General features: G+C 40.7%; 5 protein-coding genes across 6 annotated transcripts; 4 read left to right on the forward strand and 1 right to left on the reverse strand.

The window, feature by feature from the left end:
- Nucleotides 1-2191: 2191 nt before the first annotated feature.
- On the forward strand, nt 2192-4493 carry LOC133128518 (regulator of G-protein signaling 13-like). The gene is made up of 5 exons (XM_061242112.1): nt 2192-2364; nt 2540-2599; nt 2704-2765; nt 2944-3110; nt 3310-4493. The coding sequence occupies exons 1-5, from the start codon at nt 2282-2284 to the stop codon at nt 3499-3501; spliced, it is 564 nt and encodes a 187-aa protein (XP_061098096.1). The 5' UTR covers nt 2192-2281; the 3' UTR covers nt 3502-4493.
- Nucleotides 4494-16338: 11845 nt separating this feature from the next.
- Nucleotides 16339-19454, forward strand: LOC133128696 (regulator of G-protein signaling 2-like). Its single transcript, XM_061242413.1, has 5 exons — nt 16339-16474; nt 16598-16684; nt 16805-16866; nt 17219-17385; nt 18288-19454. Exons 1-5 carry the CDS (start codon nt 16413-16415, stop codon nt 18468-18470), a joined length of 561 nt encoding a protein of 186 aa, XP_061098397.1. The 5' UTR covers nt 16339-16412; the 3' UTR covers nt 18471-19454.
- An 11862-nt stretch (nt 19455-31316) lies between these two features.
- On the forward strand, nt 31317-42483 carry ro60 (Ro60, Y RNA binding protein). Of its 2 annotated transcripts, none has more exons than XM_061242506.1 (9): nt 31317-31485; nt 32571-33180; nt 33945-34165; nt 34255-34401; nt 34831-34968; nt 36802-36918; nt 37321-37437; nt 37711-37857; nt 38687-42483. In XM_061242506.1, the coding sequence occupies exons 2-9, from the start codon at nt 32589-32591 to the stop codon at nt 38837-38839; spliced, it is 1632 nt and encodes a 543-aa protein (XP_061098490.1). In that variant the 5' UTR covers nt 31317-31485; nt 32571-32588; the 3' UTR covers nt 38840-42483. The 2 variants fall into 2 exon arrangements, with proteins under 2 accessions (XP_061098490.1, XP_061098491.1); XM_061242507.1 differs by lacking the exon at nt 31317-31485 and adding an exon at nt 32015-32142.
- Nucleotides 42484-46072: 3589 nt separating this feature from the next.
- On the forward strand, nt 46073-116914 carry cdc73 (cell division cycle 73, Paf1/RNA polymerase II complex component, homolog (S. cerevisiae)). The gene is made up of 17 exons (XM_061243473.1): nt 46073-46380; nt 47220-47325; nt 47594-47663; nt 47824-47886; nt 48852-48904; nt 51497-51585; nt 56850-57063; nt 62337-62435; nt 63464-63542; nt 68817-68881; nt 91553-91610; nt 94422-94457; nt 95556-95643; nt 110714-110875; nt 112378-112478; nt 112971-113112; nt 115223-116914. Exons 1-17 carry the CDS (start codon nt 46250-46252, stop codon nt 115257-115259), a joined length of 1593 nt encoding a protein of 530 aa, XP_061099457.1. The 5' UTR covers nt 46073-46249; the 3' UTR covers nt 115260-116914.
- LOC133129158 (beta-1,3-galactosyltransferase 2-like) lies at nt 77934-83146 on the reverse strand. Its single transcript, XM_061243036.1, has 2 exons — nt 83010-83146; nt 77934-79726 (listed from the first exon to the last, which is right to left on the reverse strand). The coding sequence occupies exon 2, from the start codon at nt 79502-79504 to the stop codon at nt 78236-78238; it is 1269 nt and encodes a 422-aa protein (XP_061099020.1). The 5' UTR covers nt 79505-79726; nt 83010-83146; the 3' UTR covers nt 77934-78235.
- Nucleotides 116915-144179: the final 27265 nt, after the last annotated feature.

The following is a 144179-nucleotide window of genomic DNA, read 5'->3' on the forward strand; positions in this document are numbered from 1 at the left end:
TCAACATAATAAGAGGGTTAATACTGTCTTATATCTCACTCTGTCTCTTGCTCTCTTCATCTATAAATTACTGTGAGGTAAAGACAAGAGTATTCTTCCAATTCAGAAAGAAGGATGTGAAACGGAAAACAGTTGTGCAAGGAGCAGATGAGAAAGACAACAGTGCACAGTAATTCAGACTCAGAGCACGCTTCTCTACACCGTTTTTTGATCTTTTACAAATCCTTGGAACCCACATAGCAAAGGTCTTAGAGTTAAATCTGCTTTGATAGTTATACAACAAAAGATCAACTGAACACAAAACTTTGAAATATTGTATCCATGTTTATTTGACATTTTATATAGTTCTATTGTGATTATTTTATTATTTCACACTTTTTACTGCAGCTTTGCCAGTTCAAAAACATGTGGTGTGATGGCGTCATATTCAAAATGGACAATGATGAGATATAGACCTGAAACCTGGGGCCATGCCAGCCTCCGCACCATATTAATAAAGGAACAAAATTGAACACAATTATTGCTGGGCCACAATCAGCATACGGAATTAAAGCTCTAACACTTTTCTGTCCAATTGCCATATGTGAAAATACATTTTCTAAAGGCATGTTTATCAAAAGTACAGTGGCCCATGAAGTGTCACAATGCTTGCCAACTTAGGATGCTCTATTCTGCATGTTGTGAAGTAGGAAAGTTTTCTCTGGGCTTCAAAGTTAAATGATTCATATCGGGGTACTGGTTGTAGTCTCTTTTTTGAGAGAGAACAAAAGTTTTCTTTCTTTTTTGTTGATATTTCTGACTGTACAGCATGCAAATGAGGCCACTCAAAACCCCAACCAACTCCCAAAGACATGCAAATAATAAAAAGCTAATTAAAAGTAAAAACATTCACGAAGATACATGCTGAGAATGTCATAGTTATTCTACAGTTATTCTACTCAACTTCATCAGGCGTTCTTACCCATCCACCCACCAACCCACCCACCCCGAAAATGTGTTTCCAGTCTGGACAGACACAAAGGCGGATCAGACAGACAGACAGCAAACCAGACATACCACGACAGTGACAGACAAAAATAGAAGTACTGTACAGACAATTCCATATACGAACAGAGAAATGACAGTTTCATCACTGTAAACTATGTAATTGGATTACAGAATAACAGTCGATCAGTATGCTCGAGAAAAAGCTGTGTTTTAAGTGGGAAGCCTTCCCTATTTTACAACCTCCAGAGTCATGAAAAGGCTTCATGACAGTTACTGTGGTTGACTAAACTTCCTGAGATGGTGATCTCAGTTCTTCCCCTCAGCCACAGCTGCCACCGCCCGCTGGCACAGAAAGGAGAGTGAGGGCAGCCAGTGGGGTGGACCCAGAAACTGGAAAGAGAGTGGGGTGTGTGTGGCTGTCTGAGTGTGCGAGTGACTGTGTACGTGCGTGGGGGGGTGTTGGTCTTTCCATATATTGTTAAACTAAGTTTTGAACCTCCTTTAATGTATGGTCAGACTGCAAGTGTTATTTTGGGACAGCCTTATGTAGGATCGACAGACAGACAGACAGACAGACCTAATGAAAGCACACCTGTGATTTACAGACTCGTTGTTGGAAACCGCCTTCTATACCGTTAATAGTGGGTAACACCTTATCATAAGATACAGCTGCTTATTAAAGGCCCTCAAACGAGATAATAATACATGATCTCAAAACTTTCTAAATTTTTCTTCGATAAGTATGGGAAAGACAATTTTTTTTACAAACAAAGACAGAAACGGGAGTCAACTTTCTTGTATAAAATAATCTTTCCATTATTGTTCAGGCTGCCAGATGAGGAACATAAAAAATGAAACATGAAAAAGAAATACAGCATCAGAAAGTGGCCATTTTGAACAAAGTGTAGTTGTCCTGCCACAGGAAAGCAGTGACAGTAAAGGCCAGCATTTGCTTATCTCTTGTTTGATATCCTGGCCTGCGTACATTTGCGTCTGCTTACCCTAATCATAAAATGAACCCCCATTGAGGGGTGGAACAGGTTTTTGAGTGTCTACGCTGCTAGCGTTGTTTCATTACACACAACATGATGATGAGCTGTCGTCATTGCGCGGGCAAAAAAAAAAAAGAAGCTTCCTCTTTCTCTGTGGTTTTGCTGAGTGCGTGAGCGTGTGATGTTGCAGGCAGGCTATGGCAGTTTAAAAGGTGTGAGCGAAGCCCAGAGACAGACACACGCTCATTAGCAAGTCACATGAATGGAATATATGGACTAATACAGCAGTGCCTCTCCTTAATATGCCCAGCTTAATCGCCGCACCACTGACAGAGTCTCAGGAACTCAACATGGAGAGAGAGGATAAGAAAAGAAGCAGGAGTCTGTAAGTTTATATAACTGTATCTACATTTTTAAAAAAACCTTGTATGTCCAATTTTAGGAACTACAACTACAGTATGACATGGTTTATACTGATTTTTAAAGATTTACATTTTTGTATTTATTAACCTCCTAAACGGGAATTTCAAAGCTTATTAATTTCATATTTGTGCCCACAGAGGAAAAGACTTCATGTGTCGTATGCAGTGCATGTTTTTGCACACATCAAGCATTGATAGGTAAGTGTCATACAGTTTCATGAGATCCTAGAATTCTACACAATTGCAGTATTATTTTCCCTGAATGTCTTTAACTAAAGGATGAATCATTTTATTTACAACAGACTCACTGCAGAGGAAATGTTGCTGTGGTCTCAATCACTGGAGAAACTCCTTCAGTCCAAATGTAAGACTTTTCTTCATAATATACCTGCTTCAACTCTTGATTGTGTGCTTGCATGAAATCTATTATTAAGGTAACATTATTAAGGTAACATTGGTGTAATGTTCTGGCTGTGCATTCTCAAAGTCGTCCCTTCAGGCACAAAATAGCATAGTGATTATTGTCTTTTTTATCTCTTCAGATGGCATGGCTACATTTCACACCTTTCTGAAGACAGAATACAGTGATGAGAACATTGAATTCTGGCTGAGATGTGAGGATTACAAGAAAATCCGATCATCATACAGGATGAACTCCAAGGCAAAGAAGATATATGAACAGTACATTCAGTCCAAGGCACCGAGAGAGGTATTTTTGCGCATATACTGTATAACTTTTGCTACTAAATTCCAGTTACAAATTCAAGCAAGTACTGCTGCTTTAGAAATGTTTGAAACTTAAAATTTTGTATTTCAAAAAAGTTCTCAAACTTTAGGGCATAGTGTGGTCCACATTGTTAATGCAGCATTAGTTCAAAATTAACTTTAATTAACTTTGTCTTTTCCAGATTAACATTGACCACCACACAAGGGAGATGATCAAAATGAACGTAACGGCACCCACCATCTTCTGCTTCGATGAGGCCCAGAAGATTGTATACAAACTGATGGAGCGGGATTCATACCCCAGGTTCCTCAGGTCTGACATGTACAGGAATATTTTAGACTCAACTGCAGCAGACTGCAACCCAAGGGGCTGACAAGGAAGCACTCCCCAAACACCGTTCGCTGAAAGAGCTTTGCTCCTGACCCCGCACCTCATGGATTGCAAGGCACGCTAAACAAATGTATATTTTATTTAAGTCTGTGGAATGCAATCCAAAGGAGATGCGGAGGAGGAGAGTTTTTCCATGGGACCAGACAGTTATGTGAAAAATCTTGGATAAAGGCTTTGGATCTTCCTTGGTATGAAGGTAGAAGTACTTAAACAGCTGCCAGATGGGCCAAACAGACAAGCAATCCAAACTACTTTCCTGACTGTGGAAATTAATTACACTGCTATGGACAGTGAAAGACACTGGTTGGCAGCCATTTTGCTTACCACCCATAGTTCCAGTCAATTGGACCGAGGGTCTTGAGTGAACGCACACAAAGAACTGAGCTGGATGACCTGTGGGACTATGAGCTTCCAGGGTAGCTGTATACCCATTGCTTAGAGGCCAGCTGGGTTTTTGGGTCTTCTGCCTGAATAAGCTTTTGCTGTTGACAGCTGATGTTTGCGCGGCTACATTGATGGCATCTACATGAGTTGAGAGTTAAGAGAACAGGGGATCAATTGCATGGTGTCAGAACAAATATAATCTGTCAGGAAGAGATTGAGTTTGCATGTACTTGTTTGCCAAACAAAATGTCCTATCAAATGCACTGCAAAAACCTGCTGTCTTAACTTTAGTGATTTAGTCATGTATAAAGACTTAAAATCGTATATTTTTCTCTCAAGTAGAAAATATTAATGTGTTTTGAGTCACTGTTTGCTTGACATTTGAAGTTTTCTAAACCCATTGGAAGTCTTGAAACTCATTGGCCATATTTTTGCATTATTTCGCAAAAAATACTAGACTGCAGAGCATGCGTAGACGCTAAAAATGCAGAAAAATCTTTTTCATAATAATGCATTAATTGATACTGTAAATTTTTAAATGTCTTTATAAATGTGATGCTGTAATAAAAATAAATTAATTTATTTTCAATATTCTAAGACTGCTTGATTATTTCACAAATATATAATGCGGTACTCACTGACACATGTACCCCATTATCTCTCTTTCTTACTCCTTCTCCCACATATCAACATGATCTCACACCGATTTTTCATGCCCTGAAAATCGATTCACAAAAACCAGGGGTGCACAACTCCGGTCCTGCAGGGCCGGTCTGTGTGCGGGTATTCGTTCCAGCCAGTTATCTCAGTTTTCTGACAGCTCTATACCCATAAACTACACTGGTACATTCCTGTAACTGAATCTTTAGGATGCATGTGCAGTCTGTGGCTGTGGCTGGTGCTTTTACAAATGTCAGATCAAGATATGATTGAGCTAGTTAAGAATTTAGGAACAGAGGTTGGCACAACATCCTGAAATGGATTGGACCCTTGTTGTGCAACTCTGATGTATACTGAATCCTGGATAAGTTCCACCCCACAATGCCATTCTACAATTGCAAGGATAAATGTAATAGATATAAAATATGAACAGATATGCAAATTGTAGTAACAGAGGTTAGGGTTACGATATAACATTAACAATATAAATTGAGCATAGAAACACAAAAACATTTTGTACGCACATGTTGGAGTGTCTCAGTTTTGGTTGTGGAATTAGAACGTACTGTTAACTTCAGCCGCAAATAAACACTGTGAAATGTTTGCTTAAATACAGATCCTATAATCAAATTTGCCAATATAGCCAAAAGTATTATTATAAAACCTGGTTTTGGACCATTTGCCTTATCAATGCAATTGTATTTCATGACCCTTGCTACTTCTGTTTGCACAATAGCTAGCAGATCATGCAGTTGCTTAGCAGCAGCCCATATGATATTTTTGTGAACAAAGGCGACACTTCACACAGACTAGCTAGAATGTGATGCCATTTTTTGTGAACAATGTTTCAAGATAACTGGTATTTCAATGCATCTGATTTTTCAAATGATGCTGAGGGTTACACATTTCAACTTGAATATAAGGATGAGGAGTTCATTGAGAGGACAAGGGCAGAAAGTAATGGAGCACAACTCGCTGATGCTATATCAGCTGAGAGTGACATGAGGTGAAAGGTCAATTAAAACTTGGTAAATGCAAGCCCTTAAATAATAAACCTGATAATACTTCTTTTTTTTTTTTGCCTTTATTGGCAGATAAACGCATGACAAATGTTTATTGAAATTTGATTTATTCATAGTGATTTTACTAAATAGCTGTCAGGTGGTGATTGTCAGCCCATTCAAGGAAAACACATGTATCGCAATGATTGGGACTTTTTAAAACAATTACTGGTATATCCAGCCAAACACTTTCCCAGGGTCTGATCTGTTCACACATCCTATGTGCTGACTATTATGATTTCACCTAATCTCAAGAGGAAGAGAGAAAGTCCCATTTCAGTACACTGTGCATATATTAAAAGCAGGCTCATATTTTTCAGATGAATTGAGTACACCTGCGTTTTTGCATCACACAAGGAAAAACATACATAATGGAAACCAGCTTGAGAGAATAATCATTGCAGGTACAAAATAGAAATCACGCAGGAATATTTAAAAGCTATGGCTTTTGATGTAACAAGAACAGGCTAATACCAGTGTGACCAGTTTTCATTTTTTTTGTTGGTCGAACGTCACATTGAGGCTCATGTCCTTGTGACTGAACCAGTGAAACTATAGTGTGGTGATCAAAGATCAAGTTTCAGTCAGCACTTCCCTTTCTGCATCCGGACCAACGTTCACTGCTAGATTCAAATCAGCCAACTGTGTCACATGACCACAAAAACAGAGGACTACATTGAGATCAATCTCACCAAGATAACAGGATGTACTGTATAACAGTTAAGTTACAAGAAATGTATCATTTATTATATTATACCTGTATTGCAAGAAATTGCCTATGTAAAAATGTACCGTGTGAGAACATACAGCGACTTAAGAAAGTTTTCAGACCCCTGTACACTTTAATGTGTTGTAGATTCATCATGACAAAGTGAAAACATGTTTTTAGACATTATTTATTAATTAAATATGTATTCAGACCCTTTACTGTGACACTCCAAATTATAGTCAGGTGCTTCCTCTTTCCTTTAGTTATCCTTGAGATTTGTCTAGAACTTGATTGGAGTCCACCTGTGGCAAACTGAATTGATTGCACATGGCTTAGAAACGCACACACCTGTGTAGTATATACAGTGGTGTGAAAAAGTGTTTGCCCCCTTCCTGATTTCTTATTTTCTTGCATGTTTGTCACACTTAAATGTTTCAGATCATCAAACAAATTTAAATATTAGTCAAAGACAACACAAGTAAACACAAAATGCAGTTTTTAAATGAAGGTTTTTATTATTAAGGGAGAAAAAAAATCTACATGGCCCTGTGTGAAAAAGTGATTGCCCCCCCTGTTAAAGTTCCATCAATTTCTCTAGCCACACCCAGGCCTGATTACTGCCACACCTGTTCTCAATCAAGAAATCACTTAAATAGGACCTGCCTGACAAAGTGAAGTAGACCAAATGATCCTCAAAAGCTAGACATCATGCCGAGATCTAAAGAAATTCAGGAACAAATGAGAAAGAAAGTAATTGAGATCTATCAGTCTGGAAAAGGTTATAAAGCCATTTCTAAAGCTTTGGGACTCCAGCGAACCACAGTGACAGCCATTATCCACAAATGGCGAAAACATGGAACCTTCCCAGGAGTGGCCGGACGACCAAAATTACCCCAAGAGCGCAGGGACGACTCATCCAAGAGGTCACAAAAGACCCCACAACAACATCCAAAGAACTGCAGGCCTCACTTGCCTCAGTTAAGGTCAGTGTTCATGACTCCACCATAAGAAAGAGACTGGGCAAAAATGGCCTGCATGGCAGAGTTCCAAGACGAAAACCACTGCTGAGCAAAATGAACATTAAGGCTTGTCTCAATTTTGCTAGAAAACATCTTGATGATCCCCAAGACTTTTGGGAAAATACTCTGTGGTCTGACGAGACAAAAGTTGAACTTTTTGGAAGGTGTGTGTCCCATTACATCTGGCGTAAAAGTAACACCGCATTTCAGAAAAAGAACATCATACCAACAGTAAAATATGGTGGTGGTAGTGTGGTGGTCTGGGGCTGTTTTGCTGCTTCAGGACCTGGAAGACTTGCTGTGATAAATGGAACCGTGAATTCTGCTGTCTACCAAAAAATCCTGAAGGAGAATGTCCATCTGTTCGTGACCTCAAGCTGAAACGAACTTGGGTTCTGCAGCAGGACAATGATCCAAAACACACCAGCAAGTTCACCTCTGAATGGCTGAAGAAAAACAAAATGAAGACTTTGGTGTGGCCTAGTCAAAGTCCTGACCTGAATCCTATTGAGATGCTGTGGCATGACCTTAAAAAGGCAGTTCATGTTCGAAAACCCTCAAATGTGGCTGAATTACAACAATTCTGCAAAGATGAGTGGGCCAAAATTCCTCCACAGCGCTGTAAGAGACTCATTGCAAGTTATCGCAAACGCTTGATTGCAGTTGTTGCTGCTAAGGGTGGCCCAACCAGTTATTAGGTTTAGGGGGCAATCACTTTTTCACACAGGGCCATGTAGATTTTTTTTCTCCCTTAATAATAAAAACCTTCATTTAAAAACTGCATTTTGTGTTTACTTGTGTTGTCTTTGACTAATATTAAAATTTGTTTGATCTGAAACATTTAAGTGTGAAAACATGCAAAAAAATAAGAAATCAGGAAGGGGGCAAACACTTTTTCACACCACTGTACATTCCCACAACTCTCACTGCATGTCAGGACAAAAACAAGCCTTGAAGTCTAAAGAACTCTCTGTAGAGATAAAATTGTGGTGAGGCATAGATCAGGGCAAGGGTATGAAACCATTTCTAATGCTTTGAGCATTCCCAGGATCACAGTGGCCTCAATAATTGTGAATATTTGGAACTACCACGCCAAAATGAGTAACCGGGCCAGAAGGGCTTTTGTCAGGGAGGTGAACAAGAACCCAACAGTCACTCTCTCTCTACAGACATGGGAAAATCTGCTGGAAGGATGACCATCTCAGCAGCACTCCATCAATCAAGCCTTTATGGTATTTAAAGACTCGGAGAACAAGACAAAAAAGATTATTTTAAACCCCAAGCACTACTGCTCATGACCTGGCTAACACCATCCCTATGGTGATGCATGGTGGCGGCAGCATCAAGGATCTGAATACTTGAAATGAGAGATTTTAGTTTTAGATTTTTTTATAAATTTACCAAAATGACTAAAAAACATGTTTTCACTTTGTCATTATGCGTTATTGAGTGTAGATCCGCGGCAAAAATAGCTATTTAATCTATTTAAAATGAAATCTATAACACAATATGTGTGCAAAGAGTGAAGGGGTCCGAATACTTTCTGAAGCCACTGTACGTAACATTTTATCTGTCTGGAATCTGAGAAGCATAGGGTTAATTTATGGTCCCTCTGTGTAATGTAACTTACTGTAGCGATGACCTAATTAGAAAGATTCTTAGAGACTATCATTATTATCATGTTTGACTGAGATTGAGCATTGTGGGAATGGGTCATTTCCGGCAAATAGTCTGTTGTGTTTAGATCAGTAGGTGACCTAAATTCAGACTCCAGGTAACGTGGCATTAACGTCATCGATCTGGTCCCTGGTCTCCAGTTCCTCGCGGTCTCCAGTTCTAATTACCACCATAAGCCATTTGGAGTTCATGGAAACCCCTAACAGTCCAGATTCCAGCGGGATTTCTCAAGGGATAGAACTCAAGAGGAAGGCTAATTTGAAAACCTACACTGATTAATTAAATCATTCCTTGGCAGGATGGAAAATTGATAACTCTATTTACTTCTCTGCTTAATCCACACAACTTTTCTGCAGTATAAATCAGACAGTATCATTCAACTGAATGTTTTATTTAAAAATTGTTCTCTCACGCCTTGATTAAAGTAGGAGGAACCAGCTTTTCATAAACAGGATTATAATGCTCTTATTTATAATTTAATACATCATATCTATACTATGATAGGTAAGCAAATATTATTGGTAAGCCGTTTTTTGTTCTGCTGTAAACAAACCAGCAGCAGGAGAAGCCTAGTATTGTAGCAGACCGAGAATATGTTGAGAAAGTAGGAAAATACTGACTCTCTATCAAGTATCTATTCACTTCAAGTTCTGTGGAGAGAAGTGGCATTCTACTGTCAGGGCAAGTTTCTTGAGACTTGATCTAGAACCCAATGAAGACTGTGCCGTCTTTAAACATTTGCAGTCTTGAAACATTTTATTCACCCTTTAGTTTTGCTCTGTACTATGAATAATATTGGATGTGTTCATATTTTCTTTTGATGTTTGATCTGCCATTTACTGTTACTGTAAATATTATGCTGCTGTTACTATGCTGATACATGAACCTCTTGAAATTATATTTGTGTCACCAAAACAAGCATTTTCTCCAAAAGTCTGACTTTCCCTTTACAGCAAACTTTTATGAGGAGATTTCTGTTGCCAATACGGTAAGTGTAGAGCCGTGCACCAAAAATGAACTCCAGAAATGAGTGGTTTTTCATTGAAATGGCTTATTAATGGTAAATGTGGGGTTTTTCTTTTTTACCAAGAGCTGAGATATGTTGTCCTGTTGAATATGACTGGGGGATTTCCTGTATGAAGCTCAGCTAAGAAACAGGAAGTTTCAGTTTCACATAAAGCTAACATTTATGTGAAACAAACAAAAAAAAGCTGCCAAAACAAACCTTGCAGTACATTACACATCAGAACCTTATCCACCAGAATCACAGTCATGATATGATTAAAGGTTTGTGCTTGAGTTAGCATTTTGGCCAGTAGAGATAATACTAACAGAGATAATACATTATTAGAACTGCTGTAATAAATGTTCTGATGCAATGCTCTCTTTCTTCTTAATGATGTTCCAAACTGTTTTTATTTTTTTGTAAGCCTTTTGTGTCTCTGTTTTTATTTATGTATTATTATTTCTCAGCCTCCTAATGGAATCCTTGACTTTTATTGGCACAACTCTGGTCCTCAAGATGACATATGAGAATAAAGATACTGAAATATGTCTTATACCTGCACAAAGTGATACATTTGACTGATCAGAAACATCCATCCATCCATTATCTTAACCCGCTTATCCTGAACAGGGTCGCAGGGGGGCTGGAGTCTATCCCAGCATGCATTGGGCGAAAGGCAGGAATACACCCTGGACAGGTCGCCAGCCCATCGCAGGGCACACACACCATTCACACCATTCACTCATACACTCATACCCACGGGCAATTTAGACTCTCCAATCAGCCTAACCTGCATGTCTTTCGACTGTGGGAGGAAACCGGAGTACCTGGAGGAAACCCACGCGAACACGGGGAGAACATGCAAACTCCACACAGAGAGGCCCCGGCCGACGGGGATTCGAACCCAGGACCTCCTTGCTGTGAGGCGGCAGTGCTACCCACTGCACCATCTGTGCCACCCTGATCAGAAACAGCTGAGAATAAAACTGTCCAATTATTTTGGTCCCCTGAAATGGGGGACGCTTTAGAAAAATGGATGTAATTCCTACACAGATTACACAATATGGATGTAAATACCCTCCAATTAAAGGTGACAGCACTTTAACCCCTCATATTGTTTCATTTCTAATCCAATGTGCTGGAGTGCAGAGCCAAAACTGTGTCACTGTCCAAATATTTATGGACCATGCTGTGTTCATTCTATTATGTTATATACATTATTTCAGAGCTTCAAGTTAGCACACTACCACATGGAAACCAGTGGATTTGTTCTGACATATGCATGGATAGGCCTAGAAGCCAGTTTCACTCTTGAGATCATTTGTCATGTTTGTTTGTAGAATTTAGAATCTCATTTAACAATATTTTTGGCAAAGTTTTAAGAACTTTCTTCTGATGCACACACACACACACACACACACACAGACACTTGAGACATCACAATAAAGCGTCAGAGGAAGTTCTCCAAATTCATCAAGACAGCAGTCTGCTGTGCATCCTGTACAGTGTGTCACAATATCCGCCCACACAAAGACTCAGCCGAACCTGTCCAAAAATGTGGAAAACTTCTCTGGAACTATTGAAACTGGATTGAGCTAATAGGCCTTGCACACACTTTCTGATGCATCAAATCTGTTTACATTTAGGGATTCACAGGGGAAGACTTCACTCACTTTTAATTCTGAGATTTGCAGTAGGTTACCTCAGCCTATCAGGCCTTGCACTGATAGACCAGGGGCCAGCCTCAAAAATAATGGTGTATACCCAGCTAACACTAATTGGATTCAATAGGGTACCATTGGCTACCAAATTGGGAAAAAAAGGGAAAATAAAATGATATATATAAAATAAAATAAAAATAATCACAAAGTATTACTACTTGGTTGAACCAAAAGCCTGCATCCACACCAGCACCAGCATCTGGGTAAGATTGAGGACCCCTGCCTTAGAAGGTGACAGTAGATAGGCAGTGCAGGACTGTGGTGGTCGTGGTGGTCCATAAGTGAGGGAGCAACATAGAGAATAGGTACAGAGTGCCCACAGGGACATGAGATATTGCAGGAAACTAGTGGCCGCTAAATACAGGTATATTGGACATCAATCCATGAAATCTGAGTTTCATATATATTCATTGTTATGCTTTTTTAAAATAATTTTGCACAGACAATCTCTGTGAAGTTATTTGCATACATGTGCTGATTTTCATGATCACAAAGCTTTCGTAGTAAAGACAGGGAAGCTCACCTTAACCACCACCATTTTCTGCACCCGTGTGGGTGATGCACTGCTGTCACTGCATCACAACTTTGACCACACATCCTCTCAGGTTGGATGTATTTCAGAACCACTGTCTCAATTAGCTATTCTAACTGTGAGACACCAAGGATGTGACCCACAGATGCAACTTGTTCTGACTTTATCATTGCTGTGTCAAAGGTACAGCTAACGGCTTTCATGGTCTAAGCAGATCCATCTAGGTAATAAGCAGATTCTGTTCTCCTGCCTTAATGGCTACATACAACTAAATATTTGTCCATGTGTACATTACCTTAGACAAGATTCAGAAGAAAATAATTCCTTACTTCAAAATGGGAAAATGGTACCATACTTTAAAAACAAAAATAATATTTTAATAATATTTCATGACTGCACCCTGAATTTGAATCTAAGGCCTAGACCACATTAATCTCCCTGAGGCCTATGGACAATACAGAGTCTGTGCTTAATCAGCGGGTGGAAACTTATGATAAAAATATACATCTTTACATGTGCCTTGCACACATGCAAATTTCGGCCACAATGCAGAGCGCCTCGATTTTGAATATAGGCTATTTACCGCACGTAATATTCAAAGTTCAGGCAGTTCTGCATGCGAAGGAATGGAAAAAAGGTACACATTTGCATAAATTAATTTATTCGGATGAGGAATCGCATGCTCCTAAGCTTTTGGGATGTTTAGGTCTTTCCCTCAGACAAGGTACTGTATCATGTCAATGTATGGTAGGTAAAAAGGCTTACAGTAACTCTGTAAGGCATCTACACAACCACACCCAAAGTTATTAGTACAGTTCACAAGTTCAAAATGCATTTCAGCTGTGAAACATGATGTTTTTTGCCATCAGCTTGGGAACTTTTTTTAAGAAGGGCTACACCAAGTTTCTGCTGCATTAGCATATATTTCAGGCTGTGCATTATCTTAGTTGTCTGAGCACAATTATTATTATTTTTTACTCAAAAACTCTTGATGTCAAGCTATATCCCAATGTACAAATAAATTAAAAGGCTGGTTTTGCTCACTCCTGTTCTGGAAGTTGAGCAAGCGCTGACTCAGTAACATTAATTGGAAACTTGCCTGTCATTTTACAGGTCATTAATTTTGCTTTGTCACACAATGGTGCAGAACCAATAATGACTAAAAAAATAAACCATTATTCCCCAAATGTGATCAGTTGAACGACCAGAATTCATTTCATGAAAGTAACATGGCTTTTTGGCTCCTTTCAAAGAAATAGCAGGTCTAGTGTCATTTTAGTCATCAATTAATTCTAGTATTGCACACCTGAGCAGCTACCATGGTTGTTGTGAAATTGTTTTAAATTATGTCAGGTTTCAGATCATCTTAAAATAAATCAATGTTTAGTGGTAATTAGTGATCAAATTTTTGAATGGGACATGTATTAAGTTTCATTTGCATAAAAATGTCATTTTGCTGCTGAAATGTATGCATACAACTCACAGCCACCCCCTGGGGATGCTATGTGAATCATTTGTAATTTTGTTTTAGTACTAACTGGTAAAATCATTGCAAACCTTTTGTAGATTCCCCATAAGTGTGATATTGGGTTGTGAAAAATAGGCCCATACAAGCAGATGAAATATCTGAGTTTACAATATGTTCATCGTAATTGTGTTTTCAGAATAAATTCAGCAATTTTGCAGTTGGAAATTTCTTTGGATCCAGATAAACTGCAGCACATCTTTTAGTCACATAAAATGGAAATTATCATTGGTGAGACCTGCACAAATAACACCAATTTCGCAAAGGAAAAACATTGAACGTTATGAATTGTATTGCACAGAACAACTGCTTTCATTCATTCCACCCAATAGCATTTTTCATGTGTGCATACTGCTTGTGGTGAGACCGTGTTTACCTAACCCTCATTTCTAGGTTTTTGCTGATTGTAATACGTGAACACCTTTCAATGCTCTTCTTTTGCAGTGAGGCTGACAAATGACATGGGGCACATGCATTATATAATGCACGGTTGACTCTTGTGTTCAGAATGGTTCAGAAAATATGTCTTTATGTTACTCATAAAGAACCAAAACAATGTATACCATTCCAATATATTTTTTACATTTTGATCTGGTACGGAACATGATAACATAATTTGAACTCAGTAATGACAATACGTAACATCAGCAATGATAGTAGTTTGATAAGATTGATCAGTATTTTCATTAGTATTTCAAATTGCAATCCAAGTTACTTGCATGTCTTTGTAAGCTAAAGACAAGGCCACATGTCTAAGCCAACTTGGACGTCTGCCAGCATTGAGAATATAATGACATGTATCACTTCATTTCCTTATAGCCTCAGGCCTCACTGGAGACATGCTTACATAGGTGTGTGCCTACATTCCTGTAAGCCAGAACTATTGCTTTATATTTAATCTTATCGGTATGCTGTTATAAATAGCAGCCGTGACGTTAAGTTTGTTTAGGGCTGAAATGTTCAAGAGCTATGAATGGAATCAAAGACGAAAGTTAATTGACCTACTTTTTTTGCATAATGTTGACGTTTAAAACATGAAAAGAACAAATTCAGTTCTGGGGTAGATAAGTAATTAAATGAGTACTTCATTATTGCTTTCAAATCAATTTTTTTTTCCTGGAAAAAATTGAATGTGTCAAAATTATTGGCATCTACATCATTGAAATTTACAACGATAACAATACTTAGGGCCCTATTTTCTGTTTACTAAGGGCCTGGCGTGTTGCAAGCTGGCGTGCCAACAATTTAGTATATTCCAGACAATCCAGATGCCTCTGCTAATTTTGGGACTCGCTGCCCACTGAAGTGGGTGGAGGGCCGCTGCTCTGGGTGTGTCAGTCAAGAGCGAGCAGCTCCTTACCATTTTGGTGTAGCTTATTGCAATTTTCTGGTCAGACAGGTCTGTGTTTCACCCGCTGGCTAAACCCGGGTCTAAGGTGCAAGTCGCAGCACAGTCTATGGCATATTGCCTGTTTTCCGTTCTGGTTCCTCAGTGGTGCAATGACTTGCCTACCACTGTCAGGACAGCAGAATCCCTATTTCAAACTGTACCTTAGTCCTACCTCCTGATCCCTTCCCCCCCCCCCCCCCCCCCGCCCCCCTTTCCGATATCCCTATCCCTCTTGTCTAACCCCCCCCCCCCCCCCAAATTTTTTTTAAAATAATAACAATAATTAAAATATTGAATTGCACTTATGATGACTGTATGTTTAGAACAGCACTTCATGTGTATTTTCCTAGTTATGGATGTATTGCTTTAACTTGTGGAAGAACCTATGCACTTGTAAGTCGCTTTGGATTAAAAGCATCTGCTAAATGACTAAAATGTAAATGTAAATGTAAAATTGCATGGATCACTGCTCTCAACCAGCGGAAGACCGAAGGATACATTTGTGTTCAATGGTTATAGTTCCAACCGTCTAACCTCTCTGAAAACAACGTCTCTCGTTTTTACTATTTCAAATACATGTGATACCTTAAATAAGACAGCTTCGGAGTTGCTGTAAGGTGTATTTCTTCACTTTGAAGGAGGTAGGCTACTGACTCCTATAGGCTTCAAGTATTTATGCTAAGCTAACATGTTATGCTAACATGGAAATGCAGCCATAAGCCTCAAAGAATTTACTTTGAAAAACACCTTTCCTCCCTGAATATATGAGCAATTTGCTGGGGCTGGATGACAAGTGCTGACGCACAGAAGAGGGCCACGGAAATGCTGTCATAGCAAATAGCAATAGCGGGTCAGGCAACACAAGCAATCGCATCTATTTTTAGCTGCTTGTGCTTTGTCTCTCCTCTCATCTGGGACTATTGAGCAATACCTGCTCATACCTCACCTTGCCTCAGATGTTTCTCCACGCCTTGTCACGTCATACCCAGGGTACAGAAATGCCACCCTTCCCTCTATGTAATCAAATGCCGCCAACCAATCGGATCAAGGATCAGGTTGAGACGCTGCAGGTCGGCTCCTCCCCAGACCTTGTCTTGAACAAAAAGAGCACAGTTTATCCTGGGCCAGAGTCAAGTGTGACTTGGAACAAGCGCTGGCAACACATTTGCATGGAGCTTTTGCATTCAATCGCCAATGAAAATCAACAAAAATGGACATAGCATGTGTAAATTGCGAGGACACATCTACGCTTCACGAGAAAAAGAGGATCAAGTAAGTCTGTGATGTTAATATTGGTGGTGTATTGGGCCCCAAGTTGTTACAGTGCATGTATTTACTGGCCGTAAAAATAAGAATCTCTGCATGTACTAACCAGTGGCCATCTTGCACATCCAGACATAAAACCTGGAGGGCCACATTACGGTACCTTTTGAAAAGATCCTCCTTGACACAGGAATCGGCCTCAAAGAGAAGATTTTGCAGGTACACATTTTTCGTGAGGTCTTTCAGAAACTTGTTAATCTCCATGAGCCAGGCTCGTTTCTGCTTACTTACTCTCATAGTAGCTGTGTGCTTCAGTATGTATTTTCTCTTTCTCGGTAGGTTGACTCTTGAAGAACTAAAGCAATGGGAGCTCTCTCTTGAAAGACTGCTGTCCAACCCCTGTAAGTATGGGTTAGTTCTATTTTCAAGGCATTTGCATTTAATTAATCTCCCATGTTTAAAATGAGGCCTCTTTTATAAGATTAAGGCACTGGGCCTTGTAACTCAACAGATGCAGATCCAAACTCTAACAGTTGTGCCATTGTGCCATTGTGATGGATAATTCCACTGAATTGTAACAGTATAAAATATACATTGTAAAATACGAACAACTGTGACAACTGTAATGATGGATTGTATGTAATATGCTCTGTAATTAGCTTCAGTAAGGCTGCCTACGATGCAAATAAACGCGAAATAATAATAATTCCAGACTGTGTCATATATTTTGTTGTCCATTTGTGTTATATGTAGATGGGAAGGCAGCATTCAAAGTCTTCCTGAAGTCAGAGTTCAGTGAGGAGAATATGGAGTTTTGGCTGGCCTGTGAGGAGTTCAGAAAAATCCGATCTTCGGCAAAGCTCACTTCCACAGCCAACAGGATTTATGAGGAGTTCATCAAGAGCGAGTCCCCCAAGGAGGTAAGATTACATTTGAGAAGAACTTTAAATTGTTGCCATCTGAATTATTGGGCTATCGGTGATGAAAATGAGAAAGCTGCAATATAAAAAAAAGTCACAGTAACTTCCCTGGTTTAATAAAGGTTAAATAAAAAATAAAAATCAATAATAAAAGAAATACTGCAATTCTTTTGAAATGAAACTTTTTTTCAATACAATCATTAAATCGGAAGCAACAGGGAGTCATCTAGGATTTAGTCAACCTTTTTTTCTTATCTTTGGCCCAGAGATAATTGTGTTTTCTTCTTCACAAACACTAGTTTGGCAATTTTAGCAATCACCAAAATGAACGTTCAATGAACTCAACATTGATCTGTGGGTCATGGGAGTGGGGGTGAGGGGTTAAAGGTGAGGGTGGAAACAACAACTCCAAACTACCAATCAAGGTTCAGGACACATTTTAACTGATACAAGGCGAAAGATGTTCCAAACTGGTTATTGTCAATTCAGTTGCAAATGTGAAACACAATACTCCTCTAGGTTGTGTGCTAGGTATATCAGGTAGTGGGATGAGGTGGTATAAACGTTTGGCCGTATTTCTATAATAATGCAGAATTGTCCCATGTTGTGGAGAATAGATACTTGAGCAAGCATCTAAATGATGTTGTGAAAAGTAATGTCACCTCACAGTTTAACTGGCAGGGAATATAAGTATTTTGCTCAGTGAACTCATTGCACTCCTTGTTTTGACATCATTATGGAGAGAGTCATGCTTCAAAACCATTGGCAGAACTATTCTTCAATTCAATAGGACAAAAGAAAGAGTACATATTGATATTGCATGATACATGTTATGTGCTGCATTTGCAGCAGAGGACACATTTCCTAATTCCATTTTTTTCTCCGTGCTTATAATGCTACAGATCAACCTGGACTGCCACACGAAAGACTGTATTGCACAGAATCTCAAACAGCCAACTCACTCCTGCTTTGCTGGAGCGCAAACAAAGATATACAGCCTTATGGAGAACTGTTCCTACCCTCGATTCTTTCAATCACAGCTCTACAAGGACTTCTGCGAACTGGCAGCCGGAAAAGAGACATGACCGAAGGCTTGAATCTGCTTTTGGAAGATCATCGGAAAAGCTTCCGCATTTTATTTCACCCACGCTCTGAAACTGAATACGCTGGACCAGAATAATTTCACTCATAATAGTTGCCCAAGTGTTCTTGTGTGTATGAAAAATATAATTTCAGTATGCAGAATGTGTTACAGGTGTACTTTTGTACTTAACTCCATCTACGGTGTTGAGAAATCTAAGTTCCAAATTAGTGTTGTGTTCCTATTTATAAGATAATAAAACTGCAATAAAAACAGGAGCAGCATTGGCTCAGGAGGTAAGAGCAGTCATCTGGCAGTAGGAGGGTTGTAGGTTCCACCCTGGGTGTGTCGAAGCGTCCCTGAGCAAGACACCTAACCCCCAAATGCTTCTGATGAGCTGGTTGGTGCCTTGCATGGCAGCCAATCACCGTTGGGTTGGTGTGTGCGTGAATGGGTGAATGAGAAGCATCAATTGTACAGTGCTATATGAATGCCAAACATTTGACAATGTGCAATTTATTTTAATCGTGGTAAATTACACTATTTGTATATTAATTTACATATACTTTAATTCCATTAATTGTTGGCGTACTGTACTTTAGCATCCTTTTTGAAAGTATACTTTAAATACGTTTTTATTTGAATGTATTTAAAGTAGACTTTCAAAAAAGGCTACCAAAGTACAGTTACAATTGATGAAATTAAAGTATACTTTCAGTAGTATACTACTATATTAGCTCTTTGTATCCATCCCTGGAAAGTGTACAATGATTACTTTTCTAACACTGATTCAAGCTAAAGGCTATCCGCTGTAGAGCCCTGTTGCCATATCTAATTATATTGTTCTTTTTGTGTCAATAATTGTATTGTTATTTTGTCTGTAATAATCAAGTGTAGTTTAATATATTAATTTTTTAAGTTCATGTATATATGTATGTGTATATATTTTATGTTTTTTAAGTTTTTACATAAAAGGTTTTAGAAAATACCTTATGTTTTTATACACTTCAAACTGTGTACTGTACTACACCAAAAATATCCTCAACTCCTACCTAAACAGTGTTCTCAACATGCTAAATACAGTCTCAATACATTTTAAGGACATGTAAAATCAAATATGAAAATAGGTTAATCGTACAATATGCAGACACTTGGCTTTCAGTATACTTAATATGTTATATGTTTCTATTGCATTAAAGATTGCATTTCACGATTATTTTTAATGTATCATAATAATCACCAAAGAAATATAGCCAACTTAAATGTTGATATAAATCACAACATGCCACACATAATATACAAGAATGTAGTATCACTCCATCCACTCCTTATCACTCCACGTCACCCTCCTGCTTACTTCCCTCCACTGGCTGCCTGTCATGGCTCGCATCAAATTCAAAACATTGGTGCTAGCCTTCCAAGCAGTTAAAGGGTCTTCCTCAGCTTATCTACAAAAAATCATCAGACCCTACACCCCTGCCAGACCTCTTCGTTCAGCCTCCACAGGCCGCTTGGCACCTCCCCCTCTCCGAACCTCCACCTCACGCTCACGACTACTGTCTGTTCTGGCTCCACGGTGGTGGAACAAACTCCCCGTTGAGGTCAGAACTGTAGAATCTCTCCCCACCTTCAAGGGCAAGCTGAAGACACACCTCTTCAAGCAGCACCTCTCCCCATCCCTCCCTACCTCCCTGTGAACCTTAATTGTTGTCTCTGTGACTTGCTTTGTGTATCGGTATTTTTAGTTGGCTAGGTAAGCAGTGTTTGGATAATTAACTTTGGTCACTTTGGTCACTCTGTTTGTTTGTTTCTTTGTTCAAAAAAATAAAAAAAATAATAATAATAATTGGCCCTCGTCCTTATCTTTGTTGTACAGGTAGCAGTTGAAATTGTACTTCCCTCTAGGGTCTTTCAGTGAACTTATCCCTGGTTATGGGTATGCACTTTGTTGTACGTTGCTCTGGATAAGAGCGTCTGCCAAATGCCAATAATGTAATGTAATGTAGTAGTGTTCAGCCTCGGGCCATTAACCACCCTGTAACATAACATAACATAACATAACATAACATAACATAACATAACATAACATAACATAAAGGCGAGAACAGGCCATTCAGCCCAGCAATGCTCGCCTTTTCCAACCCCTAATTGTACCTACTGCTTAAATTGCCTAAAAGCTAAATAAAATCTAAGACCATATCAAGCCTGGTCTTGAAAACCCCCAGTGTTTCTTCCTCCACTACATGCACTGGCAAGCTATTCCTATGACCACTCGCTGTGTGAAAAAATGCGTCATACATTCTTGTATATGCACAGACAAGGAGTGGTTTATATGTCATACCATGGCTATGGCTAAAATAAAATAAAACTAAATAAAATTAAAAAATGATGGCTGTCAACCAATCAGAATTGAGTACTTATCCAAACCATGGCATAATTGCGCACTCCAGTTTGAATGGATAGACTACAGGTTATGCAGATAGGATGGCCCACACATGAACTTATTTTGTTACGGCATAGCCTCCAAACATGTATTGTTGTTTATTAGTCTCTTTGATATTGATCGCTGGCTGTCTTTAGCACTAGTGCAACTGGGCTCCTTATTTCATCTAGGCAACAAGATTACACCTTCAACCCATAATTACAGATAACATTTTTGTATTTTCCTGAGATTCAAACAGGTATGATTATCACACAGAAAAGTAACAGCCCTACTGGGAACCCTGCATAACAGACTGAAGCTAGAACCAAACCCACAACGTTTGAATTAAACCACCAGGGTAGACCAGTGACTTATGATTTTATTTGTGCTTCTTGAGAAAGGTGTATTGAAGGATGATTGGTATTTTCCCTAACACAACTTTTTCACTGATGAGATCATGTTAGGTTGCAGCAAAAGGACTGGCAAAGGTTGCAGGGTCAGTTGTCCACTTGGGCAGTGCAATGATATCTAGTACAATATACATAACCTGAATTATCTCGGTATTGTCTCAGTTGTGTGAATAGAAGAATATGAAAATGTAAGCTATTTTGTAAGGTATCAGTAGTATGCTGACCGTAGGAATTTCCTGCTTTTTTTTCCCGAAAAGTGGCAAAAGAAAGAATTCAAAGGGCATGTGTTTAGTTACAGATGGGTTTGTACAAGCTTTTCACAATGAGAGAGAAATATACTTTTACAGATTTACAAAACGGTCAAACATTGATAGATTACAATCCTAACTCCATTTCACCTTCGTACAGGTGTGCCCAAACTCGTTTGCAGAACAATTGCTTGTAATTACTTTCTCTGTGGCTAATTATCCCAAAATGTGCATTTGTTATTTTGCATACAGTAGATACTGAGACAATTGGTATTTGCGCAGTTATAGAATGAATGCAAATATTCCAACAATAAATGGACATTCTTGCTTTATCCTTTTAAGATTGCGAATGTAAAACTAACACCGTGCATTGCACTATTAGGCACTCTATTCATTGCTGTTGTTGCTGGTATGAGATAAATCTCCTCTTAGTTGCAACTTAGTTGCAAAATTATTATTTTTTCACCACTGATTAAATGTAGGTATATAATGAGAAACTAAAACTGAAATTATTAAAACACCTCCTCTAATAACTATCAATTCAGTTTAGTACTTCCATTGACTCTATTAGAAAGTTAATCTTTTAAATATACACCATTACACTGGAGCTACAGTATAGCAAAACTACAACAAACCTTTGATGACTAAAAGACAGTTTTTTCCATTGAAAGGTAATTTACAAGGTTTGAATTCCTTAGTACTTACCAATTTATTTAGTCGTGGTACTTCTGCAATTATGTGCTATTCTTATCACATATTTGTCTCGTCCTATAGTACCTAGGGGACTGTAGGAAGGAAGTGTAACAGTACAAGATTTCAATCTGTTTTTGTCTTTACTATTGCCTTCAAGGGCCAACATGACCCAATGCACTTGAATGTTCTTGATGCAAAAGATATGATGACTAGGCATTTCAAATAGACAATGCATTTCAAATAGGCACATGCTGCTGCCTCACATTACATTGCATTAAATCATGTTCGCGTATGCGAAACCATGTGAAGGGATGACAGACTCAAAAAAATTGAATGAAAATGTAAAAGAGGCACGGTAAAAGTACAGGCACTTGTGGGAAGCCCATGAGCGTGAGATTGGTTTTGATATGCAGCTTTGAATTTGGGATAAGTTAATCTATGAAGGGTTCCCATATTCAAAGGTTTGTAAAAAAACCACGTTGATTAGTATGTTTTACTAAATTACACACAGAGAAAACTAGATTTAAAAATATATATTTATTTTTGTGATTATGGCACCTTTGACTGAACAGTCCATAAGTATTTAGACAGTGGTGCGATTTCTGTTCTTTAGTTTTATAATTATTATTATTATTATTATTATTATTATTATTATTATTATTATTCCTATATCTAAGCAGGTGGTCTCATTGAGATCAAGATCTCTCTTTAAAAAGAGACCTGTTACAACAAAAACAGAAAAAATCAGCAGACAAAGATATAGTATCTCAAATACACATTACCCATAACGTCAAACACAGACGGAAAAAGTCAAATAAAACATGTGCAAGCATGACTCTGGCCCTTATGTTGACCAAAGCCAATCACTGACTCCAAAGGCAATCAAATGCCTAGAATCAAGACTTTCTTATACCTGCACTAAGGAAGCAATTGAATACACCTGACTAATCAGAAACAGCTGAGAAGCCTTTTTGGTCCCCTAAAATGGGGGACTATGTATTGCATTAGAAGGGATGGAATTCCTACACAGATCACCTTTCTATGTCTTTAATTTAGTAAAACATACACTCTTAGCACTTTATTAGGAACCTGTGTACACCAACTTATTCATGCGATTACCTAATCAGCCAATCATGTGGGAGCAGTACAATGCATAAAATCATGCAGATACGGGTCAAGAGCTTCAGTTAATGTTCACATCAACAACAGAATGAGGAAGAAATGTGACCTCAGTGATTTCGACCGTGGCATGATTGTTGGTGCCAGACGGGCTGGTTTCAGTATTTTGGTAACTGCTCATCTCCTGGGATTTTCATGCACAACAGTCTCTAGAGTTTACAAAAAAACATCCAGTGAGCAGCAGTTCTGTGGGCGGAAACGCGTTGTTCATGAGGCAGGTCAGAGGAGACTGGCCAAACTTGTCGAAGCTGACAGGAAGGTGACAGTAACGCAAATAACCATGCATACAACAGTGGTATGCAGAAGAGTGTCACTGAACACAGAAAGGGCCAAACCTCTTAAGTGGATAGGCTACAGCAACAGAAGACTCAATAAGTCTAAAAAATATGTATGTATGTATGAATCAACATATTACAAACCGTTTGCATATGGGGTTCCTTTAACAAATTTTACACTTCAAATAACCACCTATTTCTTGAATAAAATAAATACACCTATTTATTGAATTCGTAGATCAGTGTTGGACAGATATTGACCCCTTAATGCTTAAAGATTCAGTGAACTACTGATCCAGAAGGGGATTGGTTTTGACAACCACCTTTTGATATTCACAGCAGGTCAAAGTTGGTCGAGTGAATAATAAAAAATATCAAAAAATAGCTGTGTTAGCAGCCACGCCTAAACATGGAAGCAGTCCAATGCATATGTCCATGTATTCTGTTGCTTTGAAATGAAAGATTAATTCCAGCCTGTTATCTTCCACTCTTGTCTAGTCAATTATCTAAGATCATTTTGTATTGTTATATTGTATTTCATAGAATAAAGCTATACAATGTTCATATTCCATGAGGTGGCATTCATCCAATGGAGCTCAGACATTGTATTCTAAACTCTAATGTCATCTCAACTGTCACTCTACACCATTCTGTGGTTTCCGTCAGATGAGAAAGTGAAAATAATTGAACCATGGTGTGCATTACAAAATTTTCCCCTCAACAATGTGGGTACCTGCATTGAGGTTGACAGGCTGTGGAGAATATTTTAGACAAGTTGAAGCTCATCCCTTAGCTGCAATGACACAGCAAGGGCACATAACAAATATCTATTTGACTATGAGATCATCTGGTCCTTATTCAGCAAGAGCACCTCCACCTTTGCTAACTGTCACGTGGATAGTTTATCCCTCTTATGCAATTGGAAGATCATTCAGAGTAACTATTATTCTATAATTAGGGCAACTTGTAGAGCCTCTCTGAGTTTGACAGACATATATTTGTCATTCTTGATAACATGACTGGTATGGTGCAAAACTCTTTTCCACTCTCTTTTCCAAGTTTTTGTTTATTTGTTTATTTACTTGCTGCTATGCATTGAGTTGCTACCACGTGATTGGATGATTAGATATTTGCTCTAACAAGCTGGTGTATATTCATAGGAGACTTTTCTTTCCATTAAATTAGCATTTCTCATTGCCCAAAGAAGGTTCATTAAGCACCCCTCGCTGAAGGTCACATAGTGTTGTTATGTTGGTTTTTCAATCAGTATTCTCAGTAGTTTATGGTCTGTTCTAATTAAGGGAATGCATGCAGTACATGGAATCTAGATCCTAAAGACTAATTACCTTGCAGGAAAAAAAAAACGCCATGCACAAAAAGAGTGCATCCCTGGGAAAGAGGCAAGTCAGTACATCCAGAGTACACATTGACTGTGGCCAGAAACCCCATAAGGTGAAAATCTGACCCCCTGCAACCACATAAGGTGAAAAACTGACCCTCTCAAAACCTATGGAGAAGCAGAAGGCAGCATTGTGTTTTGGAGGAGGGTGCATTCTTGTCTGTGGCATATGCAGCAACACATACATAGGCCTACACAATTGAGCATTCCAACCAGGAAGAAGAAGCTAAATATAAAAATCCTTTGAATTTAGGTATTACCCATTCAAATTGTATCAATTGAACAAATGTACTATTTAAATAGAATTTGAGTGTTATGGCTTCTCTTGTCTAAGGATTGCGCTATTGCCTAAAAACTCTATTGTTTAAACAGATCTCTGTCAAAATGTACAAATCTCTACACTGTATCTGTCAAAATGGAGTTGAGCATAGCAAGTAAAACAAAAAAAGAAAAAAAAATTTTAAAGTAAGGATTAGTAATAGCACTCTCCTGCGTCAGCTACCATTCTGGTAACATTTTCCGATGGGGAAAAATCTGTAGGAAAGAATGTAAACAATGCCTCCTCACCTGTGAGCTCACATATATTTCCTTGTAGTCATCACACTTGGTTGGCATTCAGATTAGATTAAATCATATCATCCTCCTTGAAACTTGGAATAATTTCAGATTGGGCTCAGTGAAAGACCTATTTCTGTTTGTCCTGAACATTTACTTTTATTTGTAAATCACCTTTAGCTAAAATCACCTGTAAGTTAATTCAGCCAACAAGACAATTGACCATTGTCAGCACTGTGAAGATTTTCAGAGTGGATACATGAGAACATCCCCAAATTAGTTATTCATCAAACTGCATTTCTTCGCCACATTACAGATGAGATGACACTTAGTTACACACCTTAGCATTGCATTTTGACGCTGCCACACCCAACTCTCCTGGGTGTGTAGAATTGCTAGCATGTTAATATTTTGGCCACGAAATATGTAGATTGGGGTGTACACATTCAAGGTAATTTCAGAAGAGACAGTTCTTTATTAATGTTCAAGCATAGGGCTATGCTTCCGTAATTAATGCTTGTGAAAGACAAAGAGTTCCCTGTATGCGTAGGCATATTGTACATTAATATTCAAATTAAACATATAATACAGGCATTGTGTAAAATCTTGGAGTATGAATATACAGAGATGATTATTGTGAAGGCCTTGTTCTCTTTCAAAGTTTTTGGGCCTTTTGTTGTCAAACCCATGTTTTTGAAAAGTCATCGACTATGCAAAGGAAACACTTCCTTTTGAGAAATTACCGCCTGGAGCAGAGTCACACCAGGTGCAGTGACAGCAAAACACAGACGTGCAAGCCAGCACCGCACAGCCATTAAAAACCACAGATATCAGCTACTCATCCTGAATCATGTTTAAGAAGTGCGCTGGTAGCTAAAAGGTTTGTCGACAAAGAACAGCCATCCCCTGCAGATTATCATCACTGCATCAGTTTCACGTGTGGCTACTTTGCTTATTCGTGTGTCCTGCGTCATCACCCTGTTAGATCACTGATTACATACAGAATTGTGCGAGCATGCATGCGTGTGTATGCTTCTCTGGTTTCTGACTGTACTGCAACCACCGGACATTTGTGCATCCCCTTTGGCTGTTTTCTGTATCATCAGTGCCCTCCAGTGCTACTTTATTGACCTTTTATGTCAAATTATTGGGCATATTAAGCCTGTCAGTTTGGCGTAGGTCAAAGATGATTCAAACGGTCTCTCAGTGTCACAGGAGGAGTGCATATGCTTCAGCTGTAGTGGTCCTTACATTGACTGCATATGCCACCTGACGATGACTTTATGACATTCAGCCAATGAAAAAGTATTAAAACCCTGTGCATTATTGTGACAATACAGTTCCCCCCCCCCCCCCCCCCATACAAGAGGAAGAATCTGTTCTAGCAGTCCTGGTCACTATTACCAAGCTTTTCTTATTCAATAGATCTATTGTTTGGCATGGCACGTGTAGGTCCCACAGAGTACGCAAACTCCAAATTCCAGCCTTTTCCATTAGTTACATGATTTTAAAAATCCAAAAAAATTATTCACAGTTTAATGGAAAACTAATGAATTCTCATCAGTAAACCATGTAAGAGGTGAAAAACTTGATTACACTAAATATTAATTTAATTGATATTGAGCTAAAGATAATGTTTAGGGAGAAAAAAATATTCTTAAACTACTTTCAGATGGTGAAACATGCACTGGGTCAATTTGACCCGGGAACATTATTGCTGTTCCTTAAAGTTGAACATAACAGGAGGGTTAGCTTACAATTCTAATCTAAATGCTTTTTTAAACTGATTTTATAATTTGTGGAAAAACATTGACATTCAAAACAATATGTGGTAAGTGCTTTATTTGGCAAGCAACATGACCTGATAGAGACAGATGGTTGCTGTGCCATGTAGGCTGCTGTCAAATCCTATACTTCAGTGTATTATATTCCCGTAGCCCTTGTGCTTACATGATAGAAATATAGGCTTTTCTTTAAAGCAACTTCAAATCTCCATGTGTGAGGTGGTTTTAAACACAATACAATATATGATTTAAAACTATCTTATTTCTCTCTTAGAAAGTGCAAGAAAGCAAAAGAAAAATGCCAACCAAAGTCTAAATGTAGATTAACCCAATTCTTATTACTTTATTGATCAAGACTGCCTTCTAGTGGTGAAATGGTTTAAAGCACAAATTTTATTCATTGTTTTCAATGATTTTTTCCACAGTTTTCATTCTTCTTCATATTTGTATTGCATCAGGCCACAGTTGTAAAAAAAATAGCATGAATCTCTGTTGTAAAGACTTTGATTTACTGATCTAATTAATGTATTCAAAATTGTTGTTTAAATATCAGACAAGCCTGTTAAGATTGTGGAGATAACCTGAATGGTTTCTCCTCCAAAAATGTACATTTTATATTTAAGGTACATTATTTGCAAGTCAGATATTATAAACCAATCCTCTAAGAAAACTGGGAGCAGACCACTTTTGCAACACATGCTTATTTGAGTTACTGTCACCTTCCTGTCAGCTTGAACCAGTCTGGCCATTCTTCTCTGAGCTCTCTCATTAAGAAGGCCTTCACACCCACAGAACTGCTGCTCACTGAATGTTTTTGTTTCTTTTATTCACACCATTCTCTGTAAACTCTGCATGTTGTGTGTGGAAATCCCAGGGGATCAGCAGTTTCTGAAATACTCAAACCACCCATTATTATTATTATTATTGTTGTTATTATTATTATTATTGGCATTTGGCAGATGCTCTTATCCAGAGCGACGTACAGTTGATTAGACTAAGCAGGAGACAATCCTCCCCTGGAGCAATGCAGGGTTAAGGGCCTTGCTCAAGGGCTCGAAGGCTGTGTGGATCTTATTGTGGCTATACCGGGATTAGAACCACCGACTTTGTGTGTCCCAGTCATTTACCTTAACCACAACGCTACAGGCTGCCCCGACCCATTCCATTCCCAGCATGATCTCGCACCAAATTTCATGCCCTGGAAATCGGTTCACATATTCAGAATCCTGGATAAGCCCCACCCCACGATGACATACAATTCCAAGGAGAAACATAATAGATATAAAATATGAACAGATATATTAAATATATAATAGATGTATTTACACACAATCCGTGGGTAAACAGCAAAAATTATGTAGCAACAAAAGTTGGGGTTACGATTAATGACATTAACAATACCAATTGAGACACAATTGATGGGCACACGTGTCGGAGTGCCGTGGATTCGGTTGGGAAATTAGAACTTACTGTTAACTTAAACTAGGGGCGGATGTTCAGATTTCAGAACACAGAGGCCGATTTCAGTGGTCAGAACATTCGGTCACCTGTATTCGATTTAGTTTGAGACCAGGCTCTCTATTCCATGGTCAAAGTCACTTCATCATAATTCCTCCCCATTCTGATGTTTGCTATGAACAACAGCTGAACCTCTTGACCATTCTGTTATGCACTGAGTTGCTGCAACATTATTGGTAGCAAATTGGCAGCAACTAATTAACAAGTTGATATACAGGTCAACATAATAAAGTGGTTACTGTTATAATTCCTGCTTTTGCAATCTGGATATGAATACGTATTGACACAATAAATATTCTGAATGTAACATTTTGCAAAGAATAAACCATGATAAAAATAACCATGATCCCATTGTCAGGAATAGTGAGAATGAAAATAAAATTTTGCCTGGATCAATGAAACTGTTAAAGACATTTGGGCCAAATTTGTGTGTGTGTGTTTGTGAGTGTGTGTGTGTGTGTGTGTGTGTGTGTGTGTGTGTGTGTGTGTGTGTGTGTGTGTACGTGCATGTGTGCATGCTTTTTTATATAAGAGGAAACAAAGAAAATAGGGAACCTCACAAAACAAAAGTTATTTTGAAAGATTATAAGATTATATGCCTGCTTAGTTTAAACTTCATATTTTAGAATCTATAGCATTCTAAAAAGAAAAATATATTCTTCTTGGAAACATCCACACAATAGTTAAATCATTTGTTGTGGATTGTGTCATTGATTTCTGGTTATCATCCAAAATTCCTAATTTTTGAATAAATGGAAACAAACTATAATCACTGGTGAGAGTTCTGATGCAAGCATTATTTGTGGAGGTGAATTATCACATTCATATACTCTTACATATGTTAGTATAACCCATCACATATTTCATAACTCACACATTCTCTCATGAACTCTCAATTCTAACCCTAATTTTATCCTTCTCCAGTGGCTTGCACATAACCTCAATGTGGCTCATTCAAACTCCTTCAGTTTCAGCTGTCATCTGGCTGCAGGGCTCAATTTCACAGTGATATAAATCATCTAGCTTCATGTAGTACATTGATTTCAGAAGTTTAGGCTGCACATGATATTGGACCTAAAATTGGGCCCAACACCAATACCTCTGGGGCAATTGATGTGGAAATTAGCTGAGTAAATGCTGATACACCCACCAATTGAATTACCGAAATAAACTTATATTTATTTACGTAATTACGTAATATAGCCTGAGCAATCCCTTTCACAACTATTTGTGAAAAAATCTGTATCACCATTTATGGATTACAGAATATTTTTCCAGTTTCTCCCACACTGACTTGAGTGAAGATGCATAACCTAAGACAAGTCATTGATTTCATTAATCATGTCAGTGAAACATGACATGTGTGTTATTGGTTGTGCACATACAGAAAACTTCACAGTCCAAGAGTAAGTATATAGTCAGACATAAGTGCTTACCTCCCAGAGGTTGTTATCCATAAATATTGTGACCAGAGAGCTCCTGCCCAACAGTGATATATTTCCCACAGCTACATGCTGGAGCTAACAGCTGATGCTGGGCATCTTCCACACTGCTGATACATGTTCTGTACATGTCTATATGATTTTTTAATAAATCATGCACAAAGCAGCGATCTGGCAGTTTGTTTCCTTAATAAATGATTTGGCCTGAATCATCTGTTTGAGATCTTGCCATGGGTTCAGGTTCTATGTAATTAATGTTTGGACATTCTAGCTAGACTTTCCTTAATATAATTTTTTTTATTTTCAATGTAAAATTAGTCATGTCATTTAGGAATTTATATATGCACTTTCTGTAATTGTATTTCTTAATGTAATTAAAATAAAAATGTTCTGCCTGGATGAAATTCTATGGTCTAATGATGCTGGTTTACTGTACAGATAGTGTGTTTTCCCCTCATATTCCCAGCCTTAACACCAACTGTGCCCTCCTTGTCCTGTGTGCCAGAAACTAGGCAACAGATGTTTTAATCAATTTCACCACCTGGTTTGCAAACAAATATAGGTGCGGGAAGGTGTTTTGACTAGGGGGTGCTGCTAACATAAATTTAAAATTATGGTGGCACTATTATTTTTTTACCAGTTGCTTTATTTGTTTCTCAAATTCTTTTGCAGGGTGGAGCTTGAGACTGGGATTCTCTCCATTAGAACTCAAGCACATAAACATATGAAATCGCAGTGGTGGAGACAAATATCACTATCGGAACACATGCTTTCTTATTGTTAGACACACACAATAAGTGTACTGGGCAGTTGCCTGTACGATAACAAGAGCTCTTCGTCCGACGATGTTCTGTCTTTCAGACCACAGGAATGTGTCATAAATGGTAGGCTACTCAAACATCATGCATTCTGAGAACAACAGCTGCACTATCCACTCCCAGCAACCACTGCGGCTGCTTGTTGTCACGGTTTAGTCCATTCCGCGGAGGCCCCTATGTTTGGAAAATTGCTAGCTAAATATATAGCTAGCTAGCAATAGCTATATTGTTCTTGGAGGAAAACGAGTTAATAACGAATTCCGTTGCGAGTTGGAGGTAAGATGCTGTTTTAAGTGAGGAAAAGTAGCGTTATATTCTGTCGCCATCGCCGGTTATATTATGATACGAGATGTTCTGCCAACATAATCATCAATAGCTGAGCTTTAATCAGTGCCTTGGTTGCTCACTGGGTCAGCATAATCAGTGTAATCTCCAGTTAGCATCACAGCTAGCTATTTATCTAAGGTCTCTGTGACCCTATACTGAAAATAGTGTCCGTTCACTTGCAAGCAATCACGAAAGGCGGATGCTTAGTGGTGTCGTTTCCAAAGCATCCCTTGGTCTTATCATCATTGGATGTGCATGGCCAGTTAGCAACCAAATTAGCTGTAACTTAAATTTCTCTTTCAAAATAGCTAACTGCCGGTCGTTAGCACTGGCAGCTGCATATCCACATTGTCGCTCTCTGCAGCCAATACAATTGTCATGTTTCAAATGAACCGCGGGAATTTATTTGCTAGATTAGATAACTATCTCGATATGATGCTTGGCATTGTCAGAAACGATTAATTACACCTGCTAACTAGATGGCCAGTTGCCATAACTTTACTGGGACACGCAAGCTTACTTGCAATTTGCTAACATATGTCAGCACCTACAGTAACCACCGAATCTGATGTGTCTAGTTAGTAGCCATCATAACGACCTAATCTGGTGAGTTTTCAAGTTTAGATTTACAGTGCTCTTAGCTAACAGATTGCTCTTTGCATTGAAGTCACCAGACGGATGAAAACTTTCTTGGACGGGTTGGACTAGGGTGTCTCTCCAGACACCAAGGAGGGCTATGTTCTCACGCTCTGTTATGGCGAAGCAGGCACACAGTATGAGGGATGAGGGATGTGATACTAATACTGACGTTCAATCATATAATTTTGTTGCTAAATAATTATATTTTTGTATTCACCCATTTTATGTAATGGAATATCCAGTCAGTATCAAATGAATGTAATTATATGACTATTTAGTTTACATATGGAATAGAATGTATTAGGGTACGCAATTATCTGAGGTTGATTTCATTGATTTATGAATGCTTTTCATAATATGAAGTGTTTTGTTTTTTTATGTGCTCCCCCCATTAGAAAAATAAACTCTCAGAAATGGAGACTGCAGGATGCACAGAGACACAGGCGCAATTGTTCAATGCTGAACAACAGGCACAAAATCCTGCAGGTGGATACAGCTGGGAAGTAACTGACATGACCCGACTGCGTCGTTTTCTGTGCTTCGGATCGGAAGCAGGTACATACAGTATAAAGGAGCACCGGCTTGGCATGGAGAATGCAACAGTGCTGATACGACTAATAGAAGAGGGCAGAGGCTGTGAAGTGGTTCAAGAAATAAAGAAATTCAGCCTTGACTGCCCAGCATCGAAGACAAACCCTGCTCTCTTTGCCCTTGCGGTCTGTTCTCAGCACTGTGATGTTAAAACCAAGCAGGCTGCCTTCAAGGCCTTGAAAGACATCTGCCGCCTTCCAACGCACCTGTTCACCTTCGTCCAGTTCAAGAAAGACCTGAAGGAAGGCATGAAATGTGGCATATGGGGGCGAGCATTGCGAAAAGCGGTTGCGGACTGGTATAACGAGAAAGACGCAATGAGTTTGGCGCTGGCTGTTACCAAGTATAAGCAAAGGACGGGCTGGTCGCACCAGGACCTGCTGAGGCTGTCTCACATGAAGCCTGCAAATGAAGGTAAAATTAAGCTTTGTTTTTTATTATTTTTTTATTTTATTTTATTAATGATGAATAAGATGTGATGCATTTCAATGGTCAGTTTTCATTACTCCTGCTAAAGGGATGTGTGTTCATTATTTGCATCCACAAAGGTCTGTGGGCAAGTAGAATCCAGTTTATTAAAATAGGCTTTGCTTTGGATATTGATGCCCAGGAAGGAATAAGCAGGTCCAGCAAATTCCATTAAACTACTTTCTGTTTTCAAACAAATCATTGAACTCATTACTGTCGGTATCAAGCTTATTTGTTTGTTCATTTGTTTATTTGCAATTATTTGTTCCTTGCCCAATGTAGTGTCTCAAATGTTTATTTAGTGTTCTCTCACGTCTGATAGTATACAGCCATAGTCTTGGAATATTTTCATAATTGTGGATGCTTTGCAGGAACATTATCGTCATAATAGCATCATTATTCAGCAGATTCCGCTTTTTTTCCCTAATTTTCTAGAAACCTAAGCAGAGTTCTTTACAGTGGGGTGCAAACATTTGGGAACCCCTGGTTTAAATGTCTGTTACTGTATGTGAAAGCAAGCCTGAGCTCTAAATGGTATAGAGTTAAACATGCTAAATTTAAAACAAGATTGATTTTTCTTTTATTTTTTTACTCTTTATAAATTATAAAGTGCCCACATTTTTGCAGACTACTGTAAGCATAAACAAACATTAAGCATGAATAAATATGGCCAGGTTTCCTTTTAACTAACCGATGGCTTTGTTTTCCAGCTATTGCAGTGATCAGTAAGTATGTAACAAAAGGGTGGAAGGAGGTTCAGAAGTCCTATGGCGATAAGGAGAATGTGGAGGAAACCACCAACGTTCTCCAGTACTTGGAGGCAGTGGAGAAAGCAAAACACTCTGAGGATGAGTTGGAAATTATCCACCTTATAGAGGAGCACAGGCTGGAGAGAGAACAGTTGCTGACCAACCACCTGAAGTCCAAAGAGGTTGGCAGTATAATGAAATGTACTATAATGAAAGGAGATGCAGTTATCCAGTCATGCAGATGTAGTTAGTTCTTGTTATGTTTCATTAGGTTTGGAAGGCTTTGCTGAAAGAGATGCCTGTGGCTGAAGTGCTACGGAACTTGGGTAAAATGACTGGTGACAAGGTCCTCGAACCTGGAAGTTCGGACATTGCTGCTCTTTGCGAGAGGCTGCAGAATGACTCCATGCTGAAGAAGGTATGGTATTTGTCCACTGACGGTAGTCGTTGATTTGTTGTGTGCTGATACAGAGATTTTCAGTGCTGGTCGTGTTTTCATGCTGAGACGGATACTACCATTGCAGATTGTTTGTCTTCATGTTTCTAAAGTTCCCTTAATAGCTAAATGTTCTTCACTGCAACACGGTCACATATGTGTGAATGTTGTTGAGATATTGTTAGATATCATATCAATGATTATATAATATCATAAAACAACTTGGCCTCAAATTATATTTTTAGCATCCTAGTTTTGTTTACCATTTTCATTCATTGCTCCATAGTATGTCAAATACAAAGTGTGTGCCTTAGAATATCAAATTATAAGTTATGCAAACAAGATATAGCATAAATTTCAAATGCCGGTAATGTGAAATGTAACTGATTGTTTTGTCTTTCACAACTCCAGGCTAAAATTCACCCCTTCCACATCCTGGTGGCTTCACAAGCCTACAAGAAAGGTCATGGGAATAGAGGAAAATTAAAGTGGGAACCAGACGAAGGCATTATCCAAGCTCTGGACAAAGCCTTTTACAAATGTTTTCTTGTGAGTATCACCCCCTGGCCTAACTGGTCTGTTTGCTGTTGTACTAATAATGGAAACTTTCATGTGCCGATAACATTTGTGTTTCTCAGTCTCCTGAAACTGGATACCAACATTGATGCAAATGGGGTCAATAATAAAAAATCAAAAAATGGCAGTAAATCAAGATGGCAGACATGGGTAGTCCCAATGGCAAAGGTAGTGTCTGGATCTCATCGCTGCAAAGGACGCTCTACTGAGCATGCGCAACATTGGCGCTCTGTGATTGGTTATGTGTGAATCATGAACAATGAGACTCTTCAAAGTGCTACACGCTGGAAACCCGGTGAATCATTTGAAGTAAGGGAGCTCATGATTTTATCAACAGCATTTGCAAAAAAACAAAATTTTGTGTAAAAGTTTAAAAGGAGTCTGCTTCCTAAGCTGTGTAGCTAGGCTAAGTTACCTCTCCCTCTGGGATTCTGAATGAGTTTGTGGCCATATCTACCTGGCTACATGTGAGCTAGCTGCAATATGTTTGCATACCTAGTTACTGTTGTGGGCCAGTAAGTTCTGTGTTTCATCTGTGCTAGTTCTGTTTTTCTACGCAATTGATAAATAAATGGGACTTTTGTGAATATTGGTAAATCTTACATAAGAGTTATATAAACACGGTAACTAATCATAGCATATGTTTATGTATTGTAGAGATTGATGGGGACAGAAATAACCATCTAACCCAGAGGGTGCTGACAGCTGAAAAATAATAATTATTAATTTATTATATTAAAAGTATTAAATGTCTGCTATAGATTCATTTATCTGTTGTTCACTTACTGTAATGCATTCATAATGTTACTAGAAATGCAATACAATTTAAGTGCAAAAGGATATAAATGAATATTTGCCATGGGTCGTAGCTTGCCATTGCAGGGAAGTTTTGCAAGGTTATCAAGTCTATTAATTCACTACACTATTTGTCCAATCTTCCCCTTCCTGTAATATTTTTCAAAATAAAGCCTATTATGAAACACACAGAATGAGTATTTCAGTGCATTTGCCATTCCGTGTGCTTTCACAGTTTATTCATAATAGTTGCTCAGGTGTACCCAAAAGCAGCAATGTGAAATGTCAGTGAAGCTAACATTAGAAAGCATTTTAGCTTTTTCCCGTCCATCTGTAAACTAGATGGACCAGCCATACTTGCATACATATGATGACACAATGAAGCAGGCTGGAGGCTGGCAGTGGTGGAAGGATGGAGGCTGGCAGTTGGTCATGGACCAAAATGTAAATGGTTGCATCATAGCACCACCATCTGGCCATGTGTGATACCTTTCCGGAGTAGTGGGGGCCATAGCAGCCCACCTGCCAAATATGGTTATTCTAGGACAGTGGTTCTCAAACCTCTCCTCGTGTACTCCCAGCTGGATCCAGGCGATCGATGTGTCCCACCACAAGCACACCTCATACAAGTAATTGAGCCCTTCATTAGTTGTAACAGTTTTGCTTTAGGCGGAAGACATCAAATGCCTGGATCCGGTTTGAGAGCCACTACTTTAGGAATGTTTTATGATTGACAGTTATTTTTATAGAAAAAAAAAAAAAAAAAAAAAAAATTTCCACTGAAAACATTAGCTTGGAATCCTAATTAGACTGGGCCTGGAGACATCACCTAAGAACTTAGTGCAAGGCAACCTGCTAATTAACAAGTCCTGTGAAAATTACTTCTCCTTGCCAGGATTTTGTGTATACATTTTGCCAGGCTTAAAGACGGCTCTTGTATCTACACAGCATCTCATTTAACACTGTTGAATGTTTGCCAACATTTGATATCAAACCCCCTTTTAACCTCAGAATGTTGAAGCCACCGGGAAGCGGTTTGTAGTGGGCGTGGATGTCAGCGCACCGATGAATGCTACAGGACTGGGGAGTCCCGTCGATGCGGTCACCACAGCTGCAGCTATGAGCATGGTAGGCCAAAATGTGTCCGTGACAGAAATGTGTCCGTTTTCAAGGCCAAGTTCCCTCAAATTACTTTTGCCACATGAATTATGGATAATCACCAGCAAGCCGAATCAGAGATTATTCCCCCAAAATATAAAAATAACGAAGTGACTTCTCAAGGAGCCTACGGCAGTCAGTGGCAGCTGCAGAGATGAAAATTGACAGACTTCGACTGATTATTGGTCTTAACCTGTTTTCAATCAAATAAAGTATGTATTACATCACATAATACTTAATGCCATCAGATATAGCCAGTTCTCTTAGGTTTTCAAAACATTTCCAGTCTGTGTAAATAAGAAGGAGATTGAGCGTGATTTGCTCTGCCAGGGCAATGTGCATCTAATTTGCATTTTAAATCATTTGTTGAAGGTTGTTGTACGGACAGAGGTGGATTCCCAGATCCTTGTCTTTTCTGAAGGAGCTGTCTCTCCCTGTCCAGTCACTGCCCACATGTCTCTCACAGAAGTAACAGAGGAATTGGTCAAGGTGAGAGTGTACATCGAAAGAATTTCAAATTTTATTTAGATTTGTTTGTTTTAAATACAGTCAAAGGGCAGATTACTGTAAGTTGTGGACAAATAGTGTGCTGGTCTTTCACTCTGCTTTCACAAATCCAATAATGAGCACTGACTTACGATTGGGCATCATCCCAAATTGGTGGGGGAAAAGCTGGGATAATAGTTTTCTTGATAAAATGGTTGGGTATTGAGGGTTTGGTACTGAAAGGCCTCTTAGCAGTTTGTGTTTATCTCTTCTCAGATTCCCAGTCTTAGCACAGACTGTGCCCTTCCAGTCCTGTGGGCAACAGAAACGGGGAAGGCAGCAGACGTGTTTATCATTCTCACCAACAACGACACCTGGTTCGGGAAGATCCACCCAGTAGAGGCCTTGCAGATGCACAGACAAGTGCGTAGTGGGGATATATATATATATATATATATATAATATTATTATTATTATTATTTTTTTAATAGTCGTTTCTAATGTTTCGGCTCTGAGTGTTTTTCAGGGAACCCAAAACCTGATCAAAAGCTTCTTCTTTTTTTCTTTTAGCTGTTTAATTTAATTACTCACTACTTTAGATGAATGTAGAATTTGATTGCACTTGTAGTTTTATAATTCTATTCTGCATTTATAGATTTGAATCTGTGTTCATATACACTCAGTGAGCACTTTATTAGGTATTTATTAGACTTCTGCTGCTGTAGCCTATCCACTTAGAGGTTTGATGTGTTGTGTGTTCAGAGATGCTCTTCTGCATACCACTGTTGTAATGTGTGGTTATTTGAGTCACTGTCACCTTCCTCTCAGCTTTGACCAGTCTGGCCCTTCTCCTCTGACCTCTCTCATGAACAACTCATTCCCGCAGAAATGCTGCTCACTGGATGTTTTCGCACCATTCTCTGTGTGTGAAAATCCCAGGAGATCAACAGTTTCTGAGATACTCACCCTGGCACCAACAATAATTTCACAATGTAATTTAGATCACATTTCTTCCCCATTCTGACATTTGGTCTGAAAAACAGCTGAACCTCTTGACCACGTCTGCATGCTTTTATGCATTTAGTTGCTGCCACATGATTGGCTGATTCCATATTTGCATTACATTAGGTCTACCTAATGTAGTGATCACTGAGTGTATTTCGGCGATCAAGAACATATAATTTTTTCAGGAACAATAAATGAAAGTCAATTAAATTATTTTTTAATGTCATTTATTTACTTTTATTTGCAGAAACTGGGAGTGTTCTCAAAGTTGATAGTGTGCGGGCTCACTTCGAACAGCCTCGGGGTTGCTGACCCAGATGACCGAGGCATGCTGGAGGTGTGTGGTTTTGACTCTGGAGCTTTGGAAGTCCTTAACAACTTTGTTCTGGATCTCATTTGAGAAAAATTAAAGGAGTTTGAAAATAACGTTTCAAAAGTAAAAAAACAGACATGCCATTGGATCTGTATGGCGGCTGAATTTTGTAAAGGACGGTGCCCAGAAAAGCAAACGACAACAAAAACACTGTAAACTGTAACACTAAACAAAACAAGAAATTGCAAAGTGGACCATCTGTCAAGGACTTACTTCAGTCACTGAAGAAGGAGAAACACTTTTGTTTTCAATGCTTTTTAAAGGTCCAGCAGGCTGGATATATCTGTATTTAAGTGTAAGAAGTTCATGTAATGAAATGTGAGTGTGGGGGTCGGTTGGGGTCAGCATTAAATTACATCAAAATGTAATTTTTCCATTGCGGCCAAATGGTTTTTCTTTCCGAATGTTGATTCAATGGCAAAGGAGTGAGGTCTGGTTTTGTTGTCTCAAGCAGTCAGTAGCCTAGTGGTGGGGCTGGGACTGGGAAGGTTGGTGGTTCAAGCCCCGGTGTAGCCAAAATTAACATCCGCACGACTGTTGGAACCCTTCAGCAAGGCCCATAATGCTCCAGGTGGGATTGTGTCCCCTACTTAGTCTAATCAACTGTAAGTTACTTCGGATAAAAGCACCAGCAAAATAACAGTAATGTAATAAGCAATTATTTTAGCTAAAATGTTGCGTTCTGCTAAAGATTAACACTTTATCGATGAAGGTTTGTGTGCCGAAATCCTTATGCCATAAGCAAAACAATTCTGTAGTTTTTTTTATATATATATGGTGCAATCCATAAGTATTTGGACAGTGACACAGTTTTTTGTTATTTTTTGCTCTGTTTCCAGCACATCGCATATGAAATTAAACCATTCTTTCATTTCCGTATTTACATCCATATTGGATCATCCGTATGAGAATTACAGGCCTTTTTTTTTTCTTTTTCTCTTCACATAGTCCCCTCCGTTTTAGAGGAGCAAAGGTAATTAGTAAAATGAACATCGGACAGAACGTTCGTCATGTTCAGTACGTGACTGCGCTTGATAACTGGCTTAAGTTCGGGACCCATAGACACACAGATTCTTTCCTGGTGGCTGGCAAGGCCGTCTTTGAGGGGGATTTTTGCTTTCTGCAAGTGAAAAGCATGTTCATTTGGATTCAGGATTGGCTCAATTTATGTATAATTCGTTATATCCAGCCTTGGTCACATTTGTAACATCACTATGCATCCATTTTTTCACACCCAATGTTTTTGGTTATGTCTCTAATCGATTTTCAGCCTCATATTGGCCTGCTTGACTGGCATCGACAGTGGTCCTCATGTTGACACAATGGCGACATACTCCAAATGCAAATTCTACACCTAGAATCAACTCTAGACATGTTGTTGGTTTTTTGTTTGTCCAAGAAACAGTTGTGCAGACTATATTGTCTAATATGCTGACTTAATTTCAGATTGTTAATTTAACCAATTACTTTTCCTAAAATTTGGGGGCTATGTAGAAGGGCAGTAATTCTTAACCTGTTCACCCGATATGGATGTAAATGCCCTCATACCCTTGGATGTTGTACTCATGGTTTCATTTCAAGTCCAATGTGCTACAAAACAGAGCTAAAACTCCAGCAAATGATGATGTTGATGTCTATATAGGAATTAAGAGATCACTATAGACTGGTGTTTTGTGTTGCTCTTTATTGAAACTTTCATTCTACTTGGTCATACCCTTAGGTCAGACCAATTGAGAGGGGTACTTATTTTAGGGCCTAGATGAGAGCACATATTACTCATATTAACATTACTATTATTGCTTAATAGGTCAGGTGATTATGGTTTTTGTTTTTTATTCCATTTTATCAGAAATCATTTTACACCAGTAGCAGTAGAACAGTAGCAACACATTTGGAAGATAAAGTCCTTTTGCTATTACCGTATTCTGTGTTCTATGTTCTGTTTATGCCCATCCATTTATGCTGAACAGTGTAATGTTTGCTATGCATTACCAATAGTGTTTTCTATCACTGTATTGTGCGTCTAATGTTCCAGTCCAGCTCTTTAATTGTCTGGTCAAATTAAGGCTGCTAGGAAGTGTGGAACATACTGTATTAAATTTAAGACAGTAAAAACACTTAAAAGGACATTTAAGAATGTTAGTTATGCAAAGATTAATTTAAACTAATGCACCAGTAGTATTTCACTACTTTTTAGATGTAACGGATACAACTGAATGTACCTTTGTAAAGTTTCTGTATCACTTTAGAACTGTATTTTAAATTGAAATGCTTTATACTTATACATATGGATAAATAAACAAGACAAATAGTAATACTTTACGCTGAGGGGTCAATTCAGTCATTGGACGATAGCTGAAGTTCATTCAATGACTTCAGACTAGTAACTCAATGTAACATTACCTCTTTTGTCAAAACCAACCAAATCTTTGTTAACTGTTCCTACTTGATTAAACTGACCCCTAAGAAGAAAATACTAATTGTCTGACCATTTAACTGTGATTTACGGATCCCATCTAATCTGTTGTCAATTTATGATTTTTTGTTTTATTTTGCAGTTGTTCCTAACAAGCATGCAGTACAGGGTCTTTCATTTCACAGATGGTCCAGCTCTCCAGTGACCTTGTAGTCATGCCTTTTTCATAGGCCATTAGACCATTAGAAAAAATGAACTGAAGTTGATGGACAAGTAACTTTCTCAATCTGAGGCATTGGTATTTCAAATTTGTTTGCATAGTGGGTAGTATCCTGTAGAAAAGAATGCATGTTGTGAACCTGATATGAAAAAAAGGGTTACTTTATTATGTATGTTTCTAAAACATTATGTAGATCTATACTCTTTATGTCTGTGCTGTAACAGTTTAGCAGTCAGTGTAGGCAGAATACCATTGCTAATTCAAATCAGCCTCAGAAACGTATCTGGACACTTGCACCGAGTAGATGTACATTAAAAAGCATTTAATTTTATCTGACACAATGTGACATTTTTTCAAATTCAAGTTGAACCAATCTAAAAATATTGAAAAACTGAATTGAATGTGTGAAGGTTTTCCTGACTATAGAACCTCTGTTTTAGGAAAGCAGTACTACCTCCTACTCAATCCTGTTCTCAGCCTTAAGCTTCCTTACTTCATTGGTCTCATTTGATCTTCCTAATATATAACAAACTTGCAAGCTTTCTAGTTTAGCTAGCTAGCTAGCTCGTGAATGTTCACCAGGCAAATTGTCTTTTTTTCAGGTTTCTTACCTCCATAGTGCCATATTGGTGATTGTGTTGGGATTACAGTAATTGTGAAATATTTGTCCCAACACTTTTGAAATAGCAGTTTTGTGTGTGACTTGTTCTGTACTGCAAAGTTGCTGTGTGCATGATGATATAATGGTCGCTATTGCTTCTGCTTTTTTTTTTCTTTTTTTTTTACACATTCATATTCCCATATTTCTTCCTGATACCATTTCTTGTCATAGCTTGATATAACATGGGGCTAATTAATTTCTCTGAGGGATGAGTTATAATAGGTAGCTAGCTACCCCTTTGATTGTTCAGTTTTGCTTGACTACCATGTAGCTATCATTTTTAAAGTAATAGGCTAAGTCCTTTGTCTTATTTATGTTCTAAAACCTGAGTAAAGTGTAAAAAAGTACACATCATTAAAGGCTTTCCTGTGCAAGACATTGTGATTCAGAGACCAAACCAAAATACAAGATGTTATTTCCTGTCTAAATTGTTATGGATTCATCATGTAGCTTGCTAGCTATATCTTTTTTAAACTACAGTATGTGCTGAAACAGTTCATTATGTTGACACTAGTAAAAACAAAGGAGTTTTATTCCTTGGAAATTATGTCCCAAAACTAATAAATCTGGAATCGATTTGTAAATCGGTGTACTGTTTTGCTAACATCTGCTAATGTTCACCCTCCATCCATTTACTAACTAAATGACAGCAGGAATTAAAACGCATACATTAACACAGAAAAAACAAAGGCCCGCTAAGGCATAAAAATGGGAGACTGGCCTCAGCAGAGCTCAAAACAACATGAATTAACACTGAATAAGCAACCAATGCGCTCGACAGCCATATTTATTGAAGCCTACTAATAAAATGTGTTTTGTGTAAACTTGTGTAAACTTTTGTGTAAACATTTTATTAGCACACCCGCAAACAGGAAACTAGTCCAAAAGATAAAAGAGCTTGCCCATGAAGGTGGTTTTGTCCATCATTGATGGTAAGAAGTTATGTATTAAAGAAAAATGGCCTTTTGTTTCCTCTGGTTATGGGAATATGTTCCTCTGTCACGGCAATGAAAACCTTAACTTGTTCTGGCACCGTAGTTGGGAAATTGCCTGCTTTTTTTAATCACATTAGATTTCCTCCTGAATGTGTGAAACCTGTGGTAAAGCCAGAAGTGACTTTTGAGCGCTTTACATAAACTATATAATAACAGCTAATTAATTGGAAGAGGGCAGATAAATAAATCATACCGAACATGTTTTTGAATGGTATTCTACTTTTTATTTATAATTATCTTGTATTAAAATGACTACTCAGGAAAAAGCCTTCATTAAACAAGTCCTATGCACTGGGACCATAAGCAAATGAAAAACCGAAAACCCTTAGCTGCAGACTGACCCATGCTAACCCATGTCCACCATTGAAAAGACCTACAATGGCCACATGAGAATCGGAACTGGACCTCGGAGCAATGGAAAAAGGTTGTCTCGTCCGATGAGTCCCGTTTTCTTGTCATCTGGGCGGCTGGGTACATGCTTACTGTTTATCTTGGGAAGAGATGGCTGGTTGCAGGATGCACTGTGGGAAGAAGACAAGGAGGAAATGTTATGCTCTGGGCAATGTTCTGTTCGGAAACCCTGGGTCCGGGCATTCACGTGGACACGTTTGACACGTGCCACCTACCTCATCATGCAGACCAGGTATACCCTGATGGCAGTGGCCTCTTTCAGCAAGATAATGGCCCTGCTGCACTGCACACATTGTTTGGGGATGGGTTTGAGGAACATGACAAAGAGTTCTGGGGCCTCATTTATAAAACTGCGGAGGATCCACGTCCAAAGGTTGCGTACGCATGAAACCCAGGACGTGCGTACGCACAAAAATATTCTGATTTATAAAACAGTGCACACGCACGTCCCATGCCAGTTTTCCTTTATAAATCACAATCAACTCTAAATGTGGTTCACCTTTGCCAGCTTCATGTCCCACCCACAGTTGCCTATAAATAGGCAGTGAAACACCCCTAATGAATATGCATTTCACGAAGACGACAATGGCAAACACTGAAAAGAAGGCCAAGAAAAGGGATTTCAGCCATTTGATTGCCTCTGAAAAGCTACAGGTGTGGGAATTACCCTGATTGATTGTAAATTACGAACAGTTCTGCACAACGGATGTGATAATAATAATAATAATAATAATAATTATACACGTTATTTGTCTAGCACCATTGAAAACACAGTTACAAAATTAAGAGATAAAACGAACAAAAATCCATAACAATAAACACATTATAAAACATAATATATGAATATGATAACAATATATGAAACTATGCACTCGTATCTGCCCGACTGACGCATTGTAAACGGCATCAGTGCAGCGTAATTTGTCGGACTGTTCATCATATTATTTATGAGAATACATTTAATAACATGAAGTATTGTTTAACAATTCGTCTACATATTTGAGGGATTATTTTACAACAACATCTCCGTTTATATTTATCATCCTAAATCATACAGCTGTTTGTTTATTCGTTGTAAGAGAGGCTTTTATCCGTTTTTGCAAATTAACTCTTCATATATGATACGTGAGAGGTAATATTTCGATTTATTTTACACAGTGGTATCAATTTCACACCTTTTCTCGCGTTTCATCCATTGCCATCGGAGTCGCAGTTTCTCATTTCTCCAGTTAATGTGCGTACGCATGGGTCAGAGTTTCCTGGAGGACCGCACATTTTCCCCTCAAGTTCGTTTTTCATGAATGCCAAAGTTTGCTTAGAAAGTGGCGTACGCATTCTTTTGTGCATACGCAACGTTTATAAATGAGGCCCCTGGCCTCCAAATTACCCAGATCGAGCATCTGTGGGATGTGCTGGAACAACAAGTCCGATCCAGTGCAGCTCCACCTCGCAACTTACAGGACTTGAAGGATATGCTGCCAACGTATTGGTGCCAGATACCACAGGGCAACTTCAGAGGTGTTGTAGAGTCCATGCCTTGGCGGGTCAGACCTGTCTCGGCGGCATGTGGAGGACCAACACCATATTAGGCAGGTGGTCATAATGTTTTAGCTCATCGATGTATTAAATGTATTACATTTTTAATTCAATGTAAAGTGCCACATTGCTTCAAAACATTTACCCATCCAACAGTAATAGCTTGACCTGGTCAAACCATGTTGAGTATGGAGCTGGTCTAACTGGTCAACCAGCTGCCAGCCGTTTCAAAACTTGAGCTGTTTTTTTCCGGCAGGGTAGGCTAATGCCGTTAGCTATTGTTAGCCTCGGGCTTCTTGGCACGTAAATAAAATCCCGTTTTCTGTGCGGTGACACTCAGTAGCTTTCTATCATTTAGAAAATAGCTATGCTTTTAATATATGACTACATTTCCTGCTCATGTAAAGTTTTGTAGCCGACTACTTTGTTAATTTCCTGATATGGGAACTTTCTGGTGAGCCTGGAAAGATTGTTACGATTTCGTGGGCGTGGGACTGGTTTTATGCAGACCATAGGCAAATCCTTTAGCTCAATTTCTCGGCCTCGGTTACAAATGTTTGAACTTCGTTTAGAATAAATCATGATTTCTGTTAGTCAGTTTCAAATACTACAGTATCCATGAGCCTCGGCGCCTGTGTTACCTCTACAAAATGGCGGACCTACAGAAAACTGAGCTGCTCTTCGGGACTTGTAGTTTATGTATCTTCTAAAATTGTTACGTACACAGTCTTGTCCTATTCCAATACACGGATTCTTTTCCAACGAGGTGATGATTTAACGGGTGGTTCATGCCCATCCAAGGTTGGGAAGTGCCCGCATTGCGCTTCAAGTTACACTGTCAAGGTAAAAAGCGAATGGAGTTTTTGCTTCCGGAAACAAATCCCCTCAAAATAATAACTCCGCCCACATTTCCACTATTTTTTAATGGGATCCCAAACATTCAGTTCGATGTATGCCTGCGAGACTATTCCAATTCCATCATATAATTCAACTGGACACATGCAAATATTGAGTACATTTTATCATGCCTATGTTATATATAAGTGTGTATAAAGTATATGAATAACTGATACAATCATTTGGAAAGTTTGAAGCGCACGGTTAATGGTGTCATTTTTGATCCGGCGCATTGCTTGACCACTCTCAATTGAAGAGTACTTGGGGGCCTAGCAATTTCACTCTGCGAAGACTATTGAAGATGGCGGACGTGTTAAGTGTTCTTCGTCAATACAACATCCAGAAAAAAGAAATCGTCGCCAAGGGTGATGAAGTTATCTTCGGAGAGTTTTCCTGGCCTAAAAATGTCAAAACCAACTATGTCATTTGGGGGTATGCGAACGCCGTTTTTCCAGCTGCCTACATACTAGCGAGTACACATTGCAACCCGAAAAAAACTTTTCCTATCTCCAAGCATGTCCGATGTTGCAAGCGAGCTAGCTAGCTAAGTAGCTCCAACTAGTTATATGCTTGGTTGTTAGCTAGCTAGCTTGCTTAATTATTAGCTAGTCGGAGCATTACAAGGGGTATTCGTTTAGCTAGTGCATGGCTAAACTTAATTTTCGGATCTCAACCTCGTGTTCAGTAATGATCAGGAGCTGGTCATCTTATGTTTACTAGCTAGTGTCTAGCTAGCTTGCTCGGGAGATTTAGCGCTCACCCTTTCCCTCGCCTGTCACATTTGACAGCACAACAGCACAACCCACATTATCTAGCGATTTTGAAAGCTGTCATGACGGTTGCCAACTTGACTGTAGTTGGGAGCAATAACTTACCGTGGTTGTCATTGGCAGCGTAGTCGTAATGTTAGGTCGCTACCTGACTTTGAAGATTAGTTGCTAGCAAGAGCTGTTTTGGCTCGGTAGCTTGGTCAAATAGTAAACCAGGCGCTAAATTGTTAACTTAATTGCATTGGGATCATCCTGCTTGTGAAAGGCCTGAGATTGCTGCCTTGTGTTAGATTATTTATCCTACCAACAATTACTTTTCTGAATATTGTAAGATTTGGAACCAAAATAAAAGCAAAGCGTTAAGCAATCGATATGGTGCGTTTAGATATATAGCCTATAGTGGGATCGCATTATAGACGTGAAACAACGCAACGCGCATGTTATTGCTATTTGCTTGTCAACTTTTTCAAGACTGATGCATGTCGATTATTTATATTATAGAACTGGCAAGGAGGGCCAACCCAAGGAGTACTACACACTGGACTCCATACTCTTCCTCCTCAACAACGTGCATCTTCCTCACCCGTCCTATGTGCGAAGGGCAGCAGTAAGTGGAACGCCTTTAAAGCTGTGACCCACCTTTTATTTACCACAGTTTAAAAAAAAAAAAAAAAGAAAGAAAAGATTTTGTGATCTTGAATGTGTCAACATTTTGTTTAACCAGTTGATTAGTTGTAATATCTTGTAGTCAGTCAGCAGTTGTTCAGTTATCGAGAGAGAGTGAAGTCGGTGTGTAATTATGAATTACACACTGCTCTATTGACCCCGAATGCATTACCCTTGTACAATGGTGAACTGTGTTTCTGTACCATTAGACAGAAAACATTCCGGTAGTCAGAAGACCTGATCGAAAGGATTTACTCTCTCATCTCAATGGAGAAAGTTGTAAGTATCAACAAAGCTTTTCATTTTTCATTATGAAGCTGTACTTTTAATAATTGACACACCCCTGTGAATGTGTGTGGGGACATATTTAAAAAAAAAAAAAAAATGTTCCCGGAGGAATTACTTTGTTAATTTATCCTTTTTTCCCCCCACACTACAGCAACTTCAGCTAGTATCGACAGAAGCGCTCCTATAGAAATTGGATTGCAAAGGCCAACACAAGGTATGTGGTCAGGACAAATTAGTTGTCTATTGGTTTATTTCTTTATTTATTTTTCAATAAAGCAGTTTTATACTGTAACCGTTGTTTGTCTTTAAGTACTTGGAGATCCCGGGTGGACATATTTTGCCATTTCACCAGGTTTGGATATGCTTGGCAAAAAATAACCTTTATGAACATGAATGGTGCCACAACTAAGGAATAGAGTGTCACTATGCTAAATGTTTTGTATGCTGTCAAATCTGATACATTTCTGTTTTGAGGCATTGCTTTGCTCACTGTGGTCTTAAGGAGGAAAATAGGTATTCTGGCACCACTCTATAGACTTTTGTTGATTGGTCTCTGTTTATAGTCTCTCTTAAATGGCCTGCACCTTAAATTGGCAACACACCTGGATTTATTCCCATCGCTTTGAGTGCAAGAAGTATTTCATATCATAATGGCAAATTACAGGAATTTGTGTTTGATATATTCACCCTTTTCCTTCTGTAGGTTAGATAGGCCCTTAAAAACAAATGGATGTAATGAAGCAAAGGCCTATTATAGAAAACCATGGCCATTAAAATGTAATAAAAGGTTGAGTTTTTACGGAAGAAGACTTTGGGATTGGAGATTAAATCCGGGACGGAATAACACAAATTATACTGTTATCAGGAAATTTAACATTTAACCTTTTGAGAGTTTATCGTTACTAACCTCACTAATTTAATCTTCCTTGATCATGCCCCTGTGCCATATTGAAATTAAATGCATGCATTTTACAATCAATATTAATACTTGCTGGTCTACTTCCTTCTTATGCTTCCATGCACTGTACAAATAGGTTTATTGCATTTCTGGGCTTTGTCCAAATTGCTTGGGGCTGCTTAGTTATGGCAATATCAAAATTTCAAGCATTAGAGAATAGTACAGGCTTGAATGTTTGCCAGCTTCATTGGAATTGATCCGGGTGTCTCTTTTGGTTTCAGTTAAAAGGGCAGCAGATGAAGTCTCTTCAGAAGCAAAAAAGCCAAGAGTGGAGGTATGGAAAGATCTAGATGGGTGACAGTCAGCTAAGATGTAATAAAGTATCAAAAAGATATATATATAACTACAAACATCAAACCAGTGTTGCATTGAAGTTTACCTAAATGACTACAATAATCGATAATAAAAAAGAGTTACATGGTCTCCATTAAAAAAAACTTTCAAGCCGGATTTCATCCCTTATGCATGTGGTAATCCGTCCAATCCAAATGTGCGAATGACGGAGTCGGTCAGATCGGAATCGAAAACTAAACAGAGCTTGCTCTCTAGCTGTAGTATCAGTGTTTATTCACTTTCTTTTAACTTAACTATCTATGTAGTCTCATAGCATTCCGATATATTTTAAGCCACTTAAAAAAAGTTTTATACTTACACGTTATATATTGTGCATGGTATTTTGTTTGACACTAATAAACCGGTCGATCGACCATTACGGCCTTCTTCAACAAAAAACGATGGCGTAGTAGGCGCTCGGGGCTGAAAATAATTTCCAGGAAGAATGCCAGGAAGGATGATCCTCTGTTGGTGGAGATCCTCGGGTAAATTGTGCACGTTGAATTTGTGACGTACTGGGAAGGGATATTTTTTCAGTCTGCTGTATTGTCAATAATAATGATCATTTTGGTTCAAATTGGTGAAATTTGTGCATGAAACATATTTCTTGCTAGGTTCACGCCTTCGTTATCAGATTCTGATTTTCGGGTTGAAAACTGCAGTCATGTGGACGAACATATTAACGTATACAAGGGCTATTTTCAATATAATTTCTTATTTATTTAGAGGAGGCTCATGGTTGGTACCCCAGCATGCGACTTCCACGATTTTAAATTCCAGAACCACACGAAAATCGAAAGGTTATTTTTATTGCATAAAATCGCCTTTCAATCATTTCAACATGCCACCATCAGTTCATGGATTTCTTTAAAAAATACATACCGTAAATCCTCAAATTGTGTCCGGGGTCTTTTATTTACTTAGGCTGCACAAAGCACAGGCCTTTATTTGGGGCAGGCTTGTATTTGAGGCAGGCCTTTATTTCTTATTAGGCTTCTGGTGTAGAATTTTATTCTTAGAAATAAAGTAAAAGGCTACACTTAAAGTGGGCCAACACTGTTCAACACTTCCTGTAACCGTTCAGAAATCAATTAGTGTAGGCTAATCAGGAAACACCGTTTGGTATGTCATAGTGTCAGTCTTAACAGACTTAGTTTATTGCAGATGTTCTCAAACACAATAAATCACATGCAAGCCCAGAATCCATAAAATAACAACTTGCCAGACACGCCTTCATGAACAATAAAAAATTAGCGTAGATAACAGCAAGTTAAGGATCTTTTTTTCCTAAAGTGCGTTTTATTGTGAGACATGCGTTTCGTTTGGAGCAGCATACCGGTAGGCTATCAAAAATGTTTTGCTTTGGTTTGGGATTTAATTTACTTTTGGACTGTTTGATTCTATTGCTAAATATTGGGTCTGATGGGCACTGAAATCTGGGGGGTATTTGATGGTTCACTGTTAAGTTTTATGTAGTTGTCGGGATTTCCACACGTCTGTTTATTGCAAGCCAAGGCAGCCGCTTTCATTCATTCATTGAACGTGCGCTGTGCTGTAAATACATGGAAACCTTATTGCGTAGCCAAGTAGCCTAAATTGAGTTAATTTTAAATTTTGCCTGATTTACGTTTTATTAAATTCGTAGGCTGGAATGCCTCGCGGCAACAATTATGTTTAAATGTATACTGCTTCACCCTTTGGCAAGCTACTTAGAAGGCGGTGGCAAGCGACTGGTAGCTTGAGAGCTGTGTTGGAGACCCATTGGCAACAGTATTAAACCAACCAACAATATCAAATATTAAGAAGAGCTCTTTTATTTAATTGAGTTAAATCGAAACAATGTCTTCTAGTGCTCATGGACTGATAGCCCTACTGGTAGGCAATATTACCCCGGCTTGTATTTGGGGGCCGGCCTTTATTTGTCCGAATCGGCCACGCCCCCGGCTATTATCCGAGGCCCGGCTTCAAATAGAATCCCGGACAAAATATGAGGATATACTGTATTAAAAGGGCCAATTTCTACTGCCCTATGAATCTTACACTTCAGCTGATCTGTCACCCAGATCTCATTTTGCCCTTTCGTCTTGTCCATGTGTGATTACCCGGTTTTGTTAGTACTGGTATATTGATTGGATGGCTTACAGAAACACATTGATGTGTTCATAAACCTGCTTGTACGGAAACAAAATCTTGGTTAATACCATGCATGTGTGTACAGTAGAAGCCTCATAGTTATAAAGCCTGCAATATTATGCTTTTCAAGCCCTGTTCCCTGGGGCTTTGGCTGCATGGGAATGGGTGAAAAATACAGCGGCTTTCAACCGTTGGGTTTAACAGTTCTCTCACACACATACACACAGGCTATAAAACAGGGAAAACATCCCAACACAGTTCAACAGTCCTCAAAGTAAAACTCTTAGCTGCACTGCAGACAGCGGTCCCGCTCACGACTTTGAAAAATGGCCCCGGTGTCACACATTCAGCCAGCATGTCACTGCTACACTGAACGGATGAGCGGCGTTGTTTTCTACAGGATGAAGAACGAGTGCGTTTGGACAAGGAGCGTCTGGCTGCTCGCCTGGAGGGACACAAGGAAGGCATCGTGCAGACGGACCAGATCAGGTCAGAGTCCTCGCTTCTCACACAAGCAGAGCTCTTCCATAGCTCAGCACTCCACGAATGCGGTTTACCTCCATTCCTGGTGGACTGGCATTGGTGATTGTAGTGACTGCTGATTAATGCAGAATATTACCTATAGTCAGTAAATTTAATACTGACAAAATCAAATGTCATTTTCCACAATATGGGACCTTTAACATTAGGAAGGCCAAAATGTTTAGGCATATTCGTACCCGTTAAAATTCTAATTAATTTCCCCTTTTGTGATACCGGATACCGGACTAAAAAACAAACATTGTAAAAAATAAATAAATGAAATTACAAATGTAACCAATGTCATCAAACCATCTGTGCGTGGCTGTGCCCGTGGGTAGTGGATTGTTCAGACTTGGCTCCATGAAGTCCATCAGAACTATTAGAAAAAGGCTTTTTGATCACAATGTGTGATGACTCCATCAGAATTATTAGACAAAGTCCCTTGATGACAATGTGTAAGACTTAGCTGTACTCAATAACCTGGTAATTACAGAATAATTGTGAGCAATAAAATGTGCAATTTGCACTGATTTTATCATTAGAAGACATTGTATTCCTGGCGGTGTCCTCTATAAAGTTCATTTTTCCAATACCCACTGCAATTCAGGCAAACCTTGCTTAGTAAATTGGATACTCCAGTGCGCTTTCAGGAGCCTGTATGGAGCTAGATTAGGGTCAAAGGGTTTGTAACTTCAATCACAGGAAAAGTTGGAATTGAGCATGCCCTGTAAAGAAAAAGTTTAAAAAAGAAATATACATGAAATCAAGAACATTGTATGAAAATTAGTGCAATTAGAACATAATTTTTAGGAAAAATATATTTACTTTGGAATTTCGTTCGTCTAATATATATATATTTTTTAAGCTTTGAATTTTCTCCTTTAGTTTTTTTTTTTCCAGTTTATGCAGTGCTCAGTTGCTCTCAAGTTCCCCCTAGGCTATAACAGAAGAAGCTCTGGCTTTTTTCTATGAAATTAATGGGTATACAGTTTACATAACTTTCAACCCAGTTACACCAATAATATAATAAGAATCATAGTGTGATTGTACTCGCTACAATTCAATAACAAATTTATACTTTAAATTTATGGGGAAGCGTCTGTGAACTGCCATCTTCAGGTCCCTTCACAGATGGTTTAAGTTTGGGCTTTGGCTGTGTCAAAGACTTGTCTCGAAGCCACTCCAGTGTTGTCTTGGCTGTGTGCTTTGGGTCATTGCTGTGCTGAAAGGTGAACTCTCACCCCAGTCTGAGGTCACCTGTACTCTGGAACAGGTTTTCATCAAAGATATTAATTTGGCAGCATTCTTCCTCTCCTCAATTCTGACCAGTCTCCATGTCCCTGCCATTGAGAAACACCCCTATAGCATGATGCATGATGCTGCCACCACCATGCTTCACTGCAGGGATGCTATTAGCCAGGTGATGAGCAGTGCCTGGTGTTCGCCAGACATAGGGCTTGGAGTTATGCCCAAAGAGTTACTTTTTTTGTCTCGGACCAGAGAATCCTTTAGAGTCCTTTAAATGCCATTTGGCAAACTCCAAACTCAAGAATCACTCTGCCTTAAAGGCCTTATTAATGGAGTGCTGCTGGATGGTCGTCCTTCCGGCAGGTTCTCCCGTCTCTGCTGAGGACTTATGAAGCTCTGTTAGAGTGACTCTCTGGTTCCAAACATCACGATTATTGAAGCGGCTGTGCTCCTAGGAACATTCAAAGCTTTAGAAATGATTTTATACTCTTGCCCTGATTCATGCCACACCACAATTTTTTTAGCCAATTTTATCCACTTAAAATTAAATCTACAACAAAGTGCAAAAAGTATACTTTGTCTGAATACTTTCTGAAGCCACTATGTAAGACAGCTTTCAGTATCTAGTCTTGATTCTAGGATTTTGATTCCCTTGTATTTGTCAACATGTGCTAAAAAATTCAAGGAAGCCATTATGAGACTGATAAATAAGAAAAAAACAAGCAATTATCTTACTGAAACAAAGTGTTTGGAACATCATTAAGAAGATGCATGTGCATGTTTGGGGTCATAGCCTTGCTGTGGGATGAAGCATCATCCAATGAGTTTAGAGGTACAGTGAGCACCAGTGAATTGGACAGTGACACATTTTTTGTTATTTTGGTTCTCTACTCTAGCACTTTGAATTTGAAAGAACATTTTAGAACATTTTGTACATCATATTCATTTGTGTCGTTAGTGAATGCAGAAGAGAGCTGTTGATGTCTCGTCTTGATTCTAGACTCTGTAATTTCCTTTGGAGATTGTTGTTGGGGTGTGACAACATGAGGAAGACAGTAGTGTTGATGCAAATTAAGCTGGCCATCATAAGGCTCAGAAATGAAAATCAATCAATCAGGAACATTGAACCGTGGGCATGCCCACGCCGAGAGTTTGGTTCATTATTAACAACTGGTGAACTCAATTATGTCAAAAGACCCGGTAGCCCGAGGAAAACCTCTGTAGTGGATGACCGGTGAATACTCTGTGTGGTGAAGAAAACTCCCTGACTACAGCCCAGCAGATCAAAAACACTCTCCTAGAGGCAGGTGTAGTTGTGTCACAGAAAGGCGAGATTACAGTTTGCTAAAATGCACCTAAAGGAGCCCCAAGAGTCTTGTAGACAGATGAGACCAAGATTAACATGGAGTGATGGAAAGAGGAAAGTGTGGAGGAAAAAGAGGAACTGCCCATGAAACATGGTGGAGGGGGTATTGTGACTTGGGCCTTTGTGGCTGCCAGTGGAACAGGCTCACTTGTCTTCATCAGTGATGTGACTGCAGACAGAAGTAGAACAGCCAAAAAGTGAAAAATCCTTGACTGTCCGAGTCAATCACCGGATCAGAATCCAATTCAACATGAATTTTACATGCTGAAGAGGAGACTGAAGGCAAAAGTCCCCAAAAGAAGCAAGGACTGAAGATGGCTGCAGTACAGGCCTGGCAGAGCATCACCAGGGAAGATACGCAGTGGCTGGTGATGTCTAGAATTCAAACAGTCATTGCATGCAAAGGATATGCAATCATATAAAAAATGATTACTTTATTGTACATTATATTAAACTGTCCAATATATTTTTATGCCCAAAAATGGGGTTGATTATGTACAAAAAAAACAATATTTTCTAAATGGTTAATCTGGCAGTGCATGACGCTGACGGTCTGCCCTTCAACTTCCTTGCATCCTTTCAAACTCAAAGTGCTAGAGTACAGAACCAAAATGGCAAAGAAATGTGTCACTGTCCAATGATTTATGGTGCTCACTGTATTTGATTGAACTTCAGCAGGCAAGATGCTTGTGTACACTTTAGAATTAATTCTGCTGCTGCTATCCGCTGTTGCATTATCAATGAAGGTGGGCCAGCACCTGCGGTAAACAATGTTTCATGGATGAGGGGTGTGCTTTGGTTCTTGGGCAGTTTCTTTTAGCCTCCACACTGCTCTTGCCATCACTCTGATACAAGTCAGTCTTGGTCTTATCCGTCCATAAGACCTTGTTCCAGCTGTTTTTTTGCAGCTAACTTTTGCAGTGTTTTGCATCTTGCCGTCAAACATTTGTTTGCAACTGACAAGAATGGAAATCTTTGTCTCTATTGTTGCTCTTTGTTTCTCCCAGCTTTTAGAGACATTGTAATAAGGCATATGCCTATACAAGTAACATTGTGGACTGTGTTAAGGTTGAGTTATCATTCAACAATTTTTCAAAATCACCAATGGCACTAAAAACAGAAGAAATTGTGGAAATGACAAAACATGGTAAAAGTTGCAAAACTGCCAAAAGAAATAGCAAAAATGACGCAATCTGTCACTTCCGTGACAAACATTCAATTATGACACGTGCCTCTGGAAACTGAAACTTTTACCTTATCAAGCGGACATGATTGCAAAACTTACTAATCTAAATAAAGAATCAACAATTTAATTTTGATTTGATATAAAATGTGGATATTTATACAAATTCAAAGATACAAATTCCTGAGCTTGACTTCCCATGGAAAGTTTCTGGAAATGTATGCCATATTTTGAGGTCCTTGGCAACCTTATCTCCACGTATTTCTATGAAATGCAATGGGGAGAAAATGGTTTGAACCTGGTTGTTCAAAGTGATTTTTTTTATTTTTTAAATTGCTCATGGGATTTAAAAATAGAAGAAATACTGAAGAAATTGCTGAAGAAATACCCTGAGATTAGAGCTGACTGACAGCGGATTTCACATCACGCTTTTAAGCTTTCGTGAGATATTCCTCTTCACTAAACGGCCATGGACTGTCACATATCACTAATTTCATTGTCATAAGAGACTTGTTATCAAAAGCGTAAATGTGTCTCTTCTATACTGGAATATTCATTGTCAGCTAGGTGTATGTATGGGACTTGCCGTTCAGTCATCTTTTTCTGAAACAGATGGCGGTTACAAATTTTGTGGCAGGTGGTTTGACCACCCCCCCACCCCCTTAGTCGCTGCCGTTTGTCTATATCAAATCAAAACAGTATTAGTTTAAATACTCCACGAGTATTCAATAATTCAATGCCAAATGGAAATGAATAGCTAGCTGGTCTGTCTGGTCTGCGCAAAAATAAATGGACTTCTCACCAAGAGAAGTTCTGTTAATTCTTTGAATGTCGCATGAATTTGGAAGGAATAAGTATTTTTGTGGTCTGTTGTATAATTGGAATAGGCCTCAAAATCTAATTTCCACTCTACGCTTAAAGCCTGATGACGAGAAAGGGTAACATTTGAATTGCAAATGCAGTTTCTCAATCTTCAGGAATAGTCGGAGGTGATTATAAATATGCTGATTTTTCCTTTTTTCTTTTCTTTTATATTTTTGCTGCAATGGCTCCTGTCATTATGAATTATAAATTAATAATTTCATATTGTCATTGTTTTGTCCTGGGCTTCATTATGTTTCCAGAACTTTACTGTGGTCACCGTCTTTGACTGGAATGTTTTAGCAGCACTGCTGTAACTGGACAGATCATTTGTGCTCACCTATATATTAAATGCATTCATTCTCATGTTTGACCACCGGATGTCACTGTTTCTCTTTTATTTCCCTCCCCAAACTGCACTTTGTAAATAGAATTCAATGAAACAATGAAACAAATTAAATGAAACAAAGGGTATTTTATGTGATTTTTTTTCACTGATGAATAAACTTTCCACCAAAAAATGCATCGAGATTTGGATTTTGCAACTAAGTTGACCTCTTTTCTCAAATCCAGGTCTTTGTCCGAAGCCATGTCTGTGGAGAAAATTGCCGCCATCAAAGCCAAAATCATGGCCAAGAAACGGTCGACGATCAAAACGGACCTGGATGATGACATAACCCTGAAGCAGAGGAGCTTCGTGGATGCTGAAGTGGACGTGACCAGGGACATTGTCAGTCGAGAGCGCGTGTGGAGGACGAGGACCACTATTCTGCAGAGCAGTGGAAAGGTGGGCAGAGCCACAGGCAGTTACCGTGAAGAAAGAGCCACTGTTATACTAGAACCAGGCTGTCAATGCTGCAATGCTGTAGCTGGTTTGCGCCAAACTAACAGATTTATTACTTAAGCCTGGCCCACATGAGTGATGTCACAGCGCTTATACCCATGTCATTCTAATGGACCAGGAGAAAGCTCACAGGTCTGTCTGATGGCCCAATATCAGGCTTACAAGTGTGATGCCAAAAGTTCTTTCTCATGAGCTGTGTTCCATTATGCATACTTGAGTTCTGTGTACCGTACTTTCAACCTTGGTACATACTGGAGCTGATTAGTAAGATTAGTAAGATTAGATTAGTAAGATTCATTTTTTAATAATTATAGCTAGCATCAGCTAAAGAATTGTTACAAACAATAAGGTGCTTCCATAACCATTTCTTGCTTGTGGTTACAATTAGGTTTAGTGCAATGATCTCCGGGAACGGAGAGCACATACAAGTGTGCATCGATGCATACTTGAAATTCTGGCTCCTTCAGATATTGAAGTATACATCTGTATTGTTATCACTGTACGGTAAATTTAGTATTATTAGCCATCACAGCCTACAGTTGGGAAAATACCCCAGGATTATGCCCGCTCAGGACTGTAACAAGCAAAGCCTTCGCGTTTGTTTACAGTGTAACATTACTATAACTCATTGAATGTTATGGTAGATAAGGACATATGGTGATTTTTGTCTGTTATCGTAAACATAAAGGCTGGCCATTATTGTTCTGCACATTTGTATTTCTGCTGAGATTTTGCAATGCTCAGATGGATAGGGGGAAGGGAAGGTGGGGGGGGGGGGGGGTAGTTGTAATTGCTATTGATCAAACCTCCCCCAGGCTTGATTTGTAAGTGTTGCAATTCTGCTAAGTGGACAGTGTTGTAGGAGTGCATAATCAGTCATTATTAGCCCCGGCGTAGATAAATGAATACTAAAATCCATAGGTCTGACCAGGCAGCGCTGCCATCCAGCCAGCCCGTTGCATCTTTCAGGTTATTACTTTTTTCTCCCCTCCATTTTAAGTCGGGAGCTGCGCCGGAAGGTTCCGGGTAGCGTTTACTCGGACGCGGCTGCCCACTTCGCCAGACTGGCCAGACAGGTCTCTGCAGGAGCATCTGTTCGGAATCGCGTTGGCGGCTTTAAACGCGGGAAGTCAACAAGCCGTCTGGTTGTCACGCCCCATGTCAGCTTTTTGGAAAGGAGACTCTTCCTGCAATAAAGAGAGAAAAGGGGAAAAAAAAAAAAATGGGTCACAGTTTACAATAAAGGGATATGAATTGGCATTAACTTATTTGTTAGCCTAGTTGTTGCTAACATTGTAGTTGTTGACATTAACGCCACATGGCTTTGACTGCTTTACACCCTGCGTGCCTCACTTTAGGACTGGCGACTACGTGGGTTGGTCAGAGAGACATATCTTTTGCTGTTAAGTGTTGGCGTGAGTCCACTCGCCGCGTTGTTGAGAATACCTAACGTAACGTACCCTCTGCGACCCCGCAGAAATGAAACCCACCCCTCCAGCGTAAGGGCAAACCCTCGGTCAGCTGGCTAATGACAACATGCACTTGTTTTTTGGAGAGTGTAGCGCATCTCTCTATTACCCTACCACAGGTGTGTTCGCTGGAAGTAATTTCCTATTTCTTCCCGCACCAGCAGATTGCGAAATGCGGGGTTAATCGAACAGAAAGGAGGTATTAAAGGCGGCTTTTCGCCACGGACTGCTTCTGTCAGGATTTTGACACCTCTCTACACTCGTGTGTGGCAGCTTCCCGTGTGGCATGGTAAAGCTATTCACACTGCAAAAAACGAAAAAAAGTCCTATTATAAGACTGAAGCCGTTAAAAATGGTTAAAGACCGTGAGTGGGCCAGGCCTAAAGACCATTAAGATGGTCGCTTTTTGCATCTCCCCTGGTATTCACACCATCTTACCGTCTCACCCCTCAGTCTGCATGGACAATGGAATCCATGAGATCCGGATACAGCCGGAGCGTAACGTTAAAGTCTGCTAGCAACTCCCGGGACAGCGCTCCTATTAGCATGCATGCCAGTCTAATTAAACAGTTCACTATTGACATTAATTGTACTGTACAGTGTGTGTTTGGCAGTTAAAAAAAAAAAATGTTTTGCTTGCGTGCTAGATGACGTCAATTTACATTTGGAGTTTTCACAGGAAGCGTATTCTCATTATGTGGCACCTGCATGTCTAAACCACTGGGGAACCCCTTTTGAGGAACTGTGGAGACACCAATGTGAGAATGCTATTTCCACCCCCATACGACTTCAGCAATTCGGCTTTAAAGCGACCACAGTGATAAAAATGTTTGGCTGTATTTGCTCACCGCTGGGTCTGCCCCTTTAAGGTTTCCCGGCAACACGGCCTGGATTAAAGGCCTCATTATTGTTCTTTTACAACCGGGGCGTGAAACTCATATTCCAGGAGGGCCAGTGTATGATGGCTTCAGCGCCAACCTCCAGTCCTAATTACTTAATTAACTGAAACGTTTGCTTGCCTCTTTTGCATATTTCACAGCAGTGCACTTTGGGAGGTGCGGTTGCACGCGGCTAATTAACCGACCGGACCATTTAAACTGTGGGGAAATGGTCGGGAGAAAATCCGTCCAAAATGCATTCGACCCTCCTGGAATTGTGCTCGACACCCCATGCTAATAAGTGGAACAGATGTTGAAGATTAGGTTCAGTCAATGGGTTCATGGTTTCATGGGATTTGTTCCAAGATTAATAGTCAGATATATGTACGTGCGCACACACACACACACACACACACCCCGATATGAATAAACCGCGTTTTGTTGATTTTATTTGTTACCTCCAGACCCTGGCACTCAGCATAAATATTACATTCGACCATATTCTTTACCACAAGTACGAGCGAAATAGCCTTTCCCTTGGAGAAAGCTGTACCGAGATCATCTGTACGGGAAACCTGCAGGACCAGCGCCGTTGGAGAGCTGGGAACAGTATCAACATGGCCTCAAACGATACAGGAAACTTTCCCGGTGTCGGCGTGCCCTCCCAAACGCTTACAGGTTAAAAACCTCTCCCTTCCCTGTCAGAACCGATCGGCCGCGCACCTCCGACGACCCGCTTTCTGTCTGAGGCCCGCTCTCCAGCCAGGCGCTAGGCCACGATGACGAGGCACTTCTGCTCGTCCTGCCTTCTCCAAAGCAGAGATGCTTGGCAGGGCACAGATATTTTTAAAGAAACGTATCCAGAGAGGAAATGAGTATCTTTTTCTTTCTTTTCTTTTTTTTTTCAGAGCAACCCTCGCTCTTTCCGTACCGCGATCCCATCTCTCTATCTCTTAACAATGTTACGGATCATTTTCTCTAGCTCTCTGCTTTCCACATGTCTGAATAAAGTGGGAAAAAAAATATCAGGAACGCAGACGGTCTGCTTTCCATTAAAAACAAGGAAATGTAATTAAATCGATACGATATCTGACCTGTGAATCCTCAGCCGCCGTCTCCAGTCAGGAGTTATAGTTGTTGTTTTCCTCTGCCTTTCAAATTTTTTGCCTGGTAACACCTTACATGTTACATGAATGGCCATTAAATAATGTATTTGCTAACTGACTAACAACTGAGAAGTCACTCGTTACATCTTTGCTTATGTATTTGTGCATCATTAATTCATGTTTACATGTACAGTAGTTAACTATATTAACTAATGGAAAGTTAATTTCATGCTTAATATATGTATACATTAATTAATGTTAATTGCATTAGTTTATGCCAATTCCCTTCCCATCTTGACTAATTGCATGCAAATATGATTGTGGTTAGATCATTAAAGCAGTGTTTTCATTTTTAGATTTATTTATATGAAAAAGCTATGTCTGTCAGTGTTGGGCAGCACAGTGTTTGTTTTTTCTCATTCTGTGCAAAAACCTGTTTGTTCCTGCAGGGGGCAGAGTTGCTCTAAGCAAATGTCTGAACCATGTGACTTTGCCTGCTTTTATTAAATCCTTTTATGTTTGTGTTATTCTCCAGAGTATGAATGAGCTTTTCTGAGAGGGAATATTCTCAGAAAGTGGCAGTAAATGTATTTTTTGCAAATTGAATTATTTTTAAAACCTCTTGGTATATTAGGACCGAAGCTATGGAGGGTTGTGATGGTCATAAACATGCGCATGCACATGCACTAATATAGTTATACCAAACCGAATATTCTGCATTTGTGCCAACACAGCGGACCACACCAAGCAGTGTTGAATATCCTATATACACATAAATATGGCATGTTTTTGTTCAGGAGACACAAAAATAAATTAACCATAGAACAGTAAAAATTACTCGTAGAACAACACTTTACTCTGCTGCCATCTTTACGGAGTGGATTTAAACAACTTTTTATAACATGGAATTAAAATTGTTATTTGGAACTTCAGTGTTACAACGTCAACTAGTCTCCCTCTCCGTTTCTGATCTGCAGGGATCACGCCCAAGCATCGAAAGAAACTAATGTTTTGCTCATGAGCAGGAAGTAGACCAGTTCTTGTGCAAAAAGGTGCCAATCCTCAATACTTATGCCTTGTACTTTCTCAGATACAGATACCACACCCAAGCAGCGGAAGACCTGCATTTTGGTTGTGCAAAGGCAGTGGTCCAGTTCTTGTGCAGACCATCGTTAATAACTGCGATATCGACACAATGTACTTTTCAACAAATAATGTCATATTCATGTTGCAGTACGGCAAATGGAAATGCATTTGGTTTAATTTATTCCAGTTTCACAATTTGTGAATCTTGGTGAAGTCCTCTTTGAATTTATTGAGAGAATCACTTCAAAAAATATTAACACCGTTTCTTAGAGGCCATGTCTTCCTCTGCTTCGTACTTAATTGTGATCAAAGTCGTTTGTCTTCACTGAGCTCTCCTTCTTTCTCTCTGTCTCTCCCTCCATCTCTTTCTCTCTCTTTCTCAGCGGTGAAACCAAAATGGAGCGGTGTATTTATTACCAGGCGACAGCTGGGTTAATTATAATAAATAATGTCAGCGTTTCTTTGCAATGCGGGTGACTTGATTATCAGCACAGAACCGCTGCTCTTGGAAGTGTTGTTGGTGGGGGAGCGAGGGGGAGAGGGGTGGAGAGGGGGCCGGGGAGTAGGGGGGGCGGGGGCCGCGTGCAGGCCTAGTTGTAACTCCATTTCCCCCCCCCCCTTCCCTCAGGGCACTGAGGATCAAATATGAATTCATTAATCATTCTCTGTTATTGCAGAACTTCTCCAAGAACATCTTTGCCATTCTGCAGTCGGTGAAGGCGAGGGAGGAGGGACGAGCCCCCGAACAAAGGCCGACGCAGAACGCCACCCAGGTGGTGAGTACAACATGTCCCCCGTGCTCGTCAGGCAGGTTTTATTTTCAATTACTTAAAATATATATATATATTTTTTTTTTTCATAAAACTGTATTGAAAGCCTTTTTTCTCTAGTGTGACGCAATTGAATTAAATCGAGGTTTGTATTCCTCAGTACTTGGTCTTGTTATCGTACATGTCTAATTTTAGCTTGTAATGGGGTGTGGAGGTGTGGAGGGTGTGATTAGTTTGTACTTTTGAAAAGCCGGAACCGCTACCATCTCTGCTGAGCTTTTTTCTGTCCTATGCTGTCAAGAGTAGGCAGTGTAGCCTTCCGATGCTGTCGTCTGTTTAAATTAAAATAGCGTGAAATAGTATTCAATTAAATGTATTTGTATGGCACTTGTTGCGACACAAATTTTCACAAAGCAGCTTTGCATAGATCCCGGGCCTGAGACCCCCCTCGGAGCGAGCCTAAGGCGACAGTGGCAGTGAAAAACTCCCTGACTAACAGGAGGAAACTGTGAGCAGAACCGGGCTCTGAGGGGGAAGCCCCTCTGCCTCTGGCTGCGACTGGGCTGGCTGAGTTAAACAAGAGAGCGAATACAGTAATATACTGTATAATGAGCACTATAAATAATAATTACACCTTCATGAGAATTATGCCAAAAACTTCTGAGGACGTGTTTCTGTACAGATCTGGCATTTGAGGCATGCTTTTTGCTGGAGCAGGTCACATATTAAGGCATGAATTCAACCGAGAAACCCAGCACTCTCTCCCCCCTTTATAAAGTGTTTGTGAGTGCAGAAATTGGCAAAATAAACCCATTAGACTGGGTTTCTGAACTACTTAGAAAACCTGTTTGGGAAAACTACATCCTTGCATTTATACGTCAGGCAAAGTTTTCGGGGAAAAAAAGGAAATCAAACGATGAACCGTTTCGCATTCACTAATGATGTAATTTTGTTACCGTTGACCGTATGGCTCGTTTTTTTGTTGATTACAGAATGGTATTAATTGCGAGTACATTCTCCCTGCTTCTCCCCAGGACCCGTCCGTAAGAAACAAACAGCCCGTGCCCGCCGCGTACAACAGATACGATCAGGAGAGGTTCAAAGGGAAAGAGGGTGAGTACAGTGTGTGTTTGTCTAGCTGTGGCCCACCCACTCCCATGCCTCCCCCTGTCCTCCCCTAAGCAACCACACGTTAAAACCATTTGATTCAGAAATACATCTTCCGGATTGTTACACGTATAGATTTTAAATGAGGAGAATAACATTGTACGGTGAATAAAATGAAGGCCCTTCCACCCTCCCCTGTATAATAAAAGCAAGGGACATCATGTGACAGTGGTATCGTATCTTATCTTAAACTTGTTGGTAAACAACATCCTCCATGTGGGATCTTGTCTCGTATTCCGTGGAAGTTTTATTTAATTCAGCCCTTATCTTTCAGGTATTATTATCTATAGTATTATAATATTATTTTTATATCCTGTCCTGCTTTATTAATTTGCTGATCTCAGGATGGCATGTATCCTGTCATACAGGGTCATACCTGTCATACGATTATCCATCCATCCATCCATCCATCCATTATCTGAACCCGCTTATCCTGATCAGGGTCGCAGGGGGGCTGGAGCCTATCCCAGCATACATTGGGGGAAAGGCAGGAATACACCCTGGACAGGTCGCCAGTCTATCTCAGGGCACACACACCATTCACTCACACACTCATACCTACGGGCAATTTAGACTCTCCAATCAGCCTAACGTGCATGTCTTTGGACTGTGGGAGGAAACCGGAGTACCCGGAGGAAACCCACGCAGACACGGGGAGAACATGCAAACTCCGCACAGAGAGGCCCCAGCCGACGGGGATTCGAACCCAGGACCTCCTTGCTGTGAGGCAGCAGTGCTACCCACTGCACCATCCGTGCCGCCCATACGATTATTATTATCTTAATTTAATTGCAGTTGCAATAAGTTAAGATGGCAACTGATTCTCTCTTTGTATGTTTTCTGGCTTTCTCTCGCTCAACTTTTAGGATTCTGTTGCCACAACCTCATCAAACCGAAATTAATCATTATTAGGGCAAAGTAAATATTTATTGGGTTACGAAGAAATCGGACTGGAAGACAAAATTCAACATGAGGGCAGCTTGACCAAAAAGAACATTGTAGCGCTCAACCCTTTCAAGCCCTTACAAAAGTCACACGAGAAAGGGACGTGGTTTGTTCATAGCATAAAGCAGACATATGGCAGATTCTTGTAATTTCTCAGATTGTTGCTGAAGAAACACAAAAGGTTTTCTAAGTTGAGTTGTTTATCAGCATTACTACGTATACCTATGCAGCTTGCTACTTAAAAACAGTTTGAAAACTGCAGCACAGGATTTGGAAAGCTTACTTGAAAGATTTATTATATAGACACCGTTGTAGTTCTAAACAGCAGAGTTATGGTTGAAGTGAATATTGGAGCTTGTGATGGAAAATTGTGGGAGGACGAGCCTGCTTACAAGAGTCCAAGGCTAGACCCTGGGCAAAGGAAATACTGTTGATGACAGCCAGAACGTCACAACATTGTTCAAGAAGGCCAGAACATCATAACATTGGTCGACCAGCGGCCACAACATCAGCACTTATTGTTTGTATAGAACCATTGATCTTGTGATGACCTGAGGTAATTATTATACTATTTTCCATAGTTGTAAATGTCATCGATTAAGCAGCAAATTGACATTTTCATCTTGAGTCATGAAGGAAGTTAATACTATGATACCCTCCCTACCTCCCTGTAAACCTTAATTGTTCTCTTCCTGTGCCATTTACTTGTATCAGCATGTTTAGTTTGACTAGGTAAGCAGTGTTTGGCTAGGTAAGTGGTTTGTTCTTACATTTGCGTGTTGCGGTATTACACCCTGTTGATCAAATAGGCCCTTTGTTGCACAGGTAGCATTTGAAATTGTACTTCCCTCTAGGGTCTTTCAGCGCACTTATCCCTGGTTATGGGTTTGCACTTTGTTGTACGTCGCTCTGGATAAGACCATCTGCCTAATGCCTTTAATGTAATGTAACGATACTATGGTCCATGGTTGAACAACTGTGGTATTTTTGCAACTTGGGTGTAACATCCGGCTTGTGGTGAAGCATGAATAAATAGGCTACCCGAAGGTACTGAGGTTAGAATTACACTTCTGTTTTTCACTTAAAGTGAGCACCGTCCTGTGGACACATTCATATGAAACACACAGCGGATTGCTTCTCCACAGCTGCGTATGGAAAAAGGGAGCGGCAACTGAGAACACAAAAGCTCTTTAGGATTTTTTACCCCTCTCCCGAGGTCAAGATGGCCGCCGCTTTCTTTAATAGAGTGTACTTTCTCAAGTCGTACACACATTCCGAGAAGTGCAGCCATCGTGACCGGGAGAGCTTATTATTCTGTGAAGTCAAATGTGGTTATATATCTCACAGATGCGAGTACGGTCCTGTCTGGCACCCGGAATAAATTAGTTCCTGGGCTGTGAGCAGGCAAAATGTCCTGATCGGCAATAAAAGGGACAAGTTTCTGAAGTCTCCTCCTTGTCATCGGGATTTTTTTCTCTCACTGCATATTTTTGTCCTTTTTTGGGGGGGGAGGGGGGAATTTGAAATTTAGAGACAACCTAGTTCAGCTGTGAGTCATTTCCAAAAATTTGTGGAGCACTAAAATTTATGGAACACATTGGGAGGCATTTTTGTCCATGATTCCATGCAGAACTTTTCAAGATCATTGATATCCTTAGGACAGTTCAGACCACAGGTTTTTGATGGGATTTAAGTCTGGAGACTGAGATGGCCATTGCAGAAAATTGATTATGTTTTTACTTGTGGCTATTGGGGCGACATGGCTCAGGCAGTAAGAGCAGTTGTCTGGCAGTCGGAGGGTTGCCGGTTCGATCCCCCGCCTGGGCTGTGTCAAAGTGTCCCTGAGCAAGACACCTAACCCCTAAATGCTCCTGACGAGCTGGTCGGCGCCTTGCATGGCAGCCAATCGCCGTCGGTGTGTGAGTGTGTGTATGAATGGGTGAAAGAGAGGCATCAATTGTACAGCGCTTTGGATAAAGGCGCTATATAAATGCCAACCATTTACCATTTACTTAATGTGTGGATTTTAATGTATGTCTGGTTAATCCAGTCTCTGCTTAATCCAGATTTTCTGCCAAAGTTTTCTGGCAGAAAGGCATTTGGCAAACACCAGATTCTTGGTTTTGTTTATTGTGCTCAGTAAGGGGTATCACTGTGCCACCCTTTGAAAGAGTTTGTTGGTGAGGTGGTATGCCATTTTATGGATCTTACTGAGTTACGACCCCCTGATGCAACCAATCTCTGCATTGCTTAAACTGTGATTCTTTAGTTCTTTATGGGCCTCCCTTATGTATGGCATCCCCCATCTTCATGTATTGAAATGAAAGTATATATTTTGCTAAGAATTGAACGTACATTTAGATTATCATACGTGTTATTTTTTTATAATACCTATAATACATATAATACATTTATAATACATATATTTTTTTCCTTATGTTTATTAAGGGTGCCATTAATTCTTGAGCCCACCGTACAGTACAGTGTACAGTTTCATTCATAATGTTTGGAACAAAGACACATTCTTGATTTGAAATTCACTAGATTCTCAGCTTTTATTAGGTTATAAGGGTATTTTTATACATTAGCTTCACCTTCACTAACATAGCCCCTCATGTTTGGGACAAATGGCTTCATGTGTTACTGATTAGTCAGGTGTTTGGTTGCTTCCTTAGGTGTATTCCTCGTATTGATTCTATGTATGCGCTAGGTTGCCTTTACAGTCTGTTATTGGTGTTTGTGAACATGAGGACCAGAGTTTTGCCAGTGAAAGTATGAAAGTCAAGGAAACCATTATGAGGCTGAAAAATAAGATAATTTCTGAGATTGAGATGCATTTACTTCCTGTACTACATTTTGAATAAGAAAAACATGAAACGTATGACTGTTTAATCACACACATTGACGTATAAAGAGAAGTTAAACGTGTAGGAAATAGAACCATTATTAGTGACAAAACATGCGCATGACAGGTATAACCATAGTGCTTGAAATGAAATTCCAATGCTGGGTGAATTATATAAACTTTTACTCCGAAAATTAATGATGTCGTCATAATGTCTTTTAACATTTAAAATGAGGGGACAGGAGCCAAGTAACGATGGCGTTGTATCCAAATTTGCAAGTTCCTCGTTATCCAAGAGAGGAGTAAGTGTGTCCTGCATGAATAATGGAAAGGCACACTCATTCCCTCTCTGGAACATAACCACGTGGAAGACGGTGAGGGGACCGGTACATGATATACCATCTTCCTCCAATGATTAATTTTTCTCGACACAGAGATGACAGCTAACTAAAACCAGGCGGATAGCCCATTTATGCTAGTTGCATTTAAAATGTATACGTAGGGGGGGAGGGTGTTCACTGAATCTAATGTTGGTGTGGCTATTTCTAGTCAGGTTTCAGAAGTGTCCTCTCCCATTTTGTTTCTCGTTTCCTGTGGTTTTCAAATGAATGTTTTGAATGTCTGAGTTCAGTTCCGTTCGATTCCTTCACAGGATTATAACACTGATATGTGTTTTTGCAGTTATATACATAATAGCATGTAACTGTAGCTTAATTAAATCTAATAATTTGCTTGTGGATACATTGTCTATGCCCTTCTGTTCTATGCATTCTGTGCAAGTTTTAAATTAATATTTGCTTTCAACTGCTCAATTTTTGTTAGCCTTCACTTATCAATCAGTTACGTTGTGGCATAGCGTGATGTATTTTATGACTTCCCAACTGCAAAAAACTAATCAAAATGACCAAAAACTAACTTTGGGCCTTCTGTAGGTATTTTGATAGCATGTAGTTCAATCGCTGTCTGTACAATTGGATCCTGGTGTTAAATTGATTGACTAAATTGCAGCTCCACTCTTAATATTTTCTGTAGGCTTCACTACACGTGTACACACACACACGCATCGCACACTCGCGGATGCCCAAGGTTTTTTATGGAGCAGCCGCTCAGAAGTGTCTTGGAGCCCTAAATTTCTGAAATTACTTTTTTGGCATCAAAGTCAAGAAGACTTCACATTAAATTCCGTTGAACTGGGCATAGCCTTAGCCATCGATTTGATGATTGGCAGTGAATAACTGCTATTCAACATTGGCTAATCGCAAGTAGTATGAAATCTAGCTCTTAGCTGTAACTCTTCTAGATGGGTAATGATGCAGCCCAGATGGAAATTGATAGATGATAATCCCCTAACAAGTAACTTGCATGATATTTTGATAGTGATGTGATGTTGGAAATAGTTAAAGTGATACACGTTGTCTTGCTTTCAACAGAAACCGAAGGTTTCAAAATCGACACCATGGGGACTTACCACGGCATGACCCTGAAGTCTGTGACGGTAAGCCTGAAACCTTTCTGTGGACAAGCATCCATTTTCCTCACTGTTCAGAATGGAATTGACCATTGGCGAAATTGTGTGTGGGCTTGCGTGTGAACTTATCTTGGCTATGGCACAAGGCCTGTACAAACATTTTGTCATAATGGAGATTTAAGTGGTGGCTGTGTGATGTGATTCACGTGCATACATAGCGGATTTTTGTAAAAAGAAATTGTATGAAATCCTTTTCCTGTGATCTGCTGTGGTAAATTGTGTCGACTGAAAGACATTTTTTGTGCCTTTCGGTTTTCAAGGAATGTCTGTCGAGTGCTCCGTTTCCAAGATAAACTTTTCGCTTTGAAATTCCCTGCGCGTTTCTAATGTCTGGCTTCTTGGTTCTGGTAGGAAAAAGGTCAGCTCTTATGGGCCAGTAAGCTTAAATTAAAAACGCGCTGATCTAAGCAGTCACTTGATTCCTGTTGAGAGTGGCATCAGGTAAGAGTGTTCTGTTCCAGTTCCAAATCCTTGCTTTTTATTTATTTTGTGACACCTAAGCAGAGATTGCGCCATTTCGGTTTCTCCCCCGTTTTATTTTCCGTCTTTAGAAGACTGGGCTTGTTGTCTTGGAATGGATTGGTAATGTATTGCCTTTTGTCTTTATGCGGGTAGCTTTCAGTTTGATTTATGTAGCCATACACAGTGCAGTGAGGAAATATACTCATGATTTTCGTGAAAGTCTGATCTTTTTTTGCGTATCGGTACTTTGTCATGCCGCGTTCCTATAGACATTGGAGTTGTATTTTGGTGGTTGCACTTAATTTAACCCTTTATGATGGCGAGAGAGAGACCAGAGGTTTGCAGCTCCTGTGATGACTGTTGACTAGAAATTAATTCCTGAATTATAAAATTTTTGCCATCAGCATTACATTACATTACATTACATTATTGGCATTTGGCAGACTCTCTTATCCAGAGCGACGTACAGTTGATTAGACTAAGCAGGAGACAGTGCAGGGTTAAGGGCCTGCATGGATCTTATTGTGGCTACACCGGGATTAGAACCACCGACCTTGTGTGTCCCAGTCATTTGCCGTAACCACTACGCTACAGGCCGCCCTGCATGTAACCTTTGAATTAGTTTGGGGTGGGAAAAAATAGCTGCAAATACTTGTGGAGGAACCTATGCACTTTTAAGTGGCCGTCTGCCAAATGACTGAAATGTAAAAAATGTAGATGTAAAAATACCTTAATTGGTGACGTGCTTCTTCTTTCTTTTACTAATGTTGTAATTGTGGCTTAATTTTCTGACATCGGCCACAGATGTTTGCACGGTGGATTGAAATGCGTGTACATTGGTTTTGCTGTGACCGTTCTTCTCTTCCACCTTACTGTAAACCGCTGTTTCCCCATTGTTGTTGGGAGCAACCCCCCTGCATCCTTGAACTGCACATAATGCAGGGGAAATGAGCACGGGGGGTGGAGTGGCAGAGGTTGTGATTGATAAGCGAAAATAAACGCCCGGCGTCTGATTGATAACTGCGTACGGTGATGGTGTTCATTGACCTCCCGCTGGCCCCTAGTCCATTTTCCTGCCCCCCCCCCCCACCACCCCCCTCTTCACCGCCCAACACTTGTGTCGCTGGCGTGATTAATTACCCTCCACGGCTTTTGCGGTTCTCATAAGGAAGGCCTCCGCTCCATTAATCACTCCGGCAGACAGCGGAGCATTCATCCCGGTTCATAACCACCTCCAGTCTGCCAGACAGCCCGGGCCCTGGCCAGATCTTCCGCACATAATCTGGCCCATCGGCCCCGCCCGCTTACCGCATCCCCCCCAGCCCCCGCCCCGTGCTTCCGCCAACTGGCAGGACAGACGGCCGCGGCCCGGCCCGGCACTCCAGATGTTGCGTTTCCTCGTCCGCGCACCTCGTAAACGGCGCGTTCTAAACACCCTGTCCGACCCCGGCCTTCTCCCTGGGAGAATTCAGATTAGGAGCGAGAGCCAACTGGACCCGACGTCCCCCCGGCTGCCGGTTCCCCCGCCGACGGCGAAGCCGCGCCAAACGAGCGCGCCGCGGAAGAAGGGACAGGAGCCACTCAGGCTATTTCTGTCCTTTTATTCTTTCTGGGTTTTTTTTGAGAAATGAGCAACGGGGGAGAGAAATGTGCAGCCGCTTCTCAGAGCCGCTATGTCTGAGGAAGCTGGAGAGGATTTGTTTTAATCTTGTTGCCTGTTAAGTGGCACATTTATGACCTTCCGGTTTAAGATTTTTCTGTCATCGCGTGGCGATGACACCGCCTGTAGGAAACAGCCGGGGTCGGAAGGGTAATGTAAAACCATAATTGGTGCGGGCGCGACGTGGGCAGCGTCCGCCAGGGCTCGGGAATATCTTGCTCGTAGCCGGATTTAGCCGACTTCGCCGCAAGTCTGACAGTTTTATTTGCTTATTCCGTCACCCGTTGAAGGGGAAAAGAGAAAGAAAAAGGAGGAAAAACAGCGGCTTGTCTTATTTAGGCCTCCGTTTCACTTATCTAGATTTTCACGATTCATCTTTTAATTGATGTGGGTTGCGGTGAACGCTGCCAGACCACAACATCAGTCGCACCAGTTAGGCTGAGACTGGGGGGAGAGCCACATCTGGAAAACAGAAGATAAACTTGATGTACATCTAGAACCAATAATTCTATTCACGTTGATTTCCACACATTTTGTTTTTGTCTGAAATTCTGTAAAGCTGGGGAGTTGCAAAAAATTCCAAAATCAGAATGTTTTACTGGCTGTTTTCTTTTATTCAAATTGAACATCACAGTCAAATGGAGACCCTGATAAAGCAGTTGCCTCTGGTGACATTTGGTATATACAGTTTGATGTAGAACAACGCCATTTTCCTGATGAATGCAGTAAGCTGGTTTCATCATGGGTCACTAGATTTAATGTCCTCTTTGGAGGTAGTTATTAAAATTATTTTCATCTGTTCACTGTTTTTTTTTTTTTTACATGTAGGCCTAAATTGGAGAACGTTCCATTTCTATTCTCAAATTTTTCTCCAAAGCATACCGTGTTGTGGAGCCGGAACAGTATGAAGTTGACGCGTGTAATCTCCGCAGCCTGTAGTAGTTCTCATGTGAAATCACCTCCCTACCCCTTCCTCCAAATGAAACGAGCCACGTCTCGCTGAATGCTCATGTGGAGAACCGCTGCCTTCCCCGGCACGCCGATTCCGTCTGCGTTTTATTAATGCTCTCTTTCTCTCAGCGTTAGCAGCTAGGGGAACAAAGTGCATGTCCTCACTTCTCAATATACCTCTTATTCATCTGCTTTCTTTTTTTTCCTTTTCCCTTTTTTCCCCTCTCCCTGAGGGAGGATGGCTTGGATTGTGCGGATGGACTGGTTCCGCCGCGTGACGGAGAGGGGACAGAGAGGATTTGTCGGCTTTTATTCGGGACCTTAATAACACTAATGTTTCCCCTGCTGTATTTTTAACCGGCGTCGCTGACAGTATTTCTGCTGGGAATCAGTCACACATCAGTAATGTTGCCTCGGCATAAAGAAATTGCATATTGTGTGTGCGCTCCCCCCCCCCCCTTCCCCTTTGGGATTTCTAGAAAAGACTTTGCTTCCTGTTTAGTTTTGGTGGTATTGAGTGGGAATTGAGCTAAGAATGGGAGCGAATACTGAATGGGGAAATAGGAAAACGTATCATTCACTGTCGCGGGAATTCGCTTTTCAATACACGAGGCTCTGGAATAATAGAACCTGCCTATTTTCCTTCAGTCAAATCAAAGTGTATGTGGCTTTGAAAGGCTGTGGATTTGACTTATTGATGTGTTTTTGAACACAGAACTGTTGTTCAGGTTCATACCTAAGATTGTTTACATATTGTAAAAGGGTCCATCTTGTGGTTCAGCTGAAAGAGTGAAGGTTTGATGTAGACTGAATATCAGGTCCTCTTGATATTTCTTGGATGGTCAGCATTAGTGTTGGTGGTATCTAGATTTTCACAGCATTATTGTGACATGCAGTCACGTTAAGGCTTGCCAGTTTAATAGCGCCATTGAAAAATGTTGCCGCATTAACTTTTGTATTTGCTTACACTTCATAAACTGCATTTACGTAGCTTATTGTAAACCACGGAGCTGCAGTGGGTTTTAGACAAAAGGTGACCATTTATAGGCTTGTTTATTTCTGCACAAAGATTTTATGGTGACTCATCGGTAACGGGTGCTCCGAATCGTTTTCCACGGAAATATTTAGCCTTTTCTTGTCTCTCGGTGTCTGGCACAGGTTTCACCCCTTTGGCCACTACATGTGTCATTGCCAGGTATAGTCTATACTTTAACTACAGGTTTATTTATATATTTTTTGTGGGTGCCTTCCATTTTCCAAATTCTATGCATATAGCAAATTGGCTATAGCAAATTGTGTCCATATTGCATGCTGGATAGGCTATATTAAAGTCGCTAGCTAGCTCATTATATCAGAATGTATGCATATAGCCTTTTAACTATATGAACTTTCCAGAAAGAAATTACTTGCAATATTCGATGGCTTGATGGGCAGAAATAAATTATTTTTTTCATCACCGTTTCCATGGAAACTCGCACTATCCCAACAAACAAAAGGGGTGTGCCAGTAGCCCTGTGAAACCATTGTGAATGGTCAAATAAACTGCATGGATTTGTGTCATTTTTGAATTGCTGAATATTAATAGTAATTTGATCCAACAACATTCCTTGCTCTGTGTTGATCATAATGTCATGTTGAGTCGGTGCTTTGCTAAGAGATGCTGTTTGCCAGAATGCTTCTTAATACACGCTCTATGAAACAGGTGCACTAACTGATTGAATGAATCTGAAATAAAACCGGAGGCATTGTTACACGCCAAGTTTTATGACATTACCAGATATCGGCCCAAACCTAGGCAACAAATTAGTTTTCTCATTAGTTAAATAAAATGAATGTCAAATTTAATCCCCAAGTAGACGTTGGCTCTTGGTTGGATTATAATGCTCTTGGGCCTGGAATCGGTCTGTGGATTCGCTCGGTCTGTGTGCGTGTGCATGTGCACGTTCGCGCGAATGAGTGATGTTCCTGCTGAAAAGCATTTCCAAGCTTGTTTGTCTGTGCTTTTATTGCGTTAACCGGCCTCTCACCTCTTTTATTAAATCTGGGGAGGTTTCGGCCCCGGCCCAGCCTTAAGAGTGCATGCACAGAGTGCTGGCTTGAAATCCCTGCGCTGGAAGCAAGCCACTTAAAGAACAGCTGGGATCAGGCTAGTGGCAACGGGTTGCCAACCCAACCCCCTGTTCACCGTGATCTATCCTCACATTACCTTAAATGAACTGTGCTCACCATCCATCACGGGGGGGGGGGGGAGCATTTTTTTCCTCAAACTATAAAGCGAATTGGGAAATATAAGTCATTCCCTCAGGACCTTACCGCTTTGGCCAGAAATGACGTCTGGAAAAGGTCAGGGCATTTGTCCCCGTCACCACCGGCCGTCACCGTCTCAGTCGCTGGCGAGGCGCGGGGTCGAAGTCGTCGTCCGAACCCCCCCCCCCCACTTCATCACCACCGAAGTTTCAATCAGTCACCGGGTTTTCCTTTTAGCCGGTTTAGCGCTGGCCTGTTAGCCTCCGCCGATCAGTCAAGAGCCTCACGTTCATTCATTCATCAACCCCCCCCCCCTCCACCACCCCGCCAAGTCCTTCTATGTCCAGCGTTATTAGAACCGCCGGTCCGCTCAAATCAATATTTAAAACGTAAATGGCTGTCCTTGCTCGACTCTGATGTGGATGCTGAAATTATAGACGCCTTTTCCTTTTCTTTTATTATTATTTAGGGAGTTCTTTTGTTTTGGTTTTTTGCTTTATTTGTTCAGCGCTGTGCTTCTCGGAGGAGCGTTTTTGTTTTCTCGAGCCCTGAGGGAGAGTATCGTCTTGTTCCTGTAGTCTTTCCAGCTTAATTAAAATTGGTGTTCTGCTCCCCTTTCTGCTCCAGAGACACTGCATAAAATCAATAACTGAAGTGTGAAAAACTGTCGTCATGCAATTCCGAACAGGATGCTGAGATGAAAGATTTTTTTTTTTTTTTGTCGCTCAGTGTAGTGGCTTTGTAGCAGAAAGGAGTCTGATTGATTTTTTTTTTTTTTTTTTCTTTTTTTTATTTATCCCCCCCCTTCTTCCCAGGCCCTGTGGCCCTCTGGGATGGAAGCATCTCTTTATTTTATGTTATTTTTTTCCACCTTCTTCTTTGGCTAACTGACATTAGCCCCCTTTACATGGAGTCTTTTATTCCATGTTTAATCGGATTAACAGGCCGAACGGAATAAAAATGCCTTGTGTAACCACTCAATAGGAACAAATTATCCTATTCCGATTTAAATTTGGTTATTTGGTTTTAAAGGGGTAGTCTAAACCTTCTGACAATCCGTTTAACAGAAGGATCTATGCCATGTAAACACTTAAACCGACTACTTCCTTTGGATGAAATGCGTAGGGTAAGTGACGAAATCTTTTCACCCAGCCGGGGAAATCATCAGATGCCTCTGGGAGACTTGCTTTTTTCCTTTTGCGAACAACATTAAAACAACAAAAAAATTGTGAAACGCTTCGATGGTCGAAAGGCTCGAAATAATTTTTCAAACATGAATGAAATGAACGAAAACGGAATCTACAGAAATATCAACCAAATAAAAAACTATGGAAAAGTTTAAAGACCGCTAAAGGGCGAGAAGCCAAAATTAAAAAAGTGGTTCCGAACCAGCCGTTGAAAAATTTTACGAACTTACGGATGACCTTCAAAGCGGTAAAGCAGCTCTTGCGCTCGCCTTCTCTCGTTTAGTTGCAAATAATTATATTCACCTGGCTCTGCTGCCTGAACAGCAGAAATGCAAATATTGTACTTAATACACAACATAATTGGAGAAGTGCGAGAAATGTGTATTGTGTAGCTGTGCAAGATCATTCTGCGCATGTCAAAATGTTCTATTCTGATGAAATGATTGACATGTAAACGCTGACCTTAATCAGATAAAATGTATTCTGCTTGAATGGTAAATGGTTCATTTGCAACGTTCAATAGGATGAAAATTATTCGGAATGAAGAAATATTCTGAAATTTGAAATATTCTGCATGTAAATGTGACTACTGTCCGTTTTCAGAGAAACAGTCAGTTCTTGCTTTTTGGAGATGATATATTATATACATTTATCAGATGTGTTTAAGTGGTCAAGTGTGGACTATGGGCAATTTGTTTTAAAATAGGTCTTTTTTTTTTTTTCTTCTTCCAGTACTTAGGTCGAATTTGCAAAGGAAGTAGACAAAAAGCCTGGCATCTCATATGTGGTTAATCATCCTGACAGAAATTGCATCAGAATGGTTGCTGTCTTATTTGGTATTGGGGCCCATTCCTCAATGACCGTATTTTGATGTTTATCCGTGATGGGGGACACTTACTGTACCTGTCTCCTAAATGTTGACCTACCTTCCAATCACTTGTCAGGTCATTCATAAGTTGGCATGCCTTCTATAACCATAATTGGCAGAGGCACTTGTTTTGGCTGTCGCCTAAACTACACTTCTAGAATTAGCCTGTCCTGTTAATGCAACACTATATCACTTTGCTCATCAGCATTTTTTCTTGACCAGATGACTTAATGTTTGTCACATAATCTGCCACTGTACAATCATTGACATGACGTGTGATGGAGTGATTACATTACATTACATGGTGGTGACTCTTGCTTGGGCAGGCTTCAGATCTTCCAAAAAATGAAGTGTAAAGTATATTAACACATGCTGGTCAAGCCCTTCTTCCTGCCCGCTGTATAATCCTGTAACCTGAAACAACACGGTTTTCTGAAGGTGTAGGTGTTGCATAGATCATCTAATGCAGGACTTCCCAAACTCAGTAAAATTGCTCTCAAACTGAGACTTGGCAAATGAGTATGAGATGGTTTGAGGCCCATTGCAAATTGCTAATGAACTGCATGCTGTGTCCTTATCTAGCTATATCTAAACAGATCTTGGCCTTGGAATGTTTTCACTGTGAAGGAAGCCATTTAATATGTTGGAAGGTCGGTGTATTCTGTTGCAAGTCCAATGACAATGACTCATGGAAATGGAATGCGGTCAACAGCCCCAGTGTTTTTGGTGGAGAACAGTTCAGTTCACCAGTGTTTGACACTGACTGCAATGTCTATTCACATTTACTGTGTGAGATGATGCTGACATAACACAGTCCCCATATCCTTGAAATTAGCTCTGTTACAGCAAATGCTTACTATCCCGCATCTTTGTTGACCAGCAAGAACATTGGGCTTCAAACAGTTGGACATATTGGAATGACTGAAAAAGTTTGAATTGCAACAGAGAGAAATGTAATGGAAACCAAATTTTTTTCCCTGCACGTACAGCTAAAATGGTCGTCTTTATAGGTAGCAAGTAATCTTTATGGTTGGCATGCTGCTAAAGGGAATGTTTTAAGTGTGTGTGTGTGTATTCTGTTCATTCTTTTTCTTTCATTCTTTTACTAATAATATTCAATAAATTATACAGATATGTATGCTGATGTTAACAAACTCAAGCTTTTTCATATTCTATTACTGTATGCTTTGCTGGTTGTGCTGTAGCTTTTCATTGCACAATTTCCTTCCCCTGCCTTTTGAATCCCACCAGAAAACACAGAACCATTGCTGGTTTTGCAACTTTAAAAAAAAAAAAAAATTTTTTAAAACACCACCCTTGATGTTGATTGTAGATTGCATGACCGTGGGCCTGAGGTACTGTTCAATCAATCTCAGACTTTCACAGGATGATGAACTGGCTGCAGTGGTGAAGCCCACATTCTCCTTACAAATCAATCGGTCTCTAGCGAAGGAAACCATTTCTCAGAAATCAATATTGTGTGGATTATTATTGTTTTTCCAAGATGTCCCTTGGTTCTTTTGATTGCGCTTTTGATGGTGTTTAGAAGTGGCTTCACCTTATTGCTTTTACCAGCTTTAGATATTGGATCCACAATTCAAATGGCACAGTTCATTACTCGGGATTTCAAAATGAGTCGATGTCTTTGTTTCTGAAACTTTAATTGGCACCTCAATCGGCATATTTATTTATTTTCTTTTTTTTGTTTCGTTTTTTTGTGCATGCTCAGTATTGCACATTAACATTTTTTTTAATTTAACCATGTTTTCCCCTTAGTAAATACCATCCCAACATTTGTTACAGGTCTACAATACAATACATCTCTCTTAAACTGAAAAAATAATTTCAATTGACTGCATCAGATCAAAGCCAATGTACCAGTCGTCCCATTTTTTTTGCTGTTCACTGTGACACGCACGGCCATTTTGTGCAGCGAATCCAGTTAATCACTGGTGCCTCCCCCAGTGCAGCTTCCTCTGGCGGTACCTCCCTGCCTTCTCTTTGGCAGCCTTGTTGCAGGCGTTGTGCTTGTTGCTTTGCAAGTGGTTCCAGTACTTGACGAGCTCGTTGGGCTGGAACTGGTGGGAGGTGATGAGTTGGCTGTACTTGCAGCTGGAGTAGGACACCCGCCAGTGGTTGAAGATGAACTCGTTGGGCGGGGGCACCGGGTCGATGCGCAGCTTGGCCAAGCAGATCCCCACGTACACGTCCTCCAGGTGAAGGCGGCGGATCCCCAGGGACACCCCGTAGATCTTCTCGGCCAGGTCGGCCGAGAAAACGTAGCCCGTCCCCGAGCAGAAGACGGGGTACCTCTCGCTGGGGTAGAGCTCCGGGGACATGTACCACTTGCTGTCCTTGTTCCGGTTCGGGGCGTAGCCCCTCATCAGGTAGCCGGTGAAGAAGTTGTGCCTGGGCGGGATCCCCGGCTTCAGCAGCTTTTGGACCAAGTACTCCGTGTTGACGAACATGTCGCTGTCGGTCTTCATGACGTAGGCGGCCTGCGGGCAGTGCGTGGCCACCCAGTTCATCCCCATGAGCGTCTTAATGGTCAGGTTGTAGTAAGTGTCCATGTACTCCTGCTGGACGATGTCACGGTGCCGCCGGCTCTCCTCCTCGATGGAGCGCTGCAGACGCACGTCGCCGGGCCTCCCCAGACCCAGCAGGAAAATGCGGACCAGGCCCAGGGCGGGGATCAGGCTGTGGTTCCCCCAAGTCTGCCGGATGGCCTTTCGAGCCTCCGCTTGCCCGGGCTCGGCCGCGATCAGCAGCACCAGGAAGGGCTTGGCATCCCGGCACACGTCCGGTTGGTTGATGATGTAGCGGTAAGGCCGGGCAAGCGGCTGCCCTACCGCCCCTTTCTCCCGGTACAAGCTGCTGTTGGCGCTCAGGGAGTTCTCCAGTCCCGTCACCTCTTGCACCTCCGCCTGGTTGGAGCTCAGGTTAGCCCCCGGCTTCGGGGGCACCGGCAGGGCCTCTCTCCACGGACTTCTCGGCGAGCTCTGGTTGGTCTCGCCCCTTGGGGAACGGAAGCCCCTCACGGTGTATGCCACGGGGTTGTCCCTCCTGCCGGGCAGCCAGTCCTGGCGGCTGACGAAGAGGAAGACCCCGGCGAGAGAGACCAGGGAGAAGATGCCCAGGGCGTGTGTGCGGAAGAGCGACCGCTTGACGCTCCAGGGCGTCTTGAAGGGGCAACAGTGCCGCCGCCTCCACTGCATGTTGCTGGGCAGCGCGCTGGTCACATCCAATCAAATCAGACATGTACGGTTAGCAGCCAGACCCTTATCGGAGTTGGCAGCTCGACGCGTTTGGGGCCCGCAGTGGAGCTACCGGGGGGATGACACATTTTCCACAAGAGCCACTTGGAACGACTTCTCAGGGTTTTGTGCTTTGGCGTAATGGGAAAAGAGGTCGATTCTTCAGGCTTCCGTCTTTGCCATCTAGAGAAGAGGGGGAAAAAAAGGTCAACAGCAGAAGGAAAACAATGAAGGCATTCTCAGTCTGTAGATGAGGAGCTGTGTGGTAATGTGGACATGATTTCCCAGTCCTGCTTGTGCCTCTGGGTTGTTGTTTCGAATTCTTGGTTTATACGTTTATTCAATTACAGTTTCTTCGATCACAATATTAATGCAGCCTTAAATTTTTTTGAAACTAAGCTCCTGCATGACAGTGGATCAATGTTTAGGATACACAAACCATCTCCGGCTGATCCGACTTGAGCCTTTAGTTAATATCTTGAGTTGAGTAAGGCGTGAGAGCCTCACTCTTGGCAGAAGGAATCCCCCCTCCCCCTCCCCCAGGCTTGGACAATTTGTTGGTCACACAATATGGCATTCTACTGTAGCCTCAGTCTGCCTCTTTCACAGCTGCCCATTGCACTCCCACATCAAGGGAGAAAACGCCATCGCAACATAACGGCCTGAATCCACTGAGCGCTAGAGCAGAAACCCGGGCCAGTGCTAGTGACAGCAGCCGTCAGTCACCGCTCACCTTCAACCTCGCTTCAGCGTGCGCCGAGGGCCGTGGGAGAGAGGCAGACTACCCACAGTGCATTTCTCTTCATAACGCTGCTCTCACTAGGATATTGTTATACCGTACGGGTTAGTGTGTGCTACTTTATCTTTTTTGTACTAGTTTTCGTAAGTGTTACATGCCCATTTGTTGGCTTGCTTCCCCCACCTCCCCACACCGGCACACGGTCTGGTTTTCGCTCTGAGCTGGAGCAAAAGCGTTGTCCGTTCTCATTCTGAGATCTGGCTTCTTGGGGGATGTGACTGTTAGTCACGGCTGCATTACGCCAGGCTAACCTTTTCAGTGGTGCGTGTTTGCACTACCATGGCAAGCCCCGGAGAGGAAAGGTAGGCACTTCTTCCGCGGCAGTGGCAGATCTGTGCCAGCTTGATGTATGAGCGGTTGTTTTCCCCCCCGCGCACCCCCCTTCCCGTCCCCCGAGTAAATGTCCCCTAATAAAGATGTCTTGTTCTTAGTCATATTTACATTGTATATTTAAACATATTCCTCTCCTGTTTTGTATTCCGTTGTCGTCGCGGATGTCATACAGATTTCTGTATGTAGTAAAGCTGGCGGAACAATATACAGACATTTTTCTGCAGCATAAGCTAAACAAAGAGCTTTCTGCAAAACAGTGCCTCAAGGCACGTAACGTCATTCACAGTTGGCACTGTGGAGGGGAGGTATTCGCAAGCTGCTATAATGTCAGACATGTTCTGTGGTTAGTAGCATGTAGCGTGTGTGGTCTCTTGCAGATGCGCTGTTTCTTTTTGCTTGTTGATTGGATGTGGGCAGAGGCTAAGGCCGGGCAGATGCGTTAATAATCTGCCAGTGGGTTTAAGCCGGTCAGCGCGGTTTAATCCATTGGTTTCAATCTGAATTGTCATCAGTCCAATTGTGTCTATACGTGATATGCCACACCGGGAGGAAATGCCTTCCCCCATCGGTTATAAATCAGGGGAACAGCTCTTTGGCTCTCCTCCGAAAGGTCATTTGTGACAGGCACCCGGTCAATGGGAGGTGCATACGCGCTCATTTGTCAATCGAGTGAGACCCCTTGATGTCTGCAAACAAACGAGAGAATATTAACAGACAGCATGAAGTGCAGGATAAATATTAGTGCTGGATAAATATTTGGAAGGCAACTGTTTTCATTAGCTGTATCAAGGTGTGTAAGCCTTTGGAATACTCAAATAGAATGTGTCATTCATGCAGTTGAAATCTGTCAAAAAGCGGGCTGACGCATCGATTCTCGAATTGCAGTCAGCTGAAAGAGTAGGCTCCGATATCATTTGTAATGATGTAAATGACGAAATGTAATTAACGTGCTCCTCCTGATAAGGCTTACGTGTGGAATAATTTTGTGTTCGCCAGCCCCTTGGACCGGTGTTCCTGAGTTAGTGCTTTTGGCATTGTCAAAGGCTTTCTGAAATCCAATAGGTATTATATGACTGTAACCGCTGAGTCAGGCATCTTTGCAGCCATTAGAGTCCTGGTCTGACCACTCCTAAAGCCCTAGTGTTGATGGTGCCCTGTCACCGTTTGTATAACTTTGCATTTATATCACCCCCTCTCGTAGTGGCTTCCCTCGCAGGCTGACTGTATTGACAGTCCGTCTGCTGCATGCTAATTATTCTCCAGCACAACCATGGGTCGCCTGTCAGGAACAAATTTATTTCTTACTACTACCCAAACCCCCCCCCCCCCACCCCACTGCTCTACCTGCGAAGTCGTGATCATTATCAGCCATTGATTTTGTAAGATTGCCAGCAGGCAGAAGACCTCATGACGCGGGTTAGAACACTTCATTTGGATCGTATTTGTATTCAGTCCTGTATTTCGGTATAAATCAAAGTTATAGATATTAGGACTGCACGGTTTATTTTGGAACATGCATGCGATCTCTTGATTAGGATTTTCTTTAAGGGAGAAACCTCAAGTATCGGCTTACAGCATATTGTCTTTGTGTTGTTTTCATGTACATTAATGTACTTTTTGTGTTGGTATATTTATTTATAGTGAAAATAAATAAATATTCCATGGCTTATGAAAATGTGCTGGCTGGCAGAACGGACGTGCGGTTGTACCCTGCCTTTCAGCATATGTGAACTTTTTTGGCTTTGTGGTTCTTGAAGCGGAGGGGCGTGAGCGCTCACACAAACTGGCCATTGTCCTGACACTGTGGCCCATTCGGCTTGTGTTCACATTGCTGCTCACACCATCAGTTTCAGTCGGATAAAGTCACTAGCTGTTCTTATAATTGTTATCCTTCTTGCATGAGTGATAGAAGCAGTGGTAGTAGTTGTTGTTATTAGTAGCATTATTGCTAATGTTTTCCTTGTAATTGTTAAATAAGTAATTTTGCTGAATCTTTGATTGAAAATTACTGAAGTCACCATGATGTGACGTACTGCAGACAGACGGGTGTCTGTCATCCGCCCAATATTTGCGGTTCACCTTATTAGTCTGCTGTTATGATGAAGTGTTTAAAAAATGTTTTTGAGATTTTTTCTCAAATGTGTGGTGAGGCTGTCCTAGTGTCAGCTAGGGTGAGCTCGAGGGGTGTGGGGACCCTCGGTTCAGCCTGTCCGAGTCCGCCGGCCTGCGTTGCACACTGCACTTTTTTTAACGCTTTTTGAAGAGACTGCAAGCCGTTTTTGACTAGAGACCCAGGAGAGAAAAGGGGGGGAGGGGGCGTTTCACGAGACGTACCTCTTCCTGCGGCAGACCCTCTGCTCGTACGGAGGCTGGCGCCGTCCCTCCAAACGCTCGGCACTCCATCACGCCGGCTCCCGAGAAAATCACGAATTGCTTCACTTCCCCCGGCCCCCCCACCCCAAGCACCCCGCTAGAGCCCCCCCGTTCGGCCGCACGTTCTCCCGTTACACGTTTCTTCCCAAATCCGTTCCGTTTAGTCGACCACCATCCTTTAGTCGCACAGCCTCAGCGTTTGTGCTCTTCCCGTCCTTTATCCCTCTCTCTGTGCGCCCTCCTCCGCTCCCCCCTTATTCGTTCTCTCCGGTCGGAGTGGATGCAGCTGGAATGTGTCGAGAGAAGAGCGTCTCTTTATTTTCCCCTGTTGTCTTCCTCCGTCCTTTCGTTTATTTCGGTTCCCCGTCACGGTTTAAAAGCCCGAGCAGCTGCCTCCTCTCCGCGGCTGAGCTCTCGTACCCCGGCCGGGCGAACCCGCGGCTGCAGCCTCAGACGGACGGCGGAGAGATAACGCATACCAGCCGCCAGCCGCGGCCGCCGCGCTCCTTCATGTTGCTAGGCAGGAACCGCAAACCAGACTGAGAGAAAGAAAGGGAAAAAACCGGAGGAGAGAAAAAAAGAGCTGCGCTCACAGGCTGGCCGCACGCTAGCAGCCCGCGTTCGGCTCGCGGTCTGGGGCTCCGGAGAGGAGAGGCAGCTGTGGAAGCACAGCTTTCGGAGGAGCAGAATCACAGTGACAGAGCGCTCGCGCGTCACCGCCGTCTTAATAGACCTCCTCACGTGACCCATTCATATTCATTCCCTCCCCCCCGTCACCCCCTCCCCCAAAAAAAGGATTTAACTCTGCTCTCTCTGCTGGGCGCGGGGCTTCCCGCCCCTCTGTACCACACGTGTGTTCTCATTAGCTCTTATCTCCCGGCTCACGGCTTCTGGACAGATTCCAGTCTGTCGAGCATTTTTTCCTTTCCCTCTCATCTCCTTCCTTTAGCTACCTCCACCTCTCTGAATTCACCGTCGCTCATATTTCACCACAAGCGGTTAAGCGTCACATTTCTTGGGCAGGACTAGGCTGGGGTTTTTCTTTTTTATTTATTTATTGATTTATTTATTTTTTAAATACTGTTTTACTGCGCCTGAGTTACTGAAAGTGTGTGCCCAAATGTAGTCGATAGGGGTGTCGGCGAACAGTCACGCCCTGTGTGTGCACGCTCTCATCATCACCCTCGGCTGGCAGGGCTTTCTCGTCTCGCTCAGAAGAGCGGCTTTGCGGCTCAATTTATTTCACCGCTCCATATTCGACTGGTGCGCGGAGAATTTTCGTCACGCCAACAGCGGTTTACATTTTTTTCCACGAATTAGTTTAAAACGCCGGCGCCGATTTCCCAAGCAGTGACCGCATTTCCGGACGCGTTCAGCACAGTTTAATTAGGCCGCGCCGCACCGTAAACGTGAAACTGTAGACGGCGGCTAATATTCTGGGGTGGGTGCCTCAGTCAGTTCACTTAATATGAACCACTGTGGCGGTTTGTGGCAGGCGCATGATGTAAGTACCACGGGGCAGTATTGTAGCGGTTCGGAAACGTGAGAGACTGAATAATTAATGTCAGACCTCTCTTTGACTGAAGTCCTTTGGAGACCATTAGTTCTGCTACCAAGCCGAGGAAAGCACATTTGTCAGAAGGCAGTAATACCGGTATTGAGTATAAGAGATGGAGCTTGGGTGTCAGGATAGTCAGCAAAGCGGCCCCATTAGATTAATCTTGCGGGGCTCCAATTAAGTGTATATTTTGTTATCCCTTCATCGGCATGTTTTTGCGAACACATCAAGATCAAGATGCTCACTCTCACTCGCTTTCACACACACGCACACACACACACACACACACACACACTCTCACACACATTCACTCTCACTCTCACTCATTCGCTCTTGCTCTCGCTCTCACTCACTCTCACTCTCACTCACTCACCCACTCACACTTTCTCTCTTAAAAAGAAGAGTATATATTTTCCCACTGATTTCTTTGCTGTCTTCAGCTGCACAGGTTTCCTCTCTCTCTGTATTTGTCTCTCTCCCTCTCTCTATCAGACAGGTTTAATGAGGCCATAAGTTTTGTGATCCAGCACCAGCAAGTGCATTTACGTAGCCTTCGACACAAGAGGCCCAGGAGGTCACTTGGGGGTTCCCAGTGAGGCCACTATCACCTGATCTCATTTCCTCTCAGCTTATTATGGTGAGGGGGAGACGGCAGGGTCGGAGGGGTACTTCCATTTTAGGGTACCTTTTTAACCTTAAAACAGTCAGACCTTGTGAAATCACTTGAATTTCTTCTAAGACTACTTTCATGGTTTTTATACATTTTATACAATATTTAATAAATGTTAATTGAATCAATAAATTCAAAAAATTCCCTCCTGAGTTCACTTATTACTGTTTCTTCTTACTTCCATAAAACACACAAGTTTACATCCAAATGTTAAGTCTGAAAAGTTGGCAAAATAAAACTCAAATTGGTATGTTTCCATCAACTACTTATGGGAATATTCTGAAGAGGATGCAACACAATTATATAATCAAGAGCCATCGTTTGTGGTATTTCCAGAGTAGGTCCTCATCACATAATTGTATTTAAAAGTAATGTGTTCCCGTCGCCCTTTATCACATCTTCTCATTATCAATAACAACAAATTTCTAAATTTACAATTCAGGTGCTTCCTCTGTTTTTTTTAAGTGCAAAGTCAAAATTCACACAGTTGGATGGGAAGCCCACTGCAGTGTTTTGCCTTGCTGCTTTATGCTGGTGGCATACAACGTAAAACTACATTAAGGCCCTTGTCATTCCCCCAGTCTAATCAAGATGTCCTCAGGAAGAAGGAAAAGCACAATAGCTGAATTTCCTGCCTGTTTCTTATACTTAAATGTCCTCTCAAAACCGTTTTTTCTGCTCATCTGCCGACATCGGTCTACGCATCTGCCCCACATACAATTCATCACACCTTTGCGAAATGGAGTGACATTAGTTTTGGGGACTTCATGCTTCTTCCTCTTTTTACTGCATGGCTGACCATACCCATACCCATTCCCATTTTGCCCTTACATGCAACACACCAAATGCAAAACAAAATCATTTACAGCAAAGAAACTAGGTTCTCCCAACAACGACTAGTTTCATTGTCCCTTCTGCTAATTATCATTTCATTGGCCAAATGATTTAGTTAATCTGACATTTGTGTTAAAGTTACAAGCATATGTGTCCCAGAAAAAAACAGTTCCAGTACAGGAAGAGCCAGAGCTGGTGTACAGCTATTGAGAAAATAAAGGCAAATTAATTGGTTGGAACAAAAACTGGCATATGCCCGGACCGGAGTCCGGTTATTGTTATGGCTGGGTTTTAAATTCAGTTATATTCATAATTGCCACAAATGGCGGAGTCATACTCGAATGAAAATGATCGCTTATGGCAACACAGGGATAAAATTGTTCAGACAGATGCTTCTGAATGCTCTACAGAAATGTTGCAATACATCTGCCACTTTTAATCCTAACTGGGTGGCAGACTGTGTCCTCACATTAAATAAATTATTAAAATGTCCACAATGATGTTTATGCTCATATAAATAAACGGATCAATTATAGAATCAAAAAGTGAGGTAAAAAAAAAAACCTTATGAGCTTTTATATACGTTTTAAATATATACGTTTTGGCTTTCGGGTTAATGCCAGGTGCTCTTTAGATAGGGGTTATGTTATTTTAAAAGATACAGGCTATGCATACGTTTGAGCAAATTTTTTTTCATCCAGAAAGAAGATGCATGCATTTGCTATGACCACTGTATAGATTATTGGTACCATTCTATGACATTACTACAAATTACAGTTCAGTCGAAAGTAGCAGGATTTAAACTGTTGAAATGTGCCCCGACTACGGGGCTAGTTGAAACTGTATTCTTTGATTGATAAATATCGTTCTGTAGCATTCAATTCCCTGCGGTATTTACATTCTGAACCCCTTAAAATGGCCACAGATTGATTGCTTGTTTAGAATCTAACTAGCGTATTGTTATGTTGCTTGCAACATTTGTATAATGATGTATTGCTTTATTTGTTTATATATATATATATATATATATATATATATATATATATATATATATATATATATTTATTTACGGCATAGTGGAAAGCTACGTTCAGTTTGCCAGTAGCTAGTTTGAATTTGTGTTTCAGCGAATAAACATGGATCGTCTGAACATTAAGAAACTACATAACGTTGCAATAAGCTATAAATCAACCAACAGCTACTGAAATTCTTTGATAACTATAATACTTACTTTTTTGTAAACGTTGACAACTTAGTTTCGGTTAACCGTTTAAACATTTACATGTTCACTCGCCTAATCGTTGTCTGAGTTTTGCTGCTGCTGTAATGCTGTTCAATTGCAAAGCATTCAAGCTTTGCTTAGAGACTGATGTGAAGTGGAGCAGCTATGTAACCAACTTAAAATTCCATGATCTCTCCTAAGCTTCCATTATGCTGTCTCGTCCAAAAAATGTTGTGACCATTGATGTCATTTATAATCATTGAGTATAAATTTAACCCAGTTCTAAAATGTCATTTTCCCTTTTGGTACATTATTGATTTAGTGCTTGATGTTTCAGCGCTTTACACTACTGCTTTACAAACGATGCCATTTTCTTTCATATTGGTATACTTGACAGGAATTAGATTGGGATTTTTTACTCCACATAATATTTTTTCCCCCCGTTCACTTCAACCTAGTAATGTAGGAAATTATTTTTATTGTGTCGCCCCATTTTGTGGGGTGTTTGGAGTTTTGTTTGAAATTAATCCCATCCACTCTGTACACTACCTTATCTTTGAGACTAAGGGCTCAAATAATTAATTAGTGACAAAAATATCCTGTAGGAACCCATTTCCTCATCCAATTTATATTCTTGTGTACTGTGAAATTATTTGTTATTGTTATTTAAACTTGTAAAAGCAGTTTGGTGTTTGTACTACAAGTTGTACACTGCCATCCTGAAAAATAAACAAATGATTCTCTGAACGATGACTGCTTTATTTAATCCCGTACTGTCTCTCCCTTTCCGCAAGGCTTAAATGAAGCCCCATTAACTCACCATCTGCGTTCGCAAACGTTGTCCTCCGCAAATAAGGCGTTCTCACGGCAGACAAATCTTTAGCTAATTTTAGCTCATCGCTTTGTTTGCAATAGCGTTTCTTTCCTTTTCCTGTGTATTTGATGTGGCGCGGCCATGCCTTTATCGGTGCGTAGGCAGATTTTCGTACTTTTAGCTGTACTGTGAGTGGAGGGGACCATGCCATTTGAAATGTGCGCTTCACACACAGAGCTGTGGAAAGCAGCAGCGATACTCTCTGTTGACTCAGACACTGCAATTATCGTCAGTGGGATATTTAAGGTTCTCCACCAGAGGAAAACCCTCAATTTGTACAATTTCTACATTTCGGCGATGATGCTAATCATTTGCACTGAAGTTCTCACATGCAGTACTTTTTTTTTTTTCCTCTCTTTTTTTAAATTTATTTCTTTCTTTATTTATTTTCTTCTCTCCAGTAAGGACTAGTCCTGTAATTTCATTTCAGCAGTGACACAATGTGTTATACCTCAAACACCTACCAAAGATATGTGCATATACCGAATAGGCTGTCACTTGAAATGTAATTTTTTTTCTTGGAATGTTACCAGCCTGAACTCTACAATTGTGTGACTTTATGAGCTTTGTTTAATGGGGCTGTCAAGAGCTTAGCTAGAGAACATTGTATTGTATCACCTACCGAAGGCCGTGCTCATGATGCTAGTGGCTGTGCAAGTCTGTGCTTGATATTTTGGGACCTTTTACCATTGATCCCTGGCAGAGCCCAAAGGACGGAGGTTGCACTCCTTGAGCCCAGTAGTCCAGAGGCTAAATGGGTAGAAACCAGACCAGGGTGTGATGCATAGGGCGGCCTGTAGCGTAGTGGTTAAGGTGCATGACTGGGACCCACAAGGTTTGAATCCCGGTATAGCCACAATAAGATCAGCACAGCCATTGGGCCCTTGAACAAGGTCCTTAACCCTGCATTGCTCCTGGGGAGGATTGTCTCCTGCTTAGTCTAATCAACTGTACATCGCTCTGGATAAGAGCATCTGCCAAATGCCGTTAATGTAATGTAATGGAATGGAATGGAATGCATTATTGTTTTGGATTCAAATACTCTTCTGTGCTCATTTGATCTTGCCGTTGAGCCAAACAAGAGGACCAGAAGGCATGGTTTGAATATTGTAATTGGTTCCAATGCACCAGGCAATCCCCACAAAGTGTAGAATAGTATTTGAATCCAAAACAATTACATTTTTGACCCAGGTCTGTTAGAAACGCTCAACAAGGAAATTCTCCTCAGAGGAAGTCATCAGTTATTCCATTTCGTACAGTATGTTTGGGATCCAGAAGGTCAAACAAGGAATGCGCTTATGAATTAAGAAACTGTCTGCAGCAACTGTTTTAGCAGCTTTGTGTGTTTCAATAGCATTGAGCTTGCAATAAGTGCTGAACTTAAACAGCCCTGATCTCACCGTGGGCATTGTGCCCTGTCTGTGATTGCTCCTGTCTTCTTCCTGTGCCTTTCTCTTAGTGGAGAGTAATTGCAGACAGAGATTTAGAACGCTTGGAAAAAGCCCACGAAAATCTCCCAATTTTTTTGAATGTCAGTGGAACAAGCTTGTTAGTTATAAGCTGGTACTCAAGTGTCTCCATTTGATGCGATTGGTGCTCTTTAATATGAATCCTAGACAAAATGCCTTAATCATAAAGCCATTTAACTTCTGCGTCTGAAAGTACATGCTGCCGTTTTCCGTCATCTTTGGGTACACGCTTCTTTAGGTGTGCTTTTCGGTTATTTCATCTCATTGTCTTTATTTTATTTCAGTAATTTGTAAAAAATAATGGGCTTCTGCTCAGTCTTACTTCGGCGCATGTTCAGGCTTCAGCTGTACCATTAGCTGACTAGAAGCAGGTGACGGTTGGCTTCGTCTCACCGGCAGTAAGGTGGCTTAAGCCAGCTGACATTCCTCATGGCATCGCCTTAGTTCTTCCCAGCTTCACGACAAGCGCCCGCAGTCTGTCGGTCGTCTGTGAGAGAGGCACCTCTCTGGTGTGTGTGTGCTTCAGTCCCCGGGCCGATCGCCAGAGTGCGGGGACCCCGCGGTCTCTCCCGGGTCAATGGCCGATTCTGACTCGGGGAGGGGGAAAAAAAGGTATCGATCGACTCTTCTTGCTAAGAGATACAAACCTACACTGCTTTTGCATTCTGGCACACCTGTGGTCTGCTGACGGCGGTCACGACACGGAAATCTGGAACAGGCAGAGTATTTGACTTTGCTCCATGCGTTAGATGCCATGGCCTCTGTGTTTGAGGAGAAAATTCCCTACTTTCAGCAACGCTCCCGTCACGCTGAAGAATTCTGAGGAGACCCCTTGGGAAGGGTCATGGGAGTGGAAGCCGTTACTTACAATCATAAATACTCCCATCTGTATTTTTCGAGGAGTTTCCTCACATATGTGGGAGAATGGCACTGAATCATGCAAGTTTAATAACTAGAACTGTTTTTCTTATTCATGGACAATTATGAGGCCTAGGGCCCCCAGTCGCAGAGTTTGTGTCATAGCGTGTTACGGCTTTTGTGATAAACAAGCTAAAAACAGTCTTGCTGGGTTGTCGGTGGATTTTCCTGTAAGATAGGACTGGATTATGTGCATAATGTTTTTATATCTCTCCAAATATTGTAAAACCGTTTCCCAGTTGTAGGATTTTGCAGCCATTCTCAGCAAAATACTTGGCCATGGTTATGTTGCGAACATTTAGAAGGGCTATGAAGAATATGTAATTAGCATTCATACGGTGTCTGCTTCAGAAGTGCGGTCTTGTTTTGTATTAAATGGGCTCTTTGAGGCAGTCGGCTTGCCATCTGTCAATGATTCAGTATCTTTATCACGGATCCATCATTCTACAATGAACACAGGCTTGTGTTGAGTGCTACGTTTTCATTGTTCTGATAGACGTTTTACAGCTGTGATTACGCTTTTAAAATGGCAGTAATAAACATCGGATGATCTTAGTTTTAAGGCAGAAATTGAGCCAGTAATTACAAGGTGAAAAGTAATGTTTTCTCTCTTTCTGTAAGATGTGGATGTACTTTATAGCTGCTCATTTGTGGGTGGAAGAAGAAAAATGAACTCCGGGAAAGTGGTATTCCAGTTCTGAGAGGAGTCAGTTCTGGTTGTGCCTTTGAGCTGTGCTGTTCAGCTGTTGCTAAAATATCCAGCTATGAAAATGGATAATGTGTGGGCACAGGGAATGCAAGCTATGCAAGTGGGATGCAAGCTTTCCAGAAAATACAAAAGCGTGTCATGCTGTTCTTGTCCGGGTTTTGTACGGGACGGGTTTTTGTTTTTAAAGTACTGTAGCTCAGTTTTTTGTATGTTTGCCTTTAGCTGATGTTTGTTTATTCCTTTCTTCCAGGAAGGAGCTTCTGCACGGAAGGCCCAGACGCCAGCACTGCAGCCTGTCCCTCGCCCAGGTTAGTGTGCACCACTCATTCCCCGCTCACGTCTTAACTCCTGTCAAACCCAACGCTGCCTCATCTTTTTTTAACCACGCACCCAACCCCCGCCCCCCATCCTAACACGGCCAAGATAGCGCCCTCCTCCCACCTCCCCGCCCACTTCCTGTTTCAGCCCGTGCACCTAGCCGTACCCCCGCGGCGTTCACGACAACCCCCATTAGCGCCGTGGCGCCACGACACCGCTACGCCCCGCGCGTGTTTGACAATTCCGCTCACCGTAAACATGTAAAACCGCGCCCCGGGAGAGGCCCCGTCTCCGTTCACTCCGCTCTGCTGTCATATCGGCTTTTTTCCCCTTCCCGGCTCTGGAAGCTACGGCGTTCCGGCTCCTTCCGCGGCTACGGGGGCGGGATGAAATGTCAGCCCGTCTTGCGGCGCCGCCAGATACCGCGCGTTGTTGGCCGTCACTTACAAATGTCGGCCCCACCGTTATCTCCACAATGGAGCCGACGCGCAGGCCGGAAGTGCAGAGGTCGGCCCGTCAAGCAGGGCCCCGTCACTGCTTCTCTCTGAATCGCCGCCTTTGTGTCGGGTTATGAATCACTTTCTCCGTTTCTGGGGTGTAGATGGAAAGATCAATAGAATATATGAATTGGAGGCACGGAGGGGGAGGGCCCATGAGAAGTGGAGTGAGGTTGAGCCCCCGCCGGATTCTGCAGAGGACTGGATATCGACACACTGTGCCGGTTTTAAACGGCTGTGTTTTTGTTCCGCCTTCCTAACTCGCCGGTGTTTTTTTTGCCCGTCGGTACTATGATTAAGAACAGCATTGAATTGGCCCTCAGCTGTCAGGAGTGACCCTCGTGCACTGCTGTCAGAGACGGGTCTGTTGCATCCACAGTAACGGACTTGTCAAATTAACTCCGGCTTTTGCCTGTCCTTAAATTCCCCCCCCCCCCTTTTCTTTTGAAAACACTCCGGAGCTTGTGTGCTGCACTATAACACCGGGAAACGACAGCCACCCAAATTATTTCTCCTTTCCTGCAACATTGGCTTACACCTTTTCATTACTGTAGCTTAGGCCACTGCTGTTATTTTATGTATCCAATGTGGTTTAATGTTGTTAAAACGTCTGCAGCGGCTGTTTGACGGGCATCCATGGAGGCCGAGTGTATGTTTTCTATCTGCGGACAATTCGATACAAAGATCAGAAATAGCTGTTTCCCTGATTCCCATTGATGCACTTCCAATGGGAAAAAAGTTATGTGCATTGTTACAGGCCTATGTCCATTTTGTTTGATTTGACCTATACAATTTTTATTTTAATTAGGGGTATAACGGTTTCATTTATGATTGACCACTGTCTGTTTTACTGATAATGGGCAAAAATCGTGTTTGTAGCCATTTTGTTATATTATATTTTGTTATTTTTCATGGTTAATGGGCTATACCCCATTTATCTGTTTAATGTAAGAGCACATAAGCCTTCGTCTACGAATTTGATTTGCGTAGCGAACAATATTAGTTGCCAAACATCCTGAATACCTGTTTGTAGTGCTGAAAAGCAGGGGAAAAAAAGAAATGTTCTGTGATGTGAACTTTGAGTGATGGTTGACTGCTATGTTTAAAATTGTATGGCTTTCCCTCGTACCACCATGCAGCACTGAATGCTAACTTGTATTTGTAGGTAAATCACACACACATAGTTTTATGCATTCCTTTGCTCAGTTAAGGGGGAACAAGTTGTACAACGCTATACTATGAAAAGTGTTAAAAATGAAGTGAAATGTTGATGGCAGTTCATCGCCTGCTTGAGCCAGAGGACTGTACATTCTGCACTTGGTTTCAGTACATCAGCACATTGTATACTAGCTTCTCTCCCACAGTGGCAACAAACACCAGATCCTTCATATTTTCATTAGGGATAATAGCCACCACGCAGTTTGCTAGTCCAGTTAGATGCATCCGTCAGCATGCGTTTATAAGAACAAACCTTAAAACTCATGACCATCACATTACCAGGCTAGGGGATTTTAGACTGTTAACATCTCTCAGCCGGTTCGGAGATCTGATGTTACCTTTCAGCTTTTTATTTTTCTCTCCTCTCACCACTCAGCACGTTCTGCATTATTCACACCGGCTATTTCGGTACCATCACATTTTAAAATTTTTAGGACCTGCATCAACTCCAGGCCAGCCGAAACAAAAAAAAAAAACAGAAAAACGAAAGGCTTCTGTGTGAAGTCTTCTTGTTGGGATTTTTTTTTAAATCTGAACATTAAGGAGACATTCCGTTTATTTTTGGTGGGTGTGGGGCGGGGGTGCATTTGAGCAGAGCGTCCTCATCTTGTCACATCAATATTAATCTGGTGAACACTTACATAAATCCCTGCCTGGCAGATGGAGAGATGAAGCTCCTACCTCCTGACATACACACACACACACACGCAGACACACGTGTGTCTGCATGCACACACAAACACATATTTCCGTAGAGAACGTATTAGGCGGTTATAAGCATGTCTGTTTCTCCTATAAGGACTGAAAGACTAGGTTTGGTAAATCTCGTGCCAAAAAATGTCCCTGTAATGTAAGAAGCCTGCTCTCGTGATGGTGCGTTACAGCCCTCCCCTTTCTCTCTCTCTCAAAGCCTTTTGTTTGAGGCTTCAGCGTGTTGTGTTATACAAGACAAAATGCATGAGGATTGCCTCCCTGGCTGAAAAAATAGTCCTTACTCTGAATGCACATGTCACACTGTCCGCGTATTGTTCTCTCTTTGAAACGTTTTGTTTTTTTGTGTGTTTGTCTCCCCTCCCCCATCCCCAGTTTCTCAAGCCAGACCACCGCCAAACCAAAAGAAAGGTATGTATGAAAGGAAAGATTTTATTCGCTGTTCACTAATATACGCTATGCATGTTACTACTTTTATTTATATTTTTTTAACATTCTTTTAGTAGTGTTTCCAGATAATCACCCACAGTTGTAAACTTCCCGTTTTCCAGTGGTAATTTGAATTTAAATTACTTCAGCAACTTCACCTATGAAAGGGAATATGTGGGATTAACTAAAACTGTGCCATGAAATACTGATTGGCAAACAAACAAACACACCGCTCCCTCATTAGTGCACGTCTGTTCGCTGTATTTAGTATTCACGGTATAGGGAATAGCCTTTTATTGTCTTCAGTGGGGGGAAATGGGAGCCATAAGCTTCAGCAGCTTAGTACAGCTCCACACTGAACAAGGTCAGCTTTTAATGAGGAGAGAGCTTGTAGATCTGTTAAAGGATGACTGTAGCCACTCTAAAGGGGAAATACATTTTTCACAGTATATGTAATTTTAGGAAGGCGGATAAGTGGGGAAGAGGTAGAATAACCTCCTTGAACTCAAGCTCTACTGCAGTTGGCGCAAAATTCCCAGAACAGGAAATGTGGACTGTGAGTATCATTCAGACTTAAAGGGATATGTTGTGGACAATCCCTTTAAAGCTGAATGAGCTGAATTTCGTGCAAGATTTCAATTTATGACCCTTAGCCTAATGTGCCAGGAACAGAGCCCTTTTCTCCTCCTCCCATTACGGCTGTAGTTGAAGACATTAACACATATTATGGTAAAATCCTCCATTAAAACCCCTTCAATGTTAAAATTAATTAAATTGTACTCATTAGCTGCATGTCGGAGTATGTCCTGGACAGTCTTTAAATTTGTTTGCCATCAGAACCGCATTTCAAGGGAACAGCCTGTTTCTAAAAGTAGATCTGGGCACAAATAACCCGCTTTATACAGGTCTTCAAAGGGTATATATTGATTAATTTTTAAAGCCTTGTCATTCAGGACATTGAGTTGGATTCAACGCTGGCACTGGAACTGAATGCAGAAATACAAAGCATTACACTCTCTCACACCCTCTCTCTCTCTTGGTCTATCTCTCTTTTATGCTCGCTCTCTTTCGTGTTCAAAGGTTCTCGAACGCCCATTGTGATCATACCTGCCGCCACGACGTCGTTAATCACCATGCTAAATGCAAAAGACCTTTTGCAAGACCTGAAGTAAGTAATTTGTTTGTCCTGTTGCGGCTGTAGACTTTTCAGTGCTAATACAAAGAGGGAAATGGGGAAATAAGAGGGTAATAATTCCTATCTAAAATGTGACTTTTTAAAGAAAAGAAATAGTTTGCTATCAACATACTGTTGGGGTGATTTGTTTTCACACATCCTACCTTATGAGGGAATTCCTGAAACTGTCCTGAAAATGAATTGGCACTTTCAAATGAGCACGGTTTTAATTGGTACGCGATCTACAATGTTCTTGTTCGCTTACATCCAGGGGCACTTGGGCTTTGCTTGAGAGATTACGTTACATGAAGGGAAACCAAACCAAACATGCCTGACGGATGACCGTAGCAGTTTGTGTTTGGCCACGCGTGGTAAAATGGTAAAACGGTACGATTGGGACACGAAGGGAAACCGTATGCCTTCATCCTTCCTGATTGGTTGCGGCTTGATGCATTGGTTCCCTTCCTGAGTTGACACAAATCCCATGACACATAGTCCCTCAAACCCTTGGTGGGAGGACTTTGCATTTAAAGTATACAATTAACTGATCCTCTCTGGCTCGTAGAAAACTCTTCTCTTGCACAGTTCCTGCAGACAGCAATGCCATTTGACAACAGTTCACAAAATGTATTGTAATGTTGAGCTTCTATTTTGAGTTGAACATTTGCAGTGTCCAATGGTCGTGCGTGTCCCAGTGTTTCGTGTAAATTGTAACCCATCAGCCCTGAGGTTTAATCATTAGGGTTCTTGAAGCTGAAGAGCCGGGAAAAGATTGCAGTCCTTATTGAAGATGGGAAAATTAGTCAGTGATTAGGACAAAGGCATGGTGGCACAGTGGCAATTGCCTGCAATACCTGCTGGCATCATCGACCCACACCTACCTCCACAGCGTGTGATCTGCAAAGACATCCAGGAACAGTAGACAACTTGCGACAGACTAATTACTCAAGGCCTTTATGTGTGTGTGCCAGCACCTGTGCACATGCATGTTTAATATATAATGCATATTATTCCCAGATGTCCAGGATAATGTTTAACCTTTGTGATTCAGAATATGCAACGTAAAAGAATAGCCACTGCTTTGTTTGCGTCTCATGAATATGCTTGAATTGAATGTTCTTTTCGTACCAATGCTTTTGAGTTGGGCTGCCCAGGCCTGTTCCTGGAGATCTACCATCATTTTCAATTCAACCGTAATTCTGTAGTCCTGGTTCTACTTATTGGCAGATCAATCCAATCTCTTGCTTTTGAATGATGTGTACTTTGTTAATCCTACTGGAATACATCTTTCCAGGGGGACACTATTTATTATTTTGCTATTATTTTTTCTTTGGTAGATTTAAGGTGATCCTGGGTGGAGATCTGATCTACGTTGGGGGTTAGGCTACACGCCGCTTTGTGTTTCGTAAACCTTCAAAGATTAGCCCAGGTTTATTCGGTTTAGATTAGGCAGATGAGTTACTGGTGGCCTTGCAGTGTTTGTTCCCACTTCCCAGTCTACATTCCATTCTAAATTCCTGTTATGTCCTGACCCTAGACCCTAGGTTGTAATAGTTGGAGTGAAAACCTACAGGACGGTAGATCTCCAAGCACAGAGTTGGGCAGGACTGCTCTTGAGGATATAAGCAGACGATGAATTTAAGATTTAAGAGAGTAGCATCAAAAATTATTTTGCACCCTCCCAGAAAAATAAATAAATTGAAGTAGAACTGTCTTCACCACGCTCTAATTGGGAGACCACTGAGGCCAGAAAGTATCGCATTGATCCCCCCAAAAAAAGGGGGAAAAAAGTTTCCATGGTGGCCGTGACATGTAGTACTCCCATGTAGTTCTTTGTCAGGCACTGCAGCTGGTGCCAGAACGACTCTGCTGAAGCCCAGTATGAGTCACCCTCTAGAAACGGGTCATTTCTCTCCCTTTGTCCGCCCACGCGTTAGGGAAATGAGACATGGTGTTTCAGACGGGCATAGATGTACGTTACTTCAGTACACATTAGCTCCAACAACAATAACAACAACTGCTCCAATTTCCAGGAGCAGGAACGGATATATACCCGTGTGTGTATTTTGAAGCCCTGTCTTTTATCGGTTTGATATATATCAAATGTATGCATATGTACAGTGCATATGTACATTGTTTTATATGGCCAGATTCCCTCTCTGGAAGACATTCCTCAGCCTAGAGGGAAATGGTTGCAGGGACCCAACAGAAGGGCCAGTAGGAGCAGCAGTGTTATTTTTCCTTGGAAGGAGTGCGTCCATTATTCTGTGTTGATATCTGTTGGCTACTGTAAATGTGTGTCATCTGTGAATTTAGTAGGAGTTATCCAACCATCCCTGACAATTTTACTTCAATCAAGAGGAAAATCTGGAAACATGTGCTTTGTCCCATATTTGTTTTGGGGAATGTTCGATCTAGAACATTGATCTAAATAGCAGTGATGATAAAGTTTAGGTTAGTTGGGTTAATTAGCTTTGGTTGTTGTTGTCTGGGTCTAGTCCTGTCTTATAAGGGTGAGGCAGATGATAAATATTTAGGTATTGTAGTTTCATAGTGTGTTCAAGTACTCTGTATAAACAAAATTTGAAGGCTATTTTTCAGTGTGAGGTTTCTCTCAGTCACCCCCCATGTAATTGATATTGCAGTGGTATTATAATGAATGTGTTCCAATAGTTACTGGAAATAATTTCAAGGACCCCAGGGGTGGCGGAAAAAAACAATTATTCTAAGTTTGACCCAGGATTTGTCTCTAGTTGGATATGCCAAGCATACAAAAGCAGTCCTTGGTACAAGTTTCATTTCCCTGAAGAAAATAGACTTTCTGAAGATATGTCAGGACCTGAAAATGTTGCCACTATAAAGTGCAAGTGGATAGCTATGCTCAGATTACTTCTATGCTTGTACTACTTATTTGTCCTATTGAGATGCTTTGCCGTTATGCATATAGTGTGCATAATATGGGTATGTAATTGAAAGTGGGATTTGGATTCGATTCTGCGCAATATATCAAAGCATACAGCTATAGGAGTGGATTCTTGAATGATAGCCCAGTTTAATATTTCCTGGGTTGAAATTATATCCATTATATCTATTTTTAGGTGGAAAGATTATCATGTTCAGATTCTGTCTTATAGGACTTAATACGTACATATATGTTAGGCTGTACAATCATTCGCAATTGTGCGTGTGAACTATTCTGGCTAATTGGCATATATTACAATCAGTCATTCCCAGTTTATGGAAGGCAACATCTTTTCAGAGAAGCAGTGGCTCAAATCCCTATACACTCGGATTAAACTAAAAGTTTTCAGAGTATTTATTTAACCTTATCTTGAACATTTTCCCCTTTCACATCGCACAAAGTTATTCAGTGCCTGTATGTGATAATGTTGCAGCTGCTTAAAATATGTACCCTTGTCCTCTTGAAGCATGTTCTGCAAGTCACTGAGGAAAGGCTTCCTTTGTCTCTGCAGTCCATTTGATAACATGCGCATTCCTTGCGTAGGAGTCTTATACTCCACATGCATTTGGCGCAGACAGAGAAAAATTCCACAGGGGGCCATACTTACTGTAGATGTCTGCATAGCAGTAAGCGGTCGCATTCTGTCAGAACTGTTTCTTGAAAACAGACTGCTAATGGGGGGAACCTGAGTAAATCATTCTTGGATTTGCTTTGGATTTTATTTTGGGAAGCACTAAATGACATGTTTATATTTTCTGTATGTTAAGGATTATTAATATGACACTAAAACATGGTCAAACAATCACCGGTTTGACTGCCATTACGGGTTATTTCTCTCCTCCCTTTTTTCACACTACTCCCATCAGCAAGGAGGCTGTCATCTCAGCTGGAGGTGCAGTTAGACAAAACGAGCCTACCCTAGACACAACACATCTCCAGTTTCTAAAAACAAAGTAAACTTTGTTTTCTTTTTGGAAATGCATTGAGTAAGCCAAAGACCAAAGCCACATCATGGGGTCAAGCGCAGGTTTGTTTCTGCTGTATAGAAACAATGTTGTTGAATTCCACTTCGATTATGTCCCAAACTTGGTGCGATCTTTATCATACTGCCTGAAAGTAGAAGGAAAGTAAGAAAGAAGAGTGTACTCTGTAAGGGATGCTAAAGCATATTTACAGAACTAGGATTGGCATGCTACATGTTTATACTTTATGCTGATAAAGGTTTGTGCATTTCACTATTACTGAACTGAGTCCTGTTCATGTCAGCACACTTTGGTCTAAATGGTGAATTAATGCGAATGTGTGTTCATCTAAGATACATGCCCATCAGAGGAGTAATTGCCATCATAAGGTTTTATTAGATCCATAAATCACCAAAACACTGGCCAGTGTGCCCGAGCCAGCCTCTCATGCAGTGTATATGTATTGCAACAGGGAACCACGGATATTAAAAAGGCCCCCGAAGGCCGGGTTGGGGGGAAAATTTGGTTCATTACTCTGAACACTCGGTGGAATTTCTTCTCATCTTCCCTGACACACTCTTTTAGACTCATAGTTTTCTTTTAGTTCTCTTTTTTTGGCAACCAATTAATAAAAATGTGTATTATTTTACTAATCTGCTAGCTTGAATGAACCTGATAAGCAAATTGAAACAACTATCAGGCATACAGATATGTGGCCAACAGCCATACAACTGTGTTGCTAACTGCTGAAGCTAGGCAGGTGTGGCTTTGGATAGTATTTGAGACTATTAAGGTGCTACTAGGAGTGTTCGTGGGGCAGGAAGGGGCACTCTTCCTTCTGGATGAAATGGAAAGCCAGTGCCCTAGCGCTGTGATGGGGCCACTCTCCTGTAGAAGGTGTCATCCTTTGGACCTAGGTCCTGATGCTGTCTTCAGTAAAGATCCCATGGCACTTTTCAAAATAGGAGGGATGTTAACTGTGGTGTCCTGTTAAAATCGCTTGCATTGCCTACCCTTTGGAGAATAGTGTTCTGAGTTGATCTACCAAGTTAAGTAAAGGAAAATAAAGTAAAGGGCATGAATAAAAACATGTCAGTGAAAAAAGACAACAGGCTGGAAAATGTTAAACTTCCATTTTCAACCTTTAAAATGATTCACATGGTTAAATACATATGGGTAAATTTGATCATTGCATTATATCAGCATTAGGTAAAATAGGTAAAAATTGGCTGTTTGTCACTGTAATACACTGTGCAACAGTTTTACAGTTAAATTTGTTTCCTCAATGTTACATGATGCTTACTCATTTTTCATCTTTAACTCCTTTATTCTGGAACTCAGCAGTTATCTGTTTCAGAATAAAGTAGAAGGAGAGATGTAAACCATAGAGACAGGGATTGAATAGAAGTTATATTCCATCAATATAAGCTCTTCATTAGCACTTCTCCAAAATCTTGAGCTTTTAATTCAAGGTAAAAATAAATGGAGAAAAAAAAACTTGAATGCTGTGAAAATTATTTGCTAAAGATAACTGCCGAAGAATAAAATGTGGAAATGTCAATGGTGTTTGTAATAGTTGTCGAAGTGTGAGATGCATTTAAAATGAAATAGGGCGAGGGCAATTTTAAGTATGAATTCTGTTTGTTTTTAAATTGCTGTACTTTGATGTCGTTTCCAATTATTTCAGAGTTCTGAATGACCTCTGTTCCCCATGCCATCATGTCTGAGGTTCCACTATATTATTTCTGCACCAGTTTCACATTGTAAAATCTAAGCCAAATGTCTTTCCATCGTATACAGTAAGCCATTCTTACCCCTATGAATTTTCAGTGCACTGGCGCCCTCTCTTCGGCTCAGTTAATCTACTTTGACATATGCAGCAGATCTGACATGAAAAAAAGACTTCGTTCTTCGGGCACAGTTCTTCAGTGTCATGCATTGCATATCAATATATCGGGTTCTGTTGGGAGGACGCAAAGGCTGTCTGCTGATGCTCGGGTACCCGCTGGTGCAAATCGAAAGGAGGTGAATTGGTTATGGTGTTTCAAGGACTCTTAAAGCATGTAGCATTGGCTATTGGCATCAAGGTGGCATTAGCTTGATAAAATACTACAGCCCCATGCATTTGAAGCCATTGGTGCCGCCAGAACACCAACCCGGCTTCCTTTCCTTCCACACGGCAATTTATTTTCCTGGATGGGAATACCATATTTTCTACAAATATCCTTGCGTGGCTCTGCATCACTCCAGAATATCAATCCCCGCTTCTGATACCCGTATACCTGTGTTTGTGTTTACAAGGGGTTTCTGCATCCTCAAAATGTAGTCCAATATCCATATATTCCATTTGGCGGTAATGCATGTAAATTGATAGGTCACCGTGCTTGGTACCTGAAGTGGCAGCAGTTATGATATAAATCTGTGGAGCGGGGGAGCTTCAATAAATTACGACAAATCCCTGAAGTGATTTATTCCCAAATGTTAATTGCCTGAAAAATTCTGATGACCTATAGAAAGTGTTTTGTCAAGTTGCAGATGCACATGGGCAAAATGATTGCAGAACACATTTTTCTCCGTCTTCCCAAGACTTATAAATCTCTTCATTTGAAAGTGCAAAGAGCAATTGTAAGATGGAAGACTGTGACAAAAAAAAACGTATTTGGAAGGTGCAACTTGTAATTAGATGCATTTATTTATTTTTACTTTGTGTAAAGCAAATCCGTCTGTGGCAATCAAACCACTGAGAGAAACTGGAACTTTGCTGAATGTCATTGTTTTCAAGAGAACAAGCATCTATTTTTTTCACGCATTTGAATGCAATGTGATTTATTTTTAACCATAATTACCACCATCCGTTTAATCGAACAGCTAATGGAACGACTATGCTCTGCCCCATTTTGTCACACACACACACACACACACACACACGGCATACACTCACACTCACTACACCTTGTAAAATTGGACAAGGCATAGTCATTCTTTTGCTGTTAGATTCATTTTAGGGCTGTTGGACTTCAGTGATTTGGGATTTTTTTCCGACTTCGATGTGGGATAATTATGCCTTTTCGGCTACCTTTTTTGGAGCATCTGCGCTGTGCAGAAGCGCGATACGTTTGTATGGTAACGGGAGGCCTAATTTGTATCTAATTGACATGCAAAAAAAAGCTGCTTCTCCCATCAGAGGGCCTCAGAAGAGCAGTCCTTGCCCTTCCTGTGAGCTGACAGTGAGCTTTTATAATTAGCAGGGGCTTGAAAGGGAATATTCTTTGATGTTGGCGCACAGAGTACGCGGCATTAATAAATTAGAGGAGAAAAAAACATTTCTGAGACACGATTTTTATTCCGTGCTCCACGAAGTGCCTCAGTGGGCTTGTACACCATTTGATGGGAAGCCATTTGGGATCTCCTTTGACCCAGCGCTCCTACACCTTACCCAGCCGTACCTGTTGCAACCTCGCGGGACCCACCGGATCGCCAATGCTGTCAGTCACAGATCGGTCTGTACCCGCTCGTTTTGACCTTGGCCAGTCACGTTCAAACAGAGTCCTCTTGTTCCTTGCTGATACTTGACAGCTCGAGTTGAAAACGCGCACCCAGCTCTGTCCAGGTCAGCATTACTGACACCTGACAGAATGAGCCTGCCATCATGAAGAGGGACAACTCCGGTGTGGGAAAAATAGCTTTTTCGTGCTCGGAAAAAAAACATCATATAAGGGGGAAGAGAGACTTGCTGTTTTGAGAATACCACTAAAGGATTCCAGAAAGGCTGATGGTTAAAAAAAAAAAAAAAAAAAAAGATAAAATAAAAAATAAAAAGCAAGTAAGACTGCAGGGCAAGCTGTCGACCCTCCGTTGGCTTTTTCTGACAAGGATATTAGCTGTGTAATATAAAACTTTTCCAGTGAAGAGCACCTCGGTTTTCTCCAGAGACCCTGTTGAAAATTGGGGCCCGTAAGCAATGCAGCACAATATTTGTTAGTTAAGTAATGTTGCCAGTGATAATTTGAAATAAATTAATTCAATTTACATTTGCCATTATAATGTGACAATGCTTAATAACAACAACAAAAGTAATGGACTACATTCTTGTAGAGCTTTTTCATAACATTATGCTCATATTGTATATAGTGAGGGGGGTACTTACCCTCCACAAGTTTGTTCATTTGAAGAGACGTTTTATCAGTATTTTATTTTATTTTTTAAATCCTCTACACATATATATACGAGCATTTCTGAATTACAATTGTGCTTTCAGATGGTAATAAATGATAAAATATTTAACACCAACCTGAAATATGCATGATTGCCATTTTACCACCGGAACTCTTACCACACATCAGTGAAGGTGGAGAGGGAAATAAATATCTGGCCATTTACTGGGGGCAACTTAACTGGTGAGAAGTTAGAAGTGCCAGGTTAAGAATATTGCTCGGGTACTGTGGAACCCCTTGTTCTTTGATAAGTGCCATAGGACCTTAACTGACCATACCGAATCACAACCTTGGTTTGCTCAGCTGAAGGACTGCAGCAACTGCTTCCCTGTTGCTGCACTGGGGTTTTATTTGACCCTGAGTGAAGAGCACTCCAAACTTGGACCATCGATGCCACAGCTTTGCTTTTCTCTGGAGGCCTGTAGTTTTTTAGCGAGGCAGCATACTCCAAACCATTTACAAACTTACCTTTTGTACACTACCTTTTGTACACTTAGTGTGCCACTGGTCTTCATGGAGATTTGTGGCAGGATTTTGAACACAAGGTCTTAAATCTCTCTGTGATCGATCATAAAGATGATTCAGCAGCTCTTCATTCAAAAGTATTTCAGTCACGACCATGACAATGCCATCACAGGACGGTGCAGTGATTGGAACTGGAAAAGGAAGTTGAACTCTGCCCCCTAGCAGGTCATTCTTAACGCAAGCATTCAATTTGGATAATCCAATTGTGAACAGGGAACTCTATGAATTGGTAGGGCTTGCACACCCCATACCTTACAGACACAGAACACTGCATTTTTCCTTTGTTTCTTTGTTCGAAGGGGATCGTGTTCAAAAAGCCATTTCGTCTTAAGTTAGTTCCCATGGAAAGTTAAAAGGGGCTAATTTTACATTGTAGGCTAAGTATCGTCAAGGTGAACAGCGTTGGAAACTTAGTGAGGGCTTGAGCTTGCATGGGGAAAATAGAAGAAAGCAAATGTTCTATGTGTCCTAAAGGAGTTTTAAATTCTCCCTTTTTCAGTGCTGTAGGCTAAAATTTAAAAGGAAGAGAATGTTAGAATACTTCCAGAATACTTACTGTAGCAGTGTCCACAGGTGGTGTGTTGTGTGTTTAAAGGCCCTGAGCTCTTACAGTAAGTGCCTTGTATGATAATGCAGGTTTTCTGCTTAAAATTCCAGGAATTTATTCACAGTGGAGATGCAGCATCAAACACAAGGACCATTTCAGTTGATGCCCTTGTTTGAATATAACCTAGAAATCTTGTGAGGCCCATCATGCCGTCTGGGCCTATTTCACTCCAAGTCCCTGCAGGTTCGTTCCTCAACACATGAATTGCTTACCAACCAGTTCTACCAAACTTCAGGTGGAACAATATCCTGTTGAATAAAGTCCAAGTGCTCAGCACAATCGCTGTCTATCCCTGCAAGGAGCCTAAGCTGTCAACCATGTAATCTCTTACTTTGGTAAACGGTTCTGAAATAAACATTTGAGCTAAAGCTGGGCGGCATCCTTCACTATTGCGAGACATCGTTGGTGGTATGCGTTCACACAGCCTATAAATGTTAGATCCCCCCCCTCCCTTCAGTCAGTCAGAGCGTCACTGCAATCCTCAAAGTTTCGATTCCCCCTGGAAAGCAGTCGTGACGGCCCAGCTTTAACGCGTAGAGGGATTGCGAGTGGAGCTCTGGCGTTTGTTCGGCAAGCCACTGCGAATGATGACACCCACCCGCCCCCCCGCCCCCCCCACCTCCTCCGCGCTGCAGCACTACGATAACATTCTGGAGGCACCACCACGGAGGGCTCCTATGGCAACAGAGGCGCGTAGCGGCTCGCCAGGCAATCCGCCGCTGTCACTTTGACGCGTCTGCCGGTGACGGGCCCCGGGATTCTCCTCTGTCACTCGGGCTGCGGGCGAGACCACCACCGGGAGACTGACTGCTCTGACAGCCGCACCCTCCCCCAGAGACGGTTTCGCCACCGATTTCAGGGGTCGGGTTTTCTCCCCCGTGCACATGCTCTTCTTCTTCTTCTTCAGGGGGAAATTTAGCAATTTAGAGATGTTGATAAGTTCCGGGAATGCATTTCGCGGGGTCAACACAACTTGCGGGAAGTTGCGGCATTCGACACTTTTAAAGAAATAAATAAAGGAAGAAACGTACTGCAGATTCGGTACCGTCAAGCATAGAGAGCTTAAAATATCCCGTCTCTTCGAGCCCTTCTGAAGAAAGGCTTCGCGATATGTTATCTGGTTTGAGGAATTGAAAGTTTTTCATTTTTTCGCAGCTTGAGAGCGGATCACAGCACCCCCGGGCGCTCCGTCATTGTGTCAGCGCGTTAGCGGACGCGCCGCCCCCCGCTCCGCATCACTTCAGCGGGTTGCTCCTCTCTCTTCACATGGCAGCGGCGCTAAGTGGAAAATATTATCCTCCAGCTTTATTCCTTATAAGTGTACACAGTGAGGATGCCAGAGGTTTCACACAAGAGAGCGTGCTGCAAGAACACTTAAGTGGTTCAGAGACTGCGGGTCGGGACCCAACGGTTGGGCGTGGGAGGGCTCGGGGAGGGTTGTGTGATCACATGTGAACTTATGTACTGTGTAGAATTACTGATAAATTACAGTTCAGTTGCTGAATTTGTTGCCGGATATTTGAATGAAAGGAAATGAAATTCCAATGGCCAGTCGCTTCAATCTCATGAATTCATATCTGTCAACTGAAGTAGCGTTTTATACTGTATGGTGGAGGTATATTTTCTCGAATTCATTTGGCTTTTTATCAATCGATTTTTCTTTGAATGTTATTTATGTAAATTCCATCTGTGATTTCAATCAAGAGTTCTATGTTCTGGGGCTTTTTATATGATATTCTTGCCTGCAACCTTCTTTTCTATTGATATTCATAACTATTTGAATGAAACGCTACACTTAGTGTGAATTGAACCATATGGCATGTATGCAGTTGTTTGGCGTGTTTAACAAAATAATTCAGTTGCAACATTTTTCATTCCTAAACATTAAAATGTTATATATACTAGTGTAGATGGTCATTGAGATGGGCTAAATCTGACATTTCCTAGAATGCAGTACTGGGGAATTTGTATGGTACGGTTCCCCAAACAGGCTGCCAACCACCTTATCACTGTACCATGCAAAAAATGCAAATGATGTTTAATACACTCGTATTTGAAAATTTTGGATGCACTATGTTGTGTGTTCATTTAGTTGTTAATTTTTAACTAAATGTAATGTAATGTAATGTACACGCGTAACATATACATTACATTACATTACAAGGCATTTAGCAGACGTTCTTATCCAGAGCGACTTACAACGATGTGTACCCCCAAGCACACGCGCACACACACACACACACACACACACACACACACAGTGTTGATGTTAATAGCAGTGGCTGTACTTACCATCTATTTCTGCCGAAGGCAAACCATTGGCATAAGGCAGGGAGCTAGAGAGGTAGTTCACGGGCAACAATCGATTCTCACCATGAGAGATCGCCACACACTGTTTTGTGAGGAACGGAGTATAAAAGTTTTAGTGGCCTTCTCCTTTCAATATCTCATTCAACACTGCTACCTTGCAAGCATATCTTTGCTATTATCCTGCCTGAGAAAGGTGCAAGGGAGGCTTTGCATCACTGCGTAATGGTAACTAAGTGGACACAGTTATTCTCCAGGCATTGAGAATATTTTTCCCTCTGTGTGTCTGCTGCAAGGCAAGTCAAATATAATGATTTGGTTAATGGTCAGGAAAACCAAATGTTTTATTATCCATTTGCATAAGTAATGATCATAAAGAGCCTATTACAGTGCCTTCCATTTAATATTTAACATTCTATGTAAAATAGGACTGCGCTGAACTTTTGAATAAACTGCGGAATAAACTGGGTTCAGCACTGGTGTTCCATATCAGATTTCGGCCTGCGATTTGCCTATGCCGTGATGACTCACAACAGCACATCTGTGGCCCATTAAGTCCAGGAGAGAGGAAAGGAAAGCCAGACGCCAGAACTCCCCACATGCATGCGGAAAGGGCCTCTGTCCGCTTTACTTCTCAGAGGGGAGCTGGAGCACTCAAATTTCCGAAACGCAAAACCTTTATTAAAGCAAAGTATCACTGTAACATTACATTTTTTGGAAAATCTTTGGAAATTTGAAATTTTCTACTGACACACTAATGCAGAATAGAAATGAAAAAAATAAAAGAAAAAACATACATTGTGAGCACTTTATTAAATACTCCTATGAACCAGCTTCTTAATGCAAATATTTAATCAGCCAATCATGTGGCAGCAACTTAATTAATACAAGCATGCAGGAGTGGGCGAGAGGTTCAGATGTTTTTCAGCCCAAATGTCAGAATGGGGTATAAAGTTTTTCAAGTGATTTTGACTGTGGAGTGATTGTTGGTGTCAGACAGTGGTTTGAGTATCTCAGAAACTGCTGATCTCCTGGGATTTTCACACCCAACATTCTCTACAGTTTGCAGAGAATGGAGCGAAAAACTAAATGCATCCACTGAGCAGTTCTGCGGATAAAAACGCCTTGTTAATGAGAGTGTTTGGAGGAGAAGGGCCAAACTGGTCAAAGCTGACAGGAAGGTGACAGTACAGTATGCAATTAAACACCCATTACAACAGTGGTATGCAGAAGAGCATCTCTGAACACACATCGCATCACAACCTCTCAGTGGATAGACTAATCAGTCTAAAAAATAAAAAAAGTCAAATACCTAATAAAGTGGTGTGTGTGTGTGTAGTGTATATAAACATATCCAAGACCAGATTTATATATTTTAAACATCTAGGGTGCCTATTACTTTTGCGCTGTGCTGAATGTACATGAAAGTGCGCGGTCTCTGAGACATACGGTTCAGACTGAATGAAGAAATGAAATGTTAATTAGGAAGAGAAAGCCTGTTCGTATCACCCCGGTCCACTTTCTTTTGATAGTCGGAGTTAAAGTGCGCTTGCAGGCGCGCACACATACACACCTCTGCGTGTTCTCAGTGAACCCAAAGCTGTCCCAGTTTTTGTTTCCTCTGCACTTATTAAAAGGGCTTCCACACTGCTGAACGTAACTGAGGCTCGAGGCCCTGAGGATGCCTGACACAGCTGGAAAAGATCTAGGTTCAGGAATCCCCACAGAAAGTAAACCGCTACACACTACCAGTATAAACCGCTCAAAGGCCATACGGTACAGGCGGAGCACGCTTGGGAGAGCTTGTGAGAACGCAGTATGAGATTAAATGAGAATTTTCTTTTAGAAAGTTCTAGAAAGTGCAAAAGGGAATAATATTCAACTTTGAAAATTAGTCGTAATGTTTCTGGGAGCATTTCTTTGTTGATGATACGCTGACCAGGCGGTTAATGAGGCGGACTGTAGGCATTTTCACTCAGTACAGCGCTATTAAAAAAAAATTGTTCTTTTTTAAAAAATAGTTTTTGGATTCTCTAGCAGGCAGTGAATGTATAATGAGAGGGGTTGTTATTTTTTTCCTTCCTTTGTAATTGTTGTCTTTGACAGATGACCTACAAAAAGAAGCTTTCTGAGGTATTTGCCCATTGCCGTCGCTTGCATTGGCAGCAGCAGCTGCAGGATGGAGACCTTTAAAAGGCTGCTTTTCCAATACGCAGAAAGCAGAAAGGCCACTTCACTGCGTCAGCGATCGAAGCGTGGCCCGCCCTCCGCCATCGTGCCAAATAAGGCCGGGCATTGAAATGCCACAATTAGAGCCATTGTTAGCGGTCGCTTAAGAAGGGCCGAGAGTCGATTGTTCTGAACAGAAACGCTTTGGTAGGATGGCCGGATCGAAGCGTTGATAAAGAGTTCCCTCGGCTGGAGCGCAGGGCCTAATTGTGCCCTGACAGCCGTCACACCTCGGAGAAATGATCACCTGGGCAAGGAGCTACCGGGTGGCATATTCGGCTGGGGATCCCAGAGCTGGCAGTATAACACACTGGTTGGCTGCGGCCATTGTACCTCCGAGCCAAGATACTCAATTGTTTCCGTACCTGTCCGGCTGTATAAACGTATTTCGGCCTATAAAATCTCGCCCGAGTCTTCCCTGAAGCATGACGGCAAGCATAATTTCAATTGCCAATGCGGCAAGAGGTTTTAGTCAGGGTTTTCTTCGTCGCATTCATCCCCTTTGCTGAAGAGGGTTAGCAAGCCTGTGCCCTCTTTTTCTGGAGCAGGAGGTTTTTTTTTTAAGTGTGTGGAAGGGGTATTAAAAGGGGTATAAAATTCTGGGTATTCGCAAAGGGGAGACATGAGGTAGCCTTGTAGTAGCACTATAGCCTAGTGGCTAAGGTCCTTGACTGGGTCCTTGAAGGTTTGTGGCCCCAGTGTAGCCACAGTAAGATCAGTGCAGTTGTTGAATGAGGCCCTAAACCCTAGCAGGGATTTGCCCCTACTTGGCCTTATCAGCTGAAATTCGCTTTAAACAAAAGCATCAGCCAGGTCAGTGTAATGCTAACTGTAATGTAGGGCAGCCTGTAACATAGTGGCTAAGGTACATGACTGGTACCCAGAAGGTTGGTGGTTCAGCCCTGATGTAACCATAAGATCGCATAGCTGTTGGCCCTTGAGCAAGGCCTTTAACCCAACATTGCTCCCCAGGCGCTGCACTGTGGCTGCCTTCTGCTCCTAAGTGGCAAAAAGAAAGACTCACTAACCAAAAAAATGTAAAATAAAATGTGGGTGCTATAGCCCAGTGTAATATAGACAAAAATAAAGGCGGCACTCAGTCATTCTCCAGTGACTGTTATAATTTATTAAATGGCTGCATGCTTCTATAACTAGGATGGGTCGAATGCAGAGGACAAGTTACCCCGCAGGGCTCAATAAAGTATATCTTCTTCTAATGTAATCACTCCTCACTCATCAACCCCTCCGCACTCCTTAGGTTTGTGACGTCGGAGGAGAAGAAGAAGCAGGGCATCCAGAGGGACAACGAGGTCCTGCTCCAGAGAAGGAAGGACCAGGTCCAGCCTGGAGGTGCCACGCTCAGCGTCACCGTGCCTTACCGTGTCATCGACCAGCCCCTCAAACTGGCGCCACAGGATTGGTAAGTAACGCTCTTTCACAAATCTTTCACGCTGCTTTTTTAAAATAGATAAATGTTTTCACTGAGAAATTCATAATGGAAAGTGATTAACATTGATATTTCTTTCCCCAAATAAATGACTAAACATGAAAACTCCTGGGGTATCCATCCTAGCTACATCCCAGCCCCCCAGATCAAACCATATTTCAGCATTACATTTCTCAAATTTTGCTGTAATAGCGCCCTTCTCCCAAGCTGCTTTTAAGCTGCTGTTGTAAGAATAAGTATAAAGAAAATGCGTCGCAGGTCAAGGAAGTCGAGATGAAAATAAAAGCACAATACGCATTCATACAGAAAATATGGGAGAGCCTTTTCCCAGTGCGGAAGGAAGGCATCAATAATTAAAAGAACCATGACAACGGGACTGTAGCGAAGGAGACCGATTTCACTCCTGACACTCGCGGAAGAGTCCGTGAACGTGGGAAGCCCTGATCAGCAACTCTTAACATGAAGACCATATTAATGAGATGCAAATATATCCTTAGGGCTTCATATGGCTGACAGAGGACTCTGTTCTCATGGGTGGACACGCAGAAACACGTACACGCACACACAAACTCACACATCACACAAGCTTCTCCCTCCCAACGTCTCATCCATTCCAAAATTTATTAAAAAAGGTTCCACAAAATGGGGAAATGAAATTGCACAGGACCTTTTTTTTTTTTAATACATTTGTTTTTTTATTGAGAAATGCATAATTGAAAAAGGATTGACATTTGAATTATCCCCCCCCCCCCCCAACCACCCCCGCCCCCAATATAAACGGCTAGACCTGAAAACACCTGGGGTACCCCTCCCATCTACCCCCCCCCGGATTCAAGCGTATTCCCTCATGAAATGTTACGTACTTTGCCGTAATATCACTTTAGCACCCTTCCCACACAGCAGCTTAGTTGTGTTGTGCTGTGAGACATTCTCCTTGGCAGATCCACCCCATCTGCTGGAGGTGATTGGAGAGCTACATGTACTGTACGTACTAGAATAAATAAGAAGGTGTCTCTTCAGCTTATTAAAAGTTTAAAAGAGAAAGAACACCACCAGATATTAAAGTTCTGAAAAATACGCCAGTGGCTTTTGAGGAGCGCAGACTTTTAGTCGGAGGTTACACGGGTAGGTAGTTTCCCCGCCTTTACTCTAAAAATAAAGTCTTCCCTCCGAACGTTGCATTGTGTGTTATGCGCATATGAATCATATGTAGGTCATTCGCACGTTGAGTCTCACAGTCGACCATTATTTTTTATTTTCCTTTAGACTGGCAGTCTGGGTGTGCTTGCGCTCGCCGCCGGGTTAATGTCATCTGTGGCTATTATCTCCTGAAGTAAACCCAATCACGGCTTGGCCTAAAGGCACCCAGATGTTGTTGAGTGACTATGTCTCCATAACTCGATCAGATGAATTGATTTGTCTTCGCCCATCTGTCATGTTGAGTGAATTCTTGAGCGGCTGAATCTCCTCCTTAGGGACCGTGTGGTGGCCGTGTTTGTGCAGGGTCCTGCCTGGCAGTTCAAGGGCTGGCCGTGGCTTTTGCCCGATGGATCGCCTGTCGATATTTTTGCAAAAAGTGAGTCCCGTCTCCATCCAAAATTGCTGGATTCAGTTGCCATAATTCAAATGTTATACAACAACATGGATATGCAGTGAATTATTTATGACCTGCTGGAATTACATCTTAGTACGTCAACATTTTTCAGTTGTTACTCTGAAAACGATATACCTTGTATTGTTGGCAATTTTCAATAATGGTATGATGGTCTGAAAATCTGGATATAGTCCAACTAATTTTGTTTTAGATGTGGGTAAGTGTCTTGTGGAGTTTACTTCCTAATGAATGCCTTAGAAATTGTTTGTTAGACTGGAATGGCTGCCAGAGTATTATTCATTCTTTGTGTCAATAAATTATTCAATGTTGTTTCAAAAGACTGAATGCTTCTGTATTATTCCATTCTTAAAGAAGAAAAACGGTAATCTTAATGTGAGAGTAATGATATGGTGTAGGCTGATTTCAGGTTCTCGCAGTGCATAATACCCGGTTTCCACACCCCTTACCCCACAGTCCGAGCTTTTCACTTGAAGTACGACGAGGCCAAGACCGACCCTAACGTGCAGAAGTGGGACGTGACCGTTCTGGAGCTCAGCCACCACAAACGTCACCTGGACCGGCCTGTGTTCCTGCGCTTCTGGGAAACGCTCGACCGGTCAGTGGCACGTTCGATACAGGACCGCCCGGTTAACAGCTGCCGGGATTAGGGACACGTGTGCAGACGAGATAAGGCTGAGATTCCGATAAGACGGAGCATTTTTATAGGCCTTCTGTGCATGCCTCTGTGTGTACATGTACAGTTGTGTTCAAAATAATAGCAGTGTGTTTAAAAACGTGAGTAAAGCTCAAAATCCTTATAATAGTTTTTATTTTGATGCATTGGGAACACTGCACATTATATCCTAAATCAAAACATGAAGAAAAATGTGTCAATTTTTTTATTACTTTACAGAAAATGAAGAAAAATGTATATTGGGCTTTTCAAAAAAATAGCAGTGTCTGCATTTTTCTTTACAAACTCAAATATTTACTGTATAAACTGAAAAATCTTCAGGATTTAGCATTCCTGTGAATCACTAAACTAATATTTAGTTGTATAACCACGGTTTCTGTGAACTGCTTCACATCTGTCTTGCATGGAATCGATCAACTTCTGGCACCTATGAACAGGTATTTCAGCCCAAGATGATTTGACAACATTCCACAATTCCTCTGCATTTCTTGGTTTTGCCTCAGAAACTTTCTGATGTCACCGCACACGTTTTCAATCGGTCAATGGTCTGGAACCAAGATGCTGCTCGCTTACTGGTGTGTTTGGGGTCGTTGTCTTGTTGAAACACCCATTTCAAGGGCATTTCCTCTTCGGCATAAGGCCTATGACCTCTTCAAGTATTTTGATATAGGCAAACTGATCCATGATCCCTTGTATGCGATAAATAGGCCCGACACCATAGTAAGAGAAACATCCCCATATCATGATGCTTGCACCACCATGCTTCACTGTCTTCAGAGTGTACTGTAGCTTGAATTCAGTGTTTGGTGGTCGTCTGACAAACTGCTTGCGTCCCTTGGACCGAAAAAGAAAAATCTTTCATCAGTCCACAAAATGTTTCTCCATTTCTCTTTAGGCCAGTTGATGTGTTCTTTGGCGAATTGTATCCTCTTCAGCATGTGTCTTTTTTTTAACAGTGGGACTTTGCAGGGGCTTCTTGCCGATAGATTAGCTTCACACAGGTGTCTTCTAATTGTCACAGTACTCACCGGTAACTTCAGACTGTCTTTGATCACCCTGGAGCTGATCATTGGCTGAGTCTTTGCCATTCTGGCTATTCTTCGATCCATTCGGATGGTAGTCTTTCGTTTTTCTTCCACGTCTCTCTGGTTTTGCTTTCCATTTTAAAGCATTGAGATCATTTTAGCCTATTATTTTCTGCACTTCTTTATACGTTTTTCCCTCTCCAATCAACGTTTTAATCAAAGTACGCTGTTCTTTTGAACAATGTCTGGAACAACCCATTTTTCTCAGGTTTTCAGAGAGAAATGCATGCAAACATGTGCTGGCTTCATCCTTAAATAAGGGCCACCTGATTCACACCTGTTTTTTCACAGAATGAATGACCTCACTAATTGAACTCCACACTGCTATTATTTTGAACACGCCTCTTTCAATTAATTATTCAATTACACAGACTCAGGAGCATGTGTATCATGAATGTTGGGTCTGTTGGTTTTCTATGACTCTACTACACCTACTGGTAAATTATTTGCCATGTAGTAATATATTTTCTACCAAAAACAGTGATTGATCTGGTAAGTCATGTTGGACTGCTATTATTTTGAACACAACTGTATGTACTCACGTGTTTTAGTCTGTGCGTTTCCACGTGTGTGTGTGTGTGTGTGTGTGTGTGTGTGTGTGTGTGTGTGTGTGTGTGTACGCGTATGTCCGTGCCCGTGTGTGTGTGTGCATGTGTTAAAATTGCGTGGTAGTAATTTCCCCCTCTGAAGTATCACCGTAAGGAGATGTAGCCAAACTGAGTCGCTCTACAGTAGCTTAACTGCAGTGTCGAAGAACAAAACGGCATGCTTACCTAAATCTTGAATTCTTGATATTCTTTAGGTAAGAGGGCACCAGATGAGGGCTTTCGTATTCCTAAGCTCTAAACCGTGGTCTCTGTCACTAGAAAGGAGGTGTATTTTTTGTAATGCCACCTGCGTTACCGTGTCTGTTGAATTGACTTCCTCTCGTTTCTTCCCACACGTAGGTACATGGTGAAACACAAATCCCACTTGAGGTTCTGAGCCCAGACTGTCGCTTCGCTCCTTCAAGGCTGGATCAAGAAATACAAGGCACCCTCCCGTCCCGTTCCTGTTGGCGGATAGCTTGCGTTTCCAGTCGCCCCCTCCTTCACGCCACCGGAGACCTCCACACCCCAGAACTACACGAGCCAAGAACAGATTCCTTCCATTGGGATTCATCCCGGACGGGAAATTGGCAAAAAAAGAACTAAATTATCTTCTCCCTTCCCGTAGCGGTCTGTTACTGTGGGCACAAGGAGCTGGGCAAGGGTTTTTTTGTTCGTTTTTTTTTTCCCCTCCTGGGTTGGGGTGGTGGGGGGAGTTTAATGTGCTCTCTCTCTCTCTCTCTCTCCACATTATATAGTAAACCAAAACTATATTTTTCAACAGTAGTGTCTTTATGTTCAAATGTTAAAAAATAAAAACAAAAAAAAAAGTTTCATTTCCTTTCCCTAGGTGCTTTTTTGTTTTATGTGGGGGGGGGGGGGAGTTGGGCAAATTATTAATACAAAAAAAGGATCTGTAATGATATTTAAAGTGAGGGGAAAATATGATAACTGCTGAAAGGCAAGAGATAAGCAAGCATTTGTTGCTGTGTATTTTGCCTGTTATCTTCTCAGTTATTTTTATTGCATTATAAATGTGTGATGGTAGCGTGCAACGTTCTAGCCATAAGTATGTCAGACCCCGGTTAAATCATAGCTGTAGAGGAGTAGCATCAATAGCAAAGCAGTAACATGATTGAAACCAAATCTGAGCAAGGGCCAGTGGCGGAGAGCATTTGTGGAGCGTTTGCATGGAATGGAAATTGATTTCTCTTGGAATGCATCAATGGTGGGGGGGTCCCCCATTCTCAGAACGTTCTCCCGTTCACGGAAGAGATCAATTATGAAATATCTTTTTCTCATTTTCAAGAACCGATCAAGTGAACTTTCTGCACTGCTGTGCAAAATTTTTTACGTTTCTGGAAAACTTAAGCAGTTTGTTCTTGGAGACCGACCATTACGACATACAATATGTCATTTTTAGAGGGAACAGGTCATTGGTATAGTTTTGAATATCCAGTGGCAACGGTCTAAACAAAATGATTGTGAAATTCAAATTGAAAAGTGTGTTTTCAGACTAATCTTCAGCTATCCCACAGAGATCTTTACCATCATCTCTCGAAGATTTCACCCACTAGAGGTGCATTCAAACTTTTGGGCAAATGGATCATTTAAGCGCTTGAGTCTATATTGGAGGCTATCGTCCCGGGAATTAAATCCATTAAAGTACATTATCATACTTACTGCTTATGCCATTACTGCTATAAATCTGCAGAAGATTAAAACATCAGTTTTCTTTAAATTTCATCTTGCTCTCTTTCCAGATATAAAATAATGTATTTTTATTTTCTTGTTTATTTTACCGGCCATTCGAATATTTTAGTGGGAAGATGTGGGCTGGTTGGAATTCAATAAACTGAAGCCAATGGCTCCCTGTTGCGAGCTGCAGTGTAATACACCTGCATGTTCCTTTCTGTTCATCGTTCATGTTGTACAGATGCCCCTCCTCCGAATGTCATTAAAATTTGTGCACTGTTACCAGTTGTGCTCCAATTTATTCTGCCTTTTTCCTGAAAAGTTATGGATATGAGGAAATAAAGATTTTCAAGTCAATCAGTTTGTCAATTTAACCTATATGACCATTTCGCCAGCTTTAGAGCTCATCTCACTCTGAGGGACAGTCCTCTCTGTTCTATCATAGCATTGTGTATTCAGGCTCACAGCCTTGTGGTGCAAGAGGCTAACTGTCCTTGTTTCTGATGTTTTCTTCTCCACTGATAGGCATGTCCTGGGGCATGGAGGCCTTGAAAGGCCACAGTTTTGAATTTGAGGACTCATGGTTGTGGCTTGTGTTCCGCAGTGCTTAAAGACACTTACATTTTGGTGTATTTTCACGAAACTCCTCTCTCCACAGCACGGCTATTGTCTCTTATCAGTTGCAAAATCGGTAGCATCGGTGTTCTCCGTAATCTCTAGATGAAGGGGTTTACAGTGCGAGAGTAGAGATTTTCTTATATATCTGAACTGCTTCTTGTGCTTTTTGCAAATGCCTGCTAGGAGAACTTGTTTGCAAATGAGGCCCCTATCTTTCTTTCTCTTTTTTAAGAAACCCTTTCGAACCCAGATCAGACCGGTACTGGCGATAAAGCACGGTTATGCACTGCCCCTCTCAAGCCGGCGACTGCTGACTCATTGAATAAAAATGTGATTTAAAGGGCCTTTTGTGATGGCTGCTGACTCCAGCTTAATATAAAGCTCCAATTTGCACCTCAATTTTCATTACTGCTTCATTCAGCATGCCAAATTGCCCCACAATTTTTAGTGCCATTTTGGGAAATCAGCACTGCCCTGGTCTATGGTTTCTGTCTAGACCAGTGAATTCCACCCCAATGATGCCAGCACCAGAGGAACCACTGGCTTTTTAAGTACCTAGTCTTCAAATTCATGAATTGAATCTTATAATTTAGTATCATCGGTCATGGCTTAAATTCCATGAAAAATCTCAGGTATGTTGTACATTTTGATGACAATCGCTTGTGATTTGCCATCAATGACCATGTCCATCAGGTTTCATAATGAGTGGAGTCACTAGGGAGGTGATCTCTTTAATCAAAATTCCACCTGCTTGATGGCACCTACCTATTAATCCACAGAAAATCTTGTGGTATTTGTGTTGCCACCAAGGTTAATCACAGAATTGGGTTTGTGGTATTCATGGACAGGATCTCAAGGCGCAGCCGAGGTGAGGAGAGTGTCCGGTTTGGTGACCTCAGAATCGCATCTCTTCTTTTTGCGGATGATGTGGTTCTGCTGGCTTCATCGGACCGTGACCTTCAGCACGCACTGGAGCGGTTTGCAGCCGAGTGTGAAGCGGCCGGGATGAGAGTCAGCACCTCCAAGTCCGAGGCCATGGTTCTCTGCCGGAAAACGGTGGATTGCTCCCTCCGGGTTGGGAACTAGTCTTTGCCCCAAGTGAAGGAGTTCAGGTATCTTGGGGTCTTGTTCACGAGTGAGGGTAGAAGGGAGCGTGAGATCGACAGGCGGATCGGTGCAGCGTCAGCAGTAATGCGGGCGTTGCACCGGACCGTTGTGGTGAAGAAGGAGCTGAGCCGGAAGGCGAAGCTCTCGATTTACTGGTCGATCTACGTCCCAACCCTCACCTATGGTCACGAGCTTTGGGTAGTGACCGAAAGAACGGTCGCGTATACAAGCGGCCGAAATGAGCTTCCTCCGTAGGGTGGCCGGGCTCAGCCTTAGAGATAGGGTGAGGAGCTTGGACATCCAATTGCAGTTTAAGTGTTGCAATTAAGTGGCCAATTCTTCACACTGTTGAAGAGAGTGCTGCTCTTGCCCCTGTCCCTGACAAGATCAAGGCCTCTCCTTTCCACATCCTGCCCAAGAAGAGCCTTTGACCCCTATCTTCCGCCTGCAGATGCCTCTCTGCGTCCACCTGCTTTTCACTTTCCACTTTAATTCCCACGGTTTAATGCCTTACTTTATGAAGTAGTTTGATCCATTTTGGGGCATTTGCTTGGTTGGGGAGGTCTGTTGAATTCATGATGAAGGAGAGGAGTTCTGCTTGGTGTGTACGTGTGTGTGCAGTTCTCCAGTGTGGATCCCTTAGCCAAGTGGTTCTCTCTTCTCAATGTTGTGTAGGTGGGTGTTGTAATTTGCTTTAAAAGCCATTTATTTTCCAATTAATTGGGGGGGGGGGGGTGTCATAAGGGTTGTTGTAATTCAATATTGCATGGCAGGCACCACTGGAACTTCATGTTGCTGAAATCACATTTTATAATCCATGGTGAAAGTTAAGACAGACCAAAGTAACCAGTTCTAGCCAACCCAAAATTGATGTTGTTGTTTGAAGAAATAGATTTGTTTTTGCTTCAGTAATTAAAAAATGAGTGAACATGATTATAATAATTCTGCCTAGAACAGGGAAGTACAGCGGATGGATGAAACACCAGAGTTGACCATCTGGTGTGTCTATAGAGCATCTGCCACACCAGCAGTACTGTACCCTTCTCAGGGATGGAAGAGTATCCATACTGCCTGTTTCTAACAGAAAATGAAGATTTAAGTCGAACATTTGCCCTATTACACTGGTATGCTCAGTTAAACATTTTTAGCACAATATGTCCATCGTGAACTAAACATATTGGTGGCTATGGGTACAACAAGTTGGGCTGTGAAACAACATTTGGAATTACTTCGGAATCATTACTCAAAACTTATTACAGAACACAAATAATTAATCCTCCACGGCAGGTAATCACCATAATGGGTCTTAGGTGTTAGATTTTTCAGTAACATCTTCAAATTCTGGTGAAAGGGGAAATGGGCAGAACATTTATTTTCAACTTATTATGATGTATTATTTTATAATCCCTGCTTTGATCACAGACCTTAACTGTTGGAATCGAACTGTCAATGTTAGAACATGGAATATTTTGATTTATATCAGCTATCAAGAATCTGGCACAAGACAGATTAGTGTCATCAGCCAATGCAGCTGTGGGATTGCTTTGAACAGAACAGACCATTGCCAAACTTGTTAGATAACCTTCGTTAAACTTCGTTTTTAGAGTCACCTTACCCAAACTTTCATTCATGCAATGAACTGAACATTTACTTTGCCAAATATGATGGCAGCATGACTCTTTCACAGTGCTGTAGCAGTCACACAGAAAATGATATTAGTTTACTAGATTACTAGCTTGGAGAAAACATGGCACGTACAGTCAGGTCCAGAATTATGGGCACCCTTGATAAATATGCTGAAAAATACTGTCAACTATGAAATAATAGTTATTGACAAACTTTTTTTTGGAATGTGTAAAGTGCTTTATTAATGATTCAATTGAATTACACTTTTCAAATAATTTTTTTTTATTTCCCCCCAAAACAGATTTCACAATTATTGGCACCCTATGTGCAACCACCCCTAGCAAAGATAGACAACACATTTGAAGGGATTTTTTACCATTTCTCCAGGCAGAACATTTCAAGATCATTGATATCCTTGGTTTTGTGCTCATAGACTGCCGTCTTCAAGTTCTGACCACAGGCTTTTGATGGATTTAAGTCTTGAGACAGAGATGGCCACTGCAGAACATGGATGTGGTTTTCACGTATCCATTTCTGTGTGGGTTCTGATGTAGGTCTGGAGTCATTGTCCTGCTGGACAATTCACCTACGATAAAGTCTCAGCTTCCTAGCTGAGATTTCCTGATATATTCTTACATTTAACATAACATTTTAGTCATTTATCAGATGCGTTTAAACCAAAGCTTACAAGTGCATAAGTTCATAAGTGAAAAGCATGAAATCCTCAAATCCATAAATAGCAAAACACATGTAAAAAAATGTGCACCCCACATGTGTAAGAGCAAGTTTTTTATTTTTATATTAGGTACACAAGAGGGATATTGGGGGGAGTAAATCAGGAGGGATTCAGCTGTTATGACAATGGTCGGCAGGTGAGTAGTGGTAGGCTACTGAGGAACCAGAACAGAGAACAGGCCTGAACTTGCAGCTTGACCACCTGGTGCTCATAATGAGGGGACCACAAGGCAGAGCTGGCAGACCAGTGTGGTTTTGCTGGGGTGTAGGGAGCAATTAGAGTCTGGATTTACTGTCCCCTTAGTCGCCTGGAAGTCATTATGCCATTGATCTTTAATAGTTCCACAGGATCACTGGCAGCAAAACATCTCCCCAACATCAATGACCCACCTCCATATTTGACAATGTTTATGAGGTGGTTCTCCTTGTATGCATTCCTTGTGTGTATGGCCAAAAAGTATAGGCAGTGCCTATCCTGTGAAAACCACTTATTTCATTTTCTGAAATAAAATAAACATTTAATAAACATCTATGTGTGTATATTTAGTGCTTTTTATGTTCTGTCTCTGCATTTTTGCAATGGTTTTAAGGTTGTAATGCTGCTTCATATATGAAGAGAATGGCAGAGGAGAGGCAGCCCCTGTCTCTGCTTTTCTCCCAATTCAATCCTAAAAGCTCTCATGCATGTGCCTTTTGATTAATACACAGTGAAGGTCAAAAGGCAGACCTGCCTTTAAGCGTATATGTGTCTATATTGCAGAAAATGCAACTGCACATTTATGTACAAAGAGATTTTGCTTGTCTGTTACCTCATTGTGAAGCAGGAAGTGACGGAATGACACCATAGTTCCTTTTAATTCAAATGAAAACAACTTAACTGTATGATTTTATATACAATATTTTTTTTGGGTGCCAATAACTTTGACACCAATGGTTTTCAGAAAGAAATGAGATTACTAATATTTAAACATGAGAGTAAATGTAAAAGTATATATTTTTCCCGTATGTATGAATATAACATCGATTATTATCTGTGTTGTTTATTATATGCAGCATTTTTTCTTCATTTTCATCAAGGGTGCCAATAATTATGGAGCTGTATATACTGTCAAATATTACTGCTATATTATAACTGCACAGCAAGCTAGCCAGTGCCCAGTGGTGAGCCAAGCAGTCCTGTGCCACAATAGCAAATTAAAAAAAAACTGTTAAAATCACAAAATGTGTGAATTGACATTATAGCCAAATTCAGTTCTGTACCATTAACACGTTGGACATAATTCATGTGTTAGCTAGAAGCTGACCAGACACGGAAATACCAAATACCAAAAACTGCAAGTATTTCATTATAATCCTAAAGCAAATTGTAATCTGAGTGATGGTCACCATGGATGGATTGGGCACAAAATATATGGGGTGGGTGCTTGAAACGATAAACTGCCCGTGCCAGTCCAATCTCGTTTTTGAAGCACTGTTTGAGATCAATTATCTGGAAACTTATTGTTTGTGCAAACACCCCAGGCAAACTAAACATATTTAGTAATTTAGCCAAACTTCTATATCCTAACATGTGAATTGAGATTTTAGGATTTGAATAAATTCAGGCAATCAGAGCCTGAGTTTTCAGATAGGCTTTGAATGAATAAATAACATTTTCTGTTTGCAGTTTTGCTGATAACTTTTCAGATACTGAAAAATACTCTCACTGAGCACTTAACTAGGTAGACCTGTGCACCAGCTTGTTAATGCAAATATTTAATCCGCCAATCATGTGGCAGCAACTAAATGCATTAGAGGATGCAGATGTGGTCAAGGTTCAGCTGTTTTTCAGACAAAATGGTGAAGTAATGGCCATGGAATGGTTGTTGGTGCCAGACAGGGTGGTTTGAGTTGAGCAACAGTTCTGTGAGCAGGGATGCGTTGTTAATGAGAGAGGTCAGAGCAGAAGGCCCGGACTGGTCGAAGGTGACAGTAAAGCAATTTGTGATAACAGTGATATGCAGAAGAGCATTTCTGAACACACGTGTCAAATATCTAAGTGCATAGGCCATAGGTCTAATAAATAATAAAGTGTTCTCTGAGTGTATAATATTAAGGATATTGGATTTATCTCTATGTGTGAACATCTCACAGGCGAAGTTGCACTGAATTAATTTTGTTAGTAAAACTATGAAAAAGCCTGGGACATTTGTTATAAGCTAGATTGTTGGGTGAATTATACAACACATTTCTCAAGTGATGGACAGCCTCCAGTGCTTTTTAACTAAACAATTTGCTCGACAAAGTACAATAAGTTTGCAACTCTGCTTCGGCTAGAAGCAGAGACACCCGTAATTCCCTTTTATAATTTACTGAAGCAAAACTTTTAGAGCTTGCAAAATTGAAATAACTATTGAAGGGTGGAATCATAGACAGTATTTTCGAGAGAGAGAAGTGGGACAGAAGAGAGTGGAGGAGAGAGACGGAAAGAGCAGTGCATTGAAAAAGAGTGATTGAAAATGAAAAAGAGAGTGGGAGAAGAAATACACTATGAGAGTGGGGAGTAAACAGACATTGGCTAGCCATTGCATTACAATGTTAGGAGCATTACATTACAGGAGCATTGCCATTATACATAAATAAAATTATGTACAATTTGTACACTGTTTCAAGCCACTGTTCATTGATGCCGTTTTCTGTATCATAATTGGTTGGACAGGCCCCTCATTTGTCAACTGTCCAGATTTTCTACAGGCAGTTTCAGTTTTCCTTATGTTGAAATAGAAATGTATAATGAAATATATTCTGCAGAAAGTATAAACTCATTAAAATTCTCAGAGCACGTCGGTTTGAATGGTATCTTGCATAATTTGTGGCATGGTTTATTTAAGTTACCTCCTGCCTGGCTGGCCTATGTCTGGGTGGTTTTAGGCGAATAGTGATCGAGATCAGACATGTGACCTCCTGGAGAGCCTTCTGCATGGTGGTCAGTGCCTCCAAAGTCCTATCTTGATTGCTTAGTTAGCCCAATCAACCTCACAGTTTGACATTTGTCATATTTTCCCTTTGAATAAATTGCAGCCACCGGCTGGGTTTATGCCTTTTCACCCTAGAATTTAAATCCTGGGTATTTCAGAAAAAAGACACCAGGTGGAATTTAAATGCGCCTCCCTGATTAATCCAGCCGGCTCATGCTAAAATCTGTACAGTAAGTCTGCCTGTGCTTGGATTTTTTTGTTCATAGAATCCAACATTTCTTCAGATTATTCAATGTCTAAATGTGTGATAGTACTGAGTAGGCTTTGTGTGTGTGTGTGTGTGTGTGTGTGTATGTGTGTGCATGTTTGCATGTGTGTATTAGATTTACAAAATGACAAACACGTTCAAACTATTGTTTGAATTTATTTATTTTGCATTTATTTTTGCCGACTAATATTTGCCCAATGGAAGAGAATAAAAATAAAAGAAGGCTCCCTCTCTGCAGGGCAAAGGGGGGGGGGGGGGGGGCACACAATCCCAGGTGTAGTCAATGGTGTTTAGCTTTTTTAGGGGGAGGTGGGGAGTTGGGTTAAGTAACTATTCCCGGAAAACGCAGGCAAGACCTCTTGTTTACGCTTCAGGCCTTTCAGATGGCTCTGGGGTATTGATCTTTTTGCATGTACCCTGAATGCGAGGCACTCCGCGCCTCGGTTGCCTGGTTACAGGGACGAAGCTTTGTTGCTCTGGCCATGCGGTCTTCAGAAGCGGCGGGTTTTTCGCAGCATGTTGTACACAGCAGTGGACGGGGTCTGGAGCACATCCATTAACCTTCTCCCTGGTGAACAGTTTGATCTCCACCACCAAGCCTGTCCTTTTCATGGTGAAATGAGTCATCGATAATGCATCACTAATGAAAACGTGTGTAATTGGACATTGTTTGTACGGAAGATACAACTGTTCAGAGCAGCTTGGATGTACTGTATAAACATTATTTGTTCTTACAGTCATTTTCACCGAAGCAGAATGGGTCACACCTTACTCAAGGGGCTGCAGATTAAGTGCACTGGCCTGGCTTTGAACCCATAACCTCCTGGCAACTCTACACTACACACAGCTGCCTGCACATAATATGACCTGCAGTGCAAAGATAAATATTGCAGCTGAAGGTATAGATTTGTTTCATGGCTATTTTTCACAATTCAGTTGTGTACTGCTGGGGTTCCCAAATTGGGTTCCAGTCCAGAGACCCCTAATGGTCCACAAAAATATTATTTTAGTTTTCTTTTTAGATCATTTAGATAGATACTAATTTCATAAATGATATACCGTATGTTCTATTAAGACATTACACACATTACAGACATTTAATTTTGATTAACAATTAATTAACAATTAAATATCAGTACAGTTTTTGTACTTGAATGTAATGAACAAAGAGTCTCTTTCACAAGGGAAAGTATAAATTGAATTGTCCGATGGCAGAAGCACTCCTTGAAGACAATCTATGGCAAAAGCTTCATCATGCATTAGCACCATTTTGAGTATTTTTCAGAGAAGATTGCAGTGTAGCATGGATGGTAAGAGAACTATGTATTTTAACCATCAGATCCCTGGTGGGCACTGCTATTTTACCTCTGAGTGTGGTACTCGAATCGCTTCGGTAAAACATCCAGCTCTATAAATGGTTAGCATATAAAATGTTAAGTTGTATTACTCAATTTCCTAAGCCAATAATCATGCTTCAGACACCATGATCTACAGTGTCTGTCTAATACTGACATAAAATAATCAAAATGAGAGCCATATCCTGCAGGTATTCCCTGACCAGTTGTGCTCTGAGCTTTAGAATCGGGTTTATGAAATAATACCAGGGTAGAGCAATGCAATTGTATGTACATACATTGCACATCTATTTTATTTGTTATTATTATATCTTTCCCACGCACAAAGACTGCACTAGATCATTCTGATTATTTCTGTAATGTTCATACATTCCATCTTTTAGTAGTTATAAATATTTAGATTATGATTAATAAGGCCATCTGGCCATCAACCCTTATTCAGGATATCTTATGTCTTCTTTAAAATGTGATTTATCTAAATAATATCTGTATATACAACTATCTATCATGAGAAATGGATGGATAGTGTGGGAACAAATATCAAATGTAATATTAGTTTTTTCTCATGCTTTCATGAGTATCTATTGTGAAAACAGAGAAAATTGTTTTCTATTTACTCAATAATCATGGAAAATACAGTACCTACAACAGCTGTCCATTATTCTGTATAATGCCATGTAAATCTGTCTCTTGATGCTAGACTAGAGATTATAACTATACTAATTATAGTTAGACACGCTCAGAAATGCATCAGTAGTTTCAGAAAACAGCATTCCAAGTGTGCAGTACTGAAATGAGAAAGCAGTCTGTAGACCTCTCTAAAGTGCGCTCAGAGGGTTAAAACTCTCTGGGCCCATATTAATGGAAGGGTTCTACGCTGGCGCTAAAGATAGCTGCTAATTTATGTTAAAAAGCAAATTCTAGCCAGAGATTGTGCTAACAAGAAATTACTTCTTGATTGATTTAATTACCCAGGAAACAAGCTCAAACAGGTGTGTTTGTGTGATTACAGGATGCAGACGGGTAATATTATTAGCAGGGGCTCCCCCACCTCTCACCACTAGTTGATTTGAGTGATTATATACTGTATGGCAGGCCCCATTTCACTGTTCACATTTGATTGAGATAGTTGGATTGGAAGCAATTTCTCAATCAAAAATACAGTAGGTAAGTTAGCCACAGATGTTCATAAATAAATCTGCTTTGATAATAGTATGTGCAATTAGTGTTAAAAACATCCAGTGTTTTGCAGTATACTCTATACAAAAATAAAGTGAAAGTGGAGGAAATTTTTTCTTCAAGGATCAAACTTCCCAAATGTACCCTGAAAGTACAATAATGATCTATTTGGATACAAATGAGTATATACTTATTTGTACCCAAATGTTTTTTCCAGGCAAAAAGGTACAAATGAGCACTTTTTGTACGTTTATTTCTGACATGGTACATGATACCGAAAATGTAGGTCGTTGTGACCCAGACTGAATTCCCAAATGCCGTTCTTGTAACTTAGGAAACATTTCAAATATCTTGCTAAAAATAATAACTTCCTTGCAAAACAGCATAGCACTCCTAATGTGCCATACGTTTCTTTTCCACGCCGTCTGTGACCCTCAGATTTAGATTTCAAGTTCAATCCTGTCCCTTTCAAGAAAAAATGAATCGCCGATAATGCATTGCTAATGAAAATGTAATGTATGTAATTCACATCATTTGCCTGGGGGTTGCATCCATCTGGAGCAATTTCAGTTTTAAAATTATTATTTTTTAAAGCAGTTTTACTGAAGCAGAATAGGTCAAGTGCCTTCCTCAGGGCAATACAAACTCAGTACACTGACGAGGATTTGAACTTCCTGTCCGCAACTCTTAGCAAGTTCAACTCTTAGCAATACTGTTCAGGTCTGTCCATAGGCCACCTCACCCAGTCACTGCTGTATTTCAGAGAGATTTTTGAGACCAAAAGATCAATGATGTTTCTGTAGTGATTCCCAGAGAAAATAGCATTTGTAAGAAAAGGGCAACAACAAAGTTATGAAGGCAAAATACCAATTATTTTCCACAGCGTCAAACAGAATTAAGGAATGGGTTGTCATGCACTGACCCTCAGCAGTTGAACAGAACTTTTTTTTTTTCTTGATTTCAAATTTTTGCTAATGGGATGCTGTTGACAGCACACAGTAATATTGGACCCAATAATCATTTCAGTTTACCGAAACATGCTTTGTACTTTTTGTGCTAGACCTTCCTAATAGAGCTTCTCCATGCATTCAAAACCAATTAATTTTTTTTTATGCCATCTCCTGATGTCCCAAACCTTTTTTTAGAGGGGGCAAGTGTGAGTGGATTTTGAATGGGAAAATTAGTCTCCCATTAATTCTTATTATTCACTTAATAACCTAATTTGAAATCATTATTGCCGAACCGTATTTGTATTGTTGGCAGTAAAATGGTGCACAACGTGGGGCTGAGACCTAGAGCAGAAAATGGGAGCCACGTGGGGTAACATCAAGCTGGCTATCGGGGTATAATTGCTGAGCTCGGGACAAGCAGACTTCTTTGATCCATTGAAGACAGCAAATGACTGCACCAGAAAAGCTTTTTTGCTAAAGGAGCTGATTACAAGATGACCTGAGCTTACTTTGAAAATACTTGGCAAGGCTAGCTAGAGTGGCCATTAGGTGAAAAACCAATGGATAAAACAAAACATGGAAACAACATTGCATATTATACAGATACAAGCGTGTGCCAACTTCCGTTATTAGCACAAATAAATTGCTGTTAATGGCATTGGTTAGTGGTAACTCAAAACAGGCTAAGGTAAATGTATTATTTGCTGCTTGATTCAGCACAGAATTTGATATGTATGCCAAATGTTTCTTGGTATCGTTTCCATGGTGAAAATTGTGATTTTCCCATTGGCTAAAAGGCTCTTGTTGTTTATGAAAAAGGCAAGCAAAACACAGAAGTGGAGTAGGGCAAATCATAGAAGCAAGACTTAATATACCTATATAATAAGCTATATAGTTAAACTATGTAGTTTTTACGATTGTGGTTGTTTTAAAGGGCTTAAAGTCCCATCATTCCTAGAATACACTTCCTCACTTGATCACTCATATATTTTATCCGTCAGTTTTTACAAATGCAATTTACTTTTTTATTTCATGCACAAATATCAAGCAGAACTTCCTATCACACATTGTTTGTGTGAAAGGTAGTCCATTAAGCTGAAATGCTCCACTAAAGTTGCAATCTATTTGAGTCACTCTGGTCAGGGCTATAAAAGCAATTGAGTAAATAGTATAATGCACAATGCTCCTATGGTGCCCTCAAAAAGTATGGGAACAGTAGAGTAAAATGTATTATTTTTACAAAATACTTAAGGGATTTGGATTTGAGATTTAAAAAATTGAGAATATGACCTAAAAGTACAGTCAATCTGCTTTTAAATGCGTATATATTTTCCATTTTACAGAAAGCTGTTTTTTGTGTGTGTGTGTGTGTCGTCCCCCATTTTCAGCTGTGCAAAAGTAAATTAACAGATTAATTTAAAAGTAAATGGCAGGGGGAAAAAGAGAAATAGTAAATAAAAGCAATGAAGTCTAATCTACGGCCTATTTACATCACCAATGGTTTGGTGCCTTCTTTGGATATGCCTTTCCAGAGTTTCTGTATTCAGGCTCCTCTCCAACAAGTGAAAGCATGCTCTGTTGGATTTAAATCAAGTAACAGACTTGGCCATAATTTGGCCAGAATGTCTTTGTACACAACCATACAAAATCTGCGCACGCTTCCAAATCCATTCGACTGCTGGCATCCTCCATTAAATCATCAATAAAGATGAGTGAGCCTGTTCCAGAAGCAGCCATACATGCCCAGGCCATGACACTGCCTCCCCCATATTTCACAGATGAGGGGGATGCATTGGATAAAGGGCTCTTCCATCCGTATGTCTCCATACATTCGGTTTTCTGTTGTTCTGGTAAAGGTACTGTATATTTGTCATCATCTGTCCGTAAAACTTTGTTCCAGAACTGTTCTGGCTTTGCTCTGATTTTTTTTGGGCAAATTCGAATCTGGCCTTTTGATTCTTGCTGCCGATGAGAGGTTTACTCCTCACAGTGTAGCCTCTATAATTCTGCTCTCAAAGTGTTCTGTGTACAGTGGCTTGGGAGATTTTTGACCTTTTTTCAGATTTTTCTTTACTGCTCTTAGGATCCGTCCATCAACTGCAGTTGTCTTGCTTGACCGACCTTAGTTCTGAGTCCACCAGTGGTTTCTTTTTTTTTTAGAGACTTTCCAAACTGCTGTGCCTGATATAACCAGTTTCTGTACTGTCCTTGTTAATAAATTCTTCTGTGGTCTGAGCATACAGATAGTTGTTTTTCAACCATAGTTTTTCATATTTGACTCTCCAATCTCCACCAATGAAAACTAAAGCTAAAACCAAGTCTTGACACTCACTGCTTTTTTTCAGTTTGTATAAACAACCCATGCAAAAGGAAACGCCTGAGCAACGCTTAACACCTCTCAGTCATCCGTTAACATACATTTGCACTGCTGAAAATTGGGTACAGCTGTTTCTGTAAAATGGCAAAACATGTATTCATGTAAATACCATGAAATAAAAGCTGTTTATGTGTACTTTTGATCTCTAATCCAAATGTCTTGAGTACATAGCAAAAACAATACAATTCACTGTACCATTCCCCTACTTTTGATTATGGATTATTATCATGGATTTTCCATTCTACAAAACTGAAAAGTATCTGCACTCGCAAGCAATGACTACAGGAGCCAATAAGCTGTCAATGCTGACCCCAAGAGCACCTAGGCACCACTGTGAGGATGTCAGCGTAGGCTGCGGCAGGGAGGAACCATTTTCTAAAAGAGTTTTTAAATATTAATGGTCACAGCAAGGCCTCCGCCCATATTTTATGGCTCCGGCCCTTGATTTAGGGTTCCAAATTAATGGAGTTTGTTGGCGAGACCCCACTTCATACTAAGACAACTTGCACTTTAAAAGGAACAGAAAATCCATACCAAGGAGCCCTCAGGAGATTATTTCTCCAGCCTTTAATTGGCCAGCAGAGACGTGCCCTTTATGGCTGAGATGAAGTGACATCCAACCACCACTATATTCCGCTGCAATAAGTTGGAGACTGATTTTTAAAAATTATTTATTTATTTATGTTCTTTTTTTAACCCCTTCATTCTCATTGGCCTGATTTATTTGCCTTCATTCAGGTTTTTTTTTCTTTCATATAGAGGATATATCATTTAAAATTGTTGAGACTCATGGTCTATCTCTATAAGATTTTTACGATGCCAGTGTTTTAGAGACAACAGTTCCTTATTTTGTAACGTGATTTGGCAAAACAATCTTGGGAGGTCTTCAGCTTCTATGCATTTTGGAAATCAACAAATGACACAAATCATGGTAAAGTCAGTATCCTTATCACGGCAAGGATCCACCGAACACAATCCAAAGTGGTTTTTAGTCCCAGAAATGCACAAACTTAAGAACTTAAGAAGCATATATAGAATGTGCACTCGCCGGAAGTATTGTATACATAGGTTTGTTATTATCTCCAGTTTGAACAGACAAGAGGAGCTCTCCTACAAGGTTCTCTGACCAGTACAGGGCAAGCCGTCCATCAGTATAGCTAATGGCATCCATTGTTCACAAGCAACTATTGTATAACCTCTGCTCATCCAGTGGCAAGCCATTATATTGACTGTGAACCACTTTAGCCAATTAAATGACATTTCAAATGGTGTATATGTTCTGTTGCACTTTTTTCAGAGAGAAACTGAGACCGTTGTGCCTCGTCAAAAATATTTAGCAATGCCTAAATCTAAACAGAAGACTTTGCATTTGGAGGCCTTTGGGGGCATGGGCAAAGCTAATTTCAGCACACATCTTATAATGAGCGTATTACTGTGTACAATATTTTGTATTTATCTAAAGACCCATAATATAATTTGGTTTGTAAGTAGTGTCATTTTAGAGTCTCCAAATAGCATCTGACCTCCAAATAGCTCAGACAAAATACAAATTTCTGGCGGTATTGTCATCAAACCAGGATTTGTCCGGCACTGTGGCTGTGAGATTCTGTTTCTAAGCATCTGAATTCACTTGAAAAAAACTATTTTAGGTGAGAAAAAATATATACACTGTGGACTTCCATTACTTGTATACCTAGTGAAAAGGATATTACCATTTTATTTAGTAATTTTCCGGCTTGTGTTAACAAAGGAGCACTACGGAAGGGGTTAACATTGATTTCTAAAGTCAGATTCGTCCTCCTCATCTGCAAGGGATCACACTTAGAAGACAACATGGATAATTGACAACAGCCTCTCCCTGCTTCTTTTCTATCTTCTCCTTTTTAGTTCTTAATTAGTTTCTAGGCAGGCACTATTCAGGGCAATCTCTTTCTCTGTTTTGTTATATACTTTATAGTAGCCTTGTGTTTATCCCTCTTTAGCCTTTTCAGAATGAGTTGAGATAAAATCTCTAAAATGTCACATATAGTAACAAATGTCATTAAGTTCATTCATCAAATTATTTGTGTCCATTACACAGTGATTACCTACAAAAGTAGCTGGAGCTGGCATATTGTAGACCATATATGTTTGCCAATCCTTTAGGTTCCAGAGTTAATTAAATCTACGATATGCCACATTACTTACAGTAGCTCTGACCAGGAACCTCACCCCTGACCCTTGGATTGTAAGGGGGGTAAAAATAAATAAATAGGATAATAAAGGGTGCAAAAAGGAACAGTATTTATAACAGTCTGCCCCAATCCACGGAAATCAGTTGTTTTTTTTCTAAAAATGGTTGACAGCAATTTTTCAAATGAAAATGGAAGTGATTATGGGACTGTCGCATCCAAGTAGACTCCTGTTGTGAGGCAATCATCTGAAGTACTGGTAGGCCATCCCGGGGGAGTGCAAAAACAGAGCAAAAGAGCCTTACGTAGGGGGAAAGTGAGGTAGCAAAAATACATGTTCCAGACTGGATGGAGGAGAGGAAAGGGAGAGGCAGATGAGACTTGAGATGAGGGATGAACACAGCTATAAAATGAATTAAATATGACCGGGGCCTAAATAAGGCAGCTAATAACCTGGTGGCGGACTCCGTAGCATTACTGTAATCCTCCTTGTTTAATTTATCACAGGCTGACAACTTCTCCGGCTCCTTGTGTCATGTAATGTTCTTCCGCATAACGGAGCAGGGCCTGGCGCGGTTACGCTGAGAGGAGGCTGAGCGGTGTTTTCCGTACCTCATTACGAAAGAGATAATGTGTGGGTCCAGTAATTCAGTATGGAATTGCACTGGAAGAAATAATTTAATAATGTAATAATAATACATCTCCAAGGATGAGATCCACCATAGAAGCAACTGCCAAAATAAAGGAAACACCAACCTCTGTACATTTCTCAACGGCATGTTCTTGATATGGAACTGCCTGCTCATTGGTTGTTCACCTTGCATTGCTTACCATTGCATGGGCATCACAGTTAAGGAATATATACTTTTGACCATAGTTGATCTCTTGTTGATAATATCGCCTGCACATATTATAATGTAATCATGGATGATGGATTGTAATGAGATATAATCTAAATATAATCATGGATTATTCTGTATTTATTCCCTTTCATGTGACAGAAAATATACAGATTTATTGTATGTGTGTGTCTTAGAGTGGATATTATCACAGGAATGCATTATCTTTCTTTTAAATGGTCATAAGAGCAAAGTGAGCATTCATTTGAACATCACACACGTTTACGTGGCTGGACTTTCTGTTTAGGGAAGAAGGGAAGATGGATGTAATGAAATGTGTAGGACGAGTGACGGGCACACGTGCCGGACCGTGAACCATAAAGACATTTCCGGAGAGTATTAATTCGAAATCCTCCTTCACTTAGGAAAAAACATGTCCCCTGTGCCGATACACCGGTCTGGCTGTTCAGATGAGGTGACCTCCAACGTGACTTCACAGCAGTCACGTTGTGATCAGTTCAGTCAACATTATTATCAAAGCAGACTGGGCAAAGCTTGAATGCTATATCTGGCCCCAAACAAATATTCTGAATTAGGATCAGCACTAGGGCAGCGGTTAAGAACGGGCATGTTCTGGAAAGACATTTTGGTTTATTGAGCGCATGGATTTACCTGATCCCATCAGTCAGTTTATGTAATTTAATGCTGCCCAGGCTTTTCTCAAAAGAATTTCCATGATTAGACAGGCTGACACAAATCAACCCGCCCTGTCAAAGGGGAATTTTGCACGTTTGATTGCCTGTCCTGGTGGAAATAAAGGTGCTCCTGGTTAGGGGCTGGAGTTCCAGACATTTTTTATTCCTTTGTTAGATTACATGATGAATAGAAAATCAATTTGAGAGAGAACACTGCCTGAAATTTGACGTCATGCCTCGCCTCGCGGATTAGTGGTTCGGAAATATCAACCTTGAGCTGAAGGTATTAAGGTTTATCTGTCCATGTCATCTCGCCCTCACGTGACGTGTATCAGGACCATCCCAAATTCATGGAAAAACCGACATTGTTGTATGGCACTGTCAAAAGAGATCCTTTCTGATGACTGTTGGGAGACATTCATTATGCTCATTTTTCTTTTTGTCTTATCTTTCAGCAACTCAAAAGTCCAAGGCTTTGCCTTTGAAGAAAAGTTCTTTCAAAAGAGAAAAGCCATCCTACTTTTAAGTTTAATGAACATGCCATTTTTTTATCTCTTCCTATTTGCCCAGAAGTGAGAATGATACCACAAACTACAGCATTATGAATGCATCCTGGCACATAGACTAATTCAAGGAACCAATCAGCAAAGTAGCTTTTAGCAGTTTGTAGTTATTTGAAAGGAAAAAGAAATGAGCATAATCAGTTTCAAATGTAATTCTGGTAGGAATACAGCGGGGTTGAGAGAATGTAATGATTTCCTGAGACAAAGTTTATCTGATTTTGCCCGGAACTACAAATGCATTTTTTTAATCAGTGATTTTTTTTTGGTTTTTATATCTAAATGCAATTGTTTCTCTTAGCAGATAGCAAGTGTTGGCACTTGCACAATATCACATTTGTGTTTAAGAAGAAGGAAACTTTTTTTTTACAGTACAATCATATTAGCCTTTTAGCAAATTCAGTCAAATGAAATGCCTGCCAAATGTTATTAATTTGTCAATAATAATGAAATCCTGCTTTTTAAAGGTGGATAGATCAAATAGATAATTTATTTTAGAGCTGTCTGGAGGATGGCCCTTTCCAACAAAGTTCTGTCTGTGTTCATAATAATATAATGATACACGGACAGCGAATGCAAATCTCTGACACTGTTCCACCCCCTCTGGGTTAATTTGCAAACGTTCTTATTAAACGGATGCAACAGAGTGCAGAATAATGTTTGTAACTTTGTAATGGGGAACATTTACACAATGAAATTGACGCCATAACGATAATGCCAATATCAGGATTGAGCCTTCAAACCCCTATCCTGCTGTACCCATGTGAAATTACTGTACTCATGTGAGACCTTATTTGTGAACAAAGGCTAGATTGGCCAATGATAAACAATGGATGGTTCTATACATTTCCCCATCTTTAAATTGATTAGCCCTGTTTTTTCAATGGGGGTTTTATGAAGGAAGTGGAGGTCTCTAGAGGTGGTGGATATTGTAGTTTAGGGCATGACCAGGCAATACTGACTGCATTTCAGTGGGTACAATTGTAATTTGCAATCACAGTCCTGGTTATTACAAGACATGTATGTTACCTTTCTAATACAGGGCAAGAGGACGTTTTTAAGAGAAGCTGAAAATAAATAAATTACATGCTGATGTTACCCACATAACTCATGTAAAATCAAAACATATTTTATTGGAGACTGTCCCCTGGTTACACCATCCAAAATTATGACTCCAGCAGTATGAACAATCTTTCATGCACTTGATTGAATTATCCCACTTCAGTTCTCGCTATTGTCTCTGTTCCTATGCCCAGCATACAAGTGCATGAATTTCTGACATGTCCACAATGAAATTACAGTATCTGGCCCTTCCAGCAATCAAGTTAAACTCCTGGCAAGTTATGGGATACACAAATAGACAGCATATTAATACACTCTGGATGTTGTGGAATGACCCTTTACAAATCAGATTTGGCAGCAGGTGGTGAAGTGGTCAAGGTTAAAATTCTTAGCAGGAGCGGGAGTGGAATCTCTTTAACCATGAAGCAGAGCACTTTTACTGACGTACTGTGGCACGTATCAAACTGCATAAATATATAATGTGTTTAAAATAAATTAATAATTGTATACTATGAAAGTAAATAAATAATGTAAATGTTTGTGAACTTACAATATGGTGCTGTAAGAATTAAAAGGCTGGAAGAAGGGCTCTGCTATTCGACCCTTACACAAGATGACACACTTTAATAGCCAGAGTATGAGATAGTATCCAGATGTTTCAACAATGAAAACAAGTGAGCCAGTGTTTCAGTTGCAGCTGTGCATGCCAAAGTCATAATACTACTTCCACCATTTCACAGATTAGGGGTAGGGCATTTGGGTCACGAGTTCATTTCTTTCTCCAGATTTTCTTCTTTCCGAGGCAAAACTGTGAAGATCTTCGCTGTACATATTTTAACAAACTCAAACCTTGCCATTCTGTTCTTAGTGCTTATCAGTGGTTTGCATCTTGCGGTGAACCGTCTGAGATTATGCTGGTGTAGTCTTCTCTGTGTGGCAGTCTTGGACACATCCTGAAGAGTGTTCTTGGTTTGTTCTTTGACAGTTTTTTTTTCACAATTGAGCGTATTCTTTGGTCATCCACTAAAGTGTTCTATCAGGTCGTTTGTTATGGCTGAGCTCTCCACTGCGTTCTTGCTTCCGAACAATATATCAAATAGTTGATTTTGACAATGTTTTGGCTGTCTCTGTTGAATTTATTCTCACATTCAGCCTCATGACAACCTGATTTACTGGCATTCACACTTAATTGGTCCTCATGTTGAAAGAGAACAGCAACTGACTCCAAATGCTAATTCCACATTTAGAATCAACCTTTTATGCAAATGAACTAATGATGCAAAGACATACAGCTGTCCAAGAAACAGCTGAGCAGCCAATTGTCCGATTACTTTTGCTCCCCTTAAATGGGGGTGACTATGTATAAAGATGGGATTCCTACATGGATCACCAAATATGAATGTACAGTATATACCCTCAAAAAACATTACAAATACAAATAACAAACGTTATTTTTCAATTCATGCTGTACAATGGAAAATTGGGACTAGTTATTATTTCAGCAAGTTAGTCTTCACTTTGTTTGTTTGCAAAAATAAACCATCAGAAAAATATGCAATTTTTCACAATTATTTGAAGACTAATTTATTTGTAAAACATCCATAATCTCTTCGGTCTCTACCTTTTCAGTCCAGGTGTCACCACTCTTATTTAATAAAACAGATTCCATTTGGGTTCGTGTAATTAGATTATTTTTTAATTCTTTGAGATTCTTTCTACTGTTCATTTTAGAATGGGAATAGGTATTGAATGTTGCATCAATACAACATCGATGTGATTGGAATTTCAGACTGATTGATTTTTAATGAATTATCAAATTACTACCTTATTTTAGGAATAACTATAATTAATTGATTAGCATAGAAGAATTATTATAATTGAATCATGGATTATGGATTATATTTGGACATAATCATGGATTATATTTATTCCCTTTCTTGCGACAGAGAATATACATATTTTTGTGTGTGTGTTTTAGAGTGGACATTATCTCAGGGATGTATTCTCTTTCTTTTAAATGATCATAAGAGCATATGGGAAATTACTGTGGAATAAGGCTTGCTTTTATCATATCTCCTGTCTTAAATCATGATTTGCAGAGTAGGCTTTGTTGGCTCTTCTAAACATGCAGCAATTTTCTGGGTGCACTCTGAAATAACATCTGCTTGTTAATGCCTCGCGACAAAAACCATCCATTCTATTCAGCTAATTAGACTACCTTTTGACATACTCTAACAATAAACCTGAAAGGTTCCTTTATAATAAAAAAATATCCTGAGAACAAAATTATACCTCAGTGGTTCACAGTAGTAATAACATAGACCCTTTCCATTGCTCTATTTTCTCTATATAGTCTACTTTTAATCAATTCCACACTTTTTATTCTCTATTTATGTCTTTTTTAGTTAGTACATTGATTTAAGAATTGTAAAAGATTTGTGTGCACTTCATTGATGTACTTCCTTGAGTCCATAACTATTTTTCTTACACTACAAACTAGAGCTATTGTACAGTCGGTAAACATGACACTATCATATAGCTTGCTAGCTTGTTAGCTTGTAACAAATATTAGCCAGCTAACTAGAGATGGCTAGCTGTTTGCTGATACCTCCATCCATACAATTGGAGATGTGGCCACAGCACACAGTAAACTCGAGGATAATTTGGTTATTTTTCTTCCATCTTGCAGTGTGGGCTCTGTAGTTCTATTTGCATAGTCTTCTGCGGACAGTAGTCACTGGAACATCCACAACTACCTCCTGAAGAATGTTTCTGATCTGAAAGACAGGTGTTTGTGGATTTTTTCTTCATTATGGTGAGAATTCTTCAGTCATTAACTGAAGAGCTCTTCTGTGGTCTACCAGGCCCTCTGCGATTACTCAGCTCACCAGGGCTCTCTTTCTTTTTAATGATGTTTCAAGCAATTGATTTTGGTAAGTGTAATGTTTGGCCTATGTCTTTGATTTTTTTTTCTTTTCTTTTTTTCTCAGCCTCCCAATGGCTTCCTTGACTTTCATTGGCACAACTCTGGTCCTCATGTTGACAAATGCCAATAACAGAAAATGTGCTTATACCTGCACTATAAGGAAGCAGCTAAACACACATAACTTATCAGAAACACCAGTAAACCATGTTGTCCCAAACATTATGGTGCCCTGAAAGTGCTGAAATTTTATGGTGAAAACAATGCATAAAAATGCCCTTTAATAACAGCTGAGAATGTGCACTTTAAGTAAAAGTAAGTGTAAATCCAAAATTGTGGTGTACAGCGCCAAATCAAGGAAAAAAGTATTTGTCTCAAACATTATGGAGCCCCTCATGCATGTGTTTAACCTATTTAGAGAACCATGAGGATTCTGGGTAAAATATGGGATGGTCTTCTTGCTGAAAATCTTAATCTAAAGCTTGTATTATAATACCGTCCCAATTCTGTCCCCACTACCAAGAACACATGTCAAATTGAGGTGTGGCTGGCACCTCAAGGAGGGACACTGAAACAGTGTTTTCAAACGAAGGGGTTATAAGGTATATAATAAATAGGGCTGGTGGTGGAAGCTAGTTATGATCGGCCCCAGTCCAAGATTTTTTGACGGGCCCTCTCTCACCCTCAAACGCAGGCACATGTGCACACACTGCACTATTACAGTAGACCTAGATATTTTTGCAGTAGACAATGTATTGGGTTGTATGAGTTAAGCTATTGGGAAATTACGTCAAGGTAGACATCCAAATCATGAATAGCACTGAGTCTGGACAGTGCTTGGCAGCAGGCTGGTGGATGTATTAACAAATGGATACTGAAACCAACATCACAATTACAGTAGCTAGGCCGATAGCTTGCATAAGCCTACACAAAACAGCCCTTCAGACCAAAAAACACAAAAAAGCCTGCCATCTAGATAGGTAGCAAGTATTGCTACAGTCATAACCTGCATACAATGTGGCCATTCTAGCTATCTTCTATCTATCACCTTTCAAAAAAATCCACCTGTTACCATCTTGACACTTTGTTCATATCTCATAGGCTTTTCCCGCAGCATTGACGCAGAGGTCACAGCAAACTGCGGCAGTCACAATGCAGATGTTCACAGCATGATTAGACAATTGACACCAATCAGTTGCACTTACAAAGTTTTGTAAACAACTGACTTTCGAAAATAAGTTGATCCAATGAAAACAACATAAAAACTATTATAGCAACAAGAATTTGTATAACAAAGACAAAGGCCATTCAGAATATGAACCCTTCACTATCAGCTTGCTGGGTAGAAGGCATGGATACACCAGCTGTTGCTAGGGAAGGAAATGACTGATCAATTTAAATAAAATGTTGCAAGCATAATGAAATGGAAAAATATCTCTGAAATAAATGCTCAAAAAATATAATGCTACTTAACATGAAAATTAGGCAAAATTGTGTTCTTGCTGTACCAGTTAACTGATGAGCCGACTAACTCGATAGCCTGGTTAGCTAAACAGCCAGTGGCTCCTCTGTTGATGTTGATGCAAACCTACAGGAATCACAATGCCAGAAGATGATGTGTTGGGGAAACCTCTGGGAAAGAAAAGAAAAAAAAGTCATTAACAGAACTCACGGCGATGCATCTTTACAGAAGTAGTATCTTGCAGAATTCCATGCCGGGTGAACCTCTGGAGAGATCATCTTGCTTCATTCCCGTAATGAGCATAACGTAATGGCCCAATTACGGAGGGAGCTTAATGACTCTGTAACTGCAGCCGCTATCACAGTAAGGTGCCTTACTGGTGTGCACAGTCTCCCAAGTATGCCTATATGGACTTGTTAATGAATGGATAATTTCTGAATGTACACATTGGTAAATCCATGTGCCTTCTGAAGAAAAATGTAAGCATTAACATTATAAAAATTAAATTCACTAGCGATTAGTGTCTTATCCAGCATGTCCTAAAGTGTGGTCCCAGAGCTGCTCTGTAGCCTGTAATTTCTGCATTCTAGCAGTTGCTCTCAGTCAAAGCTTCAGCTCAGACATAACTTTTTTTTCATTTAGTTTACCCTTGAATAAATTGCATAAACTGGTACGCAATGGCAAATAAGAGAAGGAAGCATCTGTGGAGCAATTATAGCCACATAGACAATAATTGTCGTTATCCTAATTGAATCAAAACTGTAATCAGAAAGAGGCCAGACTGCAGCTGAAGCAATCCTGTCCGAAAGTAGCGAGTGATTAATGAGGCTCCTCTGATTGCGCTAACCCGGCCAGATCTCTTCCTCACCCAATTAACCCAGCTCCGGGATGTCCATGACCTCTGCTAGCTCATCGTACTCATGGAGCAAAAGCGGAGATCTGACACCATCCTTAGCCTTTAGAGAGCTTCATCTCGCAACTTCTTCCACCTGGACCATGGCCCGGTTTGACCACGGGCACTGATGTCCAACAAGTTCCGGAGGGAGAGTCGGATACCAACACAATCCCGGAAATGATCTTCCTGGTCCAGTTGGTTCAGAGAGATGGAGGGGGGGTTTCACTACCATAACTGCTGTAGGAGGATCCAGATACACAGATAAACTGTGGTTGTTTCAGCAAGGCCTAGAGTATTTATTTAAATGTTTGGACAAACAACTTAAGAAAGCTTATCAACAGGCTATTTGTGCACAGAAAGATTTACTTTTTCAATTAATATTTTCAAAATGAAATGAAATATTTCATGAAATATTTATTTTTCCATCTATTATTTGTCTATCTCTGGTCAGCATTGACATTTGACTAGCATTTAATTTAAATGAGTTTTCTTTTCTTTACAACATCATGTTTTGAAGCCTGTTTGAAGGATTCTGGTAACAAAAGTTTCCATTTATTGCACATGATTTAACAGGTTCAACTTTTCAGTGTATGGTTTTTGAACAGGATAATGTCTGATAAGAAAGGGCTTCTATTTCTCTTTGCTTCAAGCTCACCTCTCACTTCACAGTGCAGCCAGAAACCCCTGGATCACCTCTGCTGTTAAAGAGATCCAGTTATTGAAATTGCTCAGTTTCTGGTTTATGGTCACAGCATGGGGGGCAAATGCAAGGGCTTCATTTATCTGGCCATGACCCACCCGGATTAAGCTTTGATAAGTGGATGTAGCTGTTGGCCTGAGAAACTCATTTATTCTCTGTTTCTGTACAAAGGCTTCAAAGGGCTGTATCTGCGTCTTATAATAGGCTATGGCAGTGGTTCGGGATATACTGGTGGACCATGAAAAGCATTAAGGTGGTTCACAAGATAAATTTGAAAGAAAAGGACTGCGGAGTTCTACATATACCTACTGTTCACATATGTACTGTACACTCTCCATTGCATACCAGTTGAATAAATCACTGAATTTGCGACATGCAACTCAATGTTGAAGCAAAGATACAGGAGTCACCAAATTGCAGATATCAAAGTAATTCATTCCCATTCATTACCTCAAAATTAAAACAATCTTAATAATATCTGAATCGGCATTATTTATATATACAAACATTCCTACGTTTTCTTGTTACCTTTCCTGACCGTAGTTGGGGGAGCTTCAGGGAAGTTTCAGCTGACTTAGCTAGAAACTCAGAATGCAGTTATGCCGAGCCAAATTCTGAGGTAACTCCACTAATAAAATGTCTATTCATTCCACTGCATTAAATGAGTGGAGACAAATAGTGTTGATTTTGTGAAGCAGATGGTATTTATTTGGTGGCTTGTTTGTTTCCACTGTATTCCTGATATAGCTAATAGAATCAATACATTCAAAACTATATGTAGCGGCAACTGATTCAGTGCCACATAAAGTGCTCTGTTACAACAAAACCACAAAGCAAGCCTCTGAAAGCCGCAAAACACGTTTTCTAACATTATGTTGTGATACAGGCAGCACGGATGGTGCAGTGGGTAGCACTGCCGCCTCACAGCAAGGAGGTCTTGGGTTCGAATCCCTGATGGCCGGGGCCTCTCTGTGTGGAGTTTGCATGTTCTCCCCGTGTCTGCGTGGGTTTCCTCTGGGTACTCCGGTTTCCTCCCACAGTCCAAAGACATGCAGGTTAGGCTGATTGGATAGTCTAAGTTGCCCATAGGTATGAGTGTATGAGTATATGAGTGTGTGAGTGAATGGTGTGTGTGCCCTGTGATGGACTGGCGACCTGTCCAGGGTGTATTCCTACCTTTCACCCGATGTATGCTGGGATAGGCTCCAGCCCCCCTGCGACCCTGTTCAGGATAAGCGGGTTAAGATAATGGATGAATGAATGAATGCCGTGATACAAGTAGCCTGCTGATATGGAAATGCCTCAATTGGGTAAGTAAATGTAGCTGACAAATGGGGAGTTATATTTAAAATTGCCAACACCGATAATAATGTTATATATTTTTAATATTAATAAAAATTTGAGAGAGGCTCCAGTTCCACTTCTGCATAATGTTTCTGAAACCCCCCTTACATTCATCAGGGTCTGGCTAAACCAGGCTCGCCTGGTCTTGTTAAAATGTAGTTTAATTGGACTATGTTTTCCAAATTTTCAGATTTATCATGTTGCTGACTGACTGTTTAAAAAGTAACATATGCGCATTCAGCCTGCCCAGCCCTCTTCCTGGAAATGTTCTTTTCAAACCCTTATTTGGCACACCTGATTCTACTAATTAGCAGCTTGATGAGATCTCTAGCTGTTGAATGAGGTGTACTTTGTCACTGTAGGGTTGGATTAAAAACCTGCGGTCCAGTAGACCTACAGGAACAGGGTTTGGCAGCCCTGATCTAATACACTTGGAGGGAGAAACTTTAAAGCCTGTCAGTGATGCTTTTTTCCCCCCATACTTGATATCATGTGTTATAATGGAGTCAACAAGTAATATTGGGCAAGAATAAAAAGTACCACTTGCTTAATGAAATGTATCACATATATTCAAGCCTGGATCCCCATGCAGCATACTTTAATAGGCACATTTAGATGGGAAGAGAATGAAAAGTTAACATTGGAGAAATAAATATTTGCTGTTTCATCCAAGGCAGACATATTTTAGTGTCTGTTTGTTGCACTGTGTGCAATGCAGCTTCCATCTAGATCTTATAGATGTCCAGGGGCAGCGTTAAGGAGCAATGATTGTGAAACCTCAGATGCAGAATATTTGGTTCTTGATGAGACTATAACTCTTAGTGACTTTTACTCTGTTAGACGCTAATCTCTAGTGGTGCAGTGCAGCTGGCACTGCGTAGACTGTGAAATGAAAGGAAATATGAGCATGGAATAATACAGGGAAGAATTTTAGCATACACGGAAGCCGCCCTCAATTTTTTTTTTTCATTAAAAACTCTAAGTAGATATTCATGGATAATTATCATGTGTGGATTATTAAGACATAAAAGAGCAATTTACAGTGGTTTGAGTGTTAAGGAACTGGGCTTGTAGCTGAAACCATGTGGGTTGGATTCCCAGCTGGGGCGCTACCATTGCATGCTTGAGGAAGGTTCTGGAATTGCTTCAGTAAAATCTCCAGCTGTATAAATAGATTGTATGTAAAACAATATAGCATGTGTAAGTCGCTATGAATAAGAGTATCTGCTATAGTAAATGCTTAAATGTCCATTTTAAGAAACAGTTGACACTTTGTGTTTTGTCGTTACCAGAAAATATCTATTTGCAGACAATTGCCTGGAACCAGCTTGATCCCTATAGGCAACTCGTCATTTGCAATAATACACACTGAGTGAAATATCAAAGCTCAGAACTTCTTGGAGCATATGAGCTTATACCCCTCCAAGATGTGAAATGATTACAAGACAAACTAAAGTACAAATGATCAACCCTTTTGCATGTATTTACTCAAGACTTGAGTGTGCAGTGTGATTACAAGGCATGAGTTATTACTTGTTCAGAGTTGTTATTTAGTGGAAGTGTAGTGGATAAAAGGTATGGCATGATGGTGTGTCAGTGTGATATACATAGAATATTGACAATAATTCATATAATCACTTATCAAAATAACATTTAGTGTGGGTGTGTATGTGAGAGTGCATATGCGTGTGTGCGTTGCCTGCCTGCATGCATTTTGTTTCACTAACCAGCTGCTCATAGTGTGTGTGCATGCGTGTGTGCCTGCAAGCATTTTGTTTCCCTAACCAGCTGCTCATAGA

This window comes from Conger conger, chromosome 5 (genome assembly GCF_963514075.1).
Source record: "Conger conger chromosome 5, fConCon1.1, whole genome shotgun sequence".
NCBI lineage: Eukaryota > Metazoa > Chordata > Actinopteri > Anguilliformes > Congridae > Conger > Conger conger.

Coding starts and splice junctions, on each gene's coding strand:
- LOC133128518 (XM_061242112.1), top strand. CDS start 2,282: ATGCCCAGCTTAATCGCCGCACCACTGACAGAGTCTCAGGAACTCAAC. Junction 2,600..2,703: donor CACACATCAAGCATTGATAG/GTAAGTGTCATA, acceptor TATTTACAACAG/ACTCACTGCAGAGGAAATGT. Junction 3,111..3,309: donor AGTCCAAGGCACCGAGAGAG/GTATTTTTGCGC, acceptor TGTCTTTTCCAG/ATTAACATTGACCACCACAC.
- LOC133128696 (XM_061242413.1), top strand. CDS start 16,413: ATGGACATAGCATGTGTAAATTGCGAGGACACATCTACGCTTCACGAG. Junction 16,475..16,597: donor CACGAGAAAAAGAGGATCAA/GTAAGTCTGTGA, acceptor TTGCACATCCAG/ACATAAAACCTGGAGGGCCA. Junction 16,867..17,218: donor AAGACTGCTGTCCAACCCCT/GTAAGTATGGGT, acceptor TGTTATATGTAG/ATGGGAAGGCAGCATTCAAA.
- ro60 (XM_061242506.1), top strand. CDS start 32,589: ATGGAGACTGCAGGATGCACAGAGACACAGGCGCAATTGTTCAATGCT. Junction 34,402..34,830: donor ATGACTCCATGCTGAAGAAG/GTATGGTATTTG, acceptor TCACAACTCCAG/GCTAAAATTCACCCCTTCCA. Junction 36,919..37,320: donor CAGCTGCAGCTATGAGCATG/GTAGGCCAAAAT, acceptor CATTTGTTGAAG/GTTGTTGTACGGACAGAGGT.
- cdc73 (XM_061243473.1), top strand. CDS start 46,250: ATGGCGGACGTGTTAAGTGTTCTTCGTCAATACAACATCCAGAAAAAA. Junction 51,586..56,849: donor GTGCAGACGGACCAGATCAG/GTCAGAGTCCTC, acceptor TCTCAAATCCAG/GTCTTTGTCCGAAGCCATGT. Junction 68,882..91,552: donor TGACCCTGAAGTCTGTGACG/GTAAGCCTGAAA, acceptor CCTTTCTTCCAG/GAAGGAGCTTCTGCACGGAA.
- LOC133129158 (XM_061243036.1), bottom strand. CDS start 79,504: ATGCAGTGGAGGCGGCGGCACTGTTGCCCCTTCAAGACGCCCTGGAGC.